The sequence below is a fragment of the Pipistrellus hanaki genome, assembly GCF_964339955.1.
Source record: "Pipistrellus hanaki genome assembly, chromosome: 2".
Classification (NCBI taxonomy): Eukaryota; Metazoa; Chordata; class Mammalia; order Chiroptera; family Vespertilionidae; genus Pipistrellus; species Pipistrellus hanaki.
Window position 1 is genome coordinate 48303394 of NC_140504.1, and position 143317 is coordinate 48446710.

General features: G+C 47.2%; 2 protein-coding genes across 11 annotated transcripts; one reads left to right on the top strand and one right to left on the bottom strand.

The window, feature by feature from the left end:
• Positions 1-1043: 1043 nt before the first annotated feature.
• Positions 1044-64833, bottom strand: APOD (apolipoprotein D). 5 transcript variants are annotated; one of them, XM_084871756.1, is made up of 8 exons: positions 64698-64833; positions 51362-51523; positions 47816-47926; positions 17537-17713; positions 14195-14343; positions 8842-8963; positions 4943-5031; positions 1044-1543 (listed from the first exon to the last, which is right to left on the bottom strand). In XM_084871756.1, exons 5-8 carry the CDS (start codon positions 14315-14317, stop codon positions 1308-1310), a joined length of 570 nt encoding a protein of 189 aa, XP_084727882.1. In that variant the 5' UTR covers positions 14318-14343; positions 17537-17713; positions 47816-47926; positions 51362-51523; positions 64698-64833; the 3' UTR covers positions 1044-1307. The 5 variants fall into 5 exon arrangements, with proteins under 5 accessions (XP_084727882.1, XP_084727881.1, XP_084727883.1 ...); XM_084871755.1 differs by having other exon boundaries at positions 47816-47932; XM_084871757.1 differs by lacking the exon at positions 47816-47926.
• A 373-nt stretch (positions 64834-65206) lies between these two features.
• Positions 65207-97329, top strand: BDH1 (3-hydroxybutyrate dehydrogenase 1). 6 transcript variants are annotated; one of them, XM_084871695.1, is made up of 7 exons: positions 65207-65433; positions 76647-76773; positions 80447-80519; positions 81262-81372; positions 88022-88163; positions 95215-95367; positions 96524-97329. In XM_084871695.1, the coding sequence occupies exons 2-7, from the start codon at positions 76691-76693 to the stop codon at positions 96991-96993; spliced, it is 1032 nt and encodes a 343-aa protein (XP_084727821.1). In that variant the 5' UTR covers positions 65207-65433; positions 76647-76690; the 3' UTR covers positions 96994-97329. The 6 variants fall into 6 exon arrangements, with proteins under 6 accessions (XP_084727821.1, XP_084727818.1, XP_084727817.1 ...); XM_084871692.1 differs by lacking the exon at positions 65207-65433 and adding an exon at positions 69607-70023; XM_084871691.1 differs by lacking the exon at positions 65207-65433 and adding an exon at positions 70153-70237.
• The last annotated feature ends 45988 nt before the right edge of the window (positions 97330-143317 follow it).

Sequence of the window (143317 nt, forward strand, 5' to 3'; positions counted from 1 at the left end):
CGGCGGAGTGGGCAGTGTGATAAGGCGCGGGCCCAGCAGCAGGCACAACCCGGAGGACAGGGTCTTCTCCTTCAGTTCCTACCTCCTCTGTACCGTCTTGTTGCCCAGCGGTTCAGCCTTTAAGAATTTCAAATGAAAAGCTACAATTTAAGATCAGATTTAGTTAGCAAAATGAAAATTGTACATATTAAGATCCATGGAATTTTTGTAACCTTCAATATAAAGCACTAAAGTGTCTCAAGTGCTCAAGGAAATGAATATTTTATATTCATGCTGAAAAGGCAAAAATCAAACCATATGGTTTCCTTTTCTATTCCTTTCTCTACACAGGAGTGGATTATAAATGTTATGTGAGTTAAATGACATTGCAGAGTAATAATTCTAGGGTCTTTCTGCCTTTGAAAGTCACAATATAAAAAAGGAGGAGGTTCCTGGCTTCCTGAAGCTGGAACCCCGGAGGCGTGCCTGTACAACCTTGTGTGTGGGGGGGTGTCTGGCAGGATTGGAGACTCTTAGAGCTCCATGGCTCCTCCACATGCCTCTCATGTCACTTTGCATTCTTCGGCTTGGATTGTAATTTCATTTTAACTTGCCAGTCTCCCTCGAGGGCCTGTGAACAAGCGATGCTGTGCTTTTAATGCCTGGAATGCAGTTGGGCCTCAATAAATATCAGCTGGAAGAAAGACACCCCGTCCCAGAATAATTCTCTTTAAAAACTCCCCATGAGTTCTCCCTGTTAGATTCTCTTCTTTCTGGCACGGTCCCATTCTTCAGCCTGACTCTGAAGACCTCCTGATAAGGAAGTAAATGCTTCAAGGAAACTGCCTGCCAAAGACCCAAAAACCCTGTGATTTTCCCAAAGGAGCGCCCAATGCAGAAGGGGGCACCTGGATTCATCATATGTCATTGCCATCAGCTTTCCTTTTCCAAAACAGGATTGTTACCTTTAAATGTAAGCTACTCAGTACTTAGTTTTGTTTTGTTTTTTCAACATAACTGATTAAGCATTTCCAAATGTAAGTTTATAAACAAATCCACAATAATTGTTTAAATCGGAGTTTACTGTGAGCACAGCAGGTCAGCAAAAAAGTTTATTGTTAGGCATGCAAGGTAACAGGTAGTGTACGGCTAAGCATTTGGGCCAACTTTCCTTGAGTTCCTCTCCGCTGGCTCCTGCTGTCAAATTTCCTTCTATATTTGCAATGGTTCGCCATGGTGGGTTGGCTTATTGTCGTGAGAGGTGGGATGGGGTGGGGAAAAAGCAAAGCAAAGGAAGGAACATGGAGTGAATGCAGCCTCCTGCCTCATTACAGGAACTCGGGGCAGTTCCCCTGATCTGTGATGGTCATTTTCTCGATGTCAATGTTATTAGAGGTCAGGATATCCTTCAGATGGGTCACTGTTTCTGGAGGGAGATAAGGGTTTCTTCCCAAGATCCAAACATGATCCACATGAAACAGCCAGACGATTGTGGTGCAGGAGTACACGAGGGCATAGTTCTCATAGTCGGTGGCCAGGACCCAGTACGGAGCAGAAGGCATCACTGAGGACCAGAGGAGGGCAGTGTTAGGAGGGACCAGAGCAAGAGAAACCTTCATCTTCAGGACCTGGAAGCCAGATTCTGGGGTCTTGGTTCTTCCAGATCAGTGGTTCTTAATTCTGGCGTCATGGGGGAGTTACACGGGAGCTATGACCAGTACTAGACCCATCCCCACCCCTCCCTGGATTCTGATATGGAGGTGGTTGATACTTTTTAAAAACTCCCCTGTGATTCTAATATGCAGCCAGAGTTCAGAGCTAGCATTCCTGATCCTCCCTGGTGGAACCTGGTAGCAGGTTGGTCTCTAGAAGCCCATAGTAACTGGGGGGCTTGGCTGGACCCCCTAGATTAGCACTAGTGCAGATAGAGGCATTTCTGAGCTAAGCAGACTCAAGACTGTAAGGTCAGGAGCCTCGGGATTTCTGAGTCTGTACCACTCAGTTTCCACTAGAACTTGACCAATGGAAGAGGTAGTGGCTAACATTGGTTTGTTTGTTTCTCTCCCCACTTGTCCTTTGAAAAATCCTTCCATTCTTAAGAATATAGTAAATCAGCTGGCAACAAGTTATAAGGTCTTCTTTACAAAGGGTCTATGAAGAGTCATTGATCAATAGCTACATAGCATTGGAAGCCCAAAATTAAAGGGCTTATTAAGGGGAGATTTGCATATTTGCCCTCTCCATCTGAATCCAGAAATTTCCTACTTGAATTTGACCTCCATGGCCAAGCTCCAAACCAAGGAAAACTCATAGCAGAGCTTGTTAATGTTAAGTGGAAGATGGACCCACATAGGAGATAGATGTGTGCTGGCCCCATAAGAACAAAAGACTTGGACACACATGTAGTCCTGGGTGGTTTGCTGGGTTTGAAGCATCCTACCGCCTCCAATAAAAAATAATCTCACTGTTTGCCAAGTCAAACCAGAGCTGAGCTGCTGGACAAAGGAGGCAGTGTGAGCTGTGGTTAGAGCTTGGCTGGGGGTCAAGGACCCAGCTGATTATCAGGACCACACAAGAGGACTAGTTCAGATGACCACCCACCAGCATCCCTCCTACCTCTGGCTTTCTACCTGCTTATAAATATAAAAATGGAAGAACCCGTGGAGGATGTCTGGACAGAAGCCTGGACAAGGCTGCAGGAGCTAAACTGGGTATTGTTTCTGACTTACATTTCTGACACTGTTGGTGCCACCTGCCTGGCTCACTCATGAGAGCATGTATTTGCCACGTATCTGCTACTGTGGTGGAGGGTCAACTGCTCTGTGGGTTCCCAGCGGACTGAGAGCTCTTCAGCCCTGAGTGACACGTCAGCAGCAGCAGCTCGCCCCACTGCACACACCCAGGCATCCCCATCCTGTCTTCCTCCCACAGGGTCTAGCGCGCCTGCATAAATTTACTCAGATATTTTCCTTTTAGCAAAGAAAACTTCCATGCCTCTTTATTAGAAAGCATTGACTGTCAAAGTTTTAGGTCAGGACCTTCAAGTTATGTAACATGGCCGTGGAGACCCTCCCTGGTCTTGTCTTCTAAGAACTTCATGGACCCTTCAGGCCCTTTCTCATGCCGTTCTCTCCGCTCGGAACATTCTTTCCCATCATCTCCCATACACTCTGCAAAACACTGTAAACATCTGATCCCTTCAACAATAAATCTCTTCTTCCTCTGCTTTCCCAGCCAACAACTCTTGTGTCTTTTAGTTCCTGCTTGGCTTCCTTAAGAAGGTTGTGCCCATAATATTTGACCTTCCGTCCCAGCCCCAGCCCTCAGTTGAGAGCTTGGAGACCTAGAGCTTTTAGTCCCAGCTCTGCCTCTAATTAGTCCAATGACTGTGCCTATATCACTTAGCTTTTTTTTTTTTTTCTTTTTAAATCTTTATTGTTGAAAGTATTACATGTGTCCCCTCCCCCTGCCTCCTGTCATGTAGCCTTTCTTTATTTCACCTTCTTATGTGTAGAAACCACAAGAGGAACTGGCCTGTACAAAGCCCCTTACAACATAAAGAGCAGGTGTGATCTAGTTTATCCACACAACACTAGGTGTAGATGTGAAGTTAGTTGCCCACAGTCATATGTGTGGGAGGAACTGTTTTCTCCTCCTCCCAGCATTTCTATCTTGGTCTATAGAATAAGAACTTCCTCTCTGCCCCACTCTAGGCCAGTGTTTCCCAAACTTCTCTCATGATGAGAATCACCTGGTGGAGTTGTTAAAACACAGATTCCTGAATCCCAACTAAGAAGTGCTAAACTAGGATTTTTGAGAACATATAGGTAAAATTGCATACCTAACTTAGTGCTCTGTATATAAAATCTGTCTTAGAGCACTAGTTAAGTATACAATTTTACCTATATGTTCCCAAAAATTCTAGTTTAGCACTTCTTAGTTGGGATGCAGGAATCTGTGTTTTAACAACTCCACCAGGTGATTCTCATCATGAGAGAAGTTTGGGAAACACTGCTCTAGGCCACATGTGTCAAACACAAGGCCCGCGGGCCAAATCCAGCCCGCCAGGCCTTGCAATGTGGCCCGCACCGCGCTGTCATCACTGCACTCCGCTGTCAGTTTATGACATTGTCAGTTTATGACTGTTCAGTAAACCATTCGGCCCGCGATTTAGGCTGGATTTTAGATTTTGGCCCCTTCTCTGATTGAGTTCGACACCCCTACTCTAGGCCCTTCATCAATGGGGAAACGGGGGAGGAGGGCTTGCAGCTGGCCACTTCTGTGTCTGCCCCACAGGTGTAGAGAGGTGTTCCCAAGCACTTTTGGCCTTAGAAAGTCTCATGGTTCTGAGCTGAATTAACCTAATTAATTCAGCAATAAAACTCATATATGGTGCTTTTTCTGTTGCCTATGGTCAATCCTCAGTGCAGAACTCGGAGGGCAAATGCCTGCGATTAAATATTTCTCAGGGACCCTAACCATGTGGCTGGAAAGTAGCAGACAGAATCAGGACTCAGACTTACCTTTACTCTTACCAGTTTCTTGTCTCTAAGCTTTTGTATATGTTAGTTGTTCTGCTAATAACGACTAATTTTTCAGGCTTCCGTTTCCTCTAGGAAACAAGACTGGTATGGGTCTCCTTCTGCTGAAGCACTGGGTGGGCCCCTCTGGGTCTCCTCTGTTGAAATACTCACTACAGCTTTGTATGAACTGCCTGGATACCTGTCCCTATCCACACTGGGATACAGGCTCCTCGGGGACAAGGGCCAGCTCAGTCTTCCTCATCATTGCGTCTCTAGCAACTTGCCCAGTGCCTGGCATGGAGTAGGTGCTCAATAAATAATTATGCATTGAATCACTATTGATACTCAGATGGGGCACAACCGTGTCCAGCCCAGGGTTCTTAGCCCTCAGTTTGCTTATCTCCTGTCCCTGAAACCTCCTGAGAGAAGTGGATACTTACACCAGAAAAACTTTACTCCCAGCTTGGCGGGCTCGGTAGAGTTGCTCTGAGAGGCTTCACCTTCGATTTGATTCACAGTTCCATCAGATCTGCAATGAGTTAAAAATAAGTAAATAAATAAATAAATAAATAAATAAATAACTCATGAAAGCCAAAAATCGATGAAGGGCAAGATTCGTTACACTTAAGAAGCATAGTGGCTAACATTGCAAATTCTGATTCAAGAGGACCTCAAAGGTACGTCAGACTCCAGTTCTATCCTTTCCTCTTCAGTTTGCAACTGTCTCTGAGACCAAGCGGAGGAAGGCAGCCTTGGGGAAATGAAAAGCAGCAATGGCAATGCTCCAAGATTAGACACTGTGTTAGGCCCTTGGACTTCAACACTGGTTTTTGGACTGTACGTAGTGGCCTGCAAGGCTCCAGAAAGAGGAAGTAAAAATAGAAAAAACAAACACAATAACCCAGGACACTGAGTCTTTTTAAAAAAGTGAATCGCTTTTTTAAAATAGAGGAGGCCAAAACATGGAGTCTGGCTCTGCAAGACCCTCTTTGGCCTTTGCGATCACCTTTCCCATAAAAGGGTTCATACACATGAACTCCGAGGCCCCTTTCAGTTCAGCAAGCTTCTGCCTGAATGTGGGAGATTTCAATGTACGCCAGGTAAAGCAGGCAACCAGCAAACACCTTATTTCAGTGATTCTCAGGTGCATCCAGGTCTTAGAGACATTAACTATGAAGAAATGTGCATCTTTCAATTAATGTTACCCTACACTTATAATTGGCAGTGTCATTTCTTTCTTAGTGGTATATAAAATGGTAGGTATATAAAAGTGGTGGTCTTAGGGTGTGAAATACTTTCACTCTTTTGAAGGGAAGTGGCCTCATTTTTGGATAATTCCCAGTGACCTCATGGACCCTGGGGATGGAGGCAGCACAGAGGGAAGGTGCTCAGACATCAGGGTGCTCTTCCTAGGAAGCCGGGAGAGGAGCTGCCTGTTAATCAGTCCTCCAGGGGCAAACTAAAATTAGAGCAATGTGTCAGAGGCCAGTAGGCTTTGGTTAGTGGTGATGAATATCCTAGAAACCAGCCAACAAGCACCAGGTCAGGGAGGGTAGGAATGTACCGTGGTGATCCTGGATGCATTGTCTGCTTATCTTTAAATAGGGCTGCAGACAGAGCCCTGCTCTCTCACCTGGAGCTCAGCCATTGGGAAGATGGTCCATTTCTATCTACATACAGTTGCTTAGCAACAAACTAGTCTCTCCCCATTAGGCTTTTTCCCCTTTTCACTGTCATTTGCATTGTGCTCCAGAACATTTTTTAAAACACCACTCTCTGAGCATAAACTCATAACTTGCTCATGGGAAGATGCATGAATTTTTTGTTGTAGCAGCAGACTAACAATAATAGGAAATATTTATTAAAAGATGATTATATGCCTAACGCTGGTCTAAGTGCTTTACATGTGTTGCCTTACTCTTAGTCACAAAGCCCTCTGGGGGGAGGTGCTATGATTATTGCCATTTTACCCAGGAGGAGAGGGAGGCTGAGAGGATTATTACAACTTATCTAAGATCTTGTCATTAGTAAGTGGCTAAACCAGGATTTGTAACTGGGAACCTTCTTCAAAAGCCTGAGCCTTTTGGCTCCCAACCCTGTGCCAGCTGCTTTGTCCCTCAAATTCGCTGACAATGTCTAGTGCTTAGCTCAGACTCTCTGCCCCACTCACTGCACTCCACTCACTGCTGGAAGGAGAAACGAGACCATTTTTCTGAACTAGAAAACCTTTCTTCATGTCCCCTTGTACCTTAACCAGATATGACCTGAGAGGCAAGGAGACCTAACACTCAGGATCCTCCTCACTCCAAAGGAGAGGTGGGGAGATCACATAGTGCTGGGATTTACGTCATTGTCTGAACATTGGTCATAGAATGGGACAAATAATTTGAAATAAAGGCATTGCAACGGTAGGGCCTACAGAATTCCTGTGAGCTCTTCTGGGTGTCTACAACTCAGCTCCTGTAATCCTTCCTGGGCTCCGAATGAGCTGAATTTTTCTCTAGAGACCCTTAAGATCTTTACTTTGTTTCTTTGGTTTATGCAGGTCAGGGAATCAACCCATTGTTGGAAGCTGAGTGGATAATAGGATGGCCTCAGAAGGTGCTTTTGAGCCTGAGTAACTTCCAGGCTGGTTTATAGTTGTTTTCTTGAAGTTGAACACAATTCTCAGAGCCCATAGGGAACTGGAAAAACAACCCTATATTTTCAGCCTGTTTTTTCTTGTCTGTCTCCAGTTCTTTTCCGGTGTCACTTCTCCCTGGGTTGGAATCTCAGCTTCATCAGTTATAACCCCTTTGGCAAATTACTTTATTACACTGTACTTCAGTTTCCTTACCTATAAAAATGGGGTTAATAATAGCACTACGTCAGGATTGTTATGGGATTAAATAAATATACTGGGTAGGGCAAAAATAGGTTTACAGCTGTGGCTATGTGAAACAGTTTATTCTTGAATTATTAACTAGAGGCCCGATGCATGAAATTCGTGCATTGGGTGTGTGTGTGGGGGGGGTGCAGGTAGGGTCCCTCGGTACAGCTTGCAGTCCAGGACCCCTTGCTCCTTACCATCCTGCTGGCTGCTCTTAATGCTGCTGCAGAGGCGGGAGAGGCTCCCACCACTGCCACTGCGCTCACCAGCCACGAGCCCAGCTTCTGGCTGAGCAGTGCTCCCCCTGTGGGAGTGCACTGACCACCAGGTGGCAGCTCTTATGTTGAGTATCTGCCTCCTGGTGGTCAGTGCGCATTATAGCAACTGGTCGTTCTGGTGGTTCAGCCGTAATGGTCACTTAGGCTTTTATTGTATAGATTATTGTATTATTTTCCATATGAACAACTGTAAACCTACTTTTGCCCCACCCTATACCTGCACACTCACATAGCTATACATAAATGTATATATAGAGTACACTAGAGGCTCAATGCACGAAATTCGTGCAAGAGTAGGCAATCCCAGACATGGCGGCAGCCTGGATCCCTCCCTCGCAGCCGCAGTGGCCGCCATGATCTCTCAGTGTCAGCCCCGGCTTTGTCCTGAAAGGATGTCCATTCTAATTAGCATATTATGCTTTTATTATTAAAATATATATACGCAGAATAATGCCTTGCATATAGGAAATGCTTAAATAATGCTAGTTACTATTTTTATTGTTGCTGTTATCTTTGTTGATGGAGGGTAGGTAGGAGTTTTCCTGTGGCTTTTGAAAGCTTATGGTTGCTTTTCAAAATGTGAATTTTGGGATCAAACATTAACCTGGGAAAAGCCTTCAGTAACAAAAAGGTACACTTCTACAGGATATCCTGTCCACATAATCTAGTATGTGGCTCCCTGTGTATTTGATCCTTGCTTCATAAGAAGAGGTGTTTTCTAATAGCTGAAGCTGTCGGGAGATGGGATAAACTGTCATGGCTGGTGATGCGCTCCCAGTTCCCGGAAGCTGCAAGCAAAGCTGGATGCCTCTGGCAGTAGCTGTATGGGAAGGGCTTCTCTCTTGGATTGGAGGTCAGACAAGATGGTCCCTGATGTCCTTTGCTACCCGAGTACCTATTTTGTGGTGAGAACAGGAACCCTGCAGTTTGGGTTACTTACCACTGAGTGCTCAGTGCCTCTCCAGGATCCAGTGCGCAATAGGTGGTCAGCAAGTGGGCAGGGAAATGAGAGACTTTTAGTCCCCACCGTCCTGCCTGCCAAAAGCTTTCCTCTCAGGGCCTGTGTGAGAAGGCCCAGCAATGACTGAACCCTCCCTGAACTAGACTGCAAGGGCACCCAGTCACTCCAGGACAGCGCTCTGCAGGGCAGGCTCCAGGATGTGCAAATGCCTTTGAAACCGCAGCCACTCACCTCAGCTCCTGGTTTATCACTTTGATGTTTCCGTTTTCCATTAGTGAGTAGTTGGCTTGGATGCAGCTTCCCTTCTCAAAGCTCACTGGGATCTTCTCAATTTCATACCATCTTCCAAGATACTGCGGAGACAACAAGTAGAGCAAAACCCTGCGACTCTCTGGGGACCTGCAAACCCTCCTCTATTGTTGTCTTTCAGAGCAGAGCCCTTTCCTGGGGAAACCAGGCAAAATGGGCTGCATTGTTCCCACTAGCAACGGAGCAAGATAACCATTCAAAGGAGAATAAGTGATTCGGATGTGCATGCATTGATTGAATGCCACATTCTATTCCTAAAGTGCTCTTTATTTAGATTCGCTCTGTGTCCCCTTCAGACAAAATCTATGTGAAATTCGAATCTCTGTCAAAGTAAGGGATTAGATGACATAAGGTGCCATCTCAAACGTTTTATGATTCTTCATGGCATCTTTGAATTGTGTACAAACTTAGATATGCTCACGGTGGGAGTCCAGAGGTGACTGCATTCTCCTCACATGACCTCACACGGGGAGTGGGCCTCAGAGGCTTTGGGCAGATGATCAGGACTTAGAAAATCTGTATCATTCTTCCACTGAGGCTCACTCTCAGTTCATAACTTTGGCATACAGAGTCAACTTTAAAGGAAATGTGCAACTGTGTGCTTCCATTCAGTGCCTGGCATAGAGACTGAACCAATTTACAACCTTCACGGAGGGTAATTTGGCAATATCTAGCACAACTAAATACAGAAATTCCACTTCTGGAAATGTAGTGAAAGAAATGGTGTAGGCACAAGATTATTTGTTGCAGTACAATGAGTAATAATAAAAGGCAGGAAACAGTCTCAGTGAGCATTAGTAGGGGGCCGAGTAAGTAAATAATGACACATTTATACAGTGGAATGTTATACATACTTTTTTAAAAGGGTAATGTGTAATTATCTCCAAGGTACCTTTAATAAAAGAATCACGTGCAAATAGTGTATATATTAAGCTACAATTTGTGTAAAACAGCACAAATTTACTTCCTTATAGGTCTGTAGGTCAGAAGTCTGACATGGGTCTCCCTGGTCTAAAGCCAAGATGTGGGCAAGGCTATGCTCCTTTCCAGAGGCTATAGAGGAGAATCTATTTTCTTGATTTTTCCAGGTTACAGAGTCTCAATTTCTCTTCCTACATAGGGGAATGCAATGTCTAAAAAGAATCCTGGAAAGGAAGAAGTATGATTCTCTATTTGTAGATGACATAATTTTTGTACACAGAAAATCATAATGTACACACACACACACACACACACAAAGTATTAGAACTAATAAATGAATTCATTAAGGTTAAAGGATACAAGATGAATACTCAGAAATCAAATTTCTTTCTACACTTACAATGAATAATCTGCAGGTGAAATTAAGAAAATTCCATTTATAATGACACCTACACTAATAAAAGAGCAAGATGCAAATTGGCCATACCTTTGTGATGCCTACCAGCCAATCAGGAATGAGTATGCAAATTAACCCAATAAAGATGGTAAGTTAATTTGCATATGCAGGCTCAGTCAGGGGTGGGGGTGGGGGTGGGGGTGATGACAAAGGCATCCCACCCCTGCTCCTGGCTGCTAGGAGCATCTGGGTAGCGTGGGAAGGCAGAAAGATGGCTCTGGGCCTGAGTGAAAAGGTGGTTCTGGCCAGAGTGAAGTCCATGCTGGCAGTCAGGGGAAGGAAGGCCCATTCTTGCACGAATCTTTGTGCATTGGGCCTCTAGTCAAAAAATAAAATACTTAGAAATAAATTTAACCAGAAAAACATAAAACTTGTACTCTGAAAACTACACTGTTGAAAGAAATTAAAGAAGACCTAAGTAAGTGGAAAGATACCTTAAGTTCATGAGTTGAGAGACAAAATTGTTAAGATAGTAATTGATATACATACAGATTTAATGTAATCTCTATTAAAACTCCCAACAGGTTTCTCTACAGAAATTGACAAGTTGATCCTAAAATTCATATGGAAATACAAAGGACCCAAACTAGCCAAAAAACAAAGTTGGAAGACTCATACATTCTGATTTCAAAACTGAATCACAAAACTATAGTTATCAAGACTATACATACTGGTATGAGGATAACCATATAGATCAATAGAACAGAATTGGGAGTCCAAAAATAAACTCTTACATACATGGTCAATTGATTTTCAGCAAGAATGCTGAGACTATTCAATGAAGAAAGAATAGTCTTCTCAACAAATAGGGACAACTGAATATCTACATGTGAAAGAATAAGTTGTGTCATACTATATACAAAATTTAATTTAAAATGAATCATAGGCTTAGATCTAAAAATATTTTAGGAGAAAATATAGTAGTAAATCTTTATAACCTAGGGTTAGGCAATGGCTTTGTTGTTGTTATTAATCTTCTCACAGATATTTTTTACATTGATTTTTAGAGAGGGTGGAAGGAAGGAAGGAAGGAAGGGAGGAAGGAAGAGAGACACATCCTTTGGTTGCCAATTGCATGCACCCTGACAGGGGCCAGGGATCAAACCTGCAACCCAGGTATGTGCCCTTGACCAGGAATCAGACTTATGATCCTCTGGTGTGTGGGTTTACGCTCTAACCACTTAGCACTACTGGCCAAGGTGGCAATTGCTTTCTAGATATGACACCAAAAATGGAAGCAACAAAAGAAAAGAAAAAATAGATAAATTAGAAGTCATTAATATTAAAAACTTACATGTGTCAAAGTAAAATGACAATCCATGGAATGGGAGAAGAAACTTGCAAATCATATACCTGATAGGAATTTGTATCTAAAATATATAAAAACTCTTACATCTCAATAATTAAAAGATAAATAACCCAACTGAAAATGGGCAATAGACTTCAACACATAAACACATGAAAAGATGCTCAACATCATTAGCTATTAAAAGAATGCAAATCAAAATCACTATGAGATACCACTTCATATCCACTAAAAATGGTTATAGTAAAAAATATGGCAATAAAAGTATGGGCAAAGATTTGGAAAAATGAGAATTATACACTCCTGGTGGGAATATAAAATGGTGCAGGTCTTTTGGAAAAGAGCCTGGCAGTTTCTCAAAAGGTTAAACATGGAGTTACCATATGACCCAGCAATTTTATTCCTAGATATACATCCAGGGAAATTGAGAGTGTATGTCCGTCCATGAAACCAGACAAGGAAACAAAAACCCTGGACACAAATGCTCATAGCAGCATTATTCCTGATAGTCAAAAAGTGTAAACAACTCAAATGATGAACAGATGACTAAAATGTGGCATGACCCATACAGTAGGATATTCTTCGGCAATGAAAAGAGACGATGTACTGATTTATATTAGAACATGGATGAACCTTGAACACATTGTGCTGGTAGAAGAAGTCAGTCATAAAAGACCTATTGTATGATTCCATTTCTATGAAATGTCCAGAATAGGCAGAGCCACGCAGAGAGAAAAAGTAGATTATTGATTGCTTGGGGCATAGAAGGTTGGGGGGAAGTGGGGAGCAACTAATAATGGGTATGGAATTTCTTTTTGAGATGCTAAAAATGTTCTAAAATTGATTGCTGTGACGAAACCAGTTTGGCTCAGTGGATAGAGCGTCAGCCTGCGGACTGAAAGGTCCCAGGTTCGATTCCGGTCAAGGGCATGTACCTTGGTTTCAGGCACATCCCCAATGGGGGGTGTGCAGGAGGCAGCTGATCAATGTTTCTCTCTCATTGATGTTTCTAACTCTCTGTCCCTCTCCCTTCCTCTCTGTAAAAAAAATCAATAAGACATATTAAAAAATAAAATTGATTGCTGTGATAGTTTCATAACTGAATATACTAAAAACCACTGAAAGTGAAACCACTTTAAATAGGTAAATTATGTAGCTTAAGGATTACATCTCAGTAAAACTCCATGCTTTATTTCTCAAAGGACTTTTGTAAATACAGATCAATTATAATTTCCAATGTATCTTGGGATTTTATCCCCAAACTGAAATGTAACTGAAGTTCCCTGGATTGGGAGAGTTAGAAACATCAATGGTGAGAATCATTGATCATCTGCCTCCTGCACGCCCCCTACTGAGCATTGAGCCCGTAACCGAGCATGTGCCCTTGATCAGAATCGAACTCAGGACCCTTCAGTCCACAAGCCGACACACTATCCACTGAGGGAACGAATTGCTTCTTAAAAGAGAGACCCAAACGTCTACTAAGGAGAATATGTCTTTTTTTTTTTTTTTAAATATATTTTATTGATTTCTTACAGAGAGGAAGAGAGAGGGACAGAGAGCCAGAAAAGTCGATGAGAGAGAAACATCGACCAGCAGCCTCCCACACACCCCGCACCAGGGATGCACCCGCAACCAAGGTACATGCCCTTGACCGGAACCAAACCCAGGACCTTTCAGTCCGCAGACCGACGCTCCACCACTGAGCCAAACCGGTTTCGGGGAGAATATGTCTTAATGGGGAGATTCTAGCCTTGAGTTAGCAACAATGAGAAGCCTCTCTAAATCATGCCATCCAAAAGCTGCCTCTTCTGCTGCTCCATCCCCCTGGCCACACAGGAATTCAGTAAGGCTGGGCCTAATTTGAGGAAGATAAGCCATACATGGGCCAGCTGGTTATATTGATATCTCTTTAGTGCAGGTAACAAGAAAGCCTCTTGGGGAGTTCTGGCCTCTCCTAGGCCCTGTTTGAGTACCCTGTGTACTGCAGGGAAGCCGAGTTTTGAATCCCAGTCTGCACTCACTGGCTGTGTGACCGCGTAGGTTATAAATGCTTCAACATTTAGCTTCCTCATGGGCAGGATGGGGACAATGCTACTGCAGCAACTGCTGCTGACGCCTGGTCCCGTGCCCTCTCAGTCCACCTTTGTTTTGGGTTTACTCCAGCCACAGACAATTCCACACACACTGCCCCTCCGTCCCCTTCTCTGCCAGGCAGCTTTGCCTCCGGAACTCCCGCGGCCCACTTACACCCATCGCTGGGACGCTCTGAGGTACATTCCACACGTTTCCTCAGAGGGTCCCCAGCAGGACTGAACCTCGTTGTTCACAGAGCAGCCTGCTCCTGAATGCAGCCTTTATTGCTTCCTGCCTTCGCTGTCTCACTTTCCTACACAGTCGCTGGCGCTTCCTGGTATTGGCTTACAAACACCCCCTGCTCCCAGTTCTTGTCTCAGAATCACAAAGAAGCTAAGTAGGTCCCCCCAGGCTTGCTGTGGCCACCAAAGCAGAACAATATTGTAGCTGAGCCTGGTAGGGCCCGCATTCAAACAGGAGACAGAAAACAAGCGGAGGTTAGCCTTTTACCACACCTTGTTCACGTCAAAGTTCTCCTGCACCGGAGGAGTCGGGCACTTCCCCAGGTGGAACGCTTGTCCCTCTGCCGCCCCGAAGAGGCCAGCCAGTGCCGAGAGCAGCAGCAGGGCAGTCACCATCTTGGGGCTGTTGGCTGAGGTGGAACCTGGGATTGGAGGAAGCAAAGCAAAGGGAGTCTTCTGAGCATTCTCTGGAGAAAGATTTCTGGGCTGGCAGGTCCCTCTGTGGGCAAGCCTCCCACTCAGCCCCGTATTCCCCGGGGGCCACCTGAACTGTCAGCACTGCTGTGAGGTGTTACCCCCTCCCCCAATCCCCCCCTCCAGCCTCTCTCTAGAGCCTTGGCACCTGCATAGAGCACACTCTGCCTGATATTAGTGTTTGTTGTATTTGTGTTACAACCACTTCCCCTCCCCGAATTAGGCATTTTTCAATGTGGACACTGTGTCTGATTGATTCTCCTTGGACTCCCCCACAGAACCATGTAGTGTCAGGCACCATATATATTTGAGTGAACAGAAACGATGTGGGGGCAGGAGACAGCAAAGGGAGAGATTGAAGCTGTCAAGTGAATCATAAGAGAGAAAAGAATGAGAACAAAGCACTGTAACATTTAGTATCTTATGAATTCATAAGAGAAATGCCTTCCTGCCCTCCTCCTCCCCCCTGCCCCAGTCTTGCTGAGCTGTTTATCCACCCAGGAGTAGGGCTGGAAACCTTGACAGGGAGCAGCAGGGTCCCGGGTTTGAGTTCTGGCTTTGCCATCTACTAAGTATAACTGTGTCCCAGTTATGCTTCTGTTTCCTAGTCTATTAAATAGGAATAGTAATCATCCACTTCATAAAGTTTTGTGAGAATTAAAATGAAATACTAGAGAGAGCATTTAGAGCAGCGTCTGATACAGAGAAAATGCTCAATAAATGCTAGATACTATTACTAGGAAAAGCAAGACAAATGATTGTTTCTGATTTTTTTCTTTTCTTCTTTTTACATTCCATTGGGGATATTTTTCCTAGACGTGCTGAGGACTAGTAGCTGGCATGCAACTTTGCAACCAGTATTTCTGCCCAAAGCACCCTTCTGGCAGCAGAGGCAGCTTGCTTTGAGGGGGGGCAGCCGGGGAGGGTAGAGGGGTGAGGGTGCGGGTGGGTTGGGCATTGCAGGGCCACTGGCAGGGTCTGCTCCAGGCTGCTCCCTGCTTTTCTCACTGACTTGCTTTCTGTCTGTTCTCTTCCATGTGACTGACTCCCTGCCTGTAGCTGCACCAGAGCTATTTCCAGCTCTTTGCCTTTCTCCTTGTGATGAGGAGGACTGGATCCACGCAAGCAAAATGTTCCCAGATCTGAGCATTTAAAAGGATGTGTCATAATAGGAATAATTATCCCCACTTTATAATGAGTCTCTAAACTTTCAAATAACTTTAATGATCAATAGCTTTTTTTTTTTTTTTCTTTTTTTTTTCTGGAAGTTTCCTGGCTGGTTTTCAAAAGAAAAATTACATAACGAGTAAGTGCTGCCAGGGGCGGTGGGGGGAGGGGTAGTCGCTGGGAGCCCTCCCCTTGAGCAAGTCTGCAGGGGTGTGGGGTTCGGGGGATCACCTTCCTTAGTCTCTGAAGCCCCATTTCCCATCAACCCCTACCTCCGTGTAACTTTTTCAGGGATGATGGATTTGCAGAAATCCAGCCTAAATCTACAAAAGTGTGTGTCCATTTCCAAGAGGCTCTTGGAACCACTGGAGCTCCATCTATTTTTGGTCCCAGTAGGCGCCACACTCAGTGCCTGGCCCAGGAGAGCTAACTTCAAAGGAGGGACACCCATTATACACATTCCAGAGGGTCCCAAACACTGCGCCAGACCTTAGAGGCTGTTTATCCACTCTCCCCCGCCCCCAACGGTACAGATGGGGAGCTGAGCCCAGAGGGCAGAGAGCTGGGATTCGCACCCCATCTCCAGAGGTCCATTTTGCAGAGGCTCTGAGCCAGGCTTCCTTTTGCACACCCTGATGAGTCTCACCTCCCCACGTGACAGCTACACCAAAAGTCAGTTCCACATTTTGCTCTGACAGCTCTCCTATTATAATACAAAATGTTCTACTGTGGGCTGAAACATGTTTTTTAGCTCTGTAGGAGGATTTCAGAGCAAGGCTAATTACCCTTGATTGCATCTCTCCCAAAGATACCTCTTTATTGCAGGAATTTTATTCCTATACTCAGAACTTTTTTTGTGAGAGAAAGGGTTCATAAAATCCACAATTTTTCACTGCCCCTTCCATTCTAATTCTAACACTTACTGAGTACCTACTGAGGATAAATCACATCATTAACATGTACCTATGAACTTGGGTATATATAACACATTTTTGCATCTTCTAATTAATACTAATGGGAAGATTGTCCTAATGAGAATAGTTTAAATACTTTTTAAAATGCATGTAATTTAAATATTATATTAATTGAATAGTAAATAATTTAAGAATAATTCTAAGGGGCATCCACTGGGCCAGCACTGACTCTGAGAACCACTGCTCACATTCATTGAGCTTCCCACCCAGATGCCTTGGCCTCGGGATTTTACAAGTGTCAGGCACTGAATCTCCAAACCATCCCTCCTGGAAGGATCCAACTCACATCCTGGTAAGCTGTGGAGCCAGAGCTTCTGCCAGATCTCCTAACACTGCACTCCTAACTCCCGCATGTTAGCGTGACCTGGCCTCTGATCTCAAGAAGCTGAAGAATATTAAGGACTAGATTTTTAGATTTCATGTAGTAACATACATTTCCACAAGCAAATGAGTCTTGAAAACTCATTTAGCTACTGAATTTAACAAGAAAACATATCTTCTGAAGAATACATTTTTGTGCCATATTGTTAGATGCATTTTCTAGCCACACAATTCCAGTTTGCTTTTCAGTATTTTCCTGTACTGAACATTTGGATAACAACTGCCCGAGAATTCATCTAGTATAGTATTGGAAAGTTCTCTCAATTGTCTCAATTAGTACAGAGAGAGTATATATTGCAAGTGGAAGATCTTGAGGTGAGTCAACATTGAGTCGACAACCCAGTTCTGGTGTTTGTTGGCAGTTTTATCTTGGGCCTGTTGCTTCAGAAATCTGAACCGCAGTTTGTGTGAGGGAAAATTAGATCAAGTCTGCAAAGCTACGGGCACAAGCCCTCTATCATGTTAGTTCAGTGGCCCTCTTGGAGCAGTGGACAGCATGTAAGTCTCATAATCATGTTAGTTATGAATTTTTAGCTGAAAAGGGGCAGAAAAAAAATCAAGACCGTCTCCATTTTAAGCATTATTCATCCTTAAAAAAAATCAAAACTACAGTACATACCTTTTTTATCAAGATGAAGGCAGTTTCCGGATGCAAAACCACCAACTTTGAGATGCCTTGTTTAGGTGACTGGCTTCTCCCAGGTTATTTTATAAGCTTCATCAGGTCATTGACGTTTAATTTTAATGCATGCCACACCCCCCTGCAGTTCAGGAGGGCTGGACTAAAAGCTTAGCTCTGTATAAAACACAAAGATGGAATGTTTTGACCATCTCCCTCCCCCAATTTCCTTCACAGCTGCTCCCTGAAGAAGAAACAATGAGATATTGTTTGTGTGTGTGAAAGACAAAGTGCATTTCATTCAAAATATTCTGTTTTTTTGTTGTTGTTTGTTTTTTTGCTATGTGGATTTTCTAATTTAATTTTCTTAGTCAGACCGCACTTTAAAGTTCCAGTAAAGATGACTTACAATGTTTTCAAAGAAAACATCTGGTGTTATTTTTCATTTTTGTGTAAATGAAAAATCAACAACCTCATTTCCTGAAATGGAGCAGGGGTTCTAACCCATGTGGTCCCTGGCCTGGAATGAGGTTTAGGCAACAGAGGGAAGTTTAGGAATTGGAGTTGACTTTCTGTGTGATCCTGGGTAAGCCACGTACTTCTCTGATTCTCAGTCTCCTCACTGTGAAGTAGAGACTGCCATTCCTGTCTCCATCAGAGCTTGGGGTTATGGGCTAGATACCAATTCTGCAACAGTTCCAGCTAAAAGCTGAGAACACCAAAGCTGTCTTCTGCAGCTCTTCTCTGTACCTTTAATGACCCTCCCAGTCACTGCTTGGGATGGGAATGGGATTTAAATCCAAGGGTACTTCTGGTTAGGTTTTATCTATCTCTGTGGAATGAGCAGCTTAGACTCATGAATTGGATTCTATGCCTTTGTGATAGTCAGGGAGTATTTTTTAGTGGCATATAGATAAGATGGTACCTTTGTAGGATATTTAGATCCTAAATAAAATTCATTCTCAAATTTGTTAGTAATAGAAAAAAAATTTATATAATTAAACCTTATATAAAACAACAGCCCAGCTGGCGTAGCTCAGTAGTTGAGCATCAACCTATGAACTAGGACTGTGGTTGGCAAACTGCGGCTTATGAGCCACATGTGGCTCTTTGGCTCTTTGAGTGTGGCTCTTCCACAAAATACCACGGGTGAGACTATTTTGAAGAAATGGTGTTAGAAGTAGTTTAAGTTTAAAAAATTTGGCTCTCTAAAGAAATTTCAATTGTTGTACTGTTGATATTTGGCTCTGTTGACTAATGAGTTTGCTGACCACTGAACTAGGAGATCATGGTTCAATTCCTGGTCAAGGCACATGCCTGGGTTGTAAGCTGCATTCCCCATGGGGGGTGTACAGGAGGCAGATGATCAATATTTTTCTCTCATTATTGATGTTTCTATCTCTCTCTTCCTCTCATTTACTCTCTGAGATCAACAAAAATATATGTTAAAAACAAAACAGGCAGAAGGAACCAAGAAGGGGCATAGGTAAATGCCTGTACTTGCTCCCTCCCACAACCACATCAAAATTACAACTAAAATACAGAACAACTATCATCCAGAACCACAGGAAAGCTGGCTGAGTGGAAGTACTATAACTAGAGAAGTAAAGAAAAAAGCCAATTGAGACTGGTTGGGGGCACGGAGACGTACAACAGGCTGGTCTGGCACCTGGGCATGCCACTTGCCTCTGCGGAGGCCATCTAAAGGAGCAAGGAGTCCAAGCCCCACACAAGTCCTCCAGCCCCAGGTCCCAGAGCTGGGGGGAAAAAGTCCCTACAGGCATGTAAGAACTACGGACTATAAAAACCAGTGCAGCCCTAACTGGTTTGGCTCAGTGGATAGAACGTCAGCCTGCAGACTGAAAGATCCCAAGTTCGATTCCAGCCAAGGGCATGTACCTTGGTTGTGGGCACATCCCCAGTAGGAGGTATGCAGGAGGCAGCAGATCGATGTTTCTCTCCCATTGATGTTTCTGACTCTCTATTCCTCTCCCTTCCTCTTTGTAAAAAAGCAATAAAATATATTAAAAACAAACAAACAAACAAACAAACAAAAAACCCAGTGCAGATTGGGGCTGAGTGATACACAGGCTTCTGGAGACCCAGCTGCTCCTTTTTAAAGGCTGGCACCATGAAATGAACTTACAACTCCCACTTCCTCTGAGCTCAGTGCTCAGAAAGACTCTGGGGGTCCCAGACACATATTGGGAGAAACTGGACTATCTGGCATGGGGGCAGGAATGCAGGGGCAGCTTTCTTCCAGATGGAGGTGCTCACAGAAGTCATTGTTCCCATGCTGGGACCTCCCTGGTGCAGGGCTGACTGGCAGCCATTTTTGTTTGCTCAACCCTGTAGATTCCCTGAGACCCAGCCCCACCCAATTTACAACCCCACCCAAACTGTGTGCAGTGGCTTTTGCATTTGAATAGCCTGTCCTTTCTCAGCCTTAAACCTGTCAAATAAGCTGCAGCTGGGTCAGGGAGCCCTAAAGCTATAAATAAAAGGCCCAAGGTTGGCACCAGCACCGGTCTGCTTTGCTTCACAGCTGGGCCTCATCTGGGCACATCCAAACCTGATACAAAGAGGAGGAATCTGCAGATCTCTCTGTAGCTTCTATTGGATGGTCCCAGGCAGTGGCTGACTTTGCACCTTCCTGGAGACCTGAGAACCAGTATACCCAGTGATCAGACCAGATTACAACTCTTCACATCCATAAGTGACACACTGAAGGCACCAAAGCCCCACTGAAGCAAGTCCTGCTCCTAAGGATGTCTCCTGCCCAGCAGCTCTCCCATTGTAGTCACAACTGGTTCTCACAGCTAATTGGCCTGGAGGTCAATTCCTCCCAATGACACCAACAGCAAACAAGGCCCAACTACAACAAGACTGTACACACTGCCCATAAAGGGGTGCACCAAGAATGTCCGCCTCAGGTGATTGGGGAGGCTGAGCCACTGGGTCCTATAGGACTCCTACTAAACAAGGTCACTCTATCAACTCAAGGAGATGTATTAGCAGTTACCCAATACACAGAAACAAACACAGGGAAACAGCCAAAATATGGAGACAAAGAAACATGCCACAAATGAAAGAATGGAAGAACTACTGGATATAGAGTTCAAAACCACAGTTATAGGTTATCCAATAATATTTTAGAAACCTCCAAGGAACTTAGTGAGGCCTTCAAGAATCTTAGTGAGAATGCCAAAAAAATGGAAAAGGACAGTCAGAAATTAAGCACTGATTCTTGTTGTTTCTCCTGTAATGCTTTCCCCTCAGAACTCTGAATGCCTCCCCCCAACCAATATTCCTGCTCAAATGTCACTTTTTATTTACTGATTTTATTTAAAAATATATATTTTATTGATTTCAGAGAGGAAGGGAGAGAGAAATAGTAATATCAATGATTAGAGGGAATCATTGATCGGCTGCCTCCTGCAAGGGGGCATGTTCACTGGGGGTCAAGCCCACAACCCAGGCATGTTCGCTGACCTGGAATTGAACTGGTGACCTCCTGGTTCATAGGTCGGCACTCATTGAGTCACACCATTGAGCCACACCAGCTGGGTTCAAATGTCACTTTTTAAAAGGGCCTCCCAGCCTGTGACGCTCTATCACAGGCTGATAGAGCGTCAGCCTGTGAACTGCAAGGTCTCAGGTTCGATTCTGGTCAAGGGCATGTACCTTGGTTGCGGGCATATCCCCAGTGCGGGATGTCTCATCAATGTTTCTAACTCTCTATCCCTCTCAATTCCTCTCTCTGTGTAAAATCAGTAAAATATATATTTTTTAAAAAGTCCCAATTTAAAAAAAAAAAAAAAAGGGCCTTCCAGACATTTCAAAAATGGTACTCTTGTCACTATCACTTAACCTGCTTCATTATGTACTTACTGGTGGTCTGGTATACAGATTCATGCACACTTAAAGGAAATTAATTAAAAGGTGGCTGGCATGGTAGGACTGGGCAAGATGGGCCAGACATGCCCTGGAGCCAAACTCCTGTTGTCTCTCCCCGGCCAGCTGCATCTGTGGTGGGACCTTGGCTCTAAGGGCATATGTGGTCACTGTAGCTTGGCAGTAAACCAGATTCAGGGCTGACAGTGCCACAGCAATAACATAACCCATGGCCAAAGGTGGAATTGTGCTGCCCTGGAAGGAATTGGCTTCCTCCTCTCTGGTGTGCCACCTGAGAACCACCACTGTCAAGTCACTGCAGCTCAGCAGATCCTGCTTTGAGGGTCTGCCCCCTGGTGGTCAGTGTGTGCCATACCTGCCTGCTGGTGGACCGGTCAGATGGTGACTTAGCCTTTTATATATACTAGAGGCCTGGTACACGAAATTCATGCACAGGTAGGTTCCCTAGGCCTGGCAAGTGATCAGGGCCAATCTGTGTGGCGACCAGCGGGGCAATCCAGGGTCCCCCGCTGGCACCTGCCTTGGCTGGCCTGGGGCCTGTGATCTGGGGGCAACTCTTGCATTGAGAGTCTGCCCCTTGGTGGTCAGTGCATGTCATAGCGACTGGTCATTCTGCCATTCAGTCAATTTGCATATTAGGCTTTTATTATATAGGATTATACTTTACCTAAAAGTATATCCTTTATTTATGGCTTTTCTTGTTTATTGTGTTTTCCCCACTAGACTATAAGCTCTGTGAGTGCAGAGAATTTGTCTCATTGACTTACCACTTACCCCCATGTAAATGCCCAATAATACTTATAAAATAAATGGAAGGGACTTGTAAAATAAATGGAATAATACTTATAAAATACATGCCCAATAATACTTGTAAAATAAATTTTGCATATTTTTCTAATATATGCAAAAGGAACTAGAGGTAATATTTAAGAGACTTCTACTTGAATTATTTTCCTGAGAAAGAACTAGCCTATAAGTTTCTGTGTTTTATTTATTTATTTATTTATTTATTTATTTATTTATTTATTTATTTTTTCCAGAGAGAAAGGGAGTGGGAGAGAGAAATAAAACATCAATGATGAGAGAGAATCATTGATCAGCTGTTTTCTGCACACTCCTATTGAGGATCGAACCTGCAACCCAGGCATGTGTCCTTAACCAGAATTGAACCTGGGGCCTTTCAGTCTGCAGGCCGATACTCTATCCACTGAGGCAAACTGGTTAGAGCTCTGTGTAGCATCACATTTGTCACCAAGAAATACTCTTATTCATGTCATAAAAAAGAGTATTTTCCTCTACTCTAAACAGTTGCAGTTTTTCACAAAGCAATGTCATTGGTTTCCAAATGTGTAAGTTGGAGATCAGTATATTTATATATTTATTCCTCAGCATTGAATCAATAACTGGGGAGCTCAAAGTACTATTATAAGAACTCCCAGCATGAGAAAAATCACATTTTCTTTTTGTGTCTCAGTTTATTTTTTCCTGCAAATATTCATAAATGATATAATTTAGGGAAATTATTTCTGTGATGTAGAGCCATGCACAAGTTCTTAGGCACCATACACCAATTCAGACCTGTGTTCTAAAGCAGTCTTTATTTCATTTAAAATCCACCACCCAAAGTCACATTTTTTTTTTAATTCCAAAATAATACACATTTGTTGTAAATCAGTGGTTTGCAAACCGCAGTTCACGAGCCACATGCAGCTCTTTGGCCCCTTGAGTGTGGCTCTTCCACAAAATACCACGTGCGGGCGCGCATGTACAGTGCAATTGAAACTTCATGGCCCATGCGCAGAAGTCGGTTTTCGGCTCTCAGATGAAATTTCAATCATTGTACTGTTGATATTTGGCTCTGTTGACTAATAAGTTTGCTGACCACTGTTGTAAACAATTAAGATAATAGGACTCAGAAAAATGTAGGATTCAGAAATTCACATCTCAGAGAAGTCACTCTTTAAGAGTCAGCTCCAAAGTTCCCCTCTCTGGAATGTCTTCCTGAATTCTCTCCCGCTCCAGGCAGCCTTCCATACTCTTCTCTGTGTTTCCACAGCCCATGTTACTTTGTTCTCAGGCCCCTCATACTGAGGCCTCTGTCTCCTTCTGGAGGCTGTCAGATCCTTCAGAGTAGATTTGTCTTGTTATCCCTGGAAAATTGCCTAAGTGTTTACTAAATGTGACTGGATGATTGCATGAATAGAGAATGTTTAATTCTCTCTACATGTGGGATTTATTATATACTTCATGATTTTTTTCACTTTTTCTTTCCTCTCCTTCTTGGCCATTTTCTTTTACCACTAGGAGCTGGAACCAGGTGAGTATTGAATGGCACCAAGCATCTGGTGAACCAGAGGAAAGCAATCAAACTGATAAAAATTGAAACTTGATATGGCTCAGGGGAGAGAATTCTGAACTGGAAGGCAGGAGGCCTGGGTTCTAGTCCTAGCTCTGTTGCTAACTCATTCATCCATCCATTCAACAACACATGTCAAGCACTGCCATGTTCAGGCACTACCAGGGTAAGTCCTGCAGATGTAGTGGTGAAGAAGAAAGACAAAGCCCTAGCTCTTGTGGGGCTTATCTTCCAGGGGAGAGTCAGATACAGAGACAGGAAAATGTACATGAGAGCATGGGGTGACATGCAAGGGAGTGACTGGGTGGCTACTTTAGTTGGGTGGCTAGCAAGGGGCCTATTTGAGTACTTACATCTAAGCTGAGATGTGAGTGATAAAAAGAAACCAGTCACCCAAGGATCATGGGGAACAGCATTCTATATAGGAACAAGAGCCAGTTCTGAGACTTTTATTTGAATTGTTTTCTTGGGAAACTATCTGAGAGAAACACTTAGAACCCCATCCAGGAAATTCTTAGAACCCTTTTCTGGGAAATTCTTAGAACCCTACCAAAGGTTCCATGATGGGAACAGACTTTGTGTTTCAGGTCTTTGTGTGAATAGAAAGACCAGTGTGGCCGGAGTGGAGAGGACAAAGAGGGAAATGATTCGAAATGAGTTTGGACGTAGGCAGGAGCCATATTATACCTTGCTTTGAGGAATTAGGATTTTATTTAAATACAATGGGAAGCTATGGGAGGGTTTTAAGCAAGAGCATGGGAAGATCAGTTAGGCTGCCACGTCAAAAACGAATTGTAAAGTGATCACAGAGGGATCAGCTGAGAAGCTATTGCAGTCATTCAGGTTATGATGGCTTGGACTAGAGGGACTGTACTGAAAATGAAAAGAAGAGGATGGATTTGAAATATGCTTTGCAGATAAAGTGCACAAAATATGCTGATGGAATGAATATGGAAAGTGAGAAAAGAGGGGAATTAAGACTGACTCCTAGATTTATAGGTTGAACAACTGGGTGGATGGACATCCAATGACTAACACTGGGAAGACAGAGGAAGGAGAAAGTTTGGGAATAAAACTCAAGTTTTTCACTGATAAATTATGTCTGAGTTGTCTATTAGAAATCCAAGTAGAAACATTAGAATGGTAGTTGGATATTCAGGGCTAGAGGCAGAGATTTGGGAATCATAAGCACATAGATGGCCTCAAAGTCCATGGGACTGGATGGAGTTACTGAGAGAAAGCATACAGTGATAGAACGAAAGTATGCTCAGGACAGATCCCTGGTTGAGTAAAGGAGAAGGAGTCAATAAAGGAAACAGAACAGAGAACAGTGAGCTATCACAGAGCCAAGGGAAGAAAATGTTTCAAGACAGAGGAAATCATCAACCTTTGCTGAGAGGTCAAAGAAAATAAAAATAAAAAAGTGACCCCTGGATTTAACAATACGGAGGTCATTGGTGACAAAACAGTCACTATGGAGCATAGGGGATAAAAGCCAAATTTGAGGAGTGAAGGTAGCAACTCTCTTTAATATTGAAGGGAAAGAGAGAAATGGTTAATAGCTAAAAGTAGACATGGAGGTTAAGAGAGATACTAAGAGCATGTACATGAGAATGATCTTGTCCAGAAGAAATATTAACCATGTAGGAGAGGTGGGTGGAGACTACAAGAGCGACCCTAAGTAGAAGACTATGATGGGATCCAGAGCACATTTAGCTTTTGAGAGGAGCAAGGGTTCTGTGGCCATAGAAACAAGAGGGAAGGCAGAGGGTGGGTCACCAGAGGCAGAAAGATATATGGATTTGGTGGTGAGAAGACGCAGGATTTTCTCTTTGTGTGACTGTGGTCAAGTCACGTATCTTGCTGAGATATGTTGGACAAACAAAACTGGTCTACTCTGATCATGGCGAGTTCCCTGAACACAGTCATTCCTCTAATTATATCTGCCCTAGCAACTGCTTTATTCGGTAAGGGACATAGAGGGGAAGGTACAGGGTTCAACCTGGAACGAATTATAATACTACTCCTAACTATTGAAACATGACAATCAGGCTCTGTATAGGTGCTTTCCATATATTAGCTCTAATTGTCACCATACCCTGCAAGGTAGGAATTGGTACTGTTCTTATAAGAGATTAAAAACCTGAGATGGAAAGAGGTGGTCAAGCAACTTCTCTAAAGTGCTGAACTGAGAATTTAAATCCTGAGGTGTGACTCCAAACTCACACTTTTAACCATCGTATTGCCCCAACATAGGAAAGAGTGAAATGGTTCAGCTAGGACAGTGGCCAGGGGTTAATGCCTTCAGGTTAAATATCTATCAACCTTCTCAGCAGAGAAAGATGACACTGCTCATTCCTTCCTTCCTTGAAAAAGGCCACCTGAAAGCCATTTAGTCTACGATCTAATGTTATCATCGGTCAAATTCCAGGAGCTAAGACATCTGCTGCCTCTTAGTAGAGCATTAGATGAATTCTCAGTCAAGTTATTGTGGCCTTCGGCTTTTCCAGATGTTTGCTGGGAAACAATCTTCTGGTTTTGCAATCCTATATAATAAAGAGCTAATATGCAATGGTTGTTGTGCCTCTGAGTCAGGGCCAGGGACCTGAGGCCGGGCTAGGAGACCTGGGGCTGTGCCTCCCACCCGGAGCTGGGCCGGAGAACCTGATGCTTTGCCGCCTGCCCTGCAGGGCTTGACAGAGATGGGGCTGGCCGGGGCTGGGTCTCCTGCAATTCTGAGTGCGTGTGAGTAGACGGGGACTTAACTCTAAGTCCTGGTACGAGCCCCAGACTCTGACAGGAGGGAAATTTTCATATACATTTTACTAATTTTCTTTCATCTCTGACACTTCTATTATAGAGAAAGGGCAAATAGCAATATTAAAATATTTTCTCTAATTAATTCCCTATTAATGTTCATGAATTTTGTGCACTGGGCCACTAGTCCTGTATAAGGTAAGTGCTTACCTTACTTCCTGAGTTAAGTTCTTATGAATATATATAGGGCAGCAGGGCCTTGTCCATACCTTCCAACATGGACAAAATTCAGGATTTTAAAAAAAATATTTTTTTATTGATTTCAGAGAGAAAGGAAGAGGGAGAGAGAAACAGAAACATCAATGATGAGAGAGAATCATTGATCGGCTGCCTCATGCATGCCCCATACCCTCAACCCGGGCATGTGCCCTGACCGACAATTGAACCATGATCTCCTGATTCATAGGTCAATGCTCAACCCTGAGCCATGCCAGGTAGGCAGAATTCAGGATTTTTCCATGCATAAGCAGTAGGAGTTGTTTTGTTTTTCTTAATTTTCTAAAACTTAAAAAAAAAATTGATGGAGAGATTCCAGGTCCAGAAATAGGACAATGAGGCTCTTGCCCTGGTTCTCTTACTTCTAGCTGAGTGAACTCATAGTTCCCCAAGCTTTCAATGGGGAATTCAGCCATTAGGTGTTTATAATATGGAATCCATGGAATTTCATGGGAAGTTGATTGAATTATATTACAGTATAACTGAACTCTGTGTCTTTTACTTTATGCCTTTATGGATATTTTTGTCAACCTGCTAAAGGGGTCCATGGCACGAAAGGCTAAAGAACCTACCAGAAGTTCCTGCTTAATCTGACAAAATTCCATTAACATACTGTCTTAGAACTAACCTTTTTAAGCAAGTCCAATTGAGTGTGGAGGAGTGAAGGGCAGTTTCTCAATGCTGGTCATTAGAGAGGTCAGTAAAAGGTGATGGAGCATCATCAGACTCTTAGATACTGTCATCATCTGGGTATTGCAGCTTCAGATGTGCATTTGGGAACCACCCTTGAGAGTCAGAAGCCTGCAGACTGAGATGTCTTGAGGGTCATGTGCTGCCTCCAGGGACAAGAGAAAGTGGCAGCAGGAGGAGAACCTCGACCTGGCCCATCCTTCTACTTCCTGTGTTTTTTCCACTCCTATAGCACAGCTTCTGATAATAAAGTATAAGGTCAAATAAATCCTGATTATAGGAGTTATCACTGACTGATCAGCCAGCTGTCAGATACTGGATACTTGTTATTCTGGGTACCTTGCATATATTCTCCTTTAAGCCAAGAGCAACCACGTCAGGTAGATGTGATTATAGCTATTTCATGGAGAAGAGAACAGGTTTACAGCAGTTAAGTATTGTTCCCAACATGGTGCAGTAAGTGGCCGAACTGGGATTCACACCCATTTCCACATTTGCCTTCTCGTGGATAAGAGCGATTGGCCAGTCGCTTGGTCCAAGGTAGTCCTTTCCCTTTCAGAGTGGGACATGATTTCTATATTTTCATCCAAGTCTCTAAAAACATGGCCAAGTTTGATTTATTGGTTTATTATATACTTTGTCAAAGGCACTTGTTGTATTGTGTCTGGAGTTTTGTGTTTGACCTGGAAGACTTCTCTTAAGTTTTCTAAAATTAGTATTTACAAATAGGTCCTCATGAGAGCTATGAGAATATTAGTGAACTGTAGGACCACAGTACACTCCGTTAAGAATGGCAAGTGATTTTTCATGAGCTACTACTATTCCTGGAAGGGACAAGTGGGTGGGCAGAGGAGTGGGTATGGGGTACAGGAGGTGACTGAGATGCACATATTTCATTGAGTTAGGATTTTGGTGGGGGCTGTGTGGTAGAATTGTTACAGACTCAAGAATAGGTCAGTGCATCCCTTGATCTTGCACACTTTGCATAGACTCTAAGAAGCGAGTGTTTCAGAATATAGGTAGAGTGAGCTATTGGAGTACTCTTTGTGCTTTTCTTTTATAAAGATTTTGTGTTGGTGACTCTTCCTTAGACCAGGGGCCCTTAACTCTGCTTACATATACTTGGGGTGATTTTAAGAGTGATTCTTGGGCCCTATCTCCAATGATTCTGACTTCAAGGGTCTGTGTGAAGGCCTGGGCATCAATAACTGTTAAAAGCTCTGCCAATGGTTTCAATGTGCAGCTATGGTGAGAACCGCTGAGCCTCGGTCTTACTTGCCTTTGGACATCCCACTTGCTGCTCTTTTACTCGAAGGCCTGGCTGCCCTCTTCACCCAGCCAACTCTTTCTTATCCTCCAGGAAGTCATCTCTGAAATGCTGCCTGAGCTCTGTGACCCTCCTCTGTGTTCCTGGGGCTGCTTGCAGCAACTCACTCTAACACATCACGCTACATCCCAGTCTTTGGTTCATCTGTCTTTCCTACAAGGTTTGTAGAAAGGAACATGGCCTTACCTTTTTTTCTTTTAAGCCCCAATTCCCAGCACAGAGCATGGCACGAGGTAGGAGTTTAGTAAGTGTTTGTTGACTAAGTGAGTGTGTGAATACATTTCTGGGGAAAGAATCAGGAAAGTGGCCCTACTTGTATCTGATCCTTCTGTGTTTGCTGAGAGCCCTGAAGACATCACAGGAGAGCTCAGTATGAGTGTTTTTAGGGAGCTCTGAGGTTGAATGAGAACCTGACATTTGAAAATGCATGTGTTCAGTTTTTTAAAAAGTCTTCCACATGCTGTCATGAGGTATACCACCACACAGCAAGTTTTAAAATCTCAGAACTGCAGCCCCAGCTACCACTGTGCAGCCATCACCCGGTCTAGAGCATCTACTCAGCTTGAGTCAGCTGCCTCTTTGTCTCTCACAGAGATGTTGGCTCTGTCTCAAAGGAACAAAGAAAACATTCTGGCTGTGAGAGAATGGCTGTGAGAGCTTTCCTGATGTAGCCCTGGAGAGAAGACACTTCTACTTTTATTTCTATCTGTTCAGTGGAAACCAGCAGAGGTAGGAGCATGCCCATGGCCTTCAATCATGAGATGCAGATAAAGACATCAGTGACAGAGCTTCCTTGGAGTAGGCACTCTGAGGTGTCGAGGTAGGATAGCCATGCCTTTAATGAAAACGGAGAGGGACAAGGATGAGGACAAAGCTGCTTTTATTAAGAATCTACCCAATGACACTCAAATACTATTCCAGGAACTCTGTGTGTTGGTTAATTCATCTACTCCTTACAGCAATCCTGTGAACTAGAAATTGCCTCCATATTATTTTCACCTTTGAGTCACTATTCTTCGACAACTAAATACTTTTAGTTCCCAAATTCTCTCCCTCCAGCCTTTCCTACATTTCTATTTCATCCCTTCCCTCTACTCATTGGCAATATTTTAGCTCAAGCCACTATCTAATTTGCCATGAGAAAGTTCAAGCGTCAATAAGCTCACACCACATGTCACAGCCGTAGTGAGAGTTGCATTTGGACCTGGGTCTTGGGTTAAAGGAACTTTCTCTGTTGAGATAATGATTCTGAAACTTACTAAGGTTCCCTAGTTTCTGACTAATCCCCTTAGATTTCCTTTTGCCTTCCTTATCCCCAGGCTTAAATCTTTGACTTGGTCTTATAAATTAAACATTTATTAATTTAACAAATGTTTACTGAGCACTTCCGGAGAACCAGACACTTTGCTAGACACTAGGAAGATTCAACATATAAGATAAAATCCTTGCCCCAGACAGTTTGGCTCAGGGGATAAGAGTGTCGGTCTGCTGACTGAAGGGTCCTGGGTTTGACTTTGGTCAAGGGCATGTACCTTGGTTGCAGGCTCGATCCCCCACCCTGATCGGGACATGTGCAGGAGGCAACCAATCAATGTGTTTCTTTCACATCCATCGATGTTTCTCTCTGTCTCTCCCCCTCCCTTCCACTCTCTTTAAAAGAAAAATCAATGGAAAAATATCCTCGGGGGAAGATTAAAAAAAATTAAATTAAATTAAAAAAAATAATCCTTGGAGTTTGCCATGCTAGGTCTTTCCCCCTCTGAGTAGTTGCTTTGGTCACTTGCCTTCAGCCTCCCTCACCTAGAGCCTTTACAGGAAATGCTGGATGTGGCCATTAACCAGGCAAACTCCTGAAGATTCAGGAGTTCTGCATCCTGTCATGAATGGTCCAGGGCAACTCTATTCTGCTCTTCCAGAGGCTGCAAGTGATCTCTTATCTTCCTCATCCCCAAGCCACTTCCACTCAATAGAAGGACAAAGGTTAGGATCCTCAGGACCCCAAAGTATCCAGAGTTATCACTCTGGAACTTTGAGACCACAAGAGAACTTTGGGCCAGGAATGTTTTTATCTTTGGCGTCATGAACTCTCAAGTAAACATGATTTTATTCATTTTTCCTTTAATGATTACATGTCTTGTTTCCTGGTACATTCTGTATATTTAAACTGAGCCTCTTTGACGTAGTTAAAATAACAAACATTTAAGAAAACAAACTTTTCAAGAAAAAAATATGTGAAAGAAAGATTTGGCTCATTAAATCTGGTTCAAATAGGGAAATTTTAACCACGAATAGAAGGTCTTTGATTTTATTATAAAGGTCTAGAAGGGGCTCATCTGAAGAAAGACTCCTGTACCTGAAGGAGGTTTCTACTTTATAACCCTAAGGGTTTTTGCCTTTTTTTTTTTTTTTATAGATATTCTGAGTATATTGATTGCCTCTTGCCTTTATGATGATAATTTTTTTTAACTTTTTTTAAATTAAATTATTATCTGTGTACATATATCATTGCTCCCTCCCTCCCATACATGCCCTCCCTCCCCAGAGTTTTGTGTCCATTGATTGTACTTATATGCATGTATACAAGTCCTTCAATTGATATCTTATCTACCCCAGACATTTGCTTTTTTTCCCTACAATTTGCCCTGAGATTATCTTCATGTTGTTATAGTAACTATTCTAGTTTGAGAATTCCACTTCCTGGAGATTTACCCTAACTCACTCAAAAGAACCCAATCAATGCCTTGAAGCAAATGGTCGACAAACTGCGGCTCGAGAGCCACATGCGGCTCTTTGGCCCTTTGAGTGTGGCTCTTCCACAAAATACCACGGCCTGGGTGAGTCTATTTTGAAGAAGTGGCATTGGAAGAAGTTTAAGTTTAAAAAATTTGGCTCTCAAAAGAAATTTCAATCGTTGTACTATTGATATTTGGCTCTGTTGACTAATGAGTTTGCCTACCACTGCCCTAAAGATTAGGCGTCAACCCAACACACTTCTTGTCCCTGTTCTTCTAGTAACCAGGAACCAGGGTTGTGGAATTTTCCAGAGTCCTGCGCTTCCATTTGAGGAGAAGTGACTGGATTTCCCAGGACTCTTTCATTTCAGAAGGGTCATCTGAAAAGATGTCCATGGCCTACTTAGAGGTAATCACAAATTCCGCTGTGGCAATGTGCTTGGGCAGGGCCGGCTTCAACTGAGGCCCTGAGGGAATGTGGTTAAAGCGGGGGAGAAGGAACAGTTTAAAAAAACAACAACCAGAAAACCCAAACACCCAAAAAACAAACAATGGTACAAAGGAGGCACTGTGAGCAGATGCGCAGTGAGCAGTGAGCAGATGAGCGGCGGGGTCGGCACAGCACAGGTCCCTGTACCGGGCTTCCCACAGCATCGTGTTGGGTTGGGAGGAAGCACATTTCTGGTCCAGGGGCTGAGCGGCTACATGAGGACCTCCTGTGGAGCAGAGGGGATACCCCCAGGACTTCATACTTGAATATCGTTAAGTAGAGAGTACTCCCCAGTTCTACTACACGAGTGTTGCAGTGTAGACTGCCAAGTAGATTAATTCAAGTGGCATAGTGAACATTCCGGCTTAAAATACATAGTTTAATTCCCATTCAGATTAACTCACCGGATAACTGCCAAATGTTTAGGCCTCACCAGGATCTGTGGACACAGGCATGGGATTAAACATCAGGTGGTGCCTGCAGCTGCTTCTAACATATGTGATCTCAGATGCACCCCGGCAGTTGGTTATTCTGTATGCTCTTTAAAGCCGCTTCCTTTCCTGAGTGTCTATGATTTTACAGAGGCAAGAGCTAAAAGTGTTAGGAATGAGTCATGCTGCGAATGGCCACTGGGTAGATAGTGGAGGGAAAGAAGGTTTCATGTGACTGAACATATCCACTGTGTTCCTCAACCCCCTGAGACTCTTGGGAATGAGAGAGTTTATAATCTCCTCTCAATGATGTTATGGCCAACAAAGGCTTATTTTATTTTGACTTAATTTAATTTTGGTAACTTGACAGCCTGTTATTGTTTATACCCAAGGATTGAATCTTGAAAGAGCATAGGTCTGTGAATACAAACACAGGAGGATTTCAAGCCCAGCTGTGTCATCAACTTGCAGCTGAAGTAGCAAGGTAGTCCTCTTCCCAGATCAAAGGTTCATCCTCTTTTTATTTATTTATATTTATTTATTTATTATTAAATTATTATCTGTGTACATAAAATTCCATGACTGTGATTTGGTACCTAGTATGAGAAGCAGACGGGACCCCAGGTAGGTCAGTGGAGCCAGAAAAGGAAGTTAAGGGAGAGTCTTATTAGCTTGGGAACCATTTAAACCCTTGAATTGCTACATAACTCTGTACATATCTTATGTTAATCCTCACCTAAGGGACACCCTTCTTTCCAGTGATATTTAGAGAGAGTGGAAAGGAGTGGGGAAGAGAGAAACATCGATGTGAGTAAGACGCATCTATTGGTTGCCTTCCCCACATGCCCCAACCAGGACCAGGACCATAGATCAAGCCTGCAACCCAGGTACATGTCCTTGATGGGGAATCGAACCTGCCACCTTTCGGTGCACAGGCCAATGCTTTAACCATTGAGAAACACTGACCAGAGCCCCCTTTGGTTTCCTATGTGTGCGCTTACCATGGAGGAGGAAAGCTGGAGAGATAGCTACAGGGTGAGGAAGGGCATGTAGAAAGTGCTGTTGGGAAAGATGCTTCTATTTTGCAGGCCCTCTAGCCTGGACACTGAGAGGAAGATAGTCATGGGAAAACAGCATCTGCTATTCTCAGATGAAGTTGTTTACCTGAAACAGAAATGTAAACACAGGTTCTATTTTTCTGCACTATTTTACTCTAATGGGAATAATAATAGTGGTGCAACCAAGAAGGTGGTTAATAAACCTAACTTAGGTTCACAAAGGTGCTGTAGGGAAGCCAAGAAGCACACATTCCCCACGGAGGATTTAGAGATTTTGCAAATTCCAAACTATTTTCCTGATGAACTATAGTAACCCACCACAAGACAGAAGCGATGGAGTCAAGCTCCAAGTACATTTGTTCTCATAGAGCTTGTTTTGCCACCAGAGGAATTTCATCTGTGTGTCGTTCTCATGGTCTTACCCCTGTGAACTTGTTTGGCACCCAATCTAGTGGATGCTTGATAAATGCAAAGATCTGTCTCTCCAGCATGAAATAACTGGCTGAGAAGGGGAACATCCCACGTTCCATGGGCCAGTTTATTTGTAGGAACCACGTGGTCTGGTTGGTTCTTCCACCACATTGCAGAATGGACTCTTTTAGGGGGAGGATTCGTCATCAATATATGATGAAGTGTTATGGCTGAGAGATCAGGACCTCAGACTCCAGGAGAAAGACAGACGTTTTATGATAAGCCTCAAGAGGTCAGACGAGAACCAGTCTTGGGATTTTACTGAGCCATACTGGAGGGGGTTGAAAGAAGTGCCTGCCTAATTTTGGACATGTTTCTTTGGTGGAAATAAAAGGTCATGCTCTCATGTAGTGCAAATGAAACCCAGAATGCAGACACATGCAGTGTTCCCATAATTCTTCCCTTATAAGAGGACTGGTCCTTTTCCTTCCATATGCTTCTCAGGAAATGAAGATCCCTTTTCTGACTTTCCATCTGTCTTCATCCTTCACCCCCCTTCCCCAAACTACCCTTGATGCTCATCCCACCCACTTTTGCCTTGATACAAATGATGGGAGAAGGCACTAAACTTGTCTCCTCACCTATCCTTCGTATGTCAAGAGGGCCCCCGGCCTTGCTTGGTTGAACTGTCAAACTTGGGAATAAAATAAGGGAGAAGCCTGAGAGAAGAAGAAAAGCTGAGGAAGACCAGGGACAGAAGTGAGCTTGCCTCTTGTTGACTCACCTCTATACAGAGGAGGCAATGCTCTCAGAAGCTCCCAGGATTTGTCTCTTGCTTCAACAATATTTGGGCAGGACACACCCACCTTCTAGCCTCTGACCACCTTCCAAACTCTTTTCCAGTCACCATTTGGAATGAGCTCAGCTACCCTCAGCCTCTGGGACTAGCCAACACCATTTTTAAAAAAAATTTTTTTTTAAGCTTAACTCCTTATTGCTAAGCAACCATGAGCTCCCAAATTAGTCAGAAATATTCCAATGAGGTGGAGTCTGTTGTCAACCGCCTGGTCAACTGGCATCTGAGGGTGTCCTACACTTACCTCTCTCTGTGCTTCTATTCTGACCTAGACCATGTGGCTCCGGAGGGTGTGGGCCACTCCTTCCGGAAGATGGTCGGGAGAAGCTTGAGGGTGCCAAGCATCTCTTGTAAATGCAAAACAAGTGTGGCAGCCAAGCCCTCTTCCAGGACCTGCAGAAGCCCTTCCCAAGATGAGAGGCATAAAACTCGGGGATGCTGTGGAAGCTGCCACGGTCATGGAGAAGAACCTGAACCAGGCTGTCTTGGAACTGCATGCCTTTGGTTCTGTCTGCACAGAACTTCATCTCTGTGACTTCCTGGAGAACCGTTTCATGGATGAGGAGGTGAAACTCATTGAGAAGATGGCAAACCACCTGACTAACCTCCACGGCCTGGCCAGAGCGAGTATCTCTTCGAAAGGCTCGCCTGCAAACATGAGTAGGAGCCTTTGGAGCCCAGAGGCCTTTGAGGGGCCCCTCACCATCTCCCTGGCATCTGGCATGTGCTTGAGCCTTTCCCTTCAACCACTAGGCAGCGTTTTAATCACATTGGAGCCCTCTCCCATGCTGTGGACTAAATAGAAATAACAAAGCTTTTTGCAGAAAAAGAATTAGTTTAGTTAAGAAAACAAAATTTAGAACAATCTTAACCTTCCTTATGTAATCTATTGAGGCCACCTAAGTGCTTTGTTTAGGGAGGTTTGGGAGAAGAAACTTTGATCCTTTTTATTGCCAGTAGGTTTTACCCAGCCATAAAAACAGGAATGAAATTATAAAGCTTGGTCTTCAAATATGCTCTGATTTTCATTTAAAGCCAAATATCTAGCTCTGTTTTAATTTTACTTTATACTGCTTATTAGATCCATGAGACAGTGATAATTGCATTTTTCATACCCACAAACACCATTTCTTGACATCTTTTCTTTAATCTTTAACCATGTAATTCTGAAGCTATCATACATACTAAATGGGAAGTTATCTCCATTTGTTTTATTTTATTTATTGTACTTCTGAGGGCAAATAAAGTAGATAGTCTTTTAGTTGATATAAGGTACAAAGATCAAGAAAAGTCTAATTCAAGTTGAAAACCAACATTTGGCAGGTGATAAACTTCCCCAGGGTTTGTCTGAGAGAGATTTGAGCACAAAGTACAAATATTATATTGTTGATCTGCCCTGTATATCACTTACCAATGATATTGTAATTTTAGAAGTAGCATCTATACTTTAAGTGGCTCATGCTGAGATGTAAGATTCTGCTGGCAATATTTATATTAAAAATTTACAAATACTGGTTCTCTCTCTTTTTTCCCCTCCAGCCTCCTTAGTGATAGTACACAAAAGCACTTTTGTAACTGTTTTGTGTATGGGATGATACAGGTAATTCACATGCAATGAAAAAAGAAAAGTGGAAAATATAGGAAAGCACAAAGAGGAAAAGCACAATGGAACCAGTAATCCACCCATTGGCGAGCACCATGATTGATAGTTGGTATTTCTGACATATAGAGATAGAGTCATAGGGGCAGAGAGGCATATATATTTTTTTGGTTAATCCTTAGGCAAGGATATTTTTCCATTGATTTTTAGAGAGACAGACAGACAGAAACATCAATGTGAGAGAGACACTGTGATTGGTTGCCTCCTGCACGCACCCTGACCTGGGCTGGGGAACCTGCAACCAAGGTATGTGCCCTTGACGGGAATCTAACCTGGGACCCTTCACTTCGCAGGCCAAACCAGCTAGGGCATGGCATACATCTTTTAAAACAATAGTGAGATTGTATGGCTAGGGAGACACTAAGGTGACAGAGATGCTGCCATTGCATCAGAGTTCATGCAAGACCATCTGACAAAAAAGTGAAAAATCTGAGCTAGCTAAACCTGGGACCTTCCAGGACAAAGTTCTAGGAATCTGACCTTGACTTCCTCAGGGTACAGTCTAGTTGTGTTTCAGTAGTTCTAGTTCTGGTTGTGGCCTGGTCACAGCAGGTCACGAGAAAAATCCTGTTCCTTATGGAGCTCTCATTCTAGGGAGACCAGATGGACAAGTGCTTATTGCTGCTGTGCCAGTTCATTCATTCATTCATTCATTCATTCATTCTTTCATTCATTTATCTAACAAACAGCGAGTGCCCACTATAATGACTTTGTAATGTGTCAACTTAGCTAGGCTGAACCACATTTTCCAGAATTTCCTTTCTTGTGTGAGATTTGGAGGGTAGAAGGGAAGCAGCAGCCATTTTGCAGCTCACACCCATTGTCTCCATGTACCTCAGGACTTTACTGCACCTCCTCTGAGTCTCAATGTGCTTTTCTCTTCCTTTCTAGTTGTAGAATTTCCACTCAGTCAGCCTTCCTGTGGTTCTGGATGATGTCCATTTTGTCTCTTAGTTATAGTTTTGAAGTGGTTGTGCGAGGCAGCAAGTTCAGGTGTTTACCTATGCCATCATCTTGGTTTCTCCCCTGCATTTTACTTTTAATTGGTTAAGGAAAACATAATATGTCACTTATTATGAACATTTTCATTTATTCATTTATTCATTCATTCATTCAACAAAATTTTAATGAGATTCTCCTAAATGGCAAATTCTCTGCTAGGTGCTAGGGATACAGTGAAGAGCAGAACAGATGTGGCCTCTGCCCTCATGGAGCGTGGAGTCCAAACAAGAGGACAGAAAAAAAAAATCAATCAAACAAATAAAACTGGATTAAAAATGAGTGAGCCTGTGTGAATAGAGAAAAGTGGGCCAGGGTAGACAGGATGTAGTACTAAGATAGATAAGAAGGCCTTTGTGTCCAAATGCATTTTTACATAACAGAAAGTCAGAAAGATATAGACCTATTGAGAAAGCAGTTTTTGTTAGAAGTGTCCATCCATTTGAAAAATACTCCATAGAGATTAAATTTCTTGAGAAGAAATGGGTAGAGAAGAAAAACTAGCAGTCTGAGAAACCCATACTTAGGAAGAAAGAAACAATCATACAAGATTCACTGGAAAAAGAGAAAAGGTTGGGTCTTATCCTTTTGTTCTGAGGGAACACATTGAATGAAAGTCTTGTATTCTAACAGAGCCTATTTACTTATAATTATTTATTGAAAGTGATCCTAGTCCGTGCCATAAAAAAACCTCCCACTATGCCGGTACCGGTTTGGCTCAGTGGATAGAGCATTGGCCTGCGGTCTGAAAGGTCCCAGGTTCGATTCAGGTCAAGGGCATGTACCTTGGTTGAGGGCACATCCCCAGTGGGGGGTGTGCAAGAGGCAGCTGATCGACGATTCTCTCTCATCGATGTTTCTAACTCTCTATCACTCTCTCTTCCTCTCTGTAAAAAAATCAATAAAATATATTTTTTTAAAAAAACCTCCCACTGAAAGGATGGGATACAGGGAGAACTCAGAGTGAACAGGCTTGGGACAAACTTCTGGGGTGTGTGGGTGTGTGTGTGGGTGTGTGTACTCACTCTTTTTTCCTACACAGAAACATGCTTGACTAGTCCATGCTAGAGAAATGATGGCTCTGCATTTTCTCTGACGCTACCTGGGAACCAAGAATGAATATGCTCAGGTGGGCTGTGAGCACCAGGAATTACCCAAGTTGGAAGTATTCCCCAGGTAGTGTCAGTTCCCTGATCAGGGGTTCCTGATGACCCTGGAATAATCCACATCTGCCACTAAGTGGAAGGGTCATACTATTTTTTGTGTGTCTCCTCATAGAACTAAGCAAAATGCTGTGCACCCAACAGGGGAATTGATACTTGCTCATTACTTCATGCAAAATCTTTCCACCCGTGCAAAGTCAGCTTTTAGAAGTTGGGGCCTGAAGTGTGTAGTCAATACACAGAGACCCCCAACACGGAGGCAGCAGGTCTTCTTCTAATGTTTCCCATGATGCTTCCAGGTCTAGTTACTGGCTTTGGATCCAGAGAAACTATGCTCCTCAGTTTGGGACTTCTACAGATTAGAGGAAGAACTAAACGATGAGGTAGGAGCCAAGCCAATGTGATGAGGAACAGAGTAAAGCCCCTTTCTTCTCAAGCGAGGACTTGGCTTTCAAAACAAGAAGAAACTCTGTTCTTTTGGAAATTCCAAATTTTCCTTACTCATTTGCTCTCAGGGCAATATCAGTATCCCATTGTCATCCATCAACTTCTGTAGGTTCCTTTAGTGAGGTGCCAGCATACTGATATGCTATAAACACACACACACACACACACACACACACACACACACACACGGGAAGGGAAATCAGCTAAAATTTCTATTTAAAGGTTAGCCATCTACCCTGGAATCTGACATTCTCTTCTTATCAGAATATTCAGAGAGTCTGAAGTCCATCTCCTCCCCAGAAGACTAAGCACCAGACACTTCCCAAATTTCTCTTATGAATATTTTTACAAACCTGAACCTATGCAAAAGGCCCAGTAATCACCTTTAAAAACAGTGGTGTTCTTCAGCCTTATTATAGTCTGGCCCTGATTAGCAGACATAAAATATGGCCTCTAGTGAGACCTTGTCACAGTTCACTCACCTTGCCTATTAATGACCTTTACATGACATAAAGCAAATTACTTGTCATGGACCAGCTGAGATAAAGAAATCATTAAAATTCAAGCAAAAGAGGGGAAAAACAGATACATATATAAAGATTTAATCCAAGGTCATCCAGTCTAAAGCTCTCAGCCAGAAAATGTCACAATCTTTCCTCCCATGAGGCATGTGGGTAGAAAACACATTAAGCAATGTTGAGAACTATGAGGCTTCCCACAGTTCCAACAGAGGAATGATAGTCTGAGTCCCTACCTCCACCTCTAGCTGTGCCTGTGACCTGGCTTCCATGTTGGACTCAGAGGTCAAGCCAGGAACAACTTTGACTTACTATCCTGCACTGGAGCAATTTCTCAAGAAGGTTTAGGTCAAAATTCAATGTTTATTGTATGAAGCACTTTCAAAATCTTTTGTTATTAAAGTCCTTTGCCTAGAGCCTTGGAGAAGATTACAAAGGAATACTTTTTCTGCTTTCTTCCTTCAGTTTATTTCTTAGGAAATACCTCCAGACCTGCCAAAGTCACCAAGAACTGAAGGATTTCATTGGTGCCTTTGCACATGAAACATTTGGACAGCCCTCATGATGTTTTTCACTGCCATTCCCTGAGGAGGAAAAAGAAGATCTGGCAAAGATGGACTGTTTACCTCTGGTTTCTTGGCTGCTCTGATCGAATGACTCCAAGTAGCAGTTCCAGTAACAAGGCTGGAGCATATGTATAATTTATTGCTCATATCTTTGTCCTTCATAGTGAGTGGTCCCACTGTCAGGTGAGAGATACTCTACTTTTGTCCAGGTATTTTGCCTTCTCCCTTGTTTTGTTACCTCATGTTCCCTTCTGTCCATCTATTCACCCATAAATCCATTCACTAGCCATCCATCCATCCATCCATCCATCCATCCATCCATCCATCCATCCTTCTACCTACTCTTCCAAATGTAATGTTTTACTATATGCCAAGCTCTGCACTAGAAATGGACTCTAACAATAAACAAGAATAGTCCCTGCCCCCAATCTTGTGGGAGGAGGCAGGCACATGCATATATAGCTCTAATATATGCAGAAACTGGGGTGTACATAAGACCAAGGGGCTGATGGTGTCCACAGCAGAAGCATCACCTCTAGTGGTCTCCCCCGTTATGGGGGACTTTCCCTTAAAGTGGCCTCTGTGATCCAACTCCTGATGTTCATGCCCTTGTGTGATACATCCTATTGAGTGGGTGGGATTTGTGACTTATTTCTAATCAATAGAATATGGCAAAGGTGACAGGATGTGGGTGATTATGTGTATGGGATTACATCATTATCCTATATAATAAAAGGCTAATATGCAAATTGTCCCCTCAACTGGGAGTTTGACCAGGAGTTTGAGCAGGGGGCAAGGCTGGCTGGCTAACCGCCCACGATTCCTCCCCCCAGCTTGCCCCACCCTCAATCAGGATGGTGGGGTCCCTCAATTGGGGTGGGCAGCAGGACCCCACCCATGCACAAATTTGTGCACCAGGCCTCTAGTGTCACATAAAGTCATAATGACCATCTTGCTGGAGTCTCTGTTTCCCTTTCTGGCAAGTGGCCACATTGGGAAACCTCACATGGCAGGAAACTGCAGGTTAGCCTTAGGAGCTGAGGGCAGTCTCTAGCCAACAGAAATGGAAGAAACAGAAGAAATGGAAGCCCTGCATCACATGCTACCAGTACTGAACTCTGTCAATAAGCTGAGGGGCTGGAAGTGGCCCCTTCCCCAGTAGAGCTTCAGCTAAGACCCAACCCCAGCTGACACCTTTTCTGAAGTCATGTCAGAGCCTAGAGAAAAGACCCAACTGTGACTGGACGCCTTACCTACAGGAACTGTCAGATAATGCATGTGTGTATTTTAAACCCTACATTTGTGGTAATTTGTTATGCAAGGCTAAAAATCTATTACACCTCCTGAGGAGCAGCTGTGAGATGTAAAGTTCTGGGAAGGAGCTAACAGTTGGAGGAATGCTGCTAATCTCTATGCTCATTCATTTAGTCATTCACCAAGTATTCATTGAGCGCTTACTGTGCATGAAGCACTGTTCTAGATACACTGATAAACAAAAGAAAATCTCTCCTCTCATGAGTCTTACATTCTAGTCAAGGAATATAAACATTAAATTAATAAGTTTATTATATCATGTTACTAGACAACAAGTACTACAGGCAAGGATAGACGCGGGGGCTGGGAATGCCAGAAAGGTGGATTGAAAAATTTTAGGGGACATCTCTTTGAAAAGGTGACATAAGTAAAACTTGAAAGAAGTGAGGAAATATTACACCAGGAACTCCAGGCATCCACCATGTGTACAACTTCTAGCATGGATTCAAGGTCTAATCCTGCATCAGGGCGCTATGGGGGGTCATAACTGCCCTTTTCAACTTCATTTTCCACCTCTACTCCTCCACTGCCCACGTCCACCCTGCATCCTCACCTCCTAGCCCTCTACCATTCCTCAAACCCACCCATCAAGCATCCTCACTCCTCATTCTGTTCACCTGACAAAAATGCCTTCCCTGCCGGGACCGGTTTGGCTCAGTGGATAGAGCGTCGGTCTGCGGACTGAAAGGTCCCAGGTTCGATTCCTGTCAAGGGCATGTACCTTGGTTGCGGGCGCATCCCCAGTAGGGGGTGTGCAAGAGGCAGCTGATCGATGATTCTCTCTCATCGATGTTTCTAACTCTCTATCCCTCTCTCTTCCTCTCTGTGAAAAATCAATAAAATATATTAAAAAAAAAATGCCTTCCCTCCCCATTCACCTCAACAGTCACCTCACCCTGAGGCCTCCTCTGCACCCTACTTCCTGCAGAATGTCAGCCCCTCCTCCACATTATCTATCTATCTATCTATCTATCTATCTATCTATCTATCATCTATCTATCCATCATCTACCCCTCTTGCCCTGACTCCCTCACTATTTGTCTTTCTCTGAACATCTCTTTCTGCCTCTTCAAGTGTCTTCCTTTCTTTCTCAGCCTGTCTCTATTTTTCCCCTGTCATATACACATAGACACATACACATGGACACTCACACAATACATGTAGAAGTTTATTTTGAGCATCTTGAGGATAGGTGAAAGGGAAATGAGGGTAGGATGGGGGAGGACTGGGGTGGAGGGAAAAACTTTACTTCAAGGAAAAACCTAAATATACATCTGGCACCTCTAAAATATTAGATTAAAATAACCACATTATTACCCTGCATCCACCTTTGGATGTTCTTAGGGTTTCTTACCTTCCTGTTCTTAGGGTTTCTTCATAGAGGCTCTATTGATGTTTTGGATCAGATAGCTCTAGTATGGGTGAATGTCCTGTGTACTGTAGGATGTTTAGCAGCACCTCTGGCTTTTAACCACCAGTAGCAGCCTTCAATTGTGACAATCAAAAACATCTCTAGACTTGTCAAATGTCCTTTGAGGAATAAATCCCCCTCCTCCATTGGGAACCGCTGATACAACCTTTTTCTCCCAAGAGAGGAGGCATTTACCTGCATTTTCCAGGCAGTGTTGTAGGCATATAATTTCTACAAGGTGTAACCCAGAACATAGTGCCTGTGTTCAGGACCGAACAGCAACCTCTGTCTGCTCTCAGCCTTCCCTGAATCTGGCCCTTTTAGATCTAACACTGATTTTGTGGGGCCTCTGGTAGCTTATGGGCACATTTGTGGGGACCCTTTGGGGAAGACCTATCTCTCAGTCAGGACCCAAAGCTTGGATTTCGGTTCCCATTCACCAGCTCTACTGGCCTTTATGTACAGTCTGAAAACTGTACAGATGTATACTATGGCCCTGGGCACAACCTTCCCTCTGCTACTAACCAGTGGGGTGGCTACCAGTGAGATTTTCTTCTAAAATCATGTGACAGCCCTGTTGGATTTTTTAAAAATATGTTTTTGTTGAATTCAGAGAGAGAGAACAGGAAAGGGAGAGAGATAGAAACATCGATGAGAGAGAAACATCAGTATCAACCTATTTCCTGCATGTTGCCCATTGGGGATCAAGCCCACCACCTGGAAGTTGTACACATGGCAGATGCCTGGAGTTCCTGGTGTATCCTAACTGGGAATCCAACCAGTGACCACCTGGTGCATGGGTCAACACTCAACCACGGAGCCACACTGGCCAGGCAACAACCATGTTCTTTTCTAACATAACCACAGCTGAGGTATGCATATCAGTTGGGGTGAGATACAAAGAGGCACATTTTTTTTTCTTAAAAAAACAGACTGTCTTTGCCAAATATAGTTCATCCAGTAGTAAAATCTGGCCACTTGTGCAGAAGATCAGGCTAGACTGGAAGGAGCAGGTGGCTACATTGTTGTAAAAATGTAGGTAGAACTCAGCAAACATCTAGGATGGAAATGTGCTTGACAGATGTCTAGAGAAAGCGATGACCCACAAACCAATTTCTGGGACTTTGTGTGACCAGAGTCTCCGGGACTTGCAAAGGGAAATTTGACTACTCATCTGACCTTAGAAGAATCCACCCTCGGAGGATTTATGTAGCTTGATCCTGTCCTTAACTGAGCAGTAGTGGTGTAAGTATTGGCATTTATACCCGAAGCCTAAAATGTTTAGACATATGAAAGTACTTAGAGGAAGTTTATGTCATTTTTCATTTGGTTATTACTGAGAGAGTATTTGGACACAGTCTTATTTGTTTTCCAAATTCTACCTTTGACCCAACTTCCTCAAAGGCCTGACTTTTTTCATAGAATTGAACAAACATTCAAGGCACAGCCTTGGACTCTCAAACAGATCATTCATTCAGCCACATGTCTATCCTAGAGAGGTGAAAGCATAATGGATTTAAAAAAAATATTTTTTTCAATATATATTTTTATTGATATCAGAGAGGAGGGGGAGAGAGAGAGAGAGAGATAGCAACATCAATGATGAGTCAGAATCATTAATCAGCTGCCTCCTGCACACCCCTCCACTGGGAACGGAGCCCGTAACTCAGGCATGTGCCCTGAGTGAGAATTGAACCCTGACCTCCTGGTCAACCACTGAACCATGCTGACCGTGCCATAATGGCTTTTAAATATCATTAATGAACACCTTGAAGAAGAAGTGGTTTCTCTTCTTGAGTAAAGAACCCCAAATATGGTGATTAAAAACTCCTATTTAATTACTTATTGCAATTAAAATGAAACAAACACTATTGTAGCAAAAGTCTTGCCAATGGAAGCTGTAGCCTGAAATTCAGGCACCTGCATGTCCATAATCCCACTCACCATGTAAGCCAATGACTAGAGGAAAGAATTAGTTTGCCTCTGATTATATCTGATTACCATCAGTGATGACAGTAAACAAGGCAGGAAGGCCAAATGATACTTGTGGGAAGCCCTAAAAAGGGCCTGGGAAACATTCCCAACTGAGGAGACACAAGGGAAAAAAGTCAACTGAGTCACATAGATCAAAAGCAACTGACTTAGACTAGTCACCAGAGCAGTACACATTAAAATAACAAAGGGACATCATTTTATACCTATTAGATTGGTAAATGGTAGAGAATATAGTAATGACACATGTGTGAGCTGTAAGTTATAGGAAACGCCCTGAACAGCTGGTGGGAGAGGGCACTGGTGCCACCATCCTGGAGAGAATCAGGATTTAGTCAAATCGTATATATTCTATGACCCAGCAATTCCTCTCCTGGTTTGTCTCAAAGAAATCTCACGCAGGTGCATAAGAGGTCATGCAAACGAACACGTATTGCAGTGCTATTTGTGAAGTTGAAGGCAGTCTGGGTTCATTACTGGAATAATGGAGTAACTCATGGTGGATGCACACCATGATATGCTATACAGCACTTCGAAGCAGAAGGTTAGTTGTGGTATAATAACATGTATGGATCTTAAAAATACAGTGCTGTATTAAAAAATATGAAACCAGCCCAGCCAGCGTGGCTCAGTGTCGACCTATGAACTAGGAAGTCAAGGTTCAATTTCAGGTCAGGATACTTGCTTGGGTTGTAGGCTCAATCCCCAGTGTGGGGTGTGCAGGGGTCAGCCGATCAATGATTCTCTCTCATCATTGATGTTTCTCTCTCTCTCTCTCTCTCTCTCTCTCTCTCTCTCTCTCTCTCTCCCTTCCTCTCTGAAATCAATAAAAATATATATTTTAAAAGTATGAAACCAGACAATATATAACTATACTAACACATAACTAAAATCCTATGCATATCAAACAATTTTGTAAGAAACCAAATAAAAAGATCCACATTAAACAAGTTAGGATGTTTACATATATAGGGGACAGAGAGAGGAACAAGAATTGGAATTGGGACACAAAGGAACACATAAATAAAGGGGGACTTGCGTGCAACTGTGATAACAATGTCTTACGCATTAGAAAAGGCGGGGAACAAGGTCTCTTCTGGAGCATCCAGAAAGAATGCAGGCCTGCTGACACTGGTTTTAGCCCTTTAAGACCCATTTCAGAGTACTGACCTCTGGAACTATAAGATAATACATGTGTGTTCTTTTAAGCCATTGAGTCTGTGGTTTTCTGTTCAAAAAGCAATAGGAAAGCCATATAATAACTATAATTTATATATTAAAAGAACTAGTGGAAAAGGTATACAACATTACATAAACAAGGGATTTCAGCAATGAGATGGAAGCTACTCAAACTAGTCAAATGTAAATGTTAGATGAAAAACACAATCTCAGAAATAATTACTTTGACATTCTTATCAGCAGAATGGATGTAAAAGAGAAAAGAATTGGTGAACTTCAAGATAGATGAGAAATTATGCAAACCAAAATACACAGAGGAAAAAGGGTAAAAACGCAAAACATACATCCAAGATCTCTGGGGCAATATCAAATGGTGTAACATACATGTGACTGGGTTTTTCAAAAGAAGATAAAAGAGAATTTGGAAGGAGAGAGAGCAGGGGAGAGAGAGAGAGAGAGAGAGAGAGAGAGAGAGAGAGAGAGAGAGAGAGAGAGAGAAAGCAGAGAGAGAGAGAGAGAGAGAGAGAGAGAGAGAGAGAGAGAGAGAGAGAGAGAGAGAGATTGAAGAGAATCTTGGACAGAAGTAATATTTGGAAGGAAAAAAAAAGACCAACCATAGAGTTGACAGTTGGCTGTGTTTTCTATACAATAGATACTTTCTATTGTAACCCAAAGAAAGATTAACACAAATTAAAAACACTTGCTAGGCACATAATGGTCAGCTTGCTGAATTTTAAAGATACAAAGAAAAACTTAAAGGAAATCAGAAAAACAGAAACAATAAATACAGAGAAACAAAGATAAAAGTGACATTGCACTTTTCATCAGGAAATATGCAAGCTAGAAACAGGGAAGTGGTATTTTAAAGTACTGAAATAAGCCCAGCTGGTATGGTTCAGTGTTTGACTGTTGTCCTATGAACCAGGAGGTCACCAGGAGATCACAGTTCAATTCCTGGTCAGGGCACATGCCCAGTTCTGGGCAGCTTGATCCCTAGTATAGGACATGCAGGAGGCAGCTGATCAATGATTCTCTCTCATCATTGATGTTACTCTCTCTCCCTTCCTCTCTGAAATCAATAAAAAATACATTAAAAATAAATAAAGGACTGTAATAAAAAATGCATGTCAACCAAAATTATTTATCTAGTTATGCTAATGATTTAAAAAAATCTATATTTAAATCTACCAACTTACTATTTGTTTTGAATCTTATCCCATCTATTCTTTGTTGTTGTTTTTGTCCCTTTTCCTATTTTCTTTTAAATTGAGTACTTTTTATGATTTCATTTTATTGGTTTATTATATTATACTAGAGGCCCAGTGCATGAAATTTGTGTTCTGGGGGGCCCTAGAGGGTATTATGCTAAGTAAAAAATGTTAGTACAATGATATTCATTTGGAAAAAAAAAAATGAAATTCCACCCACACTTCATATTACAGAGAAAGACAAATATATGATGTCACTTGGACATGGTTTCTAAAGAACAAAATAAACAAACAAACACAATTAAATCAGACTTATAGATACAGAGAACAAACTGACAGAGACTAGGGGAAAGGTTTGTTTGTTTGTTTGTTTGTTTGTTTTTGGGGGGGTGCTGGATGAAATAAGGTGAAGGGTTAGAAAGCAATAATTGTCAGTTACAAAATAGGCATGGGGATGCAATGGAAAGCTCACTGGCATGGCCTTCTGTGTCCCCACCCCCAATGTGTCGGTTGCAGATCTTACCTGCTGCCTGGAAAAAGCTGCCAAATATGATGACATCAAGAATGTAGTGAAGCCGGCAGCAGACAGCCCCCTCATGGGCATCCTGGGCTATACTGAGGACCAGGTTGTCTCCTGCAACTTTAAGAGTGTAGGAGCTGAGGCACAGAGGGGGAAGTGAATTGCATCACTATTTGAGGCCAGAAATGGCAGAGCCCAAGCTAGAGCTTAGGTCTCCTGACTCCAAATCACTGACTTCCTCCCCTCAAATATCACTGACTCCCTACAGCTAGAAAAATGGGGAGGCTTCTCAATCTGTCCTCACATCAGGCTGAAAGATAGACAAATTATCAACAAAAGTTCACAATATTAAGTCTGGGCTCCTGACTTCCATGGCTGGCAAATGCCCCTGAGAGCCAGGCCACAAGCTCTCTTAGGCCTGGGTACTCACAATACCCATCTATGGTTGAAAGTATCTATTATATAGAAAACACAACCATAATTACATTTATAAAACGAGGGTACAGACAGCTGAAACTACTCACTGATCCTAAAAAACGTGTCTCTCCCTTTCCTCTATCAAAACTTTGCTCAGTTTTCTTTCCTGAGTACTCTCACCTCCATTTCTGCCTATCAAATCTTACCCAGACCTGAGTAGCCAACAAAATAATGAAGAACAAAGTCAGAGGATGGACACTATCCAACTTCGGGACTTACCACATAGCTGCAGTAATCAAGACAGTGTGGTATTGGTGAAAGAACAGACACGTAGATGAATGGAACAGAGTGTAGGACCCAGAATATTCTCACACTAAGTCTGTAATCCACTTCAAGTTGAATTTTGTATATGGTTTAAGATTAGGGTCCCAGTTCCATTGTTTTGCATGTGCTTATCCAGTTTTTCCAACACCATTTATCGAAGAGACTGCCCTTACCCCATGGTGTATTCTTGGTGTCCGTGTCAAAGATTAGTGGGATGCACATGCATGGGCTTATTGCTGGGCTTCCTGTTCTGTTTTTGTTTTGTTTGTTTTTTTTGTTTTTTTTTTCCTATGGGCCTGTTTTTATGCCAATACCGTATTGTTTTGTTTACTAAACCCCTGTCATATAGTTCACTACCAACAAGGGAAATACATAAAAATTTCAGGAATATTTTGTCTCGTTCCCTTTCCCTGACACTGTAAAGATGATCTTCAAGATCAGTATGAGTTGAGTAACAGCCTGTTCTCGTGGCACAATCTGGTTTTTCAATGGTGGTGAAACACACCAATGAAGTTATTCTCTTGGGGGGGAAATGTTGATTGTTGAGAGAGAAACGAAGGAGAAATGTGGCAACAGCTTGTACTCATGAAAGATCCTTTCTTCAGGAGTTCATTAAAACAAACAAAAAAATAACACCCAGATGCCTTTAAATGTTTTGTTTCAAAATGTTGACTTGTTACATCCAAGGACCCTCCCTGTGTCCCAGAAAAACAATTTCTCCCAAGAGAGGTAGCCCAGCCTTAACGAGGTGAGAAAGAAGTCTGTTTGATTAGACCAGTACTTCCTAAAACACCCATCATATGCCTCATGTTCAGGTTCATGGGGCACTCACACTTGGGGTGAATCACCATTTTTTTTGTCCTCAAGATGCTCATACTCAAACGGTAGAGAGAGCTAGTGCTCAGCGGAGTGATTAAACCCAACATTTTCATTAAACACTTCGGTTCTGCCATTACACAGATCTTCACTACGTGTGACAGCATCAGCATGTAGCCCCCAAGAATGCCCAGTTGAACAGTCTGTCCAGGAAGGACCTCTAGGTCATTTTACAGTAGAGCAATGGATTGCGTGCAAGAGGGAGGGCTGCGACGTGCCATATTTGTGGACCTGTGGGCCTACCTTGGGCTTTACGTGGAACCATTCATCTCTGTTCTCCAGCGAAGACACCGAGGCTGCGCTTCACTGGGGACACTGCAGCACAGGACTGCATACCCAGCCCCAGTGGAGGGCTGCTATCTGGTCTGGAGGAAGAAAAACCTGAGGTGCTGGAGAGGCAAACAGTTGACCCGTCTGCCCATCCCAAAGGCCCATCAGAGAGCTCATGGATGTTGGTTAGGCACTGCGTCAGTGGCTGAGGGACTGCTTACCTGGCTCACAGGTAATGCTCACTTCTGTTCCTTTTTGTGTTGCTTTGAGGCCCTGGCCTAGTTGAAACTTTTCAGCCCAGGCACAGCTTTCTTCTTAACTCAGTGTCTGTTGCTGAGGAAGACACCCTCCATTGAGAAGAGGCAGCCAGATGCAGCATGGGAGCAGAAACGTGGGGGTGAGAAGGGGTCTAGTCGGGTCTCAGCAAGGTAGTTCGCCTCCCTCAACCTCAGTGTTCTCACCTGCACACAGAGCAAGTCTTTCTCTCTTCCAGCTGAAAACAGGCTGTGACTCGAAAACTAAAGATAATAGAATGGCCTTTTGGAAGCCACCCACCCTAAAAATCAGGCCTCCACCCCCTTGCTGGTTTGGCTCAGGGGATAGAGCATTGGCCCATGAACTGAAGAGTCCCAAGTTCAATTCTGGCCAATGGCATGTACCTGGGTTGCAGATTCCCGGCCTTAGTCGGGATGAGTGCAGGAGGCAACCAATTGATGTGTCTCTCTCACATTGATGTTTCTCTGACTCTCCCTCTCCCTTCCACTGTCTCTAAAAATCACCCTCAGCTAAGGATTAACACAAAATTTTAAAAAAAACAAAAAACAAATCAGGCCTTTATGAGAAAACATGAAGAAGAACACCAGGTAGAGAGAACCAGGCAAGCCAGACGGGGGGATTTCCTGTGAGCTGTGGTTCATGATGGCTCTTATGGAACACCGGGGCCTTCCTTACAGAATGTCCCTATCTGGAGAGATTAATAAGCCGAATAAAAATAGTTGTGGGTAGCACTTTACCCTCTTGTGCTCTCCAGACTGCACAGGCTTTAGTTGCTCCCGGAAGTGTCATCTCTTGTGGGAAGAATGGCTACCCAGCCTTGCCACCCACCCAGCAGCTCCTCAGGTCCCAAGGCACTTGACTCCCCAAAGAGCACAGCGCTGGCAGGTCCTCCCCTCACCCATTCATACCTCACCGCCCTGCTGCCTCTGCTCAGGGGCTTGGTGGGCCCAGCTTCCTTGCCATGAGGATCAGCGCCTTCAAGAGGGCCAGCCTGGGGCTGCCACTTCTGACCAGAGCCAGCTGGCCCACCTGCCACAATGCCTTTTTAGCAGAAGCAAGAGCATTTCCTTCCGTGGCACCTTGCTTGACGTTGGGGAAGAGCGCCCTCTAGTGTGAGTTCTTGGTAGAGACGAAACAGCTTCTCCAGCCTGGGTGAGGCTCTGGGATTTGAAAGGCTGGGAGGCTAGGAGCCAGGAACAGAGCATAAATGGGTGTAGCAGAGAAGAGGGGAGAACAAACTGGGGACCCTTGAGCTACAGGAAGTCCCTCCATACACACTTAGCCTCTCGGGCCTGCTCATAGGCGGAACACGCTTGTCCCGGACCCTCCTCTCTTGTAACACCCCAAATTCAGCCTACCCCTGACACCTGGCCACTACAAGCTCACCTGCCTCTGTGACTGAAGAGGGAAAGGTGGAAAGGCACCAAGCAGTGTGTCTGAGTAGCAACACGGCTGGCCGCCCAGTTGTCCGTTGAAAGCACCAATCCTTGGGTGGCCTCCACCTGTGCCTTCATGGTCCTACGACGACCAACAGATCAGTCCTGTTTTCTGCAGGGTAGGGGAGGGGAGAGTTTAGCAGTGTGAGTAGGTAGATATTGGGTGACATGCCCTACGAGGGTGTCAGGCAGCAGGACTGCCTGGGAACTATGCTTTCTAGAGCCACACCATCTTCATCAATACCACCCCCCCTTTTTTTTTTGAGAGGGACAATCCACATTTTTTTAAAAATCTTCAGTAAAGTGCTACACAATTCAGATTAAAGCCCCCCTCCTTCTTTCCCTTCTAAACAGATTGCCTTGCTAAATCCCTCCCCTAAGGGATTTTATAGCTGCCGCCAGCCATAGGACAGGATGTTATGATGCTTTGGGAAATGAAGTGGTAGCAGCTGCACCATCAGCACTGTATGTACCCTTCACTTCCCAGACTCACAAACACACTCAGAATCTCTTTTTCTGCTGTTGTTTTGTTGCTGTTGTGTCCTATGAATTATATCCTATCGTCAGCTCTTTGTGACTTTATTGAGTTTAATCAGACCCCAGCTGCTGCACCTACATGGTCAAATTGAGTGTTATCCTATATAATAAAAGGCTAATATGCAAATTGTCCCGTTGGGAGTTCAACCGCCCACTATGATGTGCACTGATTACCAGGGGCGGCATGGAATGAAGGAAGGCCCTGGCCAGCAGCCGGCAGCCAGCAGCCGGGAGACGGAAGGCTCCGACTGGCCCTGATCACCGGCCAGGCCTAGAACCATGCCCATGCATGAATTTCGTGCACCGGGCCTGTAGTTTGTATATAATGTTCACCAAGTTTATTTCCAGTTACAGATAGGGTGACCACCCATCCGGGTTCACCTGGAACCATCCTGGTTTACATCTGTCACCCTGGCATAAATATGAATGGTGGCCCTTTCTCTCTGAAAAGGGTCCATTTAGACAATCAATTACAGTGTCACCCTAATCACAGATGATTTATGCAAGAAAACATTTAGGTACAAGTACTTACAGGATGTGAAAGATAGCATTACCAGGAAGTTGAAATTTAAATGGTTATTATATTCTTGGCCTAAGTAGCTCTAAGCTTCCTGGCCCCTGGTACAAAAGGAAAACACGAAGGTTCAGAAGTTCATTCTATCTTGTAAAATGATGCATAGGATATAATCTGGAGGAACTTATTTATCAGGAACTAAATTGGAGGAGGAATTTTTCACATAAATTGTTATATAAGGGACACTGAGCAACATAAGGGACTGTGTGTGATGTCCTCGGTGATAGTTTTAGCACAATTTCCTATGTGGTAATTTAAAAAACAATATTGGTCCTCAAAAATGATTGTGCTTTTCTAATTCTCTTTCAGTCTCTGTGGGGTAAAAAAATGAGGAGGGAATAAAAATTAACTCACAAGGATTAACTGAGAAATGTGTGCAAAGTGCCAAGTAAACTATAAATAGCAAAACATTGTCATTTTTACTCTTATTATCTTATTATCCCAAACTGTCTTTTTATTGATGGGGAAACCTAGTGGGGGAGGGGAGAGAGCGCGATAGTTGTTGGCAAAACTGGGGTTAACACTCCTATTTAACCCTAAACGCCGATAAAATCTCACATGGCTGTGAGACACTTTGAGAGTTAGTCAGGCCACTTGTAGAAATTGGGGCTGAGGCTGGCAGGGAGATGATGCAGAAAGGAATTCAGAGAGCGTGGACAGTAATGCGTGTGGCAGCCCAGATGCAGAGGCCAGAAATGGTGCATTAAGTCATTATCCTAAAAAATATTATAAACCTAATTTTCTTTTAACAAAATAAAAGGAGTTCCATGGTGTTTGCATGAGGCACTCCCAGGTGAAAACAAGTAAAGAAGAAAGCTTTTCCCAGTCTGGTTTCCAGGGACACAGCCCCTTGGGGCTAGTCCAGCAGGGGGCTTTCCAGTCTTACAGCACAACCTTCTTTTCTGCTTCTTCAGGACAGTGCGTCTCTTCAGCAGCACCCAAAAACTGGTTAGACATGCAAATTCTCATGCCCCTCTCCAGACCCACTGAGTCAGAAATGGGGGTGATTCTGTGGCTTGAGAACCACTGCTCCACGTGACTTCAAAGAGAAGAGAGAAGCAAAGTCATGGCAGTTCTCCCCTGGCTGCTCTCCCCCACCCACCAGGCAGGTTGTCCTTTCCAGATTCCTCATCACCATTCCTTTCCCAGGTGTGGGACTTGCTCAAAGCTGAAGAAGTGGCTTAGTCTCTGTTTGATGGCTCGCCTCACCCATACCATCTTTGGATAATAAAACTACCTTTTTGGAGCACTTCCTATGTGCCAGGTTCAAGAGCACTACAATCAGATGGCCCAGTTCAGTTTAGTTTTAAAGAAAAAAAACAAAAAACAAACAAACATGTCTTTCTTCAGCCGCTGATATATTTGGCTGATTTCCAGCTGGAACAAACGAAAAAGGATGCCATTTAATTTTTGAAGGGTAATCAGGTCTACGGGAAGGGAAAGCAGTGACTGTAGAATGTAGAATTCTGTAGAAACCGCTGCTCCCTTCTACAAAGAGCTTTTCACGTTTACAAATGGGTCCCAGCAGAGAGAGTTTAGCTGAGCCTGAAAGAATATTGATTTGCTTCCAAGGCATAATGAGCCTGACGGTTTTGCCTGCTATTTTTACCCTGCCCCTCCAACAGACCAGTGTTGTGGGTTCAGACTTATCAAAGGGGATAAGCTCTTCGGAGGGCTGTTCTTGACTGGCTGTAAACTGAAAAAGAAATGAAAAGAATTTTCTGGTTGTGTGGACCTCAGATTGCCCTGCTCTGCCTCTTTCTTCCCAGTGGAGCTTTCTGGCACTCCTCCCCAAGCTTTATTTTGTATGCAACATGCTGCCAAAGAATGGGAAGTCACTCAGCGAGGCAGAGGGGAGGCTGGAGCCTGAGAGGGTGGATCTGAGTCCCTGTGATGCTGGGCAGGAGGGTATATGCTGGAGAGCTGACTTCTACCCCATGACCTGACCAGCCAGCACAACCCATCTGAGCTCTGGGTGCAAGCTGCCTTGGCCAATAGTGAGGGGGGAAAGACTCTTAATAACAGGGCTGGCCAAAACCGGTTTGGCTCGGTGGATAGAGCGTCGGTCTGCGGACTGAAAGGTCCCAGGTTCGATTCCAGTCAAGGGCATGTACATTGGTTGCTTGCACATCCCCAGTAGGGGGTGTGCAAGAGGCAGCTGGTTGATGTTTCTCTCTCATCGACATTTCTAGCTCTCTATCTCTCTCCATTCCTCTCTGTTAAAAATCAATAAAATATATTAAAAAAACAAAAAAAAAACAACAACCGTGCTGTTTCATTTCAGAGAGGGACCCTACACAGGCCCCTGGGTATCCGATGGGGATTGGTACCAGAACCCCCCAGTGGATACCATTATCCAAGAATGCTCAAGTTTCTTGTATACAATGGCATAGTATCTGCATATAGTCTCCCTCGGCATGCAGACGACAGCAGGATATGCCTACACATCACCTCATTCACATGGATTCCGTGTGGTGCTCAGTGTGTGGCAAACTCATGTTTTGCTTTTGGGAACTTTCTAGGATTTGAAAAATGTATCTACCATCTGTAGTTGGTTGAACCCATGGATGTAAAACCTGAGAGCATGGAGGGTCAACTGTATGTTGAACCTGTTACATGTCTATTTATTTAGCCTTAGTGCTACTCTTCCTAAACATATCTTTCCAAGGAAGCTGAGTTTTCCTGTTCAGCCCTACAGTAGATGGATTTACTCCTCAGTCCAAGGGCAGGAAGAAAGCCTCTCCTTCTCTCACAACAGGTTGCACAGTTTAGATCCCCGCCTCAGCCCAGTTCCCCAGAAAACAGAGCCTGAGGCAGAGCTCCGGTACTAGATCTTTACTGCCAAGAGGGGTTGAGTTCCAGGAAAATATGAATGAAGGGGAAAAAGGGAAGTGAGGAAGCAAAGCAAATAAATACACCTTAGCTCATTACCAAACAGGCCATGGCTTCTTAAAAAAGCACAGGTGTTTGCTCAGAGGATGGGTGCTGATCCAGGGGACTGGGGCTGAGACTGGCTAAGTCAGATCTAACTCCCTGCAGGATGCCAGAAGATGAGGCAAACTCTAGGGTGGCTCCTGGAAGCCTGGAAAAGTGGTACAGCCAATGCTGAGAGCTGAAGTGGAAAATGCCTGAGTTGCTCTGGCAGGTGGAAGTGAAGGAATATATAGAAAGTGAGGCCAGATTATCCACCAGGGGAGTATGTTCCACGGGGGGTGGGGTGAGGGGCGCGTTAGAGCAAGAGGGTGAGAGGATATAAAATGTTTATCTCATTTGAGTAGTAATCTTTATTTTCTAGAATGTCTAGAAAAAGCAGTCAGTATCACAGTGAGCAAGCCCTCAAGAGTTTCCTGGGTGCAGAGTGCAGATTCTACAAGAAGATGGACCCCCTCAGGGAGTTGAGTGTTCGAAGCCCTAAGGAATGAAGAGCAGGAACAGTCAGCTCTTTGCAAAAGTGTGAGGTGGCAAGGGGAGAGGACGCGCTCTAATGTCAATTCAGGGAACATTTGTGCAGCGTCACCCACGTGTCCTGCACTACGCCAGGCACTGGGGGTGCAGAAATCAGCCATTGTGGTCCCCGAGGTCCAGGAGCTCCCAGCCCAGTGATCAGGAACTAGCCCTGGAGGACTGTGCCGGGCGGAGAGCAGCTCTTTGGGCCTCTGTCAGAATTGGGGGTGTTGATGTTTACTCACTGCTGGAGAAGGGCTGGCTTTGAGTTGTTTTCCTAGGAGCAGAAAAATCCTCTGATCCCCCGCCCACATAGGTGAGACTAGGCAAGGTCAGGGTCTGCGTGAGCTCTCCCTGGCACCGCCAGCTGAGTGTGAGTTAAAGGGGCTCCCACTGCCCAGGCTGGCAGTCCTCTAGGGAAGTCCATGCAGAAAAGACACTACAGTATGTGATATATTTTCTCCTGAGTTTCCATAGGGTCCCTCTGACCTTGGAAATGAAGGAGAAAACCCTGCTGAGCACTATTCCAGTGGACTGGAAAGGAGACTCTAGGACTCAGGCCGTGTTGCCCCGGGCCTAGCACACTGCCTGCACCCGACAGCTTCTCCTCCGTGGCTGTCGTTGATTGACGCTAGATTGTTACTGGCTGCCTCTACGACATTTTGCTCAGTGCCTTCTTGTCTTTGTTTTAATTATGAAAGTACTACATGCTCTAACAACAAATTCAAACGGATAGAGGTGTAAAGTAAAAGCGACTTCCATCAACCCCTGCTCTTACCAACCAGAGGTTAATAGCTTCTTGTACTTCCTCTAAAACATTTCTTAGCAAATGTGAGCATAACACACAGTAAGTCATACTATTGTACATTTGACTTAATTTGTTTTTTCACTAGATCTATCATATCTATCTATCTATCTATCTATCTATCTATCTATAGTGCAGAAGTCTGAGGCGTGTGAGAATTCTAAATTTGAAACTGGGTTTTCAGGGTGAGATATATTTAAGGTAAGAGAAAAGAGCATATTTTATTTAACAATTTGCTTGATTTATGAACTTTAAGTATTTAATTATTAACATTTTCGCTTTCAAGTTTATCCATTACTTTCCTTCTCTCTATTTTCTTCTTTTTCTCTTTTATTTTATTTTATTATTTTTTAAATATATTTTATTGATTTTGTACAGAGAGGAAGGGAGAGAGACAGAGAGCCAGAAACATCGATGAGAGAAAGTCATCGATCAGCTGCCTCATGCACACCCCCTACAGGGGATATGCCCGCAACCGAGGTACATGCCCTTGACCGGAATCGAACCCAGGACCCTTCAGTCCCCAAGCTGACGCTCTATCCATTGAGCCAAACCGGTCTCGGCTTTTTCTCTCTATTAATAGGTGTGGTTTACATGCTATTTATATGTTTTTCTAAAACCTATTATATTCACTGTATAATATATATAATATATATCTGTCACACCAGCCTATCCTATTTAATGGCTGCGATAAATATTTCATTGAATCAGTATACCGGAGTTTAGTTTCCCTTCACCAATATTTAGAATGTTTGCAGCTTTTTAAAAAATGTTTTATTAATGTTTTTAGAGAGAGAGGGAGAGGGATAGAGAGATAGAAACATGGATGAGAAGTACCATTGATTAGTTACCTCCAGTACAGCCCTTACTGGGAACTGAGCGTGCAACCAGGGATGTGCCCTGATATTACATTGTTATAGTAAACATATTGGGTCGGCAGCTAAGTAATTGCGGATTTTTTAAAGAAAATCAAAGACAATTTTTTCATGGAACTAAATAACTTTATTCTTTAATGTATTGCCCATTTTGATCAATGACCTTTTGCCATATTTCAGGCAGCATCATAATCCCACGTTCAAAAAACTTCTGTTTTTTATTAGCAAAAAACTGAATCAGGTACGATTTGACATCATCATCATTATTGAAATTTTTACCATTCAAGGAGTTTTGTAAAGATCGAAACAAAAAGTAATCAGATGGTGCAAGGTCTGGACTATATGGTGGATGTGGCAAAACATCCCAACCAAGCTCCATTAATTTTTGCCGAGTGACCAAAGATGTGTGTGGCCTTGCATTGTCATGATGGAATACAACACCTTTTCGATTTGTCAATTCGGGCCACTTTTCTTCAACTGCATTGTTTAATTTCGTTAGTTGTTCAATGTAGACATCAGAATTGATCATTCGGTTGGGTGGTAAGAGTTCAAAGTAGACAATTCCTTTGTAATCCCACCAAACTGATAACAAAACCTTCTTTTGATGAATATCAGCTTTTGATGTTGTTTGAGTTGGTTCACCTGGCCTGCTCCACGATCTTTTCCGCTTGATATTGTTGTAAACAACCCATTTTTCATCGCCAGTTATCAGTCGTTTTAAAAATGGATCATTTTCATTACGTTTCTTTAGCAAATCGCAGCTGCTAATGCGTTGCGTTAACTGTGATTCTTTCAGTTCGTGAGGAACCCATGTATCGAGTTTTTGAACATAGCCAAGTTGTTTTAAGTGATTTTCAATGCATGTATGTGATACATGAAGCTTCTCTGCAATCTCATGTGTTGTACTGTGACAGTCCGAATTGATTATTGCTTTGATTAGGGCGTCATCAACTTCAACTGGACGACCAGAGCGTCTTTCATCTTTGAGTGAAAAATTACCAGAACGAAATTTGGCAAACCAATTTTGACACTGCCGTTCTTTTAAGGCTTCGTCACCATAAACAGCACATAACTTTTTATGAGCTTGTGATGCGTTTTTCCCTTGCGGAAATAAAAAAGCAAAATATGACGAAAATGTTCCTTTTGATTTTCCATTTTTCAACGAACGCCAAATAAAAACTACAAAACAGATCAAAAAACTTTTTTTACTGATTAACAGCTGAATAGCCAACTATCAAATACAAAATGTGTTTTACATTTGTACTATGTCTGCAAACCTAAAAATTCAACTGAAGCCATATATGTGTGAAACCCGCAATTACTTAGTTGCCGACCCAATAATTATGCATGCACCATCAGGCACTTCTACAGTAAATCCAGAAGTGGAACTTCCAGGTTGAATTTTGAAAGATATTGCCAAATTGCTCTCCCCTCAAAATTTATTTGAAACAATTAGTGTATGAACCTGCCTCTTTCCCCACATCTAGTACCTCCCTGGGACCAGGCCAGAGGGCCCCTGCCATGGGTCCTAAGCCATAGGAAGCTCCTTTCTGGCTCTCCTCTGGGTATGACCTCATGAGGTCAAGGGGATATGTCCACCTAGAGCCTGCATCCTTCCCCTCCTTGACCATGCCCTGAGGTTCTGGAATCCCAGAATTTCCTTCCCAGAGAATCATAGGCCTATCTCTGCATAGGCATCTTCTCAGATATATCTTCCAGAATATGTATGGCAGGTACTCTCATCCCTAGACCCTAAGGTGGCCAAGGGGTGACTATGTATGGAGAGTAGACAGGGCTTGGCTGTGTGGGCTGGGGTGTACACACACACACACACACACACACACACACACACACACACACTCATAAGGCTCCTCACAGTGGGGTATGGACCTGGGTCGGGAAAGAAGGGATAGGCTATGGACTAGGGTCTGGGAGCTGGATCCTGGCCTTTCTGGATGAGATATATTTAAGGTAAGAGAAAAGAACACATTTTATTTAACAGTTTGCTTGATTGTGATCTTTAAGTATTTAATTATATGATATGCAAGTATGCGTTTATATTGTTGCTTTAATCTTGCAAATGTTAAGGTTAGGTCATTTCCAAGTTTTCAGTCTCTGCAAAGCTATTGGTAAAAACTGGTATATATGACTGTGATGGGCAGGTCATTAAAATTGGTAAGGTTGAGCACATTTACATATGTTTCTTAGCCACTTACTTTTTGATGCACTACCATTTTGTTTTGTTTTTAATCCTCATCCAAAGACAATTTTTCCATTGATAATTTAGAAAGAGTAGAAGGGAGGGGAGAGAGAAAGAGAAAGAGAGAGAGAGAGGGGGGGGGGAGAGAGAGAGATCAACATCAATGTGAAAGGGACACATTGATTGGTTGCCTCCCGCTTGCACCCCCACTGGGGCCAGGGATCAAACCAGCAACCAAGGTACGAGGTATGTGCCCTTGACCAGGAATTGCACCTCCGACCCTTCAGTCCATGGGCCGATACTCCAACCACTGAACCAAACCAGCCAGGGTAGTGCACTGCCTTTTTATATCCTTTCTTTTTTAATCTTTATCCTCCTATTTTTAATGTTTGTGTGCATTAACTAGCTATGCTACATGTGTGGCATATGTGTTCTCCTCCCCCCTTTTTGTCATCTATGCTTTTATTTTATTGAGGTGGTTTTTTTGTTTTGTTTTGTTTTGTTTTGTTGTTGTTGTTTTTTGCCATGTAAGTATTTAAACATTTTCTGCTTTCAAAATTATCCATTATTTTTATTCTTTTCTCTCTCTTAAAGGCTGTTGTTTACATGCTATTTATATGTTTTTCTAAAATCTGTCTTACTCTTTAAAAAAACAACAACTATTTATGTTTTTCTCCAAACACATTTTGGATATATATTGCCTCTTGAGCTAGTCAAAATTCAGCTTCAGAGAGGAGAGAGAGAAAAAGAGAGAGGGAAAGAAAGAAAGAGAGGCGAAGGACAACAAGAAAATTAAAGAAATAATGGCCAAAATGTTTCTAAATTTGACAAAAACTGCAAACCCACAGACCCAAGAAGCTCAATGAGTAAGTGGTGTAGGCTGTGTGGTCCAGGGGCCAGGTGCTTGGTGGTGGCAGGAGGCACAGGTACATCTTGCAGAAGGAGCTGTCCCTGTCACCACAGACCGATCGCTAACCAATTTGAATCTTTAAGAAGGCCACTGCCTTTTCAGGACAGCCATTTGGCCTGGGTCTCAAAGACCTTTAAAACTTAGCTTGGAGTATCCAAAGGACTTGAGAGATAGAGCAATAGTCAGGAAGGTTCAAACACCCTCTAAGGATTAAGGTTGCTTTCGCTTTAAACGCATTGACCATTGAGAGCAAAATGATGCATTTTTATATGGCTATAATTATCTACAATGCCGAAACCGGTTTGGCTCAGTGGTAGAACATCGGTCTGCGGACTGAAAGGTCCCGGGTTCGATTCCAGTCAAGGGCATGTATTTGATACGTTGGTTGCGGACACATCCCCAGTGGGGGGTGTTGCAGGAGGCCGCTGGTCGATGTTTCTCTCTCATCAACGTTTCTAACTCTCTATCTCTCTCCCTTCCTCTCTGTAAAAAATCAATAAAATATTAAAATAATAATAATAATAATAATAATAATCTACAACTTTGTGGCACGCAAATTTGTATAGCCCTGGATTTTAGAAGCATTTCCCAAAGCCTTATTTTAATTAATTTAGACCCATTACATTGAACTTTTTGTTGTTTCTGGCCCAAACTAAGTCGTCACATTCAGAGTAATTTCTCCTAGAAGAGAAGCCAGGCTAGTGTGTATGTACACGTGGTGAGTCACTCATTGCTGGCAGAGGCTGTTAATATTTGAGGGAGTATTATGTACCTAACATCTTCAGGGATTCACTATTGGATATAATATTTGAACATCAACTCAACATACGGCTTCATCATTTCTCAGTTAACTGGCTATGCTCCACCTCTAGCTAGTAGGTACAACAGCTGGGGACGGGGAAAGGGCGGGGGGGTGAGTTACTGGGCTCTTTTCTGGCTCTCCATCTTGTCTTCTGTGTGTATGTCCTGACCACAGCTCTGTGGAACTTGAAAAGGCAGATCCTAAAGTGGAGGAGTCAAGAGGGCATCACGCTAGATAACAATGATGGGACATCAGAACTGCAGGCAACCTTCAACGTTACCCCAACCTGCCTGTCATTCTGGGCATGCAGGGTTGGAGGCTCCAGGAGGAGAGGTGTCAAGGTCACACAGCTGGACCGTGGCAGAACTGGACGCCCGTGTTTTGACTCTCAAGTATTCAGATTTGCCCAACTGCTAATTTCTAATTGGACTCTTGCTTCGTCATGTGGATGCAGGCTGCAATGGAAGGAAGATGTGGCCCTCCAGGGAACCTTGAGCTGAGAGTTTCTCCAGTTTCAAAGTCAGCAGCCAGACCGTGGGAAGGAGAAGGGTTCAAGGCGGGGCTGAGATGGCTTTGTCAGACTCGCACTTAGTCCAGTCCTCCAGCTGGACCTCTCTCCCGGGAGTCTCTGAAGCATCCTGCCTGTCTCTGAGAGCTATTAGTGGTGCCCTAGAGGGCAGGGCAGCTGGGAAAGGAAAGGAGCTGAATCTCAAACCAAACAAACCAATTCCTTCTTAGCAGGCTTGGGAAAGGTCTGGTGAGAGCAAGGTCTGGCAGATGGACTGAGATGCCCCTTCTTTGGAATTCAGGAGATAAGCTTCCTGGCCCCTAACCCCCACCCATTCTTCAGCCTCATCTTTTCAGACTCGTCATTTCTACAAGCTCCTCCTTCTAGTTTGGCCACTGGCTTGGGCCACAGCTTGCCTCCTGTTCACAGCCTGCATTGCATCCTCATTCGGAGTCAGGGCCTATTGAAGTGATCTGCCCCTGGGCGTGTCCCGAGGGCAGTCCTGTCAGCTGTAGTACCTGGTGGCCTGGCTCCTTCGTGCCTCCTCCCCTCCTCTGCAGCACCCACCACAGGGGGCTGGCCAGGCAGGCTGTATGTGAGGGGTGAAGGGAAGGGCATCTGGGGGAATCTCAGGTTTTTGGCTTGGGAGTCTGAGAAGGAGAGAAAAAGGATTGAGGGGGGGGCGGGGGGAGCCCATCTCTGAGGAAAATGGATAATGACAGAGCTGGTAGACAGTAGTGAAAGAAAGAGAAATGACACTAAAAGTGATAATGCTCCTGTTTACTTAATTGAGATTTTCTCTCTCTCTTAAAAAAAAAAAAAAAAAAAAAAAAAAAAATATATATATATATATATATATATATATATATATATATATATATATATTATTGCTTTTTTACAGAGAGGAATAGAGAGTTAGAAACATCGATCAGCTGCCTCCTGCACACCTCCTACTGGGGATGTGCCTGCAACCAAGTTACATGCGCTTGACCGGAATTGAACCTAGGACCTTTCAGGCTGCAAGCCAACTCTCTATTCTCTGAGCCAAACCAGTTAGGGTTTTTTTTTTTTTCCAATAATATATTAAGATTTGGGAGATACAGGAAGGAAGGCCCTGTTGTTCAAATATCTCTTTGAGGGGCCTGCAACTATATCATTTGAGACTCCTTTCTTTGGTCTTTGGGGCTCTTTTATTGTTAAAGCTATGCCTCCAGAGACTGATTTCCCAGGGTCTTCTGAGCAAAGGCCAGTGAACACAGACCAAACTTCCTGGCCATTCTCCTCTCCTATCATTACCCTTCTCCCTCTACCTGCCTTCTCCCGTCCGCTGCCCACAGACTCCAGGCTGTGAGCACCTGGAGGGCAATGGGCACAGAGATCTCTGGAGATGGAGACGTTGAGAAGCAAGGCCTGCCACATCCCAGCTTGGCCTGTGACCGAACTCCTGCCTCTGACCTGAGTAAGGGCCTTTTCTGCTGCTGATGGGCCCTGCAGCAGAAGGATCAATTTCAGAGCAGAAGGATCAATTTCAGGGTTGTTTCATAATCTAATCAGGGTTGCAGACCACACTGGGTGAGTATTATGTGTATGGATAAAGAGGGGGAGAGGGAGAGAATGAGGAGGGAAGAGAGAGAGAAAGGAGAGAGAAAGAGAGAGAGAGAGTTTAAGGAATTGGCTGACATGATTGTAGAGGCTTTACAAATGCACAATCTGCAGGCCGACAGAGTAGAGACCCAGGGAAGAGTTGCAGTTTAAGTCCAAAAGTGGTCTGCTGGCAGAATTCCTCCTCCTTTTGGGGAGGTCAGCCTTTTTCAATTAAAACCTTCAATTGGTTGGAAGAGGCCCACTCACGTTATGGTGGCAATCTGCTTTCCTCAATGTCCACCAATTCCAATGTTAATTGCATTCAAAAACACCTTCACATAAACATTCAGAATAATGTTTGATTGAATATCTGGGCACTGTGGCCTAACCAAGTTGACTTACAAACTTAACCATCACAGTCTTCTCCTTGTCAACTTGGCACCCATACACATCAGTTTAATCACACTCAATCTCCAAATAAAGACAATAAATAATAAGGGCATAATTCCAGCGAAAATGATACAACTATCCTGAGTACAACGAAAAATACCCTTTCCCCAGAAGAGGAGGCAAAGTCCTTGTGGTGTTTACTCTTCTCCTCAATATCCCATAATTTAAATACTATGATGTAAAGTCAATAACACTGTGATATACTATATGATATAAAGTCAAAACAGCTCATGTTACATAATAAGGTGATAAGAAAGAAAGAACACAAAGATATCACACACTTACACTCCCCCCTCCCCCCCAAAATAAGAAAGAAATACTCGTGACATTAGTCGTTGTTTCTGTGACTGGTCACATGGTTGTAGCTGGTATTTATAACTGCTTTTTCCAACTGCCCATTCCATAGTCCCTTTGCCATCAGCTAGTCATGATTCTTAACCTGCTGGGATGACCCAAACCTTTATTCATGAAGGGTTTAGACCATTAGTAGTCCCGCCAGAATTTGGTTGTTGTAAATTTCCACTGACTTTAATCATAGGGTATAGTAATATTAAAAGATGCCCTAAGGAGCTGTATGTCAGATATACCCCTCCTTACCTCCACTGTGATGTTCAAGGGGCATGTTTTGGCCCCATCTTCTTGCAGCTGAGCCTGTCCAAAGTCACTGGCCATTTTGAAATTTTTCTCAGGTCCTGATTCTACATCATGTTTGACTGAATATCTGGGCCCTGTGGCCTAACCAAGGGACTAATCCTTTACCCCGAAGGGGAGACAAAGTCCTTGTGGTGTTTACTTTTCTCCTTGACATCCCAAAATTTAAATGCTATGATGTGAAGCCAGGGAACTCTCATTCTGTTCACGTCCATTCCTGTGCCCATTTATGCCCACACATTACCTGGCAGGGAGAGCTCAAGATGGAATTGGCTGGAGCTGCCCTTTGGCATCATTTTGTCTTATGTGTACCCAAGTGGTGGCACCTGCCTTTGACCCTCTGCTTGTCAGATGGCCAAGTTCATAGACATTTTAAACTTAAAACAAATAGTTACAAAGCTGAACTTTGCCTCAGTGACGAAAACACAAACATTCAGAGCTCCAAATATTGTATTGTATCATTAGTTGGCTTTGGTTAGGATGAGTGTGAGAATTTCCCTTCCCAGCTAAAGACAAGCATTGACATAATACACATAAAGCCTGGGAGAGGTCTCCTGGGGTGTCATTTTACCCCCTATTACCTGAGAATTAAGAGGATTCTAGGTGTATCTGGCTTGCAACTTGCCTGGAGAGGATCCTGCCTGCCGAGAGTGCTGAGGGATCGTTAATACAGCCCACCGAGGTAAGAGAATGCCGAGTATGAGAACTGGCGGCAGTGGTCTTGGGACGAGTCTGGTGTGAGAAGAGCCTGGTGTGAGAAGATGGGGTTGGTGAGGAGGAAATGGGCCTTTGGGAAGAGGTGCTGGCAACCCAAAACAAGAGGCAGCAGCTTTGCAATTCAGTTTTCCTTTTGGAACAGCAGGCTCTGTTCTTGGTAAAATAAGCAGAAAACATAAATAATATACATTCATTAGAAATATATAGATAAGCATATAGCTTTGTATCCTGGCTTTGAAAAGTTTTATTATAACATATTCCATAGTCTTTGAATATGTTAATTCTTTGAACATGGAATTTGAAGTTCAAACTATGAAATCAGATTTAAGGGTTAAGAACCTTCTCCCATATTTTTGTCCTTCAAAGTTGGTATGACCAATTAGAGCCTATAATTCCTTTTCCCATTGAGGGCATCCGATCATGCCACCTATATTGTCCTCCTTGAAAGAAGTTTCCATGTAATCTCTAAGTAATTCCAACTTCTGTTAGATTACTCACAGAAACAAAGCCCAACTGGTAACCAAAATTCTGTGTTCCACATAGCCTCGTAACTGTGGGCCTTCATCCTGGTCTTTCAAAGCAGGAACCATAGGACAATGGCGGTGTGCTTAGAAACGTCTTTGTAGTGGGTCAGTCTTGGGTATGTCCTGCTCTGCCCATGCCAGCTGTGCTGCTATGGGCTACTTATTCAACCCCCCAAAGCCTCATCTTCTCCAGCTGCAAAATAAAGATAATCTCGGGCTGCTTTCAGGACTGTTGCGGAGATTAAGTGAAATAATGCACACAAGGCACCTGGCCTAGTGTCTGGTGCACAGCACAGTCACTAACTGCCAGGCCGTGTTACTGAAGACAGGAACCTGTACTGGGATGGCATGGCTTTCCGGACAAAGCCCAATGCCTGGCATATAATAAAGGCTCAATCTGTGTCAACTGAAGGAAGAAAGGACATCTTATGGGTTGCTGTAGTTTGGGGTGGAATGAACAGAGATGGGGACACAGTTGTTTTTTAACCTCCCTATATTCTCCCCTCTTTAAAGATCCCAATTACCTCAAAAGAACTTTGCTTAAATTTCTAGTCTATGAAACTTTGTGGCTTAAACATGTTAATTAAATCTATGAGTCAACAGACAGAGATACAGATGCTGATACAGCTCCTCTTTTTCCCTTAAGGTCCCAACACTGGTTTTCCTTGCACATTCACTTCAGGGAAAACTTTGGGCCTCCAGTTCTCACATTGGTAGAACTCAGTATTGCAGGCATGTGAAGATCATGGGCTCTGTTCAGCACACTAGATCCTAAGCACTACAGCTGATTTAGACTAATGCACTGGGCCTTTTCTTTCCTTCACTGCCAATTATAGAAAAAGCCATTTGATACTTCTAAAATTCTGCAGGTTAAGGGTAAGATTTCTTGCTTTCCCCCCCACACACCCCTGCCAATTTATTTTTTTATTTTTTAAGAAAACTCAATTGCATCAAGGCAAGCAGAAGAGCTGTGGGTTTGGTGCAGCAGTAGATGGTGTTATTATTCTCTATCCCTCCGCAGAACTCAGCACCACACAGCTGCGTGGGCTCCTGGAGGGCTTCCAAGTGGCTGGCTCTTCGCAGGATTTCCCTGTTCCACCTGGCATTCAATGCTTAGCACTGAGGGGAGAGAGGACCAGGGGCATTCAGAAATGGGGCAGGGCCAGATCCAGCATGGGAGAGATAGGGCCTGGAAGACGAGGCAATGGCTAGCTTGAGCTGGGACTCAAGAAGGGGGTGTGCTAGGATGCAATTAGGAGCTGATACAGGGACCGGAGCAAACAATGTGGCTCTCTGGGCAGGGGGATCTGAAGGCATTACATCCCAACTGAGTCTGCCAGGCTTTTACAAAGCCTGTTCTGAACCCCTGTCAACCCCCCCTCCCCCTTGTTATTTATTTATTTATTTATTTTAAATATATATTTTATTGAATTTTTACAGAGAGGAAGGGAGAGGGATAGAGAGTTAGAAGCATCGATCAGCTGCCTTCTGCACACCCCCCACTGGGGACGTGCCTGCAACCAAGGTACATGCCCCCGACCGGAATCGAACCTGGGACCATTGAGTCCGCAGGCTGATGCTCTATTCACTGAGCCAAATCAATTAGGGCAAAACCTCCCTTTTTAGAAGACTTACAGGAGACTTCTAACAATTCATTTAGCTTACGTACGTGTACATATCCATTTCCCACCTTCTTAATGTTGAAATGAGATGAAAATGTGCTAAGTACCTAAGACCCTGGCCTGAGACCTCTTATCCAGGCAGAGAAATGGCTCTTATGGTATGATGGGAAAGGGGAAAGGAAGGGGCTGAGAAGGAGACGAAAACTTGGCATGGGCCGTGTTGGGACTCCAAGATACATCCTATATAGCTCCTAAGATAAGGTGACCAGGTGTCCCGCTTTTGGCGGGACAGTCCCGATTTTTAACAATTTTAAAACGCCGCAGGACAGGGGACAAATTGTTAAAAACACTGTTTCTGCTTCCACGTTCAATCCCAGAACTGTTTTCCCATTTTCAAAGTGAGCAGCCAGGACCATGAAAAGGTGGAGAGGTTTAAGGTGGGGCTGAGAATGGCTTTGTGAGACTCTCACCTAGTCCAGCCCTTCAGCTGGCCCTCTCTCCCGGGAGAGTATGATGCTGAGACAGGGATGGGAGCAAACACTGTGACCCTCTGGGGGGGGAGGGGGTGTCTCCAAAGGGGACTTGTCTGTCTCAGAGAGCTTATTCGTGATGCCCTGGTGGGCAGGGCAAACGAGAAAGAAAAGGAGCAAAAGTTCAAACTGAACAAATAAATTCCTTGTTAGCAGAATTGATTTGGTGAGAATGAGGCCCAGCAGGTGGACTGACGCCTCTTTTGGGTTAACTAATGGCTTATGTTGAGTTCCCCCAAACAAAGCCTGAACAAGGACTTGTATACAAGTAGTTTATTTTGAGGATGAATCCCAAGGAACAGAAGTGATGGACTCTGAAGAGTCAAACAAGCAAAGAGGGAAAGAGAAAGGCAATCCAAGGGTGCATTCCAGAGTTGATCAATATGGATACTACCATGGGCAACTGGGGCTGACCAGTTGACCAGACGTCCTGCTTTTGGCGGGACAGCCCCAATTTTTAACAATTTGTCCCCTGTCCTGCGGCGTTTTAAAATTGTTAAAAATCGGGACTGTCCCGCCAAAAGCGGGACACCTGGTCACCTTATCTTAGGAGCTATATAGGATGTATCTTGGAGTCGCCCACTAGAATGGAGGGCGAGTATTTCTCCACCAGCCCCTGCCTGCCTTGGTCAATGTTTGTCCCATGAGATATTTGTTCTTTACACTTTCAGGTTCTTGCAGGGGTCCCAGGCTGCAGTGACAGAGAAACCCCGAGGCAAGAAGGTAGGAGGTGCAGCTGAGGCTAAGTTCTCTCTGGTTACACCTGTATGCAGCTGGTTACCTCAGCAAAGCTGGCTGGGAAGATGAGGCCAGCCACAGGAGGAGTTGGATATAACCACAGGCAGTTCAATCCTCCTTTTCCTGTCGTCCATAAATAGAACTTTATTTCCACTTACTTCTCAGTCCTAAGTCGGGACCTATGGTTTTCCTATGTGGAATATGAATGCTCCTGTAATTAGCTGCTCTTCCAGCAATGCATAATCCTAAAAGTATAGCCTGGTGACTCAATGTAGCTATTCGTTATTATTGATGGCCATGGCAGAGTAACTCCTTGCAAACACTGTACTGAAGCAAGTATTCTGGCTTGAGTCTGTCTGTGAAATGGGTACAGAGAACCAAGTGCTTTCTCCCTCCATGACTGTCCCAGTTTTCAGGGCTGTATGGGTCAGGAGCTGGGGATAAAGAAGACACAACCTTGAATAAACTCAGGGATTGGAGGTACAGCGCTGCTAATAACGTGCCCGTATAACTTCCTTTCCTCCTCAGCCTGTTTCTTATTCCGGAGACTTGGCGGGGTGGGGCCGCCTGTTGGAAACTCTGGGAAGCTGTGCTATTCAACTATATTTAAATACCCTTCGGAGCAAATCCTTATAAATACATTTCATCCGATCAAAAGACAAGTTTAAAAACCAACCGAGCCTGGTGAGCTCTAAAGACAACAGCAAGCACGCCCAGGACCTGGCAGGAGCCTCCCCCTCACCAGGGTGTCCGCACTTCCTGAAGCAGCACCTTCCCGGGCCTGGGCGGATCCCCGGAGGGGGCCGGCGGTGAGATCCACGCCCGGCTGAGGTCTGAGGCGGACGGGCTGCAGGGGGCGCCGAGCAGGCAGCTGGCGCTGGAGGATTGGGGGGGAACGCTCCACCGGAGCCGCCAGGCCAGACGCCCCCGCAGCGCCCCGAGAGGTGGCGCGGGCGCACTCCCCGCCCCGGACCCGCCTGGGTAGCGGGAACGCGGGCGCCCTAGGTGTCTGGGCGCATCCGGGTAGCGGAGGCCACCGTTGGGCGAGCGGGCGGACGGCCTTTGGGAAGGAAACGGCGGCAGCGCCCCCAGTCGGTCTGCAGAGCCCGGAGCGCGGGTGCCTGTGAAGCGTCGGATCAAGGCGAGTGCCTCCGCGGAACCCTCCCCAGGCAGGGTCCCTCCCATTTGGTTTGGGGTTAGGGGAAGGGCCCGCACCGGTTCCGCCCGGGTGGGGCGCGCCCGCGCCCTCCGCTTGATTTGTCCTTGTGCGGCCCTGTAGCCGGGTCGCCGGTTTGGGGTGGGGGAAGGGGGCATGAAGTCCTGCAGGCCGGCCCGGGGGCCGCGGCGGAGTGGAGGTAGGAGGAAGATGGACCGATCCGGCTCAGACCCGTCTCAGCCTCTGGCGGTCCCTGCCCGCCTGCCTCCCGGGCATTCTGTCCGCTGGTGGGAGCCTCGCCCGGCGTTGTTGGGAACGGGGTGCTCTGCAGGAGGAGGCCCAGCTGGAACCTCGGCCCCAAGGTCCCCAGATGAAAACCCTCACGACTCCTCGTTCCCTGCTGCCGCGTTTTACATTAGGGGACCCCGGCCCCAAGAAGGAAAGGAACCCGCCCAAGGTCACATTGCAGTCCTGCCTTCCAGCGCGGGCTATGGGCACCGCGCCCTTCTCCACCCACCGTGTGTGTCTCGGTCCCGCCCGGCGCTCCTCCCCATCCCGGCCATCCAGGAGGCTCTGTGGTCGCGGAGGTAGTGAGCGCCCTCTCTCTCCCTCCCTCCCTCCCTCCCGCGCCCTGGGGAGGGATGCTAGACTGAGGTCTGGCCGCCGGTCCAGCTGCCTTGGGCACCGGCCAAGCCGGCCGCGGCTGGAGGACAGGACGGACCACAGAACCGGGGCAGAGGGAGGTGGAGGCGCCGCGGTGGCAAGTTGGGGATGCTGGGGTGAGGGTGGCGGGGGGAGGATGGGGACGGGAGCCGAGGGGTGCGGGGCCCGATACAGTGGGGCTTGGTTTGGGCGGTGCCGCTTCAGCCAATGGGAAGGCGGCTCCGGCCGAGCCTCCCGGGTCCCCCAGGCTCCGAGGTCTTGCTGGCGGGAAGGGAAGGGGCCCTGAGATTGGCTGCTCGGCACCCGCGTGAGGTGCGGCGCCTGCGCGCATCCGGCGAGAGGGGCCGGGGTGCGCGTCCCTGTCGGGGAGGGGCTGGCACTGCGCAGGTCATGTCTTTGAGCTCCGCACGGCTTTTTTCCAGCCGGCCTGCCAGAGTCTGACCACGGTCAGCTGATGCGGAGTCACCGGCTGAGCCTGCGAGGGCACAGGCGGAAGAGCCGCCTTTCATCCTCCGCTGCCTGGATCCTTTATGACGTAGCAAATGCGCTTTCTACCCAAGCGTGTGATCCCGCCCCTGCAGAAGGCATATGCCCCCGGGCTGCGGGGGAAGCGGACCTTGGAGATGTGTGTAGCGTTCACATTCCCTCTCAATACACCTCTATAGAGCGCCTGCTTGCTGTCAAGCACCAGAATTTAGAATTCTGTAGAACCAGAAACCAATGCTACAACACGTGAGTCCTACCTGTGGGGCACTCATGGTCCACGTGGTGCCTAGTGGTTACCTGGGGGCTGTGGATGGTTGTAAACAGAAATATATTCCATATTACCCTCCCTAGGTAAGTGCTGTTACCGAGGCACAGAAGGAAGGGGTGAAATGCTAACTTGGGGAGAGATTTTTAATTTAATTTTATTTTTTTTAGGGGATCAGGAAAGGCATGTTGAGACAGGTATTAATTTAAATCAGTTAGGACTTAATCAGATGAAGAAGTCAGATTTGGTATGGGATGAGGAAGGCCTGGAAATTGGAAAGTAAAGGGCTTGGTGAGGGTGTAGCAAATGGTATAATTAGGTGAGAAAAGTATAGTTAAAGACAGAATTTGGAGGGGCCAGTGAGGATTAGAATTCCCAGCTTGTATACTCAGATTTGAAACGTGGTAAGTACTTATGAATTGAGTGGCCCCTTCATCTGTCAGTTGGATAACGTCACTTGGACTATCTGCACCAACATCTTGAAAATATCTTTGATTCTTCTTTCACACTCTACATTTAGTCAGCAAACCATAGTAGGTTGTACTTTTAGATTCTGACCACTTCATTATGCCCCCGTTATATTATAATACTAAACTCACCTCCCTGGGGCGGGGATTTTCCACCAGTTTTTAATATGTAATGTATGTATAGGCATGTTTTCCAACTGCGCATGCGCAGGAATGTTCCCACCTGTACATTGAGTTTTATTCATGATTTCCCAGAATAAAGAAGAATCTTATCCCTTATTTGGGCACATGCCACTTTGGGAAGTGAACTGCTGGTGTGCCCTTCCAATAAAGTTTATCCCTTTTCATCAATTCATCTTGGAGTTGTCTTCTGGCTGGCAACTATTGTGTAACTGGACTCTGTTCCCTTGGGTAACAAATCAAGAAGTTCAGAGAGGGAGGCCTATGTTCCTGTTGCTGTTATAAGATATACATCATGGCATCCTCAGAATACGGAGCAAATTTAAAAATCAATAATAATGATCCGAGAAAGAACCTGCTTTCAGTGTGTTTCAGCCAATATTGTTTCGGCTGAAAGTAACAAAAACTTTAAGCTGCTTAATCAGCATGTACAGAGCTGGAGGACAGGAGTACAGCAGGTCCTCATAGGCAGATCTGTCTGTAAACCACTGGTTGGCATCAATTCAACACCAAGTTTGGGGTGGGGTGAAGAAAGAAACTTTATTCAGTGCAAACAGCTCGATTGTGATACAACTCAATTATGAAGCAGTACAGCTATTAGGAGGCCCCGGAGTGAGACAGCCCTGGGGCCAGCCCCTCTCTGGTGTGGCAGCTCCACTGTGCTCTGGCTAAACATGTCAGAGTTTCAGCTTCAGCTGAGGAGAAGCAGTCTTTTTGTCTTCAGTGGAAAGGGAAAGTATGCTTCCAGAGCCAAAGGGGAGCTGACTTATATAGACAGAAGTCCCCACTCCTGGTCCCTGATTGGTCTGACCTAATGCAAATGAGGACTCCAAATCCTTTCAGTTTGATTGGTCCAAGAGGCCCTGATGGGTCAGAATGGAGCAGCTCTGATTGGTCAGAGAAGGTGCTGATGGGGCTGTAACTGCAGCTCCAGTTGGACAGGGAAAGCCTTAGTCCTATTGGTTGAAATAGGATTCCAGAAACTCCTTTGTAAGGGCTGGCTCAGAAGGCAAGAACAGAGTTCAGAACAGAGCCAGGTAGTTCAGTTCAGGCTTCTTCCTAACCTGCAGTTTAGATGAGAGGACCCTGTGTAGAAATGGTTGCTAGGCTTTGTTGTGTGTGTGTGTGTGTGTTTTAATTGAGCCCAGTTAGCCACTGGGAGCCCTTAGTTGGTATTTTCTTTCTCAGAATCCACCTGCTGAAGGAGGCTCTGTTGTTCCCCGCCACCCCCTCTCTCTCTTAACCCCTGTGCCTGACTCTTCTCTCTTTCTCTGCAGATTGGCTTTCTCCATCTCTGTATCTCTGTGGTGTCAGGCCCCGTGTAGCATAACTGTCCTCTTCTCCACTCCAGCAGCCAGGTCACATGCCCTGCCCTTCAGAGGCTGATTTGCATTCTTTCACAGTGCCAGGGGACAGAGTGATGGGTTCATGTTGGGTCAGTGTCTCTCCCCGACCCCGTACCTCATGGCTGGGAGGAGGTCTTATTGTCCAACTATAGCTACATGTGGGTGAAAGGCAGGTCTAGGAAGGCAGGCATCAGGTGAGCAGGAGAGACCACTGCAGAGAGTGTTTGTGAAGTGGTCTCTGGGGAGAACTGGCAATCACCTACTAGTAAGTCTAATCTGGTTATTAGAGTGTCTCTCAGACTAATCCAAATGTTTATATTAGGTTTGCCTAACTAGGCTCTCTGTTAAACACAGGCACATAAGAGTCACCACAATATTTATGATAAAACCAGAGGCCCGATGCACGGATTTGTTTTGAAAGGAAATTAGAAGAAATATTTTAGAGGCCAGAGAAGGACTATGGGAGGTTGGCTCCAGGGGATGTCCACCGGTCTCACCCGGTCCCAATCACAGCCGATTGGGGCCTGGGAGGGACCATGGGAAGGCTCCAGGGCATGTCCAGTCCCACCGGGGATGTGCCTGCAACCAATGTACATGCCCTTGACCAGAATCGAACTGGGACCCTTCAGTAAGCAGACCGACGCTCTATCCACTGAGCCAAACCAGTTTTGGCCTGTACCATTCTTCAGCAACTACCTCCCATAACCATTTCTGATTCTAAACCAAAAGGCAAGTGAGTGGTATTTCAAGTTTGAGGATTTAATATTTACAGACAATGAAGCCCAGCTCAAGGCATTCAGATGACAAAGAACCCCAAAGAGTATGTGGGAATTCCATTGCCTACAGTATTGTGTTTGGAGTGAAAACAGCAACACATTTAAGAAACTTAAGAAGAAAAAGCTTTACAAGCCTGCCATTCTGCATATAAGACACAATATTGTGAATAGTACACTTTCCAAGGTGGGCGAGTTTTTGTGCACTTTCAAATATTTTGATTCTCGAAGCACTTTTAGATATTGCTGACTCTAAGGAAAGTAAAATTCAAAGCCACAAGTATTGAGCCTGAGGGATGGAAAGGGCTTTAATTATAGACAATTGGATTTGAAATCACCCAGTGGTGGTGAGCTCAGGCTCCAGTTCTGGTGAGAGGAGGTGTGCGCTCAGCCAGCTGGGTCACCCAGTTAAAGGATCGGAGTCTGGTTTGAGCATCATTGGCACGGGCCTTCCATGGAGGGGGTTGGGGTCCGTGGTGTCCCTCAGCTCGTCCCCACTCAGCAGAGACTCACTGAGGGCCTCTTTGGTATCAGGTTTCTTCTAGACATTTTGGGGGGTGGGGGTTCAGTGGAGGACAAGATGGACAAAGTACCTAGACTCACCCAGCTTATGGCCTAGAAGGGGAAGAGAAAGTACTAGTGAAACAAGGTACTTTTGGATTGAAGCGTGATCTTATCGAGAGAACCTCTGTGTGTTGCATGGGGGATCAGGTGACATTCTCTGTGAAGTGTGAAGGGTCAGAAGGACACAGCCTCTGGACTGAGGAAGAACAAGGGCCAGGGCCCTGAGGCAGGAAAGAGCTTGGCACACACCAGAAACTTCCAGAAGGTCAGTGTGGTTACAGCGCAGAGAGCGCAGGGGAGGGCGGTACCAGACACGTTTAGGCAGGGAAGCAGAGGGTGTTACAACAGGCATGGGAAGGAGGCTTTTAGGTGAGGGGTCACAGAATTTGACTGCCGTGCTGGCAATGGGGTGTGGTGAGTAGGAGTGGGAGGGGAAGCCGAGCCTGGAGATCCCTGTTTGTTTTTCTTTCCTGAGGATTAAACAGATTAAGCCTCCACCAGTGAACTTGCAGTGGTTGGCTAGTTAGTGAACTCATTACAGACCTGTTGGCCCAGTTGGGTTTGGGTGATAGCAAAGGGGAGAGGAGGGGCTGCCTTCCGGGCAGAAACATGTACTGGTAAGACCCGCCAGTAACCAACCCCAGGCAGGTGTGCAAAGGAGAAGCTGGGACAGTTCGCTGGGAAAAGGGCAATCTCTCCACCGTGATTGCCTTGCTTTACTCCCTCCCATACTCCCCTTCCTTCCCCGAGGCCAGGAGGAATTATCCTGACAATGGACCAGAACCAGAAGGCAAACAATCTACACCCTCATCCACACTTAATAATACACAAATAGTCAGGTGCTGAGGGGCCTTAAGGAGATACTAAGTCTACTGGGCCCTGTTGCAATCAGGTTGATTTAACCTTGAAAGGGGGTGGCAGGGTGGTGGGAGAGACTGTGTGTGTTTTAATTAGGTGAATTAAAATGTGTCTCATTTAATAACTCCAGTCCCCATGCTATGATGAGTTACTGATGAATTGAGCCTCAGAGCCAGTTCCTGTGTTGTTGGAAAAGCTGCCTAGGAGGCATGTGGCCAAATTCAGATTGAAGGTTGATGTCTTGGGTCACACAGAGGGATGATTTGCTGGAAATGGGGAACACAGACGGAGAATGAGGCTCATGGAGTGGGAATCCCTGAGAGGGTAGGTCCTTGGGTCCTCCAATAGTGGCTGCACAGCCTGGTTTGAGGGTCACAGGTCTGGCCCGCTGTGGAAGCCCCTTTCACGTCCCGCATGGTTCCGGGTTCCAGTTCAGGGTTCCGGTTCTGGAGAAGGGCCACATGTAAATTAAGAGACTAGAAGAAATTTAATTTGGCAATATGGGGGGGGGGGCATGCAGGAGCCCACCTCTAGTAGGAGGACTGCCTGTAGGCTCTGGCCTTGCTATCCCTTTTATTGAGACTACTGGATACATCCATAGCCCTTTGGCAGGTAATAATTGGATTATCATATCAGTAAGGATTTACATGATTATTTGATGGGGACGTTGCCTCAGTTACCACTGTCTTAATTAGATAGGGAGTGGTTGAGTTCTGACCTTTCAGAGCTTCAAGGTTGACCAGCCTTTTACATCTTTCTATTAGTGAGACAATGATTGGTTTCTGACAGATCACCCTCCTCGTGACTGGTCCAGGCTTGGTGGTACAGCCTGAAGCAGGACCCAGGTTTCTAGACGTCCCCTCCTCCTAACTTACTATCACATGAGACCACAGTGTGAGAGGAAGGTGCAGGAGAGGGCTGCCTAGGTGCAGGGCTCAGTTCAGCTTTCCACTCCTGCCTAAACCTCTGCAACAAGGCAAAGCTGAGGGTGTGTTTTGTGTTTCAGAACCCGCCAGCAGGAGGCCCGTCATCCTACCTCTTGTGGCCACAATGCTGACCGCCCGCCTTGCCAGGCCCCTGTCAAAGCTCCCCGGGAAAACCCTGAGTTTCTCTAACAGAGAAAATGGAGCAAGGTAAGAAACTGAAGGGTGGAGGTAGCCTTGAGTGCCACACTCTCTAGGCAAAGCAGAGAGAGCTCTTCACACATGGATGATGCAGGTGGTCCTAAGGCCTGACTCTCAAGGTGACACTCAGTACCCACCTCGACCAGCAAAGGAAACTCAAAGGTGTCCTCAGAAGACAGAGACCTTCCCAGGGCACATGGTGCACAGAAGAATATCTTTTATCAGATTTTTTACCTTTTTTTTTTTTTTTTTTTAAACTAGTGGCCGGGTGCATAAAATTCATGCACAGGGGGAGGGAAGGGTGTCCTTCAGCCTGGCCTGCACCCTCTTCAATCTGGGACCCCTCAGGGGATAACCGGCAGTTGGACATCCCGCTCACAATCCAGAACTGCTGGCTCCTAACAGCTAGCCTGCCTGCCTGATGGCCCCTAACTTCTTCTGCCTGCCAGCCTGATTGTCTCTAACTGCTCCCCTGCTGGCTTGATTGCCCCTAACCACCTCTGCCTCAGCCCTGCATCCAGGACTCAGGATTCCATCCTCCAGCCAATCACAGGCACCCAGGCTTCCCTCCCTCTGGTCAACCATAGGCGCCCAGGCCGACTGCAGCCGAAGGGGATGGTGGGCAGGTGGCTTTGCCTGGGCTGCAGCCTCAAGTGCTGGTACCTGGGACCTCCACGTGGTGGCTTCTCCATCTACCAGGCTGTAGCCAGCCACAGGTGCTGGCACCTGGACTGCAGGCAGGCAGCTTCTCCATCTTCCCTGGGATGCAGTGTGGGCAACTTCTTCAGCTGGCTTTGGCCTGGGATCAAGGGGCAGGCTGCTTCTTGTCTCCTGGGCCGCCCAGCATCAGGCGCTGGGGCCCAGTTTGTCTCCCCCAGGACATGGGGCAGGCAGATGTGAGGCTTCTGCTGCTATCTGCATCCTGGGATCAGGGCAGGCCACTTCTTCGTCTCTCATGCTGCAGCCAGCCTCAGGTGCTGGCATTCAACTTCTCTGACCCCCACAGGCCCAGAGTGGCAGGGGGCGGGGCTTCCACAATGTTTTCAGATTAATTTGCATACTCACTCTGATTGGCTGGTAGCATAGAGGAGTGATGTTAATTTGCATGTTTCTCTTTTATTAGTGTAGATAACTGATAACAAAAGTTGCCCAAGTAGTACAAAAGGCTGCTCTATCCTCTTCACCTAACTTCCCTGAATGTTAACATCTTACGAAATCATAGTGCAATCATGAAAACCAGGAAATTACCACTGATATGTGTTAACAGACCTACACACCGGATTCAAATTTTGTCAGATGGCCCACGGATGGACCTTTCCTGGTCCAGGGTACAAACCAGGGCCCTGCAGTGCCTTTAGTTGTCATGTCCCCCTCCTCTCTTCCCATCAGGGGCGGTTCCTGAATTTGTGTCATTCTTGACCTTGACACTCTGAAAAAAATGTCTCTCCATTGGGGTTTGTGTGATGCCCTCGTGTTTGGATTCAGGTATTCATGTTTGGAAGGTGCCACCCAGGTGAGGTGTGTCTCAGTGCAGTGCATCAGGGGGCACACAGCATTGATGTGTCTCATTACTTTGATCACCTGGGTGACTCCTCTTTTCAAACTTTACCCATGAAGCAGCTAACTAAAATGTCCTGAGACTTCACTGAACTGCCGTGTGTGTAGAGACAGCTAAGTAAGTACAGATGAAACAAGCAGCTCTTCGCTGAGAGCCCTGGGATTGCCTTTCCCAAGGGGATTCAGGGCATTTTGCTACTTCATTTTCCTCTGTGGCAGCCAGAGCCAGGAAACACAATACCTTTTTTCTTTATATTTAAGAGGAATGAAAGTAAATGTTAGGTTAAATTCAAAGTTCCAGCAGCTGGAATATTAATAGATATTTTTATGCCAATAAATATGTTTGGAAGAACATGCATATTAGCCTTTTATAAATATAGACTAGAGGCCCGATGCACAAAATTCGCATCCCTAGCTTTGTCCGGAATGTCGTCCAGAAGATTGTTTAGCCATCTGGTCTAATTAGCATGTTATGCTTTTATTATTATAGACTAGAGGCCCAGTGCATGAATTTGTGCATGGCAGGGCGAGGTGGTGTGTAGATGTGCTAAGATAGTGGCAAGCAAAGACCACAGACAGAGCGCCCCCAACGGCCTGAACACCAGCTACGATTTGAGGTGGAAATACAGCTTTGCCTCGCTGCCCCTGCTCAGGCCACCTCACTCTCCCTGGGGCAGAGTTACTGACACAAACATGGCATCTCTCCTATCTCAGCCACACATTTTCTCAGAGCTCCACCCCCAAGCATGATAGGTAGCTGACTTTGGCCAATGGTAGCACACTGCTGTAGGAGTGCTAGCCAATCAGCAGTTGGGAGCCTGGAAAGGTACAGGGCTGAGCTAGAAGTGGTGACCGGAGGTGGGGGGGTCGGGGGAAGTGGCAGAAAGGCAAGCAGTGTGTGGTGTGGTGGCAGAGGTAAGATGGCGGTGGTGCTTACTTTATGTCTTTACAGTTAGGCTGCTTGCCTTGCTCCTTCTGCCACCTCAGAGCTGCTACTTTTCTCTATCAGTGTCAGGGTCACTCTCCTCCTACAAGCTTTTCGGACCCAGATTCTCCTTAGCCAGGGGGAGACTAAAAGAGGTGGGCTGGCTCCTGGAGGGAGGGACCATGGGAGGTTGGCCGGCTTCGGGGAAGGACTGCAAGAGGTTGAAGGTGGGAATGCACTGACCACCACGGACAGCTCCTGCTTTGAGCATCTGCCCCCTGGTGGTCAGTGCACAACTGGTTGACCGGTCATTCTGGTCATTTGATTGTAACAGTAACTTAAGCTTTTACATATATATAGTAAATATATATATATATATATATATATATATATATATATATATTTACTTTTATATATACATATACATACACACACACACACACACACACACACACACACACACACATATATATATATATATATATATATATATATATATATATATATATATATTCTTGAAATGACAAAATTATAGAGATGGAGAACAAATTAGTGGTAAAGAGGATGTGATGTGGGAGGGAAGTGGATGTGGCTATAGCAGGGTACCAGGAGAGATCCTTGTGTGGTGGAAATGTTTTGTATTTTCGCTGCATCACTGTAAATATCCTGGTTGTGATATTGTACTGTAGTTTTGCAAGTGTCGTTAGGGGCAATTGGGTGGAAGGTACAGGGATTTCTGTCTACTATTTTTTTAACTGCATGTGAATCTATAATTATTTCAAAATAAAAAGTTAAATTAAAAAAATAAAAAACTCACTGGGGAGAAAAAGGAGACATATATAATACTTTAAACAATACAAAATTAAAAAAAAAAAAAAAAAAAAACTTATCAGGAAGCAGCATAAAACCCAGGGGCTAAGGGGAGGAATTTGCAGATGAAAGCTCTATCACCTGAAAGTTCTTCCTACACAGTGGCAAAAATGGCCACTGCCACTGATGGCCCACTTCCTACCAGCCTCGCCACCTGGAGGAAAGAGGCCCTCTTTCTCAGTAGCACCAGCAGGATGTCCCCAGGGGCCGGGTGGGGGGACAGTCAGTGCCGCTCGCTGGTGGCTGAGGGTACTCTGCGTTGCTTCTGCCCCAGGAACAAGGTCTAGGTGTGTCTGCAGCCTGTGCTCATGGCTTCCTCTTCTCTTGCAGGCGCACACTGCTGTTTTACCCCGCCTCCTGCGTCCCCGTGGGTCGTCGCACTTACGCTGATACAGTGACCCCGGTGAGTGGCAGCCCAGCTACCTGGGAACCAGCCAGGTGGTCAGAGCCCTTCCCTCTGGGCCCCTTGGCCCCCTGGGCCCTGAGCTGCCTTCCGAGTACCAGGCCTCAGAGCTTCCAGGACTCTTACAGCCACTTTCTCACATTTTTAACCTACACTCCGTCCCGATCCCCCAAACCTCCCATCAAATGAGTTTTAGAGGTTAAGAGTTTAGACTCTAGAACCCAACAGGCCTGGTTTCAATTCCATTTCTATCACTTAGTATGTTGGGCATTTAAAAAGTATCTGTTTCCTCATTCATAGCATGATATAATAATCATGATTACTATATACAATTACTATGATAATTAAGAGAGGAAAATATTGATTGACTGCCTTCTATACCAATTCTATCAATAATAATAACTCCATATAGTAATCATGCATGCACAGTGCTTGCACGTGGTAAGTAATGATGTGATGATTGTGATAACGGTGATTGCAGGTGAGAAAACTGAGGTCCAGAAAGGGGACCTCAAGCAACATTATTAGTCGGTGACAGCATCTGGATTAGAACCTGGTTTCCTGATTCTGAGTCCAAGCTTGTCCCACTAGACTATGGTGCTTCTCCCGACGGAAAACGCCAGGCAGGGAGGCCTCGGCGCGGTCCACTCCGGAAGCACTAGTTGTTACTGCCCAGAGGAGGATGGGTCGCTCTGCACTCAGGATCCTGGTTCCTAACATGGGGTCTAAACTTCTACAATAGGTCGGCAGCAAAGCCGTCCTGATCACAGGCTGCGACTCTGGATTTGGGTTCTCCTTGGCCAAGCATCTGCATTCAAAAGGCTTCCTTGTGTTTGCTGGCTGCTTGTTGAAGGTAAGAGATCGGTCATCTTTGTCACCATTGCCCTTCACACATAGTCACTGGTTTGTACATTGTTATTTTTAATTGCAGTAAAATACACCTAACATAAAATTTACCATCGTAACCATTTTAAGCGTACTGTTCAGTGATATTAAGTATATTCACATTGTCTAAGTACCTCATATAAGTGGAATCATACACGTTTGTCTTTTTGTAACTGGTTTATTTCACTTAGTGTAAATTCTTCAAGGTTTGTCCACGTTGTAACATCTTACAGAATTTCTTTGTTAAGGCTGAATCATATTGCATTGTATGTATATATTACATTTTACTTATCCTTTCATCTGCTAATGGACACTTGGGTTGCTTCCACATTTAAAAAAATATATATTTTATTGATTTTTTTTTACAGAAAGGAAGGGAGTGGGATAGAGAGACACATCTATGAGAGAGAAACATTGATCAGCCGCCTCCTGCACACTCCCCCCCCCCCCCCCCCCGCCGCCCAACTGGATATGTGCCCGCAACCAAGACACATGCCCTTGACCGGAATCAAACTTGGGACCCTTGAGTCCACAGGCCGATGCTCTATCCACTGAGCCAAACTGGTTAGGGCTGCTTCCACATTTTAGCTACTGTGAGCCTGGATGTAAAATATCTCTTCAAGATACTGTTTTCAATTCATTTCAATTCATTTGGGCATATATCCAGTTGTAGAATTACTCAAGTCATATGGTAATTCTATTTTTATTTTTTTGAGGAATTGTCAAACTGTTTCTCACAGCAGCTGTACTGTTTTACCTCCCACCAACAGTGTACAAGGGTTCTGATTTCTCCACGTCTTTGCCAATACTCATTTTCTGGTTTTAGATAGTAGCTATCCCAATATGTGCGAGGTGATGTTTCATTGTAGTTTTGATTTGCATTTCTCTAATGATTGGTGATGTTGAGCATCTTTTCATGTGCATTTGTCATTCTATCCCTTTTGGAGAAAATGTCTATTCAAGCCCTTTGGCCATTTTAGAATGGTTGTTTTGTTGTTGAGTTTTAAGAGTTCTCTATATATTCTGGATATTAATTCCTTATCAGTTGTATGATTTGCAAACATTTTCTCTGTTTTTGGGTATTGTCTTTTTCTCTGAGGGTAGTGTCTTTTGATGTATAAAATTTAAAAATTTTATTAAATCCAGTTTGCCTATTTTCTTTTGTTACCTATGCTTTTGGTGTCATATCTAAGAAATCATTGTCAAACCCAATGTCATGAAGCTTTTGTGCTATGTTTTCCTCTAAGAGTTTTATTGTTTCAGGTCCTTGATCCATTTTGAGTTAAGATATATGGTGTTAGGTCAAGGCCCAACTTGATTCATTTGCATGTGGATATCCAGTTTCCCCAGCACCATTTCTAAAAGGACTGTCCTTTCCTGCATTGAATGGTCCTTGTAAAGAAAATCATGTGAGGGTTTATTTCTGGGCTCCTTCTCTGATTCAAAACCTTATATTCCTCTTCTGACACCCGCTGCCCCCGCCACTCTCACCTCACACTCCTCTCCCTCCCTCAGGAGGCTGCAGCCACAGAGGCCTCCTGCTGTTTGGCACACCCTCCTTGGGCTTTGGCCTGGCTGCCTCCTCTCCCCCAGATTCCTTCAAGGCTTGCTCCCTCACCTCCTTCCAATGTCACCTTCCTGGAGAGGTCTTTCTTCCCTCTTTAAAACTGAACACACCCTTTACCACATTCACAGCCATCTTCCTTTCCTGCCTGTCTCCGGGATCATGAGGAAGGCTCGATGGGCCAAGGTGGCATGTCATCGCCATCTGGAAGGACACACAGGAGTTCCCTGTGATGGATGGAGGTGACATATCCAGACCCTGCCAGTCATCTGACGTGGCTGAAGCCCAATGCCCTCGTGGAACTCGTGGAAGAAGAGGAGATGAGCTGGGAAAGGAGGGCAGGACCAGGCCAGGAGGAGCCCTGAATGCCTCTGACGTGGCTTTTGTCAAGGGTGCCAGATCCCTTGGTCACTTCTCAGACCATGCCATCCTCAACCCACCAGCAGACCTGACCATACTCCTGTTTGTAACTCTTTGTTTCTTGACTTTGTGGACACCTTCCTTCCTCTCTGTCTTCTCTGCTTAGTGCCTACTGCTGCTTCTCCTGTAACTAGTACAACGCCCTAGGCCTGCTTCTCTCGTCACAGTGTTTCTCACACATGTGACAAGAAGCTCACCTGGAACAAGTGCTGAGTGTCCTTACACCGGCCTCAAGGTGCTAGAGCACTAACAATACATGCTGGGAGACTGGGAGACCTTTCCGCCAGGATTACCCCATCACCTGCCTCACTGCTGTAATACACGGAGGTGGAGGAGGTGGGCAGGTTGGACAGAGTTGATAGTGCGCTGTGGTATTTTCCGTCTGGTCTCAAGTAAAATGAAGTTGGTTTCAAGAGAACTACTTGGAGAGCTTACCATGTGTGCCCTGGAACCTGAGGCCACAGAATGGTGTGTTCAAGTTTACCAAAAGAAGTTGCAAGGCCCAAGAAAGAGGCCAGCGTGGCCTGTCTGGAAGCAGCGCAGAGAGAGCTGCATAGGGCAGTGGTCCGCAAACTGCGGCTCGAGAGCCACATGCAGCTCTTAGGCCCCTTGAGTGTTCTAACACTTATTCAAAATAGACTCACCCACGTCGAAAACCGACTTCTGCACATGGGCCACGAAGTTTCAATTGCACTGTACGTGTGCGCCCGCACGTGGTATTTTTTGGAAGAGCCACACTCAAGGGGCCAAAGAGCCGCATGTGGCTCGTGAGCCGCGGTTTGCTGACCACTGGCATAGGGGAAGGGCTGTCCTTCTGCCTGGGCAGGACACTGTTGCCTGAACCTGATGTGGGTAATGGGAGAGCTCCTGGGAAAAAGGCACCTGCCCAGTGAAACTTCGAGAGGGTCCATGGGGGCCCCCGGAAGCCCTGGCTGATGGGGAAGTGGCACAGAGGAGGAAGGAAGGGCACAGGAGTCTCCACGGAAGGGATCTTCTCGGAAACCCACAAAAGTGCCCTAGGGAGGAAGGGCCAGCCAGGGCACCACCCTCAGAAGCATATAGTCTTGCTCCCTCACTTGTCAGCCTCTGGATCCAACCCTGGGAGGAGCTGGGATTAAGGAATAAGAGAGGAAGAGGAGCTAGAATGTAGTGAGAAAGACACCCTCTGCCCTGCTGCCTGGCGTCTCACACCGGCTTCCCACACTCCATCCCCACACTCCATCAGGCCTGCGGCAGGGCAGGCTCTACACTGGATACACGTTTGAAGGAGGGTTTGGGTTTTCAACTGTAGTTACCTGATTAGCAAACCGAACTGGACTCTTTATGCCAAAACAAAGAGTCTCTCCATCACCTGGGAATGAGTGGAAACACTGTGAGACTTGCCTGAAAGTGCACCCAGGTGAGGAAAGCATAGCTTACAGATGAAGCTTAAAGGGGTAGTGACAGAAGGCACTGCCCCTTTACCAAGGTACCAACCCAGCGGGACCGAAAGCTCGTCTCTGGGCAGCAGACCGATGTGGAGCCAGGGTCGCAGTGTGGCCCAGGCAGGGCGGCCAGCCGTGGCCTGAGGCTGGGGCTGGGCCACCTGGTCTGCAGGCTGCAGGCTGAGGGGCTGAGGGCCCTTGGGGAAGGCTTCCTTTGAACAGTCCCTTTCGCTGTGGAGGTGGCTGTCGGGAGCAGGGTGTGCAGGCTCCTTAGAGATGAGTGAGGACTCCTGAGGAGGTCTGTCCGGTGAGGGTAAGAAGGTGGGGCTTCCCTCCTGGGGGCCTGAATGCTGAACTGAAGCTGTGGGCTGTCAAGCTGCCAATCTAAGTCCACGTGGACTCCCTGACCGAGGTGAGGGAGTTCCCCGAGAACACAGGAGCATTGGCTCCATGCTGGCCAGAGGCCCGGGGAGGGGTCAGGGGTGGGGTCCAGGAGTTACCAAAAGATACCAGGAGGAGGAAAGGACACTCAGGCGTCTCTCGTGCATCTCAGCTGGAATCTGTCCTACTGGAAGGTGATGTCGGCTCCCTCTCAGACACACAGAGTGCTCGGGCTCAGCTCGAGGGGCATTGGAGGGCCACGACATGAAGACGGCACGAAAACAAGCCATGTTTTCCTGGTGCCTGTGTGCTGTGTGTGGAGAAGAGAGGTGTCTGTGGCACCAGCCCCTCCAGCCTCTGGACTGGAAGGAGGCGTCCCCAGAAAATTCTTTTCTGGAACCGTCTGAGGAAATGGCAGCAGAAACTGCAGGCTTGGCTGCCCCTCTGTAGATGGAGCACCTGCCGTGGCTCATCCAGGGGGTCAGAGCCAAGCCTTGCATGAATTGAGCCTCACACCTGGCTGCTTGTGCAGACATGATTCTGGGTGTAGCTGCCATTCCTGGTGCCAGGGAGGGCAGACACTCAATGTTGCTTTTTCAGTAGGGGCACTGGAAAGGGGTGGGGGAGGCCTCCCTGGAGAGGATGGCAGTTTAGGGGTGGAAGAGATCTTAGAGGAGGGATTTTCTCTGCACCACGTTCCCCATCCTGCCCCAATCCCACCTCCACCATCATTGTCTGAACACCGCCCAAGCAGTCCGTGCCTTCTCTGGACTCGGAACGTCACTCCTCACTGTAAGCCCAATTTGCCTTCTTGGCCCTGGTTCTGTTTTCTGGGCTGCGTAGGACAAGCTGGCTCCCTTGCCATCATCTTCTCTCAGGAATGATGATCTCCTTCACCTTTGACCCCATTGGACACGGCCCCTCCACCGTTCTCTCCTCTGACAGTGCCTCCCTCTGACACTGAACTGCAGTCCTGGGGCTCGAGTCTTCCTCATTCAAGCCACTTACATGAGACCCAGACCATCCCCATAGAGAACCCTCCACCGACATGCTGATCCTCCTTGTGCTTTCTGCTCTGCCACTTGTTCAGCGCCAGCTGTCTGTGCCCCGGGCAAGCCTGGGCTGAGCGGAGGGCATTCCTCTTATCGCTCCATCCTCTGGCAGCTGCTCCTGTCCTCTGGTGAGATGCGTCACTGCTTCCTGTGCACCGTGGAGGAGGAAATCACTGCCAATTACATGATGACTGAGTGTTTAATTTTCACCTCGTTTGTAGCTCAGGCCTATTGTGAGAATATGGGGCACAGACAGATGAATGTGACAGTGCAGCCTGCCTCTGATGGGAGGGCTAACTAATGAGATAATGCATGTCAAGTGCCCAGCACAAAGGGAAGTGCAGTGAATGCCCAATAAATGACATCTGCTTTTATTCAAAATCCCCCGAACAGATGCCCACTGTCCGCACAGACCCCTGCCCACCTCTCAGCCTCGGGTCCACAATGTCCTCAGGCCTCTGCTCCCCCTGTCGTGGCTCTGGTAGCATCCTCTCGCCTCTGCCGGAAGTGCCCCATCCATGGGGCCCCTCTGGCCGTGTCTGCCGCTGTCAGTGCCTTTCAAAAGCCTCCCCTGCCCACCCCACCTCTGTGCAGCCCCCGCCTCCCACCTCCCACCTCCCACAAGGCTTCCTGCAGGAGATACTCCCTGTACTCCTCACTCACCTGCCTCCTTCCCTAACGTGACTCTCTGAGAACAGGGGCTGAGATATTTGGTTTTGTGTCTCCGGTTCTTAGCAAAGTACTTAGCACAAGAGGCCCAAGATGTGTCTGCTGAGTGAGCGATACTTTTCTCATGTGTGATAACACCGGAATTTGCATAGTGCTTTATCATTGCATGGGCTTTAAAAAAAACACAATTTCCTCGTTCCATTAGCCTGAGCAGGCCCGGACAGGCGGCGATGTGGTTATGCCCAAGTGTAGCTGGAAAAACCGGGCACTGTTGAGGGATGCCCCTGAGTGCACAGAGCCTGGTTGGTGGCCAAACTGGCAGCAGAGCCTGGCACTGGCCACTCAGCAACCTGCAGGTTTCAGGGCCTCGGCTTGGAACAGAGGTGGCAAACGGGCAGCCTGCTGGTCACAGGGGGCAGGTGGGTGTGTTTTGGCCTCATATATATTTTTTAGAAAACCCAAATAAGTTGCCAACACTTAAAAATTTAGGAGCTCTCGCTCAGAAATCCCCATTACAAGTTTAAAAATCTAAGCAACCCTGGGCTCACATATACATGTGAACAACTGGGGGGAAGGGGTTTTGAGAGGCGAAACTTGTGCTCCACTCCTGAGTGTCTCCCTTCCCATCATGTGACACCCACATGCCTGGCCCCGGCAGGCACTGAGTTTGTACTTCTGCTTAGAGAATGACCCTGTTGGTGAGGATTTAGGGTAGGGGTGTCGAACTCAATCAGAGAAGGGGCCAAAATCTAAAATCCAGCCTAAATCGCGGGCCGAATGGTTTACTGAACAGTCATAAACTGACAATGTCATAAACTGACAGCGGAGTGCAGTGATGACAGCGCGGTGCGGGCCACATTGCAAGGCCTGGCGGGCTGGATTTGGCCTGCGGGCCTTGTGTTTGACACATGTGATTTAGGCGCTCATGGCTGTGTCTGCGGCATGTAGTTTGGTGCTTGGTACATCGTCAGTGCTCAGGGATTAGGCCCAGGTGGGCCTGTGCTTGTCAGTAGCCCCAGGCTTAGGCCTGGACCGGGCCAGCTCCCTGCCTTGGCTCTGGTCCTCGTCCCAGAGGCCGGGTGTGAAGCAGCCCCTCTCTCCTCCCAGGACAAAGGGGATGCTGGAGTCAAGGAGCTGGACAGCTTGAAGACCGATCGATTGAAGACTATTCAGCTCAACGTCTGCAAAGCCGAGGAGGTGGAGAGAGCGGTGGAGACCGTCCGCTCAAGGCTGGCGGACCCTGAGAAAGGTAGGGGCCCCTTGGGGCAGTGACCAACACCACCCTCCCTTTGCTGGTATCCAGCAGCCAAGCTCTATTTCCAAGCTCTTCCTCCTGCACAGGAGGAGGAAGTGGGTTGAATGAAACACTCCGTGCAAACAGGGAATGGGAAGCAAAGCCAGAGGTGATTTCAGAATCTGCAGGAGTGATGAGTGGATGTGCTCTGTCCAGGCCAGTTTAGCCAGTGCCCACTGGATGCCCACTCAGAGCCAGGAGCCAGGTGTGGACTGAAGTATTGGGACACACAGATGGCCAAGACATAGTCCCTGTCCTCGAGGCCCTCACAGTTTATCGGGAAGGTGTGTGTGTGGGGGGGGGAGACACTGACTCAGATTATTTTTATGCCCAGTTTTGGGGTGAGGTGAGGAAGGGGTCCGTTAGGACAGACTGTGGCAGAGCGCTGGGAAAGAAGGGGAGCGTGAAATATTTGTGGGAGGCGCACAAGGGGTGCCAGGGGAGGACAAGTCAGGGGTCAGATCTGGTGGAAGTGGCAGCAGCAAACGAGGTTGCAAGGGAGCTGGTCCAGGGCCTGGGTGCTGGGCAAGGGAGGTGGCCACTCTCTTGAGGGCAGTAGGAGCTACTGAGGGGATTTTCTGAGGAGAATGACCTGGTCATACTCGTGAAAGCTTGCTCTGGGGGCTGTGGTAAGAGCATGGGAGTAAGAGTCCTGAACGAGGGCCATGAGTATTGGGAACGAGGAGGATCAGATTCAAGTACTGAGAAGACACCGCTGGCTGGACTTAGTGACATGCATGTGGGGATGAGAGAGAGACAAGAGGCCTCTCTCCCGGACACCTGGTACCCCTCATGAGGAGTTGTGAGGTGTGGAGATGCTGCAAGTGCCCAAGGGACACCCCGGGGAGTGTCTGGGCTGGAGCTCGGGTGTCCAGGGTTGGAGGTGAGACTAGGAGTGGGAGAGAGGCCAGGAGGGTCTGCTGGGGAACGTGAGCAATTCGGCGCCAGAGAAGGAGAAGACACAACTGCCAGAGAGGCTGGGTCTAGTGGTCCCAGAAGCTAAAGGGACAGAAAGTTTGGGGGACAGTAGCCAACAGGAGCGCTTGATGCTGAAAGTTTCCATAGCATAAGGACTCAAGTGTCCTCCCAGTCCAGCCCAGGAGGCTGTGACGGGAGGGGCTCTGTGGTACAGCAGAGGGGAGCGGACGCTGTTCACGTGGAACGCAGCGGTGAGGGTGCTGCGGGGGAAGCCAGTCCGGTCTCCTCACTTCACCGATGACATTCACCTTGGAGCTTCCCCACGGCCCAGCAGAAAGGCTATGCCTCAGCCCTCTGCTCCCCCACGGAGTGGGCTGGGGACAGCTCTCCTGGGCGGGGAGGAAGGGTGGGGTGACCAGAGCCAGTGCCGGGCACTCTGTGAGCATTATCCGTCGGGACATGCTGAGGCCCCAGCGGCACCTCAGAAGGCCCTGTGCTGTGAGGCTGTCAGAGGAGCTGTTGCTCTGGCGGCCAGCCTGTCACTGACTGGTCCCTGTGTCAGCCCAGTGCCACCCTCACCCCACGGCAGGCCATTCCCAGGCCCCCTGCTCTCTGAGGAGAGGCCTGTGAGTTCCCAAACCTCGGTTAATTAGTCATTAACAGGCAGACCAGGGCTTCTGTCCCATCAAGAAAAGGCCGGAGGGATCACAGTGTTTTTCAACCTTTTTTGGGCAAAGGCACACTTGTTTCATGAAAAAAATCACGAGGCACACCACCATTAGAAAATGTTAAAAAATTTAACTCTGTGCCTATATTGACTATATATAAAGTAATTCTCTTGAATAGGAATCAAATCAACACAAAGAAAGTATTTTATAATTACTTTATTATGAAATATTAAGTAAACAAAATAGTGAAAAATTATAAAATTCTTGTCTTGTCTGCACCTACGGCACACCAGGCAACAGCGGCTGAAAACACTGCATTAGGATGATTCCCAGTCCAGAGGTGCAGCCTGCTTCCCCCCACGCCCTGCCTCCGGGGTGCATCCTCCCCTCCCGCCTTCCCTGGCTGCTGGGATGCGGCCTTTGTAAACCCCTGGGAGGGAAACAGCTGCAGTCAGCACCCTGAAGCCACTCATCACGGCCTGTGGTTTGCAGGGATTTAAGATGCCCGCGTAAAGGAATCTTCCCTGTAGACCTGAGCACAGAATGGAGCTGCTCCAGGTCTTGGGGCGCTCAAGGCCCTGGTCCTTGTCCGCTTCCGCTCCCTGGGCAGCCTGCCTTCCCTACAAGGCAGTGAGAATCCAGAGCCACCAGGGGGCGGCGCTCAAACCCCAGCACCACCCCTGAGGCGGAAAGCTTTTCCTGATGACCCATTTCAGTGAGGGCTGATAAACTCCTCAACATGACCTCACCTAACCCAAACTGCTTTGGGGGGAGGGGAGCATATTTGGAGGTTTCTAGGTCTGAAAAGAAAATAAATTTGTTAGATAGATGGTTGTGCAGGTCTTTCCCTCCCCCTTCTCCCCTTCTCCCCTTCTCCCTTCCTCCCTTCCTCCAGGGCTGTCATCCTGGTAGATAGAATAGCCAAATTCTCTACACACACACACACACACACACACACACACACACACACACACACCCCGGCAATGCTGAACTCCAGGTGGCGCCCTCCCAGAGTTTTCAGACTAGCCTGTGGTTCCTAAAGGGGTGGTGCTTCTGACTCTCCTTCTGCCCAGGCAGGAAGCTCCCAGGAGATGAGTGGACAGCACATTTAAAATATATTTTATTGATTTCTTACAGAGAGGAAGAGAGAGGGATAGAGTTAGAAACATCGGTAAGAGAGAAACATTGATCAACTGCCTCTTGCACACCCCCAATGGGAATGTGCCCACAACAAGGTACATGCCCTTGACCAGAATCGAACCTGGGACCCTTCAGTTGGAAGGCTGACGCTGTATCCACTGAGCCAACCGGTTTCCTGGACAGCACATTTTGATGCGAGTTTGGTGCCCTTGACACTGGCTCTATGGAACAGTTGCTGCCAAAGCCAGGGGAGCCAGCCTGAGGGGGGGGGGGCGGTAAGATGAAGGGGATTGTCTGATTAGAGCTTCGAGCCTTCTGCTCCCCAGCAGGATTCTTGAGGGACTGGACATCTGGAGCCTGTGATCCCCCTTCTCAGGGAAAGGCCGAGGAAGTGGGCCAGCAGCAGGTAAGTGGTTTCAAGATCAAGGGTGCCACATGCTAATGATCATGTCTGATCTTGAAACCACTTACCTCACAGTCAGTAAACACATACTGAGTGAGTACTCGGTGTATAGTTGGTAGTGTACTGAGCGCCAGAAAGGGTTCAGCCTGGTCGGAGGAGTGTGTGGTTGGTGGCCAGCCAAGTGGAAGCTGGTGAAGAACTGTTATGGCACTGGAGGCATTACGCCACGGCCAGGGAAGGCCCAGTCTCTGGACACCCTGGGTCTGGGAGTGAGAAGACTGGCTTTACTCGGAGTTTCACCTCTGACTAGAAGTAGGAGGGCTGTATGTTCACCTGTGTGGGCCTCACCTTGCCCATCTGTGAAGTGGGAAAGTGCTGTGGGAGCCATCCAGGGCTCATACCTAGGTCTGGCTGCTGCTGGAGCATGGGCAGCATTTCAACAAAAAGCTGCTCTCAGACTGGGGTGGGGGTGGGGGCTTAGCAGAGCCAGGAAGCAGCAGAGGCGGGAGGGGCCCTGATGTCAGAGGAGGGGCAGGCTGTTGAGAGAAGGCGGAGTACTTGAAAGGGAGTGGAAGTGGGTGAGAGGAGCCTGGAAAATACTTCACATACCGCTGGGGAAGGGAACCTTCGGAGAAGGACTGACTGAGAGGAGACTCGGGCTGAGGCGGATGGACCGGGATGGAGGCGGAGGAGAGGGACTAAGGCAGGGAGACCTGGGAGAAGCTTCCCAGTAAATCAGGACCCAAACTATGCCGGGGAAACAGGACAGAAGACGCCGGTTCTAGTGACACGAGAGGAAGCCAGTGACAGCACAAGGTGAAGCGTGAGGGCTTTGTCCTCACACAGACTGGGTCCGAATTCCATCCTGCCCACTTGTTATCTGGGTGACATGGAGCAGACGCTTCACCACTCTGAGCCTCAGTTGCCTCACTCAGACACTTTACAATTTAATATCTACTTTATAGGTCGGTTGTGAGGATCCGGTGAATTAGTAGATGCAAAATGTTTGGTTCAGGACCTGGCAGCTGTCCTTTTGATCTTTATCAGTAATGTTAACAACTCGTTAGATTGGGGGGGCGGGAGGGAATGAAGAAGCTGGAGGAGTCAGACATTAAAGTGAAGCTATTGCCAAAACCGGTTTGGCTCAGTGGATAGAGCGTCGGCCTGTGGACTGAAAGGTCCCAGGTTCGATTCCGGTCGAGGGCGTGTACCTTGGTTGCGGGCACATCCCCAGTGGGGAGTGTGCAAGAGGCGGCTGGTCGATGTTTCTCTCTCATCGACGTTTCTAACTCTCTATCCCTCTCAATTCCTCTCTGTGTAAAATCAGTAAAATATATTTTAAAAAAAAAAAGTGACGCTATTAACGAGGAGGAGGGGCGGGGCTGGGCAGCTGGGAACTAGATATGTTGGTGTGGTTAGGGTGAGTTGGGGACCTACAAGGCATTACGGTGAAAGTACCTGACAGGAGAGGGGGACTGGGGTTAGGACAGAGCCTTGACTGCTGGAGGGGTGCATGGGACCCTCCACACGGAGGTGTGATGCGGCCGTTGCAGGAACACAGCTGTCACCAGACCAGCAGGAATGTCATGAGGCCTCTAGAGAGCTCCTGGGTCCATACACTGTCACTGCTCATCACCCAGGCACAGGTGCTTTCACAGGCCAACTTCAAGTAAACCTTTTTGGGTATGGATGTCAGGTGTCATTAATGTTAGATGAAGGAAAGATTATTTTAGGTTATGTGATACTGTCCCATATGAGTCGAACACAAAGCAGCTGGAAAGTTCCATGAACATAAAGAAAATGAGGCTGCCTAGATACTGAGTATAGCTTTTAAAAACATGTATTTTTTTTTTTTTTAAATTGAATTCAGAGAAGAAGGGAGAGAGAGATAGAAACATCAACGATGAGAGAGAATCATTGATCGGCTGCCTCCTGCATGATCCCCACTCAGGATCAAGCCTGCAACCTGGGCATGTGTCTTAACCAGGAATCAAACCGCGACTTCCTGGTTCATAGGTCCATGCCCAACCACAGACACACTGGCCGGGCAGCAGTGAGTATAGATTTGAGGAAAGGTGGTCTAGGACAGGACACTGGGGCCACCTGTACCTTAGAGGGGCAGGGAGAAGAAAGGTGGCAGGGAGGATGGAGGAGGCGCCTGGATGTTATTAACGCCAAGGGGGAGTGAGTGTCAGGAGCACTCCTTCTGTGGAGAAGTTGAGAGTGAAGACAAAGGCGCATCGTTAGCATGTGGCGCCCTTGACACCCAGAGCAGCCAGCAGCAGGGCTGGGACCCAGAAGGGCAGGGAAACGGGAACTGGGGCGGGTAGCTTGTGCTCTCAGCAGACTGGCCTCGGAGGGGAGGGGAGCAGAGAATAGCGTGAGGGAGTAGCCTGGTAAAGAGAAGGTCCTTTAGAATATGGGGACATGGTATTTGTATTCACCTCTCCAACATTCATTAAGCACCTAATGTGTACGACGCTGAGGGGAAGGAGACAGGAACAACAGAAGAGTTGAAGTTGCAAAAAAGAGAGAGGGTCGATGGCTTACAATGAGGATGGTGCAGAGTGAAGTGTCAGCCTTGGCAGGGGCTGAGAGAGGCCTCCTGGGAAGGGGGGGGGGAGGGAATGGCGGAATCTGCAGGGCTGGGGAAGGGGAGGGGACACAGCTGTGGGGGTTGTAGTGGCTGAGTCATTGCAAGGTCCTCGGTAAGACCTGAGAGCCAGGCTTTAGCTTTCGGTGGGGAGTGGGAGTGAGAACTTCAGGAGCACTTTGTTAACCAGCAATTTCCTTTCCCTAATAAACGTCCTTAATTCCCCATAATTGAAGGAGAAAGCACCAGAGGTCAGCTGATGAAGCTTTAATTTGGGTAGCACGGGAAGGGAGCAGCCAGAGACCAATTACTCTGTCATTTACACACATTCCATGATGAACTCAGAAAGCAGGCTGGACCAGAATTCCCCCCAGGCAAGGGGCACCCCCTCTCTGTCCCCCTCCCCAGACAGCAGCGCTTCCTGGGCACACAGCAGCCAGTCCTTTCCCCGGGGCCTTCATATCCCTGCTTCTGAAATTAGTTATCAGACCACGTGACCTCAGGAGCCTCCCAGCACCAGTGTTGTGTGTCTAGAAAAGCCATCTGTCCCTTTGCTGGTTTTACTGGAAATAGTCCATACAAGTTTACTGGGTGAGTGTCCATCTGCTCTGACCCTGTACCTGTGGGACCACACAAGGCTGAGGGGGTGTTCTCCACCTGCACAGGCTGGCTGTCCACACCTGGGTATTGGGGAATAGGTTACCGGGTCACCGGGGCTTACCACGTGATAACCAGCACCAGGGCATGGTCCAGAGAAGGGAGGTCAGAGCAGGGTGTCATTGCTAGGCGGGTCTCAGGGTGAAGAAGAATAGAGGCCCAACACAAGGTCAAGGCTTGACTGAGCCTCTTGTTGTGTGACGTTGGATGCTGGGTCCCCTCTCTGGTCGTGCAGAGAGGCCTGGCCTGGAAGACTCCTGAGGTTCCCCTGGCTTCTGGCAAGAGGGGAAGTTCAGAGGCAGGGAGGATTACACAGTGCCCCGTGCAGAGTGTGGGGTGAGACTGGCTGGAATAAAGTGGAAGGGAGTGAGGTGAGGTGGGACTCCAGGCTGGGGCACGGGCAGGGCTGGGTCATGAAGGGCACAGAGACTCGGTTAAGGCAGAAGAAAGATAAGGATTGGGGGCAGATTTAAGGGAGGGTCACAGCACTATCTCCTGTTTTCTTTGAAGGTGGCACAAAGCTGGCAAGCCATGGGGAGAAGGATGAAAGTGAGGAGGGGGACGGGCTGCGGGCTGAGGGGTGATCTAGCCCACGTGGTGACCTCCGTTCTGTACCCTCCCGTCCAGGGATGTGGGGCCTGGTCAACAACGCGGGCATCTCCACGTTCGGGGAGGTGGAGTTCACCAGCATGGAGACCTACAAGGAGGTGGCGGAAGTGAACCTCTGGGGCACCGTGCGGACGACAAAATCCTTCCTCCCGCTCATCCGAAGGGCCAAAGGTGAGTTGGAAAGGGACCTTCCTCCTCACCCCTGGACCCGCCCCACCTTTTCATCTTTGTTCAGAAGGGGAGTAGGTCTCAGCAGATCCAACATCTCCCAGGGGCCCAGCGGGGCCTGGGGGTGGTGTTGCGCGGAGGAGGCGTGGCCCGGCAGGCGGAAGGGATGTGTGATTTTCGGAAAGTAGAGCTGTCTCTGCAGCAAATTCCACTCTGGGGACCTAATCTGGAGGAATCGCTACCCTTGCGCACAGACCCCGTGCCCAAACCACGTTAGGTAGCCAATGTAAGTAAACAGCCTACAAGTCACCGAGTCAGATGTCCTCCCTAGAAGAGGAAACAATTGTGGCAAGAAGGGGAAGACCGTGTGGTTTACCCCGAGCTCCCAGCAATGGCAGGATGGACCCAGAGCGTGCTGTAGGGCTTCAGAAGACTGCAACCGTTCAGTGGCCTCTAACAGAGGTTTCTGAAAGGAGCCTCCCTCACTGCTCAGGAGGGGGCTGTGCCTTTTCCTGGGTGCACTCCCAGGGTGAGTGGGTCCCAGGTCCGCCTGGGCTGTCTGTCCGTCTGGGCTCCGCCTCTTCCATGCCCCCAGGGCGGGGAGAAGCTGTGGTCTCGCACACCCAGCCTGGGCCTGTGGGAGGCCTCTTGAGGTCATCACTCTCTCCCAGTGCCCAAGACTCTGCCCACATGTCCCAGCCCTGAAGTCAGGTCCAGAACCCTGCCCCTGTCCCTGCCCCTGCCCCTCCCGGCTTGCCAACAGAGCACTGCCAGGTAGTAGCATTTTGGGGGAAATACAATGGGAGAACGTGAGAGGTGAGACACAGCTTCGTTGTGTTTTGTACGTTTTACTGTGCCCTTCTGGTATGCATCTCTGCTTCTCACTCATTTCTCCTCCCCTGATCTGCTCAGCACAGCTGGCTGCCGGGAAAGTGCCAGGGATGTTGATACTGATGTGTGTGGGTCTGAGCCGAATGAGAAGGCCCTCGGACCTTGCATGGTGCAGGCTGGGCCCCAGCCTGGCAGGCAGCACCCTACGTACCAGGGGCCAGGAGGCCAGGTTCTAGAACATGCCAGGCCCCAGGCCCTCTGCCACCACCATTCCCTCACCCCCCAGGCAATGCCCCCTGAGCAGTGTGCTTGCTGTCTTCCCCTGTAGGCCGTGTGGTCAACATCAGCAGCATGCTGGGCCGCATGGCCAACCCGGCCCGCTCCCCGTACTGCATCACCAAGTTCGGGGTGGAGGCGTTCTCCGACTGCCTGCGCTACGAGATGCACCCTCTGGGTGTGAAGGTCTGCGTGGTGGAGCCCGGCAACTTCATCGCCGCCACCAGCCTCTACACCCCGGAGCGCATCCAGAGCATCGCCAACAAGATGTGGGCTGATCTGCCCGAGGTGGTGCGCAAGGACTACGGCAGGAAGTACTTTGACGAGAAGCTCGCCGCCATGGAGACCTACTGCAGCAGCGGCTCCACCGACACCACCCCTGTCATCAACGCTGTCACCCACGCCCTGACCGCCGACAGTCCCTACACCCGCTACCACCCCATGGACTACTACTGGTGGCTGCGGATGCAGATCATGACCCACATGCCTGGAGCCATCTCCGACCGGATCTACATACACTGAGGCGTTTCTAGCGGGCAGGAGGGAAGAGGAGGGAGGGAGTGAGGGAGGGAGGGAAGGGAAGGAAGGAAGCAGCCTATATAGTGGATTACCCACTTGTGGATTGTCCACCATCCCAGGAAGACCCACTACCCGTTTTAATATCAACAGAAATGGGGAGCCCACCCTGACTCCGGTACACCGTGAATGGCTTGGTCTCTTCCATTGGGTACGGAGTGGTGGGCAGGGCCCCTAAACTTCAGGGCAAACTTGGTGCCTCTGTCTTTCTGGAGTTGATTTCATATGAAGATTTGGGGGAAATATCTTTATATTAAAAACAGATTTATTATAAAACAGAAACTAATCTTTTACATTTTAAGCCAAAACCCCATTCAAAAGATGTATCTCGTTTGATCCTTTAAGCCAGCCTCAGGAGGAAGGGAACAGATTCTTTTCTTTTGAACACAAAGAATTTGCAGCCCAAAGAGGATACATGAGTAGTCCTTTGACCGCTTGTGAATGGTCCAGGTCACGTGTTCCCGTCCCTGCTTGTAGACTGCTGTGTTCCAGGGCGCTCTGGGTCCGGCTGAGTCCTCTGAGCGCTGCGACCTCGCCTGAGCCTCATGTGCCCACGTGCGCCTTTCTGCATGTCCATGGTGCCGGTGTGTGTGGCCACAGCTCAGCACTGACTGTGGAGGGGGTGGGATGTTGTAGAGATTTACATCGGAGATTTCTCAAAGCTCTCTTAAGACTTAGGACAGACTGAGTGATAGGTACTCTTTAGCTAAAGAGGGCGGTTTCTGGTTTGGGTCTGATTAGTTTTGCCCGGAGTGAACCCCTGAGGCATCCTTGGCAGGAGCTATGGTGCAAAGGCCAGGCACTGTGGCACCCTCTCCCCCAGGGTGGGGCGAGTCTCTGTCTATCTCATGTGGTGTTCACACTCACACACACACACACACACACACACACACACACAACTGTTCTTTAAGGCTCGGGGTGGCCTTCATTGATGGTTTGCCTTCCTACTGTGGTCTTTTCTTTAAAGAGCAATTTATTGATTTTTAGAGAGAGAGGAAGGGAGAGGAGGAGCAGGAGAGAAACATCGATGGAAGAGCACAACATTAATTGGCTGCCTCCTGCATGCTCCCTGCCAGAGATTGAGCTTACAACCCAGGCATGTACCCTTGACCAGGAATCGAACCCAAACCTCCTGGTACCACACAGGCGAGGGCTGTTGGCCTTATTTTTAAGTAAGACGTCAGGTCACTGATAGGCTGTCTTCACCATTTCTTGGAGTTGGGTTTGAAGGCTGCTCTCCTTGAAACTTCCCAGGGCCTGGATGTTCAGATCTAAACCAGGAACTACCTACCCTCCTCCAGGTGGCTGCAGGCCTAGGACAGGGTCCTGAGTGTCAAGCCTCACCAATCACAGCCCTGCACTTCAGTCCTCCCTGAAAGGGCCATTCCTGCCACGAGAGGGCGCCCTGCACCCGCTGCCGGAACATCCTGTGCTCCAGGCTGGGAGCTTCCACTCAAGCCTGAGGTCTCTCAAAGGGTTTGTGGTCCCCACTGGCACAAAGACACAGGGCCCTTTAGCAACAGTGTTCCCGCTGCCCTGGTATCTGTCTGGCTTACATGTGGAGCTGATGCTAGGAGAAGGCAGAAGAACCTCGGCAGCTGGGACCCCGGGAAAGCAGATCCCACAACGAGCAAATTCACCCTGCCTTTGCCCCTTTTCCCCTGTCTTCAACCAGGGATGTCCTGTCCCAGCTCCCTTCCGCAAGGTTAGGCCGAGACAGGGCAGGGATGACCGTGAGGGCAGGCAGGTCTGAAATTCCCTAGAGCCCTGAGAGGGACAATTGATGGCCATCATGTTTACATAACAATAAGATCCTTTTGTCTCAGAGCTTGCCTTTCAGAATTGCATTTTTACACCTTTTATTTTCATGATTAATTTTTTAAAAAATATTTTTTTATTGACTTCAGGTAGGAAGTGAATGGAAGAGATAGAAACATCAGCGATGAGAGAGAATCATTGATCGGCTTGCCTCCTGCACACTCCCTACTGGGGATTGAGCCCGAAACCTGTGCATGTGCCCTTAACTGGAATCGAACCTGGGGCCCTTCACTCTGCAGGCCAGTGTTCTATCCACTGAGCCAAACAAGCTAGGGCTCATGCTTAATTTTATTAAAGGAAAAGGAATGCATGGAGAGCTATGAACTAGCAAGTGGGGAGATGGTCTCCCACTCGGAGCTGGGGTCAGCAGGAAAATGAACACTGGAGAAGCTGCATCCAAGTCAGCTGGGGTCTCCGAGAGAAAGATTGAACCGCTGGGCTGGCCTGCAGGCTGCCTGAGTTTTAATTTTTGTCCCTGTGATTGAAAACCCCAGAGAACCTCCCCTCCAGATACTCTCAGTGCTAATTAAAACCTCACATTTACCATTCTCGTTCTGGCAGCTTAGTGCCTACTGAGGTGCAGAGTCTGGTTTTGATCTTCACAAGAGCCGGCTGAGGTGGGCAGCACAGAGGTGGTGGATCCCAAGAGGGGAAGTGATTTATTAGTGTCACAGTCCCCGGAGGGCTGCTGTTCACCATCACTTATCCTGTGGCCCCAACGAAGTGGGTCAGGGCCAGCAGGCACCTAGGCCCTCACTGACGGTCTGCAGAGAGCCGCCCCTTCTTGTGGGGTTGCGGGGAGAGAGACGAAACCTTCCAAAGGCTGCCACCCGGCTCTCCCTGTCCAGTCCTACTGCCCAGGCTTGATGTTTCTCTCTCTCTCTCTCAGGCCAGAAGGACTAGCCTGGGCCCCTTGACGTTCACTTCCATCTCCCAGTCAGCAGGTCCCTGGGCCATGGACCAAGCGTTCATGATCTCATTTGATCTTCCTCAGGGCCTGTGAGGCTGGAGAGCGTCCAGCACCCTCTGCCGTCCTGTACTGCACCCCTGTGGTGTGACCTTCAGCCAGGGGCTCTCGGTCCAGGGCCTCAATTGGTGCCTCAGGCAAGAGGAGGGAAAGCAAGTAGACAAAGCCTCTAACTGTGGGAGGGGCCTCAGGCAAGGCTCAGCTTGCACCCCAGACTTTGGCCAGGAGTACCTCTGTCCGTGGGTCCCATGGCCTGCTGCCTTCAGCCTGGTCTGACCTCCTGACAATGCCTTGCTACAGAGCGCATGTGCCTGACATTCCACCCTGGGCCAAAAGGCACTGTGAGCAGGTGACAGGCTGCCTGGCCTTGCCGGCCACAAGCTGCTTGGGCTTGCCTCTGCTGCCCACAGCGGCCCTGCCAAAGATCCCCCCTCCCCACCCCTGTGTGGCCTGCGCACTTCCTGTATTTCAAACAGGGTCCAGCTCTGCAAAGCTGGGCAAACCTGGTGCAGGTGTGGGCATGAGTAAGCGGGACCCCTCTTCCCCTCTCTTCCCTCCCCCCCAGCTCAGGTGACACCAGGCTCAGGCTGCCAGGTAACAACCAGGGACATCTGGATAGGTGAGCATATTACACAGCCAGCACACCCCTTCCTCTCCACCGATTCTCACAGCAGCCCTGGGAGGGAGGGAAGGAGGGTGGAGCCAGAATCTCATTTTGTACCTAAGGAAACAGACAACTCTAAGTCTCTCGCCAAGTGAGGGATAGAGCTGGGTGGCCAAGCCAGATCTAACCTGCAGCCTGGAGCTGGTGATGCATGAAAAGCAGGGCAGATGGTACCAGGATCTAAAATAAGAAGGGGGAAAAATACCTCCGTTATGTAACAGCGTGAAAAGTCTGGAAGCCCGTGCACAGGAACAGCCACAGAGTGCTGCCACATGGGCCAGCTACTGCTCCCCTCCTGTCTCAGGGCCCTGGGTGCCGCTCCTTAGGAGAGAATGTGCGGGAGGCGCCCACCAGCGCTGTCCAGTAGGAACTCTGCCATGACTGGGCTAACACTGCCCCTGTCAGGGGCATTTCTGAGGGCGTTAGGGACACTGAAACCCAAACCTTGGACAGAGTGATTCTGGAGCTGGCCCCCAAGGGCTCGAGGGCTAATCGGCGCAGGGCTCAAGTATCCTCAGGTGAGGAGATGGAACAAGGAGGGCTTGTGGGGCCGAGTGCTCCGGTGGAGACCAAACAAACAAGCCCCGAGCACCGTAGGCCTTCCTGGTGTGTGCAGGCACTGGAGAAGGTGGTTTCGAGTGGTGGCTTCAGAGGTATAGGGTAAGCACCAGGGACTAGGGCTGGGAGAGGCTTCCAGACCCCCAGAACCTCTGAGAAGGAAAGGGGAACTCGGCCTCCTGGGAGATGGCCAGGGACCTGCCAAAGATTCCAGGGACCGAGAACGCATTACGTCCTTGGATGCCATTTCCTTGGTGGGGGAGAAATTATCCAAAGACTGAGCTGAAACCTACCACCTCTAACAACCCTTATGGCACTTGGCTATGACTGGGACCCACACAGAACAATTTAAATATTCTCACCAGTCCACTGGAGGTTTTGGAAATGGCCAGGTCAGGTCAGGGATCCAGGTCCTCATTCGACAAGGTTCCCATACTCCTCACTGTCTGAACAGGAGGCTTCAGCTGCGGTCACCTCAGCCCTCATTCCTGATGACTCACACCAAACTGAGGGGCCCCCTGAGTCCCCTCATGCGGCCAAGAACTTTGAGAGGTTTTAACGCCTGCAGGGAGCGGCTGACAATCCTCACACACATGTGCCCTTCACAACCAACCACATGTGCTAACAACTTGCCTCTCATCTGGCCCTCATAAAGAGCTTGTGAGTTAGACAGGACCGTGTTCCCATTTTACAGACGAAGAAACGGAGTCTTGGAGGTCAAGCGGCTTGCTCAAGGTCAAAGAAAGTGGGAGAGCCGAGACAGAAACCCAGGCCTTCCCCAGGACCCCTTCCTTTCTCCCCAGCCGGCCTCAGTCTTTCTATCAGGGGCCTAGAACTGGGCTGCACTCTGCCCAGTCAGAGGCTGGCCATGTAGCCTGTGAAGTGTGGGAGCATTAAATTAATGCTTTCCAAAAATCGGGACTTTTTAAAAATGCTTCGGGACTTGGGACAAATAGTAAAAAATAGGGACTGTCCCGCCAAAAGCGGGACATCTGGTCACCTTACATTAAACTCAACTTTCTCCTGGCCCCAGGTTTGCAGAGAGCAGCACGAAGGGAGGCTGAGCCTTTCCTGAACTGCCCTGCAGCGTGTCCGCTGTGTCCGTGGGACCTTGCAGGGGCCTGGGCACCTATGGAGGCTTTGGGTGGAGCGTGCAGGGTCAGGAGGCATTCCCAGGACCGCGGCTGAGGACCATCCTGGTCTCGGCATCGGTGGACATGTATTAGAGCCGAGAGTGTAAATGGGAAATAACCAAACACCGTGTGCGGCTCTCCCAGTGAGACTTAATTACTCCATAAATGTGAGGCTGCTTCCACTCATCAAATTATAGATGCGCTTAATTACAGCTCCCCGAGTAACCACACTGGGCTCCTTCCGAAATAGTAGCGGGCTGGCTGCTCTCCTCAGCTTCAGCTGCAGTCAACTCCCACCCCACACCCACCTCACCCCCCTTTCAGGAGGAACTGTCCCCCACCCCCACCCCCGTGTCAGTGCTACTCAAATCGTGCTCTCAGGCAGCGAGAGCTGACTTGGGGGAACTGCACTGGGCACTCTTCTCTCCTCTCTCTTCTCCTCTCCTAGCCACCGCCTGGCTGGGACCACATGCGGCCAGTGAGCTTCTGCTGGGCCATGGCCGTGTGTTCTGTTATTAGGTTGTTTACTCTGCTGGGGTTTCTCTCTCTCTCCTTCTTATATTGTGTTCTGGCCAAAGGTTTTGACTCAATGTGTGAACAACGGTATACAAAGTGGTGCGGGACCTGCCGTAGGAGCAAAGAGCATGGTGCTGAATGGAAAACACATGATTTATGGAGACTCAAGGGCACCTCCAAGGAAACAGGGTAAAGAACAGCAGGCCACTGGGAACTGATGAACGTTCTATGAGGTTATTAAGGGCCATACACTTCCCTGCAGACTGGCAGGAATGACAGACTTGTTTCAGTGGAAGAAACTGGCGGAGGCATGGAGTGATTGCAGGGACTTTGGTACACATGGAGGAGCGAATGCTGATGATAATGCAAGTGCCCTTGGTGTTCCCACATTCCCAGTTGCAGACTAAGTCACTGTGAGTGGATGAGTAGAAGCAGCATAATCCCATCCCTGTTGTTGAGTGCTCAGGTACTTGGATCCCAGCTGCCCAGCTGGCCTGGACAAGCCAGAGGTTTGGGGAGACATCACTGCAGGTCTCTGATATCCATCCTTTCTTCTGTAGGAATATACCTGCCAATGTATGGCTGGGCACATGGCTGTCCACAATACGGACGGCATTTCCCAGCTTCCCTTGCAGCTAAAGGGGACCTACGTGACTATGTCCAGGCCAACGGCATATAAGCAGACATGGTAGTACAACAGCCTTCCGGAACTTTCCTTAAGAGACAGATATAAGCAACCTTTGGCTCCTTTATTCCTTCATTCTGCTTCCTGGAGCTTGGATGCTGCCATCTTGGACTATGAGGTCAAGGCCATGTAGGGTCAAGGCCAAGATAATGTCTGGGTACCAGACACTGGAGAACTACTTTCTACTCTTGATCGGCCATTTAGATTGATGTGAGAAGAAATAAACTTCTGTCTTTGCTATATCATCCCTATTTGAAATTACTTCTTTGCAGGCAACTAAACCCTGACTAATAGAGGCCCCAGCTGGACAGTAGATGGGGAAGACATTGTATACACAGAGGGGCAGGAAGCCACATTTGATGATAGTCATAAGCATTTATTGAGCACTTCCTACGTGCCAGTAAGTGAATTATCCCATTTGATCCTCCCAGTAATACGATGAGGCAAGATTTATAACTCCAATTTTCTAGATGATTAAACTGAGGCTTAGGTTTAATACCTTGGCTAGTCAGCCACAAAGTGGCAGGATTCAGAGCCAGACTCTCTTTAACTGCTGAGTGCAGGCACTGACTTTCTCAGGCAATGAGCAGGGTCCCTACCAAGCTGGCAGCAGCGTCCCTGACCTCACCTGGGCCCCTGGGGGCTATGGCTCCACTTAGATGGAACGGAGAGATTCAGAGGCTGCGACGGTACTGAAATTGACCATATATCAGGCTGAGACCCTGGGCAACCCAAAGTGTAGTCCTTATCCTCCAAAAGATATTCTTAGGCTTGAAATATTTTTTAAGTCTAGTTCCTCTACCTAATGAGGCTATCCCCTCAAGAGCATCCCCAGGGAGATGATCTGCTGTTGGCTAAATGTTTGTTTCCCGCACCCCCCCAAATTCAGATGTCAAATTCTAACCCTCAAAAATGATAGTATTTTAAATATATATATTTTTATTGATTTTCAGAGAGAGAAAGGAAGATGGAAAGAAGGACAGAAAGATCAATGATGAGAGAGAATCATTGATCAGCTGCCTCTTGCAAGCTCCTACTGGGGATCAAGCCCGAAACCCAGGCATGTGCCCTGACTGGGAGTCGAACCGTGACCTCCTGGTTTATAGGTCGATGCCCAATCACTGAGTCATGCCAGCCAGGCCAAAAATTATAGTATCTTTCTTTCTTTCTTTCTTTCTTTAAAAAATATATTTTATTTATTTTTTACAGAGAGGAAGGAAGAGAGATAGAGAGCTAGAAACGTCGATGAGAGAGAAACATCAACCAGCTGCCTCTTGCACACCCCCTACCGGGGATGGGCCCACAACCAATGTACATGCCCTTGACCGGGATCGAACCTGGGACCTTTCAGTCCACAGACCGACGCCCTACCACTGAGCCAAACCGGTTTCGGCCAAAAATTATAGTATTTTTGATGCTGCTTAAGTCATAAGGGTATAGCCCTCGGGAATGGGATCAGTGCCTTGTAAAAGAGGCTCCAGAGCATCCCCAGCCCCTTCCACCATGTGAAAGGTGCCGGTTATGAACCAAAAAGAGGGCCCTCCCTGGACCATACTGGCACTTTGATCGTGGACTTCCCAGCCTCCAGAACTGTGAGAAATACCTTTCTGTTGCTTATAAGCCACACAGTCTGTGGTATCTTGTTACAGGCCAAGATAAAGCACCATCTCCTATTTAGTCGCTAAGAGGACTCAAGACTCCTCTTCTTCCACCTCCTCCTCCTCTCCTCTCCCCTCCCATTTCTCTCTTCCTCTCCTCACTCCCCCTCCTCTTCTGAGGATCATAGAGGCTGTGCCAGAGGCCCTTAGACAGCATGGCCTCCCCCAAAGGGGCTTTTGTCTGTCTTCAAAGATTTCCATGGAGGATCAACCCCGAAATGTCTAAGACATAAAGGATTCCACTGGAGGTGGTTGGCAAACTCATCAGTCAAAAGAGCCAAAAATCAATAGTACAACGATTGGAATTTCTTTTGAGAGCCACATTTTTTAGACTTAAACTTCTTCTAACGCCACTTCTTCAACATAGACTTGCCCAGGCTGTGGTATTTTGTGGAAGAGCCACACTCAAGGGGCCAAAGAGCCGCATGTGGCTCTCGAGCCGACCACAGCACTGGAAGCCTTGGTGCTGCTCACCTTTCTGCTACCAAGTTCCCTTGTCACTTGGGCAAGTCCCTTCTCCTCTCTGGGCCTCCCTTTCCTCATCTGACAATAACAGTAATGATAACAATAACAACCATCCCTGACACATTGTCTACAGTGACTCAGCACAGCATCTTCTAAGTGCATCACGTACCATTACTCCTCTCATTTTTCAGATGGAGAACCTGAGACAGGGAGGTTTTCAAGTGGCCCAAGGTCATGCATGCACTACAAAGTGAAAATGAGAACAATAAGCCTGAAAGAGGACCTCAAGCTTGTGCCCAGGGTCAGCCTCTTGTTTAAATGGCATCTTATGCAGAGTCTCAGTGCAGTAAAGATCAAAGTGGGGGTCCTGAGTGGAAGGGGGAAAAGGGGGTAGCCTAAGCTATCACCTGGGGAGCAGAGGCCCAGGGGCCCTTTGGTCCACCTCAGCTGCTTTCAGAAAGCAACTCTGCCTCAATCTGGTGGCAACACCTACTCCCCAGATCAGAGGAATGGAGGCAGCCCCTCAGCAGCGCCCAGCCACATGATGCCCCCCACTCTCCCAGGGCCTCCCCTGTCCCCCGGAGTGCCTGTCCTCCACAGGGTCCTCCATCTGGTTCACCCCCTCAGCAGCTCTAGAGGTGCCGACGGGACTCACCAGGCCAGGAGAGCCCACTGGTTGGTTCCTGGAGTCTCCTCAGGATGCTTCGCAATCCAGCCTCTTCCCCGCCTCCCAATTTAGCAGCTGGAGTGCATTCCTCCCTCCTCCGCTGGGCTGGGCAGCTTGGACAGACATCAGAGGCCGATCCCCTCCCCCAGCTATGTCGGGGCCTTGGCAAGTCTCAAAATCTCTTCACCATAGCGCCCTGTGCCTGGCCTTCAGTCCCTGCCCACCTTCCCCATGCTAACATGGTGGAGGGCTGAGGGTCGACTCTGCCCGCTCCCCACCCTGGGCTGTCGGCCTCCCATGGCAGGAAGCCAGCCCGAGGAGCCCACCAAACGTCCCTCTCTGGCTCACGGCTCCTGAAGGGCCCTGTGACTAATGGAGGAAGACATCTGGGGCCCTTGTGCTGTGGGCCGGGCCACCAGCAGAACCTGGCCGCCAGCTCTCTGAGGAGCCAGGGAGGAGCAGAGCCAAGGCAGCTGGAAGGAATTTCTTTTGTCCGGTCTGGCTGGGCCTGCTTCTGCTTTACTTCAGCAGGGGGCTCAGCACTGAGGAACCTCCCGCCGAACATTCTTGTTTTCAAAGGAGACCTCAGCCCACCCCCCACCCCCCCCACCCCATGCCCGGGGAGATGTGTTTATTGCAGCCCTGTCAGTGCATTGCCCCCTTGACTTCCCCACGCCCCTTTCTGAGCGCTCTTCCCCCGGAGTGTAAACAGCTGGGAAGGAAGGAACTTTCCGTTTCTCTTTGATGCCTGGCAGCGCTGGAGACACCTGTGCTGGGGGTTAGAGCCCTGCACTGAAGGCGGCTTTTAAATTGGTGTTGGTTTTAACCACTGGTTTACTGGGTGGCTTAGGTCAGTGTTTCCCAACCTTCTCTCATGATGAGAATCACCTGGTGGAGTTGTTAAAACACAGATTCCTGAATCCCAACTAAGAAGTGCTTAACTAGAATTTTTGAGAACATATAGGTAAAATTGCATACCTAACTTAGTGCTCTGTATATAACATCTGTGTTAGAGCACTAGTTAAGTATACAATTTTACCTATATGTTCCCAAAAATTCTAGTTTAGCACTTCTTAGTTGGGATTCAGGAATCTGTGTTTTAACAACTCCACCAGGTGATTCTCATCATGAGAGAAGTTTGGGAAACACTGGCCTAGGTCACATTTCCATCCTCTCTCTGAGCTTCACTCTCCCTATCTGCACAGCAAACCGGAGCCTTAGCGGTTCTTCAAGTAGCTGATAAGGGGTTTGCTTTAAGATCTTATGAAGAAAGGGTTCTGCTGAGACCGGTTTGGCTCAATGGATAGAGCGTCGGCTTGGGGACTGAAGGGTCCTGGGTTCGATTCCGGTCAAGGGCATGTACCTTGGTTGTGGGCATATTCCCAGTAGGGGGTGTGCAAGAGGCAGCTGATCGATGACTCTCATCGATGTTTCTAACTCTCTATCCCTCTCCCTTCCTCTCTGTAAAAAATCAATAAAATATATTTTAAAAAGAAGAAAAGAAAAGAAAAGAAAGGGTTCTGATAAAAAAAAAAAAGAAAAGAAAAGAAAAGAAAAAAAGAAAGAAAGAAAGAAAACCACTGGCCCAGATGACCTCACACTTGTGCCAAGGAATTGTCTGTTAGGTTTCTGACTCAAAACTTCTCTTTAAGGCGTAGTCACCACAGGCCCCTGAGTCTAACATGCCTTCTCCCCGGGAGGTGGCCAGGCTGAGAGGTGCACTGCGGATCCAGGGGTGCCCTAATGCGAAGGACAACTGCCCCGGGACAGCCCCGAGCAGGGGCAGGAATGACAGGATTCTGCAGAGCTTTCCTGCCTCCTGGGGTTGGAGCTCTTTCTGTGCCCACCCACCCCCTGGTCCAGGCCTTCTCTTACAAGATAATAGCACCAATGTGCTCTCGTTGGACACAGCAAACTGGTAATGGAGAGAGGAAAAGGATGGTTTAATTCTGATCTTTGCGAGAGAGGCTGCTGTGGCCTTCGCTGAGTAGGAAACCTCATAGCAATAGCCAGGGGTGACACCACACTCAGGACTTCCGCCGGACACAGTACAGCCCAGGTTCCAGGTCTGGGTCTTCCAAGGCCGGGTGTGGCTTTTCTATAAATGAGAAAACAGGCTCAAAGAGATGAAGGGATTGAGCAAGGGGACAAAGCAAGCGTTTGGCAGAATGGGGCAAGAATCCTGGCATCCTGGTCACTTCAGGGGCATTGGGGCTCCTGTCGGCGGGGGGATGGTTCTGAGAGGCGTGACGTGCTGAGGAGGAAAGGCACTCCGGCTAAGCTAAGCCACTCCCTTGAACCTGCTCTAACAGCCAAACATGCCAAGGGAGGAGAACGTGGGTATCGCTTCTTTTGGTGCGTGGGGTCCTCTGAACACTTCCTGGGGCTCCTGAGCCAGGACTCTTTAAGAGAAGAACAGAGGGTCCTGGCAGGCTCCAGGCCCCGATCCTGTGACTCCTCACACCCCCAACACATGTGCACTGGGCAGTGAGAGAGGCCCTCCTCCGGGGAAGTCCCCTGGCACAAGAGGCTCTCCCTACCAGGCTGCCCAGAAGACTGAGAATCTTCTTAGTTGCCTTTATATTTTCCAAGACGGGCCCAGCACATCCTCAAGGGACTCCGAGTGGAAATCAGTATTCCAGTCATGTCTCTGGTGTCTGCAATGCCTCCCACTTGGGCAGCACTTGGGTTTACAAAGCACATTCACGCCAGAGGCTGGGAGGTAGGCAGGGCAGATAGCAGCTTTACCCGTGTTTTATAAGCTGGACAGACAGAGACCCAGGGAGGGGGAGGACTTGTCCAAAGCCACACACGGCCTTGGAAGACCCAGACCTGGAACCGGGGCTGCCACTGTGTCCGGCGGAAGTCCTGAGTGTGGACTTCCTGGCTTTGCTGTGAGGTTTCCTACTCAGCGAAGGCCACAGCAGCCTCTCTCGCAAAGATCAGACCAGCGTGTCCATCCTTGTTTCTGGCATTTCCCCTGACAAGCTGCTGCTCTTCAATCAGAAAAGGGGGATAGGGGGTGGGGAGCTATTAGGGAACAAAATTCACGCAACTGACTTGGGAAAGAAATTCTTTCCGTGCCCTCTCCTGGCCCTGGCCAGTCCAGGGGAGCGGGAGCCATGAGGCCGGTGTCCAGCTCAACAACGGATTCTCTGGTGGGCCATGGCCAGGAGGACATCTCTCTTTGAGTCTCAGTTTCTTCCTATGTAAGACAGAATAAAGGACTAGAATCACTCTTTTCAAACATCTCATATTTGGATGGCCTAGGACGGTGCACAACAAACTTGGGGCTACACCCGGGTCTGATGGGCCAGCCGTGGGGTTGGGGAAATCTGTGGGAACCCACAGTGTTAACTGGTTCCCTAGAGACTCTGAGCCCCCCTCACGTCTGAGAGCACGAGACTAGGTGGCCCGAGGGCCTCCCCTGCCCTGACATCCTATTTCCAAGGCAGCAGGAAGCGTGGTGCGTGCACTCTGCTCGCTGCTGACATCTTCCCAGGTTTTACTCTTCACGGTGGACCCAGCGTCCTAGGAGTGGGAAGTGTCTTGAACAGATGAGCGGAGTGCAGCCTCCGGGAAAAGCACAGCACGTCCGAGGAGGCCCGGGAGGGGCAGGGTTTGTGTTTCCTCGAGGCCCTGAGCCAGCTGTGGGCTCCCTGGGCCTCCACCTCTCAAGGTGTTTCCCAGGCCACCAGTCTGGGTGCACTGGGTGACCCCTCCCACGGGTGTATCCTGACAACAGGATGATTTCTCTGGTGTGGCCTCTACTCTCAGAGTTGTGGGAACTCTGACTCTGTCCAAAGACTATGTCTGGCTCAAAATGGCCACCTCCCTCCCTGTTCCCGAGGAGCCACTAACTTCCGGGTTTCCAAAGCAGTCCTGCCACGCCCGGGGTGTCTGGCTGCATGCTTGGTGCCCCCATGCTTGGCTGCACAGAGAGGCCAGCTGTCACTGCCCTCCTGGCCCCAGACTCTACCAGTTGTGGTCCTTGGCTGAAAACAACAGAAATTAATTCTGGCAGAAAAGGAAGGTAATCAAGGATGTTGGGAAGCACTGAGACTCGCCAGGAAGGCTAGAGAGCCAGGCTTGGGAAACAGGTGGAAACAAAGCTCACTGCCTCCTAGGAGGGCTCTTGCCATGGGGATTCTCCAAACGGAAGAGGGGATCTCGATGCCGTGCCGTCCACAAAAATGACACCCTCCCTCACCTACAGATGCTGCAACCTATAAGGTTCCACACCCCAGAAAATATTGTTGGTGGTTTTTGCTGTGGTTGTTGCCAGTAACTGTATTTTCTGTTCTTCTAGCTGAGTTTCAAATCCTAAGTGCATCCATCTGAGGAGGGCCCCCCAGGAGCCTCCTCTCCTTTGCTCTACCCTATTTGTCACTCATGATGCTCTAACCATGTTTTTTTATGTTCAGCCAGTGGACCTGCTAGCGAATTGCCTCTGACTGTAGACCAGCTCTTGTGCTCCTTGCCTCCACTTCTACACAAACCCCCCCCCCCCCCATCCCATGTCCCCAGGCTGCCCTACTTTCCCAGAAGAAGGGCATTTGATCTCCAAAACCACCCACTAGAATAGCACCCTTTTCTCCGGTCCATCTTCTCCCTCCTCCTACCAAACAGCAAGTGTTTCCTGGGCATCTGCTCTGTGCCAGTGACTGTGCTGGGCTGAGAGGTAAGATGACCCATCTTCGTGTAGCTTAGAGTGCCTTGGGGGACACAGGGTTAATCAAAGAATCACACAGTTTTTTTTGTGTGTTTTTTTGAGGTAACTACAATGTGATGAACACATTGAAGGGAGAGTTCACAAAAATCTTCAATAAGGGGACCTGCTCTCCTTACTAAAGAAAATGGTTTCTTGGAAAGGTGACATTTGAGTTAAGATGTAAAGAATGAATGAAAGTTAGCCAGAAGAAGAGATAGGAAGGAAAAAAGGAAGGAAAGAAGGAAGGAGGGAGGGAGGGAGGGAGGGAGGGAGGGAGGGAGGGAGGAAGGAAGGAAGGAAGGAAGGAAGGAAGGAAGGAAGGAAGGAAGGAAGGGAAGAAGGAAAGAAGGGCGTTTTAGGTAGAGAGAAGAGCACAGGAAAATGATCCTGAAGCAAAACAAAGGTTGTCTCTTCCCAGAAGTCAAAGGCAGCAGGGTGGCTGGAGCGCTTACGAAGAGAGGGAACACCATGTCTCCCAAGGTATGGGTTAGACCCACATTTTGACTTTTTAGTTTTTACCAAAGGACAACAAGGAACTGTTAAAAAAAGAGAGAGAGAGAGAGAGAGAGAGAGAGAGAGAGAAGTAAGGAGGTGGGGCCTCCAGTGTGGAAAACAGATTAGAAGCAGGAAAAGTGGAGGAGGGGGCATGTGAGATCCAGTGAAAGATCATAGTGTCTTGGGCTACCAGGTAAAGAGTGAAAAAGAGGACGGACTTAAGACATCATTAGAAAGTGAAACTGACAGGACTTGGTAACGAGTAGCATGTGGCGCAGGGAGGGGGTGAGGGAGACCATGTCTACGATGACTCTGAGATCTGTGACTTGTGCTACCAGGTGGGGGAATGTTAGGGGAACACTCATGCCTCGCTCCCCGTGTTTCCAGGTGGAGGGACTCCTAGGAGAGTAACACGCCTGAGCTCTGGCTCCCTGGCTCCTTACACGATTGGTGCATTTAGGAGGAGAAACTGCAGGGCCTTCTGGGTTTTCTAGTTACTTCTCCCCGCAGGTATGATCCGGTTTGCTCTCTCACCATGCAGGGAGCTTAATGGGGTTGGCTCTGCCCCCGTGGTAGAAGCCTGCAGCTTGGGAGGCACAGTTCAGCGCAGAACTGTGGGAGTCTGGATTTCGTAACAGCGGTACTTCCCCATGGAAATGAAGACAAGCCAGTGACAGCAGACAGCGTAACCAGTTCAACCCGTCCCAAACCATGGGTCAGGCCTGGAAATGGAAGAGGGGTGTCATTTCCTTGATACTCCACCCCCCACTCCCGCCTGAACACTTAGAGGTCTATTTACTGAGGGGAGAGGTCATGAATTCAACTTTGGCCACTTTGATTTCTCAACTTTGGCTAAAATGTCTCCCGAAGTTAGTATACTTTCCCGTGTGCCTCTTTTCGATCATTCTGGTGGCATTAGCTACATCAACATAAGTATTTCTAAAACTTATTTTGCTTTGGTAGATCAGCCTGGATTTTTAAACCCCAGCTAGTTCTCCTCAGGGAGATGAGAGCCTGTACCCCGCCCTCCCCGCCCCCCCCAATCCTGGGGGAAATAATCGTAGCAGCAACAACTATCACGACTGAGCACTAACACATGTGCTGGGAGAGGCACTTCCGTTATTCCCACTTTCCACACGGATCTGAGGCCCAGAGAGGTCAGGCGGCCAGAGCAAGGCCACCGGCTAATGAGAGGTGAATCCGATTTCCAAAGCTTTTGCCCTTAAGCACTAGGCTGAGCTGGAGGGTGTGCTGGAAGATTTTTAACCACCGTGTGCAAGTAAGGAGCACACCTGAGGGATCCCAGTGACCTATGGACTGCTTTCCTCTCTCCTGTGCCTGGGTGAGCTGATCTGGCAAGCCTTTGAACTCGAAGCTCCTCTCCTCCTCTCCTCCCCTCTCTTCTCCTCTCCTTCCATCTCTTCTCCTCTCCTCCCCTCCCCTCCCCTCCCCTCCCCTCTCCTCTCCTCCCCTCCCCTCCCCTCTCCTCTCCTCATCACCCCTCTCCTCCCTTCCCCTCTCATCTCCTCTCCCCATCACCTCTCCCCTCTCCTCTCCCCATCACCTCTCCTCTCCTCTCCTCATCACCCCTCCCCTCTCATCTCCTCTCCCCATCACTCCTCTCCTCTCCTCTCCTCTCCTCTCCTCTCCCCATCACTCCTCTCCTCTCCTCTCCTCTCCTCTCCTCTCCTCTCCTCTCCTCTCCTCTCCTCTCCTCTCCTCTCCTCTCCTCTCCTCTCCTCTCCTCTCCTCTCCTCTTCTCTCCTCTTTTCGGGCATTTTCCAGATGTAGCTCTCTCCTCTAATGCAGAGAGGACCTGTCTGATAAATCCAGCCAGAATCATCTGGAAGAGTTTATGGCAGGCAGGCAGGAAGGCCAGCTTGCAGTTGAGTTAGCCAGGATTCTGCCTGAGGCCCTCCATCAACCATGCGGCAGAGCCACTGCTCACTCAATGCAGAGAACAGGCGAAGCTGGTAATGAAATCACCTCGCTGCCTGCTGTCACTGGCTTGTCTTCATTTGCATCGGGAAGTACTGCTGTTATGAAATCCAGGCTCCCATAGTTCTACCTCGGAAGGGGGAAGGGCACACGGACCCCTCCCCACCCTGGCGGGCTGTCTCTCCCTGCCTGCACCACAGCCTCTTGTCAGGGGCTTTCACCGCTGCGTGGGGAGCCCGGCTCCTGGACGGGGCACCTGGATGCAGTTCTCACCCCCAGCCTTTCAGCGTCCCCAGCCTCTCTGTGAAAGGAGGATAACGGTACCAGCCCCATGGAGCTGTTGTGAGCATAAATGATTTAATATTTGTAAAGGCTTTGGTACATAGTAAGTTATAAAATGGGTAGCTGTCATCATCTCCATCACCCATCAATACTTGGATTCCTGCTTTCAGGGTGTGTGGTTTGTTTTTTTGTTTTTTGTTTTCTGTATCAAAACGAAGTACCATATGTAACATTATTTATTTAATACTTTACTTAAGCCAACTTTAAATAAACTCACTTTTGAAATATAGCCTCCTCCTAAGCAACAGTACCCTTGATATCTCAGGTTTGATGTTTTATTTATATTTTTAAAAACATGCCTCCTGACGTATGCTCCCCTGTAGCATTAATTCATCTCGTCACCAAGCAGGGGTCCTCGCCCCTTTGGGGAACACCCTGCACTGGTGCTGGTACACCGCTCAGGTTCCTCATCTGTGAACAGCTGTGATGCGATGATGGCACGGCTTCCGGGGTCTGTTGTCCTCTTCGGTGGCGCCATGGTCGTGACCTTGCTTTATAAAATGTAATTCACTAGCCGAGTTGATATGCAGTCCCCCTCTCTCCACCCAATTCCAGGTTAGCGGCTCACCCTGGTTTGCACAAGGAACTGCTTATCATTAGCTTCCCTGCCCCGCCTCCCACCTCTCCTTGGAATTTGTTGGGCTGTCTGTCTCTCAGATATACTTTTTCTAGCCCAGGCCTCTCCAGCTAGCCTGGGGCCTGCCCTGGGCGCAGGAAGCAGAACTTCCAGGAGTGTTATCTCCACTGGCCATCAGCTCTCTTCTTCCTGCCTGTCCACCTAACTCACAGGTCCCGAAACACCTTTCCTTTGAATTTGACCGGCAGAGGCAGTTGCTCAAATCCTGCCTTTTCCTTCTTTGTGATGACTTATAAGCCTTTTCCCTTTTCTCCACATGGGCCAACGGCGTAAATCTCCACCAGCAGTGATGAGGCACCTTCAGCTCCAAGTGGAGAAGGCCGAAGTCTGGGGGCGGGGGTGGGTGGAAGGGGTGCTTTGGGGGCAGGGGGGGAGGCTAGGGGTGTGTGCCATGGGCAGAGGAGAAGCTGATGCCTGGGTTGCTGTGTGTTTCTTTGACCCTCCTGCCCAGCCAATGCCCACAAGCGTCCACTTAGAAAGGTCCAGACCACTGACTGGCCTCCTCAGACACAGAAAAAGTGGAAGGAGCTGAACACCAACTTTAGAAACTGATTACAATAGGATTCTTTTTATTTGGGGGAAGAAAGTCCAAAGCTTCTCCCTGAGGAGGGAAAGGGAAGAGCAGCGTTCAGTTTCTTATACAACTTCACTCCTGGCCTCGCCTTGTGCCACGGAGTCCAGAAAAATGCACAAAATAGCTCCTCAAGGGTGAGTTGTATCTTCCACACCAGTCAGAGGCTGTCAGATTGGAAGTCAAAGTGGCTCTTGTACTCCAGTCAGGAAGCCCTGGGTTTTTAAGCTAGGCCAGAGGGCCCCTCGCATTTGGCCCGCTCTCCTTTCAGCACCCCCACCCTAATCTGCCCTTTCAGTCTCCCACTCCACTGCTCCCACTCCCAGATCCTGCCTTGTGCCCTCAGCCTCTTAGGCATTGGGCCACCTGTGTCCTCTTTGGCACATCTCCTGTGAGTGATGTGCTTATGGAAACGCTGCTCTCCCTCCCCTTGAGTTGGCCTCGCTTTGGGTTGTCAGGCCTTAGGAAAAGGCAGTGGCGTGGGGTGGGGGTCAGTTACAGCCTGAATGTTTGTGCCCCCCTCCTAAATTCATATGCTGAAATTCTAGAATTCCAAAGGCTGTGTACTAGTAGGTGGGGCCTTTGGGAGATGCTTGAGTCATGAGGGTGAAGCCCTCACGAATGGGCTTGGTGCTCATATAAAAGACCCGACAGGACTCCCTAGCCACCTTCTGCCACGTGTGCATCCCCAGACCATGCTGGCACCCTAATCCTGGACTTCCAGCCTCCAGAACTGCGACCAATAAATGTCTGATGTTTATGAGCCACCCAGACTATGGTATTTTGCTATAGCAGCCCCAAAGAACTAAGGTGGGTAGATATAAAAACTTATTCTGCCCTGTACATTTATTTAGTTAATTGATCAGAACACTAAAAAAAGTTTAAGATATCTGTTTCATTGTATTGGTAATAGTTATCTCTCTCTCTCTCTCTTTTTTTTTTTTAAACATATTTTATTGATTTTTTACAGAGAGGAAGGGAGATAGAGAGTCAGAAACATCAATGAGAGAGAATCATTGATCAGCTGCCTCCCGCACCCTCCCTCCCCCCCAACTGGGGATGTGCCCGCAACCAAGGAACATGCCCTTGACCGGAATCGAACCCCGGACCCTTCAGCCCGCAGGCTGATGCTCTATCCACTGAGCCAAACCGGTTTCGACAATAGTTATCTCTTAATAAATGGGGTTCATAAATAGTTGTCCCAGCTTATAGAATTCTGGGGCCCTGTCAGTGGTCCAGACAGTGACATGGTGAGTTGAAGATGTCTGTGAGCATCACTCCTTGTTATGACAGCCTCACCCGGTAGGGTAGTTAGTAGGTGATACAGGGAGCTTCACAACAGAGATTATAGCAACAACAAAATAATAGCTCTTATGATCAAATTACAGCCTAAGTGCTGAGCCCTATTTTGGACAGTGAGGGTTCAAACAAAAACAAGACATGCTCTCTGTCCTCAAGAGTTCTGAATCTGGGTCATTTAGACTCAAAGGAGTTTGAAATGATCCTCAAAATCCACTTTTCTCTCTCCACCAGCCCAAGTGATAATCATCAGCTGGACACAGATCTAACTGAGGTTTAGGCACCCTCCCCTTTTACTCCTTTGTGATGTTGTGTGCTCACAGTTTGTGTATAGGGGGCGTATCTTTTAACATTTTCATCCATATCAGTTTTGTTTTTTGCTTCTCAGCTAAATCCCCAAGGAATAGAAAGAAGTGTGTTTATTCCTTTACATTGCTTTGTGCAAAGATCTGCTCAGTCAAACACCTGGATCTAATTTTGATAATGATGATGTTGATGTTGACAAAAGCTTGATAATTCAATAACCACGTAATGTGCCCTATTTTTTTTTTAAAGAAATCTTGGCTACAGCCTAACTACAGACAGAATTCAGAAGAGTTTTCTTTTAAGAAAATGGTAAAAAGGATTTGCAAAATCCACTCGGTGAGAGAACAGTGCTCCTGCTGACAGTTCTGTCTGCCTTTGGCAATGGTCAGGTCACCCCCAGAACGAGACAATGTCCCTGCGGGCCTCATCCCGTCTGCTTCTGTCTGTCACAGCTCAGGACCCATCAGTTCCTAAATGCTACCCTTCCTGCCCCCCAGGAAGGCCTGGGTTTCCTCTTCGAGTCACTCTCCCAGCATCCGGGACCCATGCAGCATCTCAGAGTGTCCCAGCACACTTGAATATTAGCCTCAGTGTTCATTCAGCAACTTCAGGAAGAAACTGCAAGATGTAGTTCTATGCCTGATCACACCTACCCTGCAGCAACAGTGCAGCTGAAGATGAGAGTAGCTTCCAAAGCTAAGAGTAAAGCCAGACACATACAACCCTGTGGTATTCCACTGGTCAGGCTGGGTACTTGGATATCATAGGTGCAGCAGTGCCACTCTGGAAGCCCCTCCTGGAGCCTTCCTCAGCTCCCTGTGACCAGGGCTGATGTTCAGCTGGTGTGCGGGGTAAAGGTAATTCTGTCCCCCCAGCTTCCACAGGCCCTCTCATCTCTGGAAGCTCTCAGGGAAGAAGCTGGTATGGCTCCCTTTTGGACAGTATGGGCAATAGCCACACTGCATATTTAGTACTGGAAGTCTCTAGATCCATTTTTTCATCACAAGAATTTTGATAGCTCTACAACTACCAGGTCATATCCCTGTCTCTGGTCTGATACTCTTGCAGTCCTTGCATTTCTGTGTACCTGAAAGGTGTGCCCCCCCCTCCCCCCTTGGCTAAAGAACTAGATCTACTAGCTCTTGGGAACTAGACTGGCTAGGACCACCTCCTTTGCAGGTATTGCAAATGTAAGACAAGGGCCTTCAGAACCAAATTCTGGAAGATATCAAGAAGACACAAGTGGAGAAAAAGAAAAGACAAGTGACCGAGATGAATGCATAAACAGAATTGGTAGAATGACGCTTGTTCCCAAGAGGAGCTCATTACTATACTACTGGTTCTCAGCCCAGGCTGAAGGCCTCTGTTGGATTGTGAAGACATCCTGGGTGTGGCCAATAGCCTGGGTGTCTTCTTGGCCTTTCTTAGGTTTCAACTTGAGACACAGAGAAGAGAGAGGATGGTTGGTGGGGGTGGGGGGGGTGGGGGGGGGAGAGTAAGAGAGAGAAAGATGTGGATGTAAGAGAAAGTAATTCTCCAGCTAACATCTCAGGTTTACTACCATCCAGAAAAACATTAGTTAAGCACTACCCTGGGCCACCTAATACAGGGACCTCAGAAATCCTGTGGAACAATTTCCACCTGATAGCCTCCTATTCACCCAGACACAGTCCTCAGTCCCTAGCCAAGGAAGGGAAAGATGTAGACCTAGTGGGCTTGCAGCTAGCCTGGGCCAGCCATCCGAGGGAGCTTAAGTGTGGTGCTGGGTCAGTCACCGACAGCATTATCTGTCTTTAATAGAATCTCTCTTGGATCCCCTGGACATGCTAGAAATGATCTTTGGCAGTTTTAGGATGGTGTGCTGGATGAAGTAGCTGAGAGAATGGAAATTTGGAGAGCAAGACCAGACCACAGCAATCTGTTGCCTACAATAAGCCACACTGCAAACTGCCTTAAATGCAATTCAAATCACCATTTATGACTAACCCTTCCCTGTGGCTTACCTGTGAATGTGGCCAACCACTTCACCACGCTGGCGGGAACAGATGGTCTAATGTGATGAGAGCATCACAGAGTAACATTTGAATCGAGAGGTTCACAGTGTCGGGGCTGGAATTCCTTCATTTTTCAGATAAGAAAACTGAGGCACAGCGTGGAAAATATTATAGTTATTGGTTCACATTTCTGCTTCTGCAATTAGATTACAAGGTTGTCTAGAGTCAGGAATATGTTTTTGAAGCCTTAAAGCCTAGCAGAAGATGCTCAATAAATTTTTGTGGAAGGAAGAAAGGAAGAGAGGGAGGGGATGTGCCAGGGGTCTTAATCCAGCACCTTGAAGGATTTCAGGTATCTGGAGAAGGTGCTGTGTGTAAATCAATCAAGAGTCCAGAGACAAAACATAATTTTGGAAGGCGTTTTGGGGAGCCAGAGAAGACTTAGCTAAAGGAACCAAGTTCTACTGTTTCTCTGGACCCTTTGCTTTTTATTCACACAAATTGTCCTAAGGCAAGGTAGATATACACATCAAAGGCTTAAGGTTTAGTGTACAGAGAGGCATTGTTGATTTGGGAGAAACTGTCTATGGCTATTCAGGTGTTTGGCCAGCAGGAGGCAATAACATGTAGATTGAAATGCCCTCAGCTGTCTGGCAGCAAGCAATCATTTATGCATCCTTTTCAGGTTTGGGAAATGCACTTAGCCATTCCCAATAGGCAATAACATATGTGATTTAGTCCTTGCTGAGTCTCCAAGTAAAATCAACCTTTTGATGAAACTCTTGCATTTATGCTGGAATTAGCTTCCGGCAGGAAGGGGGCTTGCCCAAGGTCACACAGGTGCCAGTGGCAGAGCTGGGTTTCACTCACAGGCCTCTCTCAGGAGGCCTGCTGGCCACTGAGAGCTGCTCATCAATCAGCCTCTCAGCACTGCCAGCTGTAGGCAATGCTGTCAGCAGGTCAGGCTGGCTGTCGCTCTTGCCCAGAAAGAGTAACTGATACCTTCAGACCCCAAGGCATATGCTGTTCCACAACAGGAACCCTGTGGGCCATGGTCCCCTGGTCTGTGATGTAAACAACATCAGAGGAGACAAGACTGCCTTCATCCCAATGCCCCTGCTGGAGGGGCTAGGGTATCAACTTACCGCTTGTGTCTATGGTTGGGCAGGACCCAGGGCTGTAGCTTAAGGGGAGCCTAGAGAGATGCACCCTGGGCACAGGCAGGATACAGCCTAGCAAGGCGTGTGCAAAAGGGTGGCAGAATTCTGGAAAAGTCAGTGAGGCAGGACCTGGGAAATAGGTTCAGAAAGCAGAAGGGACCTGCTCAAGTCCATTCACTGTCAGGGGCGGGCGCGGATTATAGGCAGGGTCTGTCTCTTTATAAGAGGGAGAGGAAGGCTCAGAACGGAGAGGAGGCGAGGAGCTGGAGGAAATGTAGTGCAGCTGCGGAGTCTGACTTTAGGGCGGCAGCAGCCTCACCCAAGGCATGCCGGGAGAGGAGTGGGGCGTGGGAAGCTAGTGAGGGAGTGAGCAGGTCTAGATGGCTCTGTGTTGTCTCAGACTTGCTCCACTTTCTGCCAGCCCTGGGAATCCACCTGGTTTTCGTCCCTTTCACTGCCCCCACTTTAGGATGGGTAGGCAGCCTCTTCTAAGCAGCCTCCAACCTCAGGGACTGTTGGTGATGTCACTTTCTGGGTACCCCTTGACATATTCTGAGTAAGGTTTCCTTTAAGAAGGATTCTGCTGCTAAAAAAAAAATAAAAATGCTTGAAAAACATTGGCTTTCATGCTGTGACTCTGAGACTGTCCCAACATTCCTTGCCTCCGCCCCTGCAGGACTCTTCCTGGGTATCCCTGGTGTCTTAGGATTGATGCTGGGCCAGAGTTTGGTTCCTGTGCCCAGGAGTCTTAAGAGTTTCTTGGGGAAGTAAGCACATTGGGACAGCCAGCACGGGGCACTCCAATGCAGGCAGGGCTCCACGTACACCCAGTAGGTTGTTCAGGAGAAACAGAGAGCCTTGCTGACACGTTGGCTTCTTGGAGGAGGTGAGGCTGGAATTGGAGTCCAGACATTACACGTTGGGCTGGGGGTTTTGAGTAAAGTTCATTGCAGCAAGAGTACACAGGGGTTCTTGCAGGGGCAGAGGTAAGGAAAGTTGGACAGCCTCAGAGTCATGGAGTGAAGGCAGGGTCTGTCTCTTTATAAGAGGGAGAGGAAGGCTCAGAACGGAGAGGAGGCGAGGAGCTATATTTTATTGATTTTCCACAGAGAGGAAGAGAGAGGGATAGAGAGCCAGAAACATAGATGAGAGAGAAACATCAACCAGCCGCCTCCCCGCACACCCCCCACTGGGGATGTGCCTGCAACCAAGGTACATGCCCTGGACCGGAATTGAGCCCTGGACCCTTGAGTTTTCAGGCTGCCGCTCTATCCAATGAGCCAAACCAGCCTTGGCCAAGCATTTTTTTTTTTTTTTTTTAAGCAATGGAATCCTTCTTAAAGGAAACCTTACTCAGAGTATGTCAACCTGCTAAAAACAGAGCTGCTCTGTCATCTCAACTTCCCTCTTACCCCAGAGTTCACTCTCCACTCCCAAGAATTAGTGGAGCTTCCAGCCTGGACTAGTTCAACCTCCTTCTTGGGCCCACGGGGAAACTGAGGCACAGACAACAGAAGGGACATGCTAAAGCTCATTTGTTATCAGGAGCAGAGGCAGACAAGAATTGAGGTCTGTCACCTCTCCCTAGCTTAAGACTTTTGCCAGTAAGCTTTACTACAACCATAATGGGGCCAGACTGGGGAGACCTTCAGCCAGGCCAAGCAGTGTAGGTTCCAGAGCCACGAATGTGTTTGAGTGAAAGCATTCTTTCTGGCCTCCCAGATAGCACTGCAGTCTTGATGTTTCAACCCCTTCATTGAGAAGACCAGCATGTCTGAATAGCCTGTGAAATAGCTCTGGCAATGCAGAGTCAAAGAAACCTGTGGGGATGGTAGTTTGGGTTACAGAGCAACAGATGTCATTGGTGAAGTTTTGATAGATGAATTATCAGTGAATAAGTTTGATGGAAGAATTAGTGTTTCCTTAAACTGGCACAGAAAATGTGCCCACTAATTGATTTGCCTAATGATGTGGCTTTGATTAGGAATTCAAAAATAACTTTAAAAGCCCCATCTTGAGCTCACAAACAATGCAGAGAACTGACGCATCTCTTTAGAAGCCAAACAAGACCTCGCACCTCTGACTTCCCCCGGGTTTGTCTTGGCCAAGGCTCCTTCCTCCAGGCTTCTACCATTGCTTGAGGCTGAGAAGTCTAGCTGGGACTTGGAGTGAGACGAAACATCTAAAATGGGTCTTTATTTTTTAGTTTTAATTTATTTTTGCTTACCTTTTTCTTGCCCACAAGCTGAGAAAGGCTTGTCTGAGAAAATCAGCCACTTCCTGAGATCTCAGAGTCAAACCACGCCTCTGTAATCACCAGGGAGAGCTGCTGTCACAGGCCCACGCTCCCTCAGCACCGCCCGGTACATTGCGCCCATCGAGCACTTCACAGTTTGTAAAGAGCTTTCAGGCATATTCTCTCATTTGATCTTCCTAAAAGGGCTCGAAGGCAGGCCAGGCAGGCATTTTGGAGATGGTAAGAATAAATATCAGAGAGGCAGGGAGACGTCCTCAGATGGAGTAGCTATTTAGCACTGAGTCAACAAATATTCATTCTTTTATTTATACTTATTATGAATGGTATTTGTTATTACAGCATGGAACCAGCCAGATCTGCTGACTTGCTTCCTAAGACTCTTTTAGCTGTACTTCGATCCTTTCTCCTAAGGATATAAATAAAAATTGGATTTTCTGCTAAAATTAGGTCAAATGACTTAATACAGCCATAGACAATTCAGAGGGACCTGGTGAATCCTAAATGAGTCATACTTCATTTGAATGACAAACCAGAGGAACTCTCGAGCCTGCAGCAGAAATAGAATTATACAGTTGGAGGGAACTCATTTACTCAGATGAGTGGCTTTTAAACATTTTTCAAGCACAAAAGCCATTCTTAAAATAAATCTCACCAGGCAGCTCAGTATGAAAGCTTATCAAAGCAGCAGCTCTGTAGAACTTGAAGCCTCACTCAGCATCTTTGGAAAACCCTCTTATTTATAGACTAGTGGCCCGGTGCACTAAATTCGTACACTAGGGGTGGGGGAGAGCGAGGGAGGGCTCAGCCGGGCCTGCACCCTCTTGCAGTTCAGGAGCCTTTGGGGGATGTCTGACGGCAGTCGGACATCCTTAGCGCTGCTGCAGAGGTGGGAGAGGCTCCTGCCACTGCACTCTCCAGCCCTGAGCCTGGCTTCTGGAATGGTGCTCCCCTGTGGGAAGCTCCTGCGTCTGCCCCCTGGCAGTCAGTGTGCATCATAGTGACTGGTCATTCCCCCATTCGGTCGATTTTCATTTTAGCCTTTTATTATAAAGGATGATGATACAGGCCAAGAAGTCCAGAGAGAGAGGTCCCTCAGGGAATCAGTGCCTAAACTGGAGCTGGAACTCAGGCCAGTGGTACTCCCACTAAAGAGTCCTTGTGAAGAGTGAGCTGATTGACCTAGTTCACTTTGTGGTCATGTCACCACTGTTGCCCATGTTGCGAACACACCCTGATGTTTCTGGTCTCCTTTCCCTCTCCTCAGAATGTATTTCTGCCTGTGAAACTTGCACTTTTTTCCTCTGGAACTAGGTCACAAGGATCTTCCCTCCCCCATAAAACTTTCCTTAAGGATCAGGGCTAAAAAGACTTGTTTCTGAAAACTTTAGTGACACTCTTAGGATGTTCTGCTTTGTCTTAGAGCCATTTTGGGGCTTAATCCCACACCAGTGATTGTATTCTTTTTGAGGACAAGGGCTCTTCCCAGAACCTAACACAGTTCTTCCAGCTCCAAAATGCTATGGAGCTCTGACCTCAAAATGTGTTACTGTAGAGTCTTCTTTCTCTTAATGGAATTGATGTATAGAATCAGTCTTATATCTAAATACCCAAGTCCTGGCTAGATTCTTTTAAAGCTAAACAAAGTTTCTCCCATCTGTTCCTCATCCTTATTCTCAAGTATTTATCACAGAGCTCCACACAAACACTGTGTCTGGTGGACCTTGACCAGGGCCTGTGAAACCAACACAGTTGCTGCCTTTACTGGCCAAGGAATCTGACTGGGCTGGGCCTCCATCCCAGTCTGCTTTGTCCTGGACAAGCCATGTTTTCCCTCGGAGCTTCTGCCTCTTCAGCCAATACCATGTGCACTCCGCTGTGAGAAGTCAAATACAGGATGGGGTAGAGGCATTTATAAACTGCAGGCTGCCTTCTTGACCAGCTTACTGAAATCAGTGGGGAAATTTTTAAATTCAGTTTTAAGATATTTTTTAAAAAGTATGTGATACCAAATAACTGGTTTATCTGAATGTTCTCTTTTCAGAGAGTTGATTTGGCTTCGTACAGTTATAGGTTCCCTCCTCCTTGCAGCTTCAGCTCCTAGGCCCTTGTATTGGCTCCTGTGGGAGTCAGCTCACTGTAGTCTACTGACTCCAGTTAAAAATATTCACTTATGCCCGAAATATTATTTGAGCATCTACTATGCTAGCATGATGAAAGAGATTGTCACGGGCCCAGGGTGGCTGTGGACAGACCCAAATGGGTTGTTCGAATGGATAATGCTGCTTGGAAGAGAGTGGTATCAATGGAGATGAAGAGACATGAGCAGATACAGCACATCTTGTGATGATGGAACCAAAGATGTGCTTTGGAGATGTGAGAAAATCAGGAATTGAGGATGAATCTAGATTTCTGGTTTGAGCCCAGATCATTTATTAAATAAATGATGAGGTCATTTATTTAAATGGGGAAGATCAGTGGAGGTGCATACTGAGGTGAGAGGGAGGGAATCAAGGGTTCTTTTAGGTTTGAGATGTGAGTTAGACATCTTTGTGTGGATGCAGGCAAGCCACTAGCTATGTGAGTTCAGTGGCAAGAGGACTCCCAAGCCCCGGGTCCTTCTCACTGTTCTAAGACAGCCAATGGATTAGAGAATTTTTTTATTTTTTTTTTATTTTTTTCCTGTTGGAAGCCTTCTCTTTCTCCCGGGGATATGCAACCTGGGTGGCCCTGAGTAACTGCTAATGCTAAGAAACTTGCTAAGCAGCATGAGCGTTTTCAAACTCCTTCACAAAATATTTGTTTCAAAGCTTCCTGCGGCATCTTCGGAGCTGTATCTAGCTCCATCAGCAGAGTGGTCTCTTGGGGATTCTATGATAAACCGATAAACTGGGTGGAAGCGGGAGGAGGAGCTGTAGGTGACCCTGGACAGAATTCCCAGGATTCCAGGCTCCAAGCTGCTTGGCTAATTAAGAAAGCAGAAACCTTGTGCTTTGCATAGACCCACTTCCCACACAAAGAACTGGAGGGAATCAAAAGAGCCAGAAATGCCTGAACTCTGGGCAGGCCTAGTCTCACCCGAGGGTGCTGACTCAGTAATAGCAGCTGCTTGCCCTGGGAGCTGGCAGTTGTTGGCACAATCAAAGATCAATGAAAACATGCCATTCTGGTTTGCTCTCCCCACACCAGTCCCTTCAGGGCACTTGCTCTCACTTTCAGTTTCCTCCAAAGACTGCATTGTTGCCTAATTAATTGGGAGCCCAGTGGCCTGGGCTGGAGGCGGAGGCGGACTACACAGGAGGGAGGAGCCTTGTACCGGGAGCCTAAGACCCAGGGCTTGTTTTGGCTCCCCCAGCACCATTCCCGGCTCTGTCAGCAAGTCATGGAACACCCTACGGCCTCAGGTTTCCCAACTATGGAACAGATAGTGGTTGTCCACCTTCCTGTGCTGTGCTAGGGGGTAGGTAGTCCGGGAGAGTGTCTTATATTTATTCTGGCAACTCTACTGGGTCACATCAAGTACAGGATTCAGCAGGTCTAGAAGGCAAGTAGGATCTCCAATATGCCTCACCCATGTCTCCTTACTTTTCAAGCAATTTGGATTAAGAAAATGGTCTGACTTTGCTAACTCAATGCAGATGTTTGAGAGCTCCCTAGGTGCAAAAGAGTATTGTCCAAATGTGCAAGACAATGGATCTAGTCCCCATGGATTTAAACCTCAGTGTTAAAGGAAGGAGAGGAGAGCTGTGGGCTGCGGAGGAGGACTGAGGAGAAAGTAAGGTTCAGGGGCCTCCCATCCCCCACCACAGCCTCTTTCCCCCTGGGCACTTGGTGCCCAGCCATAGCACCTGTCATGTCCTTGGGCAGCTTTTCTCTACAAAGTCCTCACTGGAGTCAGTGATGGGCTTTGGGCACGCAGGATTTTCAGCAAGGTGAAGCGAGGCAACAAGAGAGACTTACCTTGGGCAACACATTACCTGGGAGCAGCACATTTGAGATTTTCCACTGTGACTTGTCATTGGCAACATCAGAAATGCACACGAAAGAGGAAGCAAAGAAAACTGGCCATTGACCTTGCTTTTCTCAGACTCAGGAGACGCTTGTCTAGGCCACAGAGTCTCCTCCCTGCCTTTCCTCATTATTTCTTGACCAATTCACAGAGAGAATTAGCCAGAGACCTGCCAATAGGATGCTTACAGTCAGAGGTAAGAAAGTTAAGGGACAAGATTGAGGACCGAGAGATCAAGCCCAGCTGGGAATCCAGAAAGGCTTCCTGGAGGAGCTAGCACTGTGTTCTGAAGGACACGGAGGATTCGGACAGGTAGAGATAGGAAGGAACAGGGACACACGTGAGCAGAGGAAAGAGGCGGAGGGGAGGAGCAGAGGTGGAGAAGCCCAGAGCATGTGAAGGGAGTGGTGGTCAAGGTGGTGGCAGACCATCCTGTGGGTTTCAGGATTCAAACCAGGGGCTCAAGGGAAAGGGAAGCTTGCGTCATCCTGAGACACGCAGAGAAACATCGTGACCCACTTGTTTACCCGTTTTCCTCCTTTCCCTCTCCGGAGCACATCTTTCTCTGTTGGAGGCTCATTTATATTTCAGGCAGCCTCCTTCCGAGGGAGCAGGTGTTGCTCTGGGATGAGACACCTTGGGAAGCAGAGTGTACATGTGGGAAGAAAGTGTGTCACAGCACAGCCAGGCAGAGAGAAGATTGGGTGATTGCAATGGAAGAGGAGATTAGAGTGTTATCACCTTTGTGACATTGTGATGTATAATAAAGAATATATGTTTGGTTGTAGTCCTGGTTTTGGGCACAGAGTTCTGAAGAACCTTTGAAATTTCCTAAATGGAAAGGGATTGAGGTGTCTTTGTTATGTTAATGAGGGGCTATTGGTCCCCTTCCTTAGGTACCCTGTGATTACAAGTGTGGAACTTTCAATCCCACCCCCCAGGGCCTCCAGGGAGGGGAGAAGGGCGGGAGATTTAGTTCAATTTCCAATGGCCAATGACTTAGTCGGTCATGACCATGAAGACTTCATACAAACCCAGGAGGACCATGAGGTCCTTTCTTTCTGAGGACGTCCTTTCTTTCTGAGCGTTTCCACGTCGCTCCCCCAAGCTGCGAGAGGATCGAAGCCCCTGCGTTCAGGACCTCACCCTACGCATCTTTTCATCAGACTGCTGATTTGTATGTTTAATATCCTTTGTAATAAGTCAGTAATCAAGTGAGTAAATGGGAAAGTTCCCTAAGCTCTGTGAGCCATTCTAGCAAACTAATCAAACCCCAAGAGGGGTCACAGGAACCTCTGATTTATAGTCAGTAGCCAGAAGTATAGGTACCCGGGCTTCACTCTGGGGTCTGAGAGTTGGGAGCAGGGGCAATCTTGTAGAATTGAGCCCTCAACCTGTGGAATCTGATTCTACCTCTGGGTGGACAGTGTCAGAATTGAGTTGAATTCTTGGACACCCCGCTGGGGTTCAAGAATTGCTTATTGGTGTGGGGGAGCCTCCATACTTGCTGATATTGGGTCAGGGAACCCTTTTCACCTTCCCCGTACCCCCCAACACACACTCTCTTTGAAAATCTGGATTGACATCACCCTCTTTCAACCACGCTGTTCATGATCCCATCATTAGAATGCCTTTCTTTGAGTCTTAATAGCTCCTCCTTCTAGATGCCCCTTTTAGCATGCTCACATTCTTATACAGGACTGTCTACCCTGGATTCCTCAGAAAGCAGGCCTGATGTAAGTGCTGAGTATATCTGCTTTATCAGGGAGGCAAACCCAAGCAGCAGGAGTAAGGGAACTGGGGAGCACAGCTGAGGGAGAGCCAGGAGAACGGTATATTTCCAGCTGGCCACAGCCTGTGTAAACTACCACTGCTCATTTTATGAGACCATCTTCAGGGCCACATAACAGCTACATACAACATTCCTTCTCAGCCCGGAGGAGGAAGAGAACAATGTATCTACTGACTCCCATCTACCGAGTCATTGGCCCACGGAGTGTAAAGTTCCCCACTCCACGGTGCACACGCATGAACACCAGGTGGTCCGGGAGGCGTTGTGTGTCAGGATCAACAGGAAAGCCCCAGGACTGCAGGCGAACGATGTGGCCTGGGTCAGGCCAGGTGAAGGTTATTGGGACCCGCACAGAACTGGTCGCTGCAGGGAAGATTGGGGCTGAAACAAGTGGCCCCTGGAGAAGCCAGAGGGTTTCAGAGATCCCTAAAAAGTATCTGGTCCAGGGACAGTCCTTTATCTCATTAGCAGGTAGGTCATACCTTGGTTACCAGTGAGCTCTGTAGCAGGTGCCTGCCTGCTAGCAAAGTGCTGAGAGCAGGAGACGGGCACTGATTGGACCTGGTCGGAGGTGGAGGTGCTGAGGGTGGGGTGGGCCTCAGTCAAACTCACCCCCACACCCCCTGATCCAGGTTGGGATGTGGCTTGATGTGAATCACCCTGAAAGCCCATCTTGGGTTACCCACCTTCAGCGGGGAGGCAGACTCCCAGAGGCCTCAGCAAACAAATACAACCCCAAAGACAAGGCATTAAGGAGGCTCTGGAGGACTCAGCATTACTCATGGCCAGTCCAAGCCAGGGAAAATCAATGCTGTTTAGAAAGGGCTTTGGGGGAGAAACCAGTTTTGATTAAGAAAAGGGAAAAACAAATACTTACTCTCCATGAGGATGAGCGATGGAGGCAGGTTTCCCCTAGATTGACAGTGTTTCTATAAACTTGTGATGACACCTGCCAAGAAGGAGGGTCTGTGTGTGTGAATAGACATTAACGACTGGATTGATTTCTTAATCGGATTTTCCCTTACCTATCTAAAAGTTTCCAAATTTCAAAAAGAGATAATACATAGTTTCCCACAACACATTAGTACCTTCATTCTCAGAACACTGAGGAAATAACAAAAAAGGTTCTTAAAGCTCCACAGGACACATCTGGAATGCTGCGTGCATTGAGTTTGGCAGTGAAAGTAAAAACAAGCCCAGATTCCATTTGAAAGGTACAGTGTTAAGCTAACACTTTTCTCCAGGAGCTCCAAGCTCTGCTGAATGTAAACACTCTCTCCCTCCCCCTCGGGGAAAGAGGTGGTCAGCTTTATTGGCCCAGTTTGGCAGCCGGAGAAGCAAAGCATGTGAGAGAGAAACAGTTTGTCCAGGAGAACAGTGACAGCATGAGGCATCGCTGCTCTGCACTTTCTGTCTCCTTGGTTAAATTGCTGTTTCAGACTAGAAATCACTGTAAAGTCTCTGGATTAAGCACCGACATTTTCTTTCTTTCTTTCTTTCTTTCTTTCTTTCTTTCTTTCTTTCTTTCTTTCTTTCTTTTAAATATTTTTTATTATTTAAAATATTACATATATTAGTGCATATATCTCCTTTTTTCCCCCATTGACCTTCCCCCCAGCCTCCCCTACCCCCTGTCGCATGCCCTCATCCCACCCACTCCAGTGTCTTGTGTCCATTGGTGTGCTTATATGCACACATACAAGTCCTTTGGTTGATCTATTTGCCTCCCTCCCAACACTCCCCAGCCTTCCCGCTGTAATTAGCACCGACATTTTAAAGAGGGAAGAAGAGGGGCCCCATAGATCTCAGAGGGCCATTCCTTCAGGGTCTAGAAATCCGATTCTGTCCACTTTGTCCCTCATGCAGCAGGACGAAATCTGAGAGGTTACCTCACGTGGCCCACAGGCCAGCACGTCACTAATCCAGCCGGGACTCTCCCGGGCCTTTCCGTAACTTTGTCCAGAACCAAGGAGCTGGCATCCACCCCGTGACCCAGGGTGGCTTCGGTCATGACCTGGTGACACTTGAGTTCAATATCCCTTTGCTAGGGGCCTTCCAGGTGCTTTCCTGAGCATGGCCCTGAGTGGCCGCGTGAGGCTACTCTTGGCAGAGGTGAAAGGAAGACCATTTGGTGCTGCCTCCGGGGGCCATGCTGCCAGTAGCCTGCATGCAGGGGGAGGCAGCACCGTCCGTGAACAGCTGTCCCTCTTTGTTTCAGACCCCAGCACTGTCACTCATAGCTGTTGGTCCAGAGGAAAACTTTGCTGCCCTTGGGCCTCCTCCTCTGTGAAAGGAAGGTGATGATCTCTCCCTCAGGGTGAGGGGATTACGGTGTGCCGCGTCTGTAAATGCCTGCACACGGGAGGCATTCAGCAATTCTGGCCATTGTTCTGACTGGTTTAATTCCGAGCATCTCCTGGCGATCCCATTTCATTCGCCTGGAAGCTGTGCTTCCCCGGCTCCCTTTGTCACTCCTGTGTAGGCTTGTATCTGTGAGGGAGGTCCACGGGTGGAAAATTACAGGCCCTGTGGGGCAGGCCTTACAGCACAGACGCCGTTCCCATAGGAAAACCAGGAGCTTCCGGACCGTGGGGCCCAGGCCCCCGGCTGCAGGGTGGGGTGAAGTGAACACACTTGTTTTTCTTTGCAGATTTCTTTGGGAATCTGAAAGGGCATAGCTTGTTGTTCATGAGACAGTGTTTTCCATCTCCATCTCCTGCATCAGCTGGCATCTATCAGGCTTGGGGGTGGGAAGGGGATCAGATCCCCCAGGGACTCAGCATCTGCTCTCTGGTGTCCTACCTGGCCAGCGGGAATTCCTTTAGGAAAATAAAATTTTCAAGGGAAAGAGAACCCACAGGGTTCTTGGTAAAGCTGCCCGGCTCCCCTCTCTCCTTCCCCCATTCCCTCCCACTGTTCCTACAGCTGCTGTTCAGATGCCAGCACAGCTGACCTTGACAAACCCCTCCTCCTCTCCCATGACCCATTCCATGCGGCTGCTGCGATGGAAAGGTGCCGCCTGGTGCCATTTGTGCCCTTGCATAGGCCACACACAGCCCTAAGTGTGGACAAAGCACATATTACAGATGTGTGTAATTACAGATGTAGTGCAGGAGAAGGCGTGAATGTCTTCGTCTTCCACCGGCATTGTGGTGGTTACCTAGGGGCGTTTTGCTTTCTCAGAGATTACATGTGGTACTGAGTGCCTTCCTCTCACAGGATGAATCAAGACCTCCCGCCACAACACACACACACACACACACACACACACACACACACACACAAATTTATACACTGAAGTCCTAAACCCCCGTACCTCAGAGTGTGACTGTATTTGGAGATAAGACTTTTTAAAAATATATATATTTTATTGATTTTTTACAGAGAGGAAGAGAGAGGGGATAGAGAGTTAGAAACATCGATGAGAGAGAAACGTCAATCAGCTGCCTCTTGCACACCCCTTACTGGGGATGTGCCCGCAACCAAGGTACATGCCCTTGACCGGAATCAAACCTGGGACCGCCGTCGCTCTATCCACTGAGCCAAACCGGTTTCGGCAGGAGATAAGACTTCTAAAGAGCTAGTTAAGGTACAACGAGGTCGTTTGAATGGGCCCTCATCCAATATGACTGGTGTCTTCAAAGAAGAGGAAATTTGGACACAAAGAGAAAGACCATGTGAAGACACAGGGAAAAGATGGCCAACTACAGGAGAGAGGCTTCAATAGAAACCAATGCTATTGGCCCTGCATCTTGTCTTTCCATCCTCCACACTCTGGTGGTGGTGGTGGTGGTGGTGGTGGTGGTGGTGGTGTGTGTGTGTGTGGGGGGGGGGGGGGGCGGATTTCTGTTCTTTAAGTCACCAAGTCTGTGGTACTTCGTATAGCAAACAAATACTTCCCATGTAGGTAGTGTCCAGTTCTGTGGTCTGTGGCTGTTTTTACTTGGGAATCTCAATTTTCTTCTGTTTGAGGGATATATTGAAAGGGAGCTTGTTTTATTGATAAGGTCTATCAGAAACTATCTGACGAAGCTCTTGGCAGATTTAGAAAAGGACAACATGGGAGCCCACACTCACCAGTGTTGGCACGTTTGCACGGCAGCTCCTAAGCTGCAGAGGTAATCTGAGAAGATGGATGTCTGTGTACCAGCACAAAGGGTCGAGAATTTATGAGATTTGCCCTGCCAAGCAGTAGCAGGAAAAATGAACAATTACAATGACAAGTTCTTTACCTTAAAAATTGATTTATAAGCATCGGTAGAGAACTTGATGTTGGTCTCACTGAAAAGGCTCTCTTTTTATTTAATAAGAAATATGTTTCTGCCGGTTGTAATTCTAGTTAACCTAATACAGTGTGTTCTGGGCTTCAATTTTTCCTTCAGTTGTTAATAATTCGATAAACCTTTATTACATCTGCAGTTCTTTTTGGTTTCCTGGTTCTTTTGTTGTTGTTCTTCCCCCGAACACCCTTGGGTAGGTTTCAGTGGTTCTAATCACCGTCCTACTTCCTACAATCTCCTTTTGTCCCCAACCCTGGTCCACAAACCTGGAGTGAACTCTCAAATTAAAAAAAAAAAAATTATAATAATACATTTCTTTTGGATAGCACTTTCAAAGAAGTCTCATAGCAACCCCATGAAGCAGTACATGTACGATTTCTAACAATAAGAATTTGTGTCGTATTTTATCTTCTACAAAAGCACATTCATACACACCATCTTGCTTAATTGCCAGAGAAGTTAAATGAATTAGTCAAAGATACACAGTCATTTGTAATGCTATGCTAGGATTAGAACCCATGTCAAAAGTTTTTGTTGTTTTTTATGACACCATATATATTTTTTCTTCACAAATAGGCTTAGAGTTTTGGCTTCTGATGGTCTAAAAATTCTGTAACAGATTTGTCACCTTTCTTCCAGGTCCAGTTCATTTGTTCTGTGCAGGCTCCCAGATATAACACAGACCTATTGCTCCTTCATAGCCCCAAGCTAGAGCTCTGACCCCCTCTCATGTATATGTTGGTTGTCTATGTACTCATATTATCATCCCAGTAGACTGAGCCCTGGGAGGCTGAGAGGAGGACTTAGCCCAACCACCCCAATACTCAACCAACTGTGCTCAATGCAAGTGCAGGGTTTGAGCTGCATTGAATCCACATGCCCCAAATGTGGAGTTGAGATGCTCCTTGGCTACACAGGAATCCATACTTTCTGTCAGTGGATGAGGAATGTAGGCACCTCATTTGTAGAACTGGGTACATTTTTCCTGAGTGCATGTAGGAGGTACCTAATTCAGACCACCTTGCATCTAAACTAATGTCAGCTTCCTGCTGCTCTGTGGCTGCACCTATACTTTGGTTTCCTGTTTTTTTGTGTTTTTCCTTGGGTAGGTTTCAGTGGTTTTAGTCCCCATCCTACTTCCTACATTCTCCTTTTGCCCCCAACCCTGTTCCACAAACCTGGAGTGAACTCCCAAATCAAAATGGCCTTCAAAATGCAGCCCCAGCCCCAGCTGGGTGGCGCAGTTGGTTGGTGCATCATCCCTACACCAAAAAGGTTACAGGTTTGAGCTCCATTTGGGGCGTATACTGGAGGCAACCAATTGATATTTCTCTCGCTTGCTCGCTCTCTTTCCTTTCCTCTCTCTCTAAAACCAGTAAACATATCCTTGGTTGAGGATTTAAAAAGAAAACAAAATTATAAAAAAAATGCTGACCTGCCGAAACCGGTTTGGCTCAGTGGATAGAGCGCCGGCCTGCGGACTAAAAGGTCCCAGGTTTGATTCCGGCCAATGGCATGTACCTTGGTTTCGGGCACATCCCCAGTAGGGGGTGTGCAAGAGGCAGCTGATAGATGATTCTCTCTCATTGATGTTTCTAACTTTCTATTCCTCTCTATAAAAAAATCAATAAAATATATATATTTTTTTAAAATGCTGACCCATTGACCTTTACATTCCAACCTGGGATGATGGAGGAGCCTGGGACAATAATCACCTGGCTTGTTCGTGAAGTTTATCACTCTATCAATATCTCAGAGATATTACTACCGATAGGATGTGCATTAGAAATATTTTCAGTCTATAATTTTTCGGGATGGTGAGAGATAACTCACAATGATCAATTTCAACCGCTAAACATTGTTCAACCACATGAGTATTTTCCATCACTGGTTTTCCTGTTGTGTCTGGGTTCTCTGAAGGTGTCAGGCTAACAGTAGTAATGGAACACTCCCTAAAATCCACAAGTGATCAACCCAGGATCTGACGCCCTAAATCCTTCTCTCATCCCCACCCTCACTCCAATCTCTCCATAGCTTCTTTGTTTGGGGGAAGGATTTCTTAAAACTACAGGTTGAGCTGCTAGTTGCTGACACATAGGCAGACAGCAGACAATTCTTCCAGGGCAATTCACTCAGAGCAAAGGGTAATCTTTTTAGAAGCTCGAGAACATCGATACGCGGCTGCTTTTCTAAAACGCTTCCCGTCTCCCAGTCAGAGAAATGTGCTTGCCTTGAGCTAGCCTCCAGTTTCTTGTTAAGAGCTAATTTTAGAGCTAATTTCGGTTCCATTAGTATATGGTTCTGTTGCGAATCTGACATTAACATTGGCGGCTTGATGAGTAACAAAGGGAGGAGAAGCCTCTTACCCTCACTGCAGCAACGCAGACACATATGGTGTCACTTTCCAAGGAACAGATTTTTGTCTTTCATGCCATTTCAGGGCTGTTTCCCTCTGAAATTACCAACTCTAATTTAATGCAGAACATGCCTGGATGTCACTGCAGAGATCTAGTTAAACGGAGAGAGCTGGCAGACCCCACGACTTTGCAAAGCCGGTGTTCATTTGCACAGTGCGATGTCTCCCAAGTCCTTGCTCCTGGGCAGGGACTCAGCCACCGGCAAGGCTTCTCTCCAGAGTCCCAGCCTGAGGATGTAAGGAGAGAGGGTGCCAACATCGTTCTTCCTCCTGCCTCTGCCCCTAGAATGAGAGCCATGTGATGATTCTGTGTCTGAGGTTGGGACTCTGCTTCCACAAACCCTAATAAAGGGCGGTTAAGGCATTTCCATTTCACCCCAGGGCCAGCTGATGCTTCCTCTGCTGCCCACATGTTTGGTGTTTGGGCCCACATGGTGTTCACTGAGCTCTGTTGAGTCCAACTGTAACACAAGGCCTATTTGCTAATCTGAACAAAGCCCGTGGCCGACTGAATGGCCCAGTTCGCTGAGCCTCCATTGCCTCCTCGCCTTTAAAATGAGGGAATTCTGAGATTCTCTGATACCAGAGCTCAAGAACTTGTAATAGTAACTTGCACTTATCTAACACTTTTACATTTTTTCTGAGAGCTTTTATGTGTGTGTGTCCCATGATCATCACAACATCCTGTGAGGCAGGCGTTCCTGTCTTATACTTGGGAAATTCTGACTCAGAGAGGTGAGGAAACTTGTTCAAGGTCACACAGCTGGTAAGAGGGAAAGCTGGGACTTGATCCCACTTGGCCTCAATCCTGGTTCAGGGCTCTCAGAAGTTAACAGACCAAATCAGAAACTAAGCTTTCAACTCTGCATCTCATCACCAGGGGCCATTTTAGAGAACCGATAACCATGCCCAATAGGCCTACCCTGTTCAAACTTCTCCGAGGTGGGAATACTGCACTGTGACTCAGGCAATTATATTCTCGCTTTGGGACATGCAGCACCATGAACGAGCACTCGGAAGGGCTGAAATGTAGTAGGAAAAGCACTAGACCTGGTTCTCGTCCTGGCTCTGTCTCAAGTTGCTGTGTGACCTTGAACATGCATCTTGGCTTCTCTGAGCCTCTGTTCCTAAATGAGGCAGGCTCTCCAAATTAACTTTCCTTTGGATAGGTCTATGTTTCTGTGGCAATTGGTTTAACATCAAAACCGAAAAACGACCGAAACCGGTTTGGCTCAGTGGTAGAGTGTCGGCCTGCGGACTGAAAGGTCCCAGGTTTGATTCCGGTCAGGGGCATGTATGTTGGTTGCGGGCACATTCCCCGTAGGGGATGTGCAAGAGGCAGCTGGTCGATGTTTCTCTCTCATCAACGTTTCTAGCTCTCTCTCTCTCTCTCTTCCTCTCTGTAAAAATCAATAAAATATATTAAAAAAAAGAAAAGAAAAACAACAACCGAAAAACATTTGGTCAAGGAGCACTCTCCATAGAGAAGACATTCAATCTCTGAAAAAATAAAATGTCCCAGAGAGTTAAAAAGTGAAGTTGACAGGGCAGCCAAAGCAGGTGACTACTGTAAGTGACGAGGCAAAGGCTAAAACAGAGGTCACACTCAAATCCTACAGAAGCCAGGCATGTTAATAATGAAGGAGGCAGGCACAGTGTAGGACAATAGGGAGTGGTGGGGACTACAGTAAGTTGGCAAGCACTGCCTGGCCACTCTACTGCAGACAAGTGTTGCCAGACAAAATTGTAGATGTGTAGTGCAAGCAATTTTCCAACTTTTCAAGAGGATTTGAGATCTGAATAGTCATGTGAAATAGCCTAATTTTTAAACCCTGGAAACAAATCTAAAGATTAAAAAACCCTTTGAGGCCAAACAAAATGTGTCTGCTAGCCATATGCTGCCCAAGAGCCCCAGTTTGCTAATTCCCTGCTAACTTCTTCTGGACTAATTTGTGTCTCTCTTTGCCTTGAACAATTCCAGAGGGCCTGTTTCCTGGCCTTACTAGGGAGCATGCTGCAGAAGTGACCTACCTGCCTGTACCATGTCAAGTCAACAATGCTTTGTGTCACACAAATCCCATTTTCCTGTCCCTTGAGGCTGGACCCCTGACAGGCGCCAGCATGCACAGCCGGTCCCCACTTCGCTTGCCTGAAAATAACCTTCTCCAGAGAGACAAACAATAGGGGGAGGGGAAAGAGTGATTTGGCCTTGCTAGTAAAGTAAAACAGATGAGATTATTTTTTTTGTCCTGCTATCATGACTACTTTATTGGATCACGTAACCATTTTTATTGTTAATTTAGGTACAAATTAATTGCTGTACAAATGAATGAAAACACAGACGAATGCCCTCACCATTACTTGAAAGTTAAATGGCAATTACTCGGCTTTGTAATCCAATACAGCAAAGATTAGTGCAGCTGCGGTGCGTCTGCTGGTCTAATTCACTGCTAATGGAAGAGTGCATGTCCCCGGAGATTCCTGACCAACCTGAGCAAACCTGGGGGAAGGTGCTGCCGACCCCAGAGCCTCCGTGTCTGCCAGCCTCCTCTTTCCAAGTGCGAATGAGTGAAGGTATTAGATTTAACAGCATTTCCGTGTCCCGTTTTTTTTTTTTGTTTTGTTTTGTTTTTACAGTATCAAGAATTTACTCATTTATTCAATGACAATCATGTCATCATCTTCTGGAACATCATCATAACAATCCAATTCCTGAATTTCCTGGTGAATTTCTTGTGACTCCATTTCTTTCAGAATCAGTGGACCAAATCTCTCATGTTTAGCAATAGCATTCTAAGACAGAGCCTGGGGGAGGCCTTATTTTCCGTGTCCCGTTTTTTGTTGTTTTTTTTTTTTTTTTTTTCCTCTCTGAAGGATTCTTATCACACCTTGTGATTCTGTAGTTGTTTTTCTTTTCAGAGCCGCGTGGAAAACGTCAGTCCTGGGAAGCACAATAGGGAGACTCCTGTCCAGCAGAATCCTGGATGTGAGAGCCCTGCCGTGTCCACCCACAGTCAGTACTGGCCTCGTGAAGGCCCTGCCCACTCTGGGCTGGAACTGGCCAGTTCTATGCCCAACTCTCCCCTGAAGGGACCATAAGCATCTTGAAGGCAGGGACAGCACCTTACCACTTAGTGCCCCACTAAGTGCCCCACTAAGGCATGGCCCTAGGTACTGGAGTGGGCCATGATGCCCAGAAACAAACAAAAAATTTACCAAGGCCCCCACTTGGTCTGCAGCACCTCCTCAGCGTACTCCGTGTATTTCCTTTACACGGAACACCACACAAGTAATTTCCTTCTTTGTGTGACAGACTTTTGTAATTTCCTGCCTAAATTTGTCATCTTCCATGTAACAGTGAAAGTAGAAATATCCATCTAGAAATATATCCATGGTTTCCATTTCCATATCAATCCAATCTTCCCCTTACAAATGCAGTATAGTTACTTTTTTAAATCAAATAAAAAGATATTGTATGAATAATGGAATTTTACAGTATACATTTTTTTTTTTAAATAACAGGAAGAAAGTTCCTTAGTGGATACCAGTCAATACTAGACTCTAAATTAAGTCTAACAAATATATTTTTCTTCCCCTTGAGATAGTTGCACTGGAATCTAATTTGAAGTTTTTATGATGAGATTTTAGACTTTCATCACAAAGAACTGAAGGCAAAAGAGTTCCATTTCTAGTTTCCTCTAAACACTATAGCCATTTGAGTGTCTGTTTAGAATTCAGAGAATTTGAGTCACTTGCAGGGAATTTTTTCAGTCTGCATACTTCACATTCCAGTAGAAGAGCTCTTAACTTTTCGTCAAAAGTGGTTTAAAGCATCAATTGTAAGCCAATTATAATGCATCAATTGTAAGCCAATTTTTTGTACTTGTTCTTGATTTCCTTATAGAGATTAGTCCCATGAGTTTGTGGAGTCCAACCTGAGGGTCTGTGCCTCCCTGCTTAAAAATTAAGAAATGGAAAATTCACCTTCTGAGGGTTAAACCACTGGTTCCTAACTTTTTCCAATCTGAGTCCTTTTTATCATCAAAATATTCCCAAGCCCACTTCCACATGATAATATTTATACTTTCATATTTATTGATTGAGAAGAATACATATTGGCAAAAAAAACTATTATGAATTATGATCACTCTCCGTTATGTACATTTTATTAATTGCTACATCATATTCATATTTTTGACAAATGCTGATAGTAGATTAGAGCAAACTATGTTAGTTATTCAACCTCCAGGCACTCACAGATTAACTGGTTTCTCAAAAAATAATTCCCTCTACTCTCAGATCAGGGAAATCCTTTATTAAACTGTAAAATGTAAACACAATGAATAACCACAGCCAAGTAATGAAATCATAATACATTGCAGACCAGCAGTTTTATTGCTAGCTTTACCCGGTGGCCGGAGAAGTTTCTATTGAACGAGTACAAAAAAATTTTTTAAAAAGTATCATGCTCTAAAAGGTATTCGCTTGCAAGAGCATGTAATAAATAACTTCAAAAATGCAATGGGTATTGAATTCCAAGGCATGCCTTTAACATGTATGAAAAACACTGTGTAATACGAAGACACGAGAATGCTCGTGATCCACCCGCCACGTGTGAAGTGGACTCTGGCCCCCGGTTGAAGCTAGACTTTGCTGATGACACACGTCCAAAGAAATGAGGTTTTGGTCACAAAAAGACTTGGTTGCCAATGGAAGTCGGAAGAGGTAGCTGCATCAGGTATCGGCCCCTGCCCAGGCCTGCCCCCGGAAGACGTGCACTGACCGAGGGGCTCAGCCACAGGTCCTGCTGGAACAACCAGCTCCTTATGTCCCGCTCCAGGCTCCACCGAGTCCTTGTTGCCAGCGGAGAGCAGCCAAACATTCCGATGGTTGTATTTCATTGCAGATGAATGTCCTGGCTTTAGATCACATAACCACCCTAAGAGCTTGGGTAAGGTGAGACTAGACCTCCAAATGGCTGATAGGCAGGCCTGTGGATCCTGGCCCCGAGGCCTGTAAACAGCTTTGGGCAGCCACCCTCCTGGCCTTTGCTAGAAGTGTATCTTCTTTTTGCATCACCGAGAGCCGTGATTTCTCAACTTCAGCACTATTGACATTTTGAGTCTGTTACTTTGTTGTTGCTGAGGGCTGTTTCCTGCTTTTGGAGTATGTTGAACCACAGCCCTGGCCTCTCTCCACTACATGCCGGTAGCACCCTGCCCTATCCCCACCCCCCAGGTATGACAACCAAAAATGTCTGCATATACTCTTTCCCTTCCCCCAGAGAACCGCTAGCATTAACCATTCCAGCCACATGTCTACGGGATGAAACCATATAAGGTTCTTCCCAGAGGCCAGCTCATTCCTGAGTGCACAATACATTTGATTTATATACAGTGTCACCTTTTCCCAAAGATGGTTAGAATTCTTGAAAAATCAATTTCAAGGAGCTTGTAGTTAATTTAGAAACACAGTCAGGTTCCACTTCACTATATTGCAAAGGAAATAGCAATTCTGGCGGCAGAGTAACCCGAAACTTTTCTCTGATGACCTGGTGACTCAAGGGTCATCTTTCTGAACACCAGCTATTCTTATTGGAAAAGTGTAACCGGATAGGTTGTTCTGGCCGGGGGAGTTCCAGGGACTTTTTGATATTTGGTGTGGGTTTTTTTTGTTTGTTTTTGTTTTAAAAATCCTTGATTTGTTTTTGATTCCTCATTATTTATCTCTTCTTCCTAAAAATAGTATGAAAAAGTATTCCAGTTACCTGAGAAATTCAATTAGTTTTATGCTTATAAATTGAGAGTTTTGGTTAAAATGGTTACACCTTTTTGCAAAGAATTCTTCCCTTGGGAATTCCTTTATCTGAGAAGAGCCTTTTTACCACAGTCAACGCCCTCAGCAGTGTAGAGTTTGTCAATGCTCCTACTTTTTGAGACGTTTCCACCTAGTTCTGTTCAAGAGTGAGGTTTTTCCTCTTGACCCCATCCCTGCTCCTGGTTCCCGAAGCCACCATTTGCTGTTTGCAGGCCTTACAAGCACCCAGAGCCACTGGTGGGCGGGGACCCAGGCTGAGCCTCACCCTGAGTGCCCTCCCATCTGCTCCCTTACTCTACCCACTTCTACATCGGGACTCAGATGCCCTCACTCCTCTTATCTGGGCTCCAGCCGTCTGACTCCTCCTGTTCCCCACGCCTGGTTTTGTCTAGTCTTTGGAGAGGAAAATCTGGTTTTGCAAGCGCACTCTGAGCCTTTGTGTCTAAGCCTGCTGCGGTTTTTGTATGTGGACTGGGGTGCCCTTGGTACCCGTGAAAGAGCAGAATGAAGGGGAAACACACAGGCTAACCTTTGGAGATGTAACCCTGTCTTCTGCCTTCCCGATTTATGTGAAACAGAAATGAAAACAGAAAGGAGTAATGATCACAATAGTCCTGCACAGGAAGGCCTTCTCATGCGGAGGCGCTCGGCATCTCAGGGTGGCTAGGGCCTTGAACTTCAATTTTCAGCATTTTCCCGCTGCAGCTAATTAAAGAGAGCCTCTTTGGGGGCCGTGGGCTATAACAGTAGGAGGTCCTAAGTTTGAGACCCTGCTAATCACCCCAATGGAGGCCAGCTGGGAGAAGGCGTGGTTGCCAGACCCCACAACAGGCAGGTGTGTCCCCACTCAGGGAGGCCCCTTAAGGCTTCCGATGACAAGAAGAGCAAAGGAGCCGAAACTGGTTTGGCTCAATGGATAGAGCGTCAGTCTGTGGACTGAAAGGTCCTGGGTTCGATTCAGGTCAAGGGCATATACCTTGGTTGCGGGCACATCCCCAGTAGGGGGTGTGCAGGAGGCAGCTGGTTGATGTTTCTCTCTCATCGATGTTTCTAGCTCTCTATCCCTTTCCCTTCCTCTCTGTGAAAAATCAATAAAATATATATTTTTAAAAAAAAAGAAAAAAAGAAAAAAAGAAAAAAAGAAGAGCAAAGGAATCTGGTCTCTCTGTGGGGAAGGAGGTAACACAAATGATTGAATTAGAAGTGCCATTCTCCCCTCCTCCCCGCTCCCCGCCCCCCCAGCAGGGTGGGCTGGGTGCTGGCACAGACACACAGCAGCTGCTGCTTGCCCTCTGGTGACTGTGCAGGAGGCACAGCCTTTGTGCAGAAACGCCCCACCCTGGGCACCTGACCCTGCAGGGAGGCTCCCAGGGGACCCAGCCTCCACCCAGCTGTCAGCCGGTGCCTTTGGAGGCAGCCCTTCCCGCCGCAGCCCTTCCTCCAGGGCACCGCTTTCCCCGTGAGAAGTGAGACCAAACTGACGACGCCTCCTGGGTGCCAGATGCTTTATTATGTTATGAACCCTTTGTTAATCCCGTTTAATCACTTCAGCAATCGTGTGAATGGGCATTTTTTTTACCCCGTGTTACAGATGAGCTAACTTGCTCCCAGCCACCCAGCGAGGGAGATCTGGCAGGTCCTCACAGAAAGGGACTGACCTGGAGGTGCTGAAGGGTTCACCTGCTGGGACACAGGGCCTCTCTCCGGGACACGGTGTGGCTCAGCGGAGACCCGGACAATGAAAGCGGACGGATCGCTGCCGAGGACAGGAGAGGTCTCCAGCCGCCGCCTCAGGCAGGAGTGTGGGGGCGGGCTCTGCCTGGGGGGGCGGGGGGGGGGTCTGTGACCACGGTTCTCAACCTGAGAGAGAACCAGCCACGTGGCATCTCCTGAGTAAAACCACCGTTCTCTTCAGAAATGCAATTTTTTTGAAGATGAAATAAAATCTCCAATTTGCTTTCTCATCTGTAATTTATTACTACCTTGTCTGTTTCCCAGTGGGCATTTGCAGCCATAAAATGGCTTGAGGGCAAGTCAGCCAGGGCGATCAGGGTGGGAGGAAAGAAGCCAGGGAATGCTGTGTCCTGCTCTGAATCCAATCTGGGGTTCAGAGGAACCCCGAGAGGGAGGAGAGGTGGTGGCAGCTGGAAAGAAAAGACCGTGCTCCCCGGGGCCTGTAGGAAGAACGTGGCAGGGACTCCCAGAGAGAGCAATTTCTGGAGGCGTGTGTGTCCGTTTGCCGCAGGCCTGCGGGGCTGGGTGACGCGGGGCTGAGCCCCACGTCCGGTCGGAAGTGCACGTCTGGAGCTCCTGGCCCAGGAGGCTGCAACTGTTGTGCGATCTGCACCATTAGAATTCTCCCGGCGCTCCGTGCCCGCAGGAATCCAGTCACGTGGGAGGCGTGGTGCTGGAGCCGGGGTCAATGGGAGCTCAGTCTGAGAGAAAAAGCGTTCCTTCCCTCTGAGACATATCCTGCTCTCGGCTGTGCGCGGCTGGGCTTTGCCCACAGCAAACCTAACCACCTGCAGGAAGAGGATCCTGCAAATGACGCGGGCCACGGTTCTGGGACGGCGGGAATCGCTTTCCCTTCTGATCAGGATGTTGCCAGCCTAGGGCTTCTATCCAGCTTTCCTGATACCCCCTCCTTTCATTCAGTTTCCTCTCTACCACAAGGCTGACCTCTCTCCAGGGCCTGCTTACGGGATGAGTGTAGGGCTCCAGCCCTATAGAGGTCACGTCTTTCCCATCCTGCTCCCCTGGCCCAGAATGTGTAATCAATTAAAAGGACAAAAGCTTTTTATTAGCTTCCTGAGTCAAAACCAAGGTTTGGGGATTGAAGAAGTGCCAGATTTCCCTCTCTTCCCCTTGTTCCAAATCTTGATGCTGTAAATCTCCTGGATACTCTTCCTCCAACCCACTCAACCCCCCCGGCCAAATGCGCCTGCCCTGACCCACTTTGCTCCTGTTCCTGATAACTCCCTCCACACGGGACCAGCAGCTATTTCCCGGTTCTCCCCCTTGTTTCCCAGTTTCTTCGGTGGGATTGCTTTTTGTCTTTCCAAAACCCTCATTCCTGTGAGAAACCCTTCTGTCACCCAGCACTCCTCCCCTGTGTAAC

Excerpts from the sequence above, each read along its gene's own strand:
- APOD (XM_084871754.1), bottom strand. Across the intron at positions 5,032-8,841 it reads GTGATAAACCAGGAGCTGAG|ATCTGATGGAACTGTGAATC; the intron begins GTGAGTGGCTGC and ends AACTCATTGCAG. Across the intron at positions 1,544-4,942 it reads GGGAGTAAAGTTTTTCTGGT|TGATGCCTTCTGCTCCGTAC; the intron begins GTAAGTATCCAC and ends TCTGGTCCTCAG.
- BDH1 (XM_084871690.1), top strand. The coding sequence starts at position 70,409 with ATGAAAACCCTCACGACTCCTCGTTCCCTGCTGCCGCGTTTTACATTA. Across the intron at positions 76,774-80,446 it reads AACAGAGAAAATGGAGCAAG|GCGCACACTGCTGTTTTACC; the intron begins GTAAGAAACTGA and ends CTTCTCTTGCAG. Across the intron at positions 80,520-81,261 it reads ACGCTGATACAGTGACCCCG|GTCGGCAGCAAAGCCGTCCT; the intron begins GTGAGTGGCAGC and ends CTTCTACAATAG.